Raw genomic sequence first — 144,179 nt, 5'->3', positions numbered from 1 at the left:
CCAATCAGCTGTGACTACCCAATGTGGTACAGATTGGAACCGAATGACTAGGCACCAATTGGTGATGGTCCGATATACATGCAAGACCGGAATAATTGTTGTATGTTTGACACAGCCAGGGGCAGAGACTAATAGAGTAATATCCTGATGGTCCTACATGAATGCAGATAGGAAATGAGAAACAATGATCTTAAGATCCATTGGGGGAGAAATTCCCCTAGAGGGCCATTTGGGTTGCTAAGTCAAAAATGTTTGAAAAGTTAGGGCCAGGCGCCAACCTTTTCAAACATTTGAGAAATTCCCATTTTTAGCTCCAAGAGGGAAGGGGAGCGCTAAATCAAGCGCTTCACTTGCCTCTTAGAGCGCAAGAGGCGGGGAATGTCCCGATCCGGGGCGATGTGCGTGGCACTGCTGCGTTGCAGGGGCTCTTCCCTCAATTAAAGGGAAGGGCTTCCTGCTGCGAGCTCCGCATTTTTTTTGGCATCTGCTGGATCACCGGGGTGCGGGAGTGCCGTGATCAAGCTGAGTGCCGGGCTGACCGATCGCGGCACTCAGCCCTCGTCCGGTGCTCAGAATTTTTAAAAAAATCAGCGGCCAGCCTCAGTGTTCGCGACCCGCGCAGCAGTCGGTAACATCAGACAGCGCTGCTGTGGGGCGCAAGGGGGAATTTTTCTCCTGAGGCGTTACCAGGGCGCTGCGCCCGGAGATGACATCATGATCTCTGGGCGCAGAAGATCGGGGCGATACCCAATAGCGCCACCAAGGGGAATTTCGCCCCACTGTCTCCTAGACAAGGAGGAGATATTCCAAACTTAACTTTTAAAATTTACTAACAAATGCAACATAACCACACAACAAATTCACTTTGATTCACTAAACCAAATGCTGTACCAAGTTCACTCAAACTTTCTCAAGGTGAGATTGGCATTAAATATTTAGGGTACTGATACATTCTTCATAATAAATGTAGTAAATAAGATCTCCTAAATTACTTCATTAAGTTTTTTTTTTGGATTTGTCCAATTACTACAACACCATGGACAAGGTTTTGCTTTCAACATAACACTGAGGCTAATGGCGCTCGCCGTTATTTATGCACAAATGGTACAGCAACTTCAGACGAGGAGCAGATGTGCGTTAAAATGCCATTATCCAAAGGTTGCTGTCCGAGTTGCACCACGCTGCCGTTAACTTCACGAAAACGGCATCTCGCTGTCTGCCTCACCATTGTAACGCATTGAATGTCATGAAGTTGCTGTATTTGCACGGTAGATACAAACTAAACTGGCCACAGAAAGTCAAGTCTGGTCATTTCAAGTCTAAGTATCCTTTCAATGATGTGATAAGTGTTAATTACCGCCAATCAACCACTCTGGCATTGAAAATTAACAGTTACAACTCTACAGTCTCATTCCTTTAGGTTTTAATTGTTGTTGGAAGATTTTAACATTTCATTTTTTTTTAACTTTTCCTTTGTCTCTTTTCTCTCTCTTAATCCAATCTTTCTTTTGCTCTCTTTCTGTTTCTTTCTGTACCTGATTTGACATTGAATTCACCCACTCTAATTCACCCTCCTTCTCAGTCCTTGCACTGCTTATTTCACAATCCTTCAGTCTGATTGGTTAAGGAGATACACAGTTGCTTGCCCTGTTCACTCAGGCCCTCGCTGTAACATTATCAGCTCGCACTTACAGCAACTTGTCACACAAAAAAATGTCAATACCTAAACGTACAAGTCTCACTAACGCCAGATGCTGCCAGATGCTCTGCCACAGCAAATTCTGGCCCAAATAGCCATTAAACAAAATGTTCCCTTTTATATAGGTTGCAAAGTTGTTTTTAAATATATAATAGCAATCAAACTATTAAATACTGTGCTGAGTGGCACCCGCAAGTGCAGGAGAAATGTAGCCATGTTCTATTGTTCTAGATGTGACCCTTAGTGTTAGGGGATTAAATACGTGGGGTTACGGGGATAGGGTGGGATATGTGTCGGTGCAGGCTCGATGGGCTGAAATGGCCTCTATCTGCACTGTGGGGATTCTGTGATTCTGTGATGACACTAACTGACATACCAAAATAATGCAATGACGTGTTTATTTTGCACTTAATAGTAATTTGATCAAAATGGCTGTTGGCAGTGAAATTTTAAATATTGGCTCATCTTTTGTTCAGAAAAGTATCTTCAATGGGAACGGGTGTAAATGCAGGAAACATGATTAAATCAATGCTCTCAAGCAAGCATTTACTGCATTTTTGTGCACAAAACATTTCCCTCTTCTTTTGTACTGTGAGTTACTATTTAAGACGACCAAAATCAATAAGTCAATAAAACCTTTCAGCTTTCAATCTGTTGCCCCCAAAAAGGTGATTTTTGGGTGTTTTGTCATTCATAAGCTTTGGTGACAAATCCTTGACATCATCCACGGATAAAATCGATCATCTCTTCTCTTTCATTAAAGGACAGATAGAAAGCATTTTGTCTATCTGGAGTCCAAAAACAGGGAAAGAGAAAAGGACCTGCCAGGCAGTTGTGGCATCAGCAGCTGAAGGTATTAGGAAGAAGGTCAAGTTCAAAGGTCACCGGTCAAGCAGGTTGCCATCAGTTTCTCACAGCTATCAGACTGTGAAAGCAGCTGCTTCTTATTAGCAAAATCCCTCATGCTGTAAAGGGAGACGGCCCAGATAGGATACGTTGTAGCCTAGAAAATGTCTCAGAAACTCATTCCTGGGTGTAGGTCAGTGTGTACAATAATCTTTGCAACTGATCTACCTTGTTAAGGTCTCCTTTAGTCACTTCAATACAATTCATTTTTCTTACTCTCTGCTAGTCTTATTATTTTAACCTTCCAAAGTATGGAACAGATGCAATCCCTGCGTTAGATCTACATTGACTATGTTTGAAGACTAGCACAATTATGCTTGTGGTTTTTTTTTAATTGAAAAGCCACGGTAAAACGCCCAGGTCCATAATGCAGGATAACGCCAAGGTCCATAATGCAGGATAACGCCAAGGTTGCAAAGAGCAAGAGAGAAGACAAAGTAAATCAAGAGCTAGTGGTGACACCAAGCTTGGTTTTTGATAAGCAAGAACACTGAATTCCTCTTTAGTCCACTTGAATTTCAGTAAAATGTGTAGCTTTCCCTATGTGTTATCACTCAGTGAGTTTTCCAGTTTTCTAATTTTACTGCACAGGCTAAATTCAAAAGCCCTAATCCTCAGGATTTGTAAAATCTTTTTGCCGTTCGGTTTTTAAATGTACAACTGTCTTTAAAATGTATAATACCATGTTACGCATCTGTTACCTTTACATCCCATTACAAGAGTAGTTTGATTTAACAATGAGGTATTATATATACATCTCACACATGCACTCTCTGCTCATGTCATGGCTACTAGTGCGTGGCTCTGATTCATTGACCTGTGCAGCAGGGGCCACCTTTATACCTCATATTACAGGAACTTGGTGACAATACTGCTGGAGTAAAGCCAGCACAATCCATCTAATGCACCATAATAGCCATGATTATAGCTTCAACCTTCCAGTGTCCCTCTGAGATGTCAACTTTTTCCAATTGCTTTCACTAACAACTGATATCCTAGGCACTTATTAGTGAGGGAACAGAATGCTATCGGTCACTACTGCATTGCACTGTAGTTCCAATAAAAATTAGAGAATCATAGTAGATCGCCACTGTGATAAAGCTCTCGCTTTCCAGCTCTGTGGCTACAAGTTGTGAACCAGGCATATGGCCAAATATTTCAGTCTCCCAGTCATATTTATGACGGGTCTCTTCAGCATAGTTGTTTTCCTTAATGTGTAACTTAACTTGCCATTTATCAACCTTGTATATTGTAGGTTTTCAGCAAATGTTCTTTTTTTTTAACTCCCATTTCTTGGCTGCTCTCCCAGATTTCTATACTCCAGCGTTGTATCCCGTGATTCATCTCTCAGTTAGAAGGTACACCACAGGACTGGTTGTGAATTTGGAGGCAACCAGCAGCTTGGCCTTCACAATCATCTGTTCTGAGACTTGGGGGGGGGGGGGGTAAAAATGCATCTTGGGCGGTAGGGCAAAATGGACGGAATCGCATTGGCCGCCTCTTGTATGTCCTGCTCGATATTCAGTTGCATTGAAGTCAAAGGGAACTGAATGTTGGACGGGGCGTACAAGTATCGCCCATCTTGCACTATTGCCCAAGATGAATTTCTACCCCTTATTTTCTGCAGCCTGGCGTTATTATTGTTTTGCCAGCCATAGCTCAGTGGGTAGCACTCTCGCCTCTGAGTCAGAAGGTTGTGGGTTCAAGTACCCACTCCAGAAGGTTGTGGGTAGCAGTCCCACTCCAGAGATTTGAGCACAAAAATCTAGACTGACACTGCAGTGCAATACTGAGGGAGTGCTGCACTGTCGGAGGTGCCGTGTTTCAGATGAGATGTTAAACCGAGTTTCCATCTGCCCTCTAGAATGGACTTGAAAGACCCAATGGCACTATCTTGAAGAAGAGCAGGGGAGTTCTCCCCGGTGTCCTGGCCAATACAGGAAACTTTTGATTTACCGGCACCTAAATAACCGGAAATCTCGGTTAACCGGCAAAATTCAGGAGTAGGTTCAGGTAAGTTTTATTACTTGCCTTCCTCCATCTGTTGCTGTGCAAGGGTGTGGCTTGCAGCTTGTGGCCATTGTTCTGAACCTGTTGCTAAGCAACAGGGTTTGTTGCTTTATATGGAGCTCTCAGCTCTGTATCTTTTACTATAGCGCTCGTTTATCTGGAATTGTTGATGAACTGGCACCACGTCGGTCCCGTCGGTGCCGGATAAAAAAAAGTTTCCTGTACTTATCAATCAATATCACTAAAACAGTTTACCTGATCATTATCTCATTGCTGTTTGTGGGTCCTTGCTGTGTGCAAATTGGTTGCTGCATTTCCTACATTACAACAGTGACTACATTACAAAAGGAATTTGTAGGATTGGCTGTGAAGCACCTTAAGACATCCTGAGGTTCTGAAAGCGTTATATAAATGCAAGTCTTCCTTTTCTTCTTTAAAATTGATGCTATGCTTTTCTCAAGTGATTTAACAGAGAGCCTAACCAAAAGTTAACAAAAATAACTCATTGAGGGGCAGCATTTAAATAGTAATCTAGGCTATTCCCCAAGTCAGGATGTCTCAGCAGAAGACTACCATTGATTTGTTAGAGCTATTGATTACCTAATTCTAGGCTATTGCTTTTATCTTGTTTCTACTGGCTGATTTGGGAGTATAATGCCAACCTGTAACTAGTCTTCAAGAAAACCTATTAGCCTTTAGAGAAACATAATTATTTTCAGAACTATAGAGTAGTTGCAAGTTCTGCTTGGCTGGCCTTCCTAATGTTTTATCATTGAAATTATATTGATATGCGTGTCAAACTGACTAAAATGGAGATATGAAGTACAAGGGGAACATAGGAACAGGAGGAGGCCATTCACCCCTCGAGCCTGTTCTGCCACTCAGTGAGATCATGGCTGACCTGTGACCTAACTCCATATACCCGCCTTTGCCCCATATCCCTTAATACCATTCATTGGTTAACAAAAATCTATCAATTTCAGATTTAAAATTAAAAATTGACCCAGCATCAACTGCTGTTTGCAGAAGACAGTTTCAAACATCTACCACCCTTTGCATGTTTTCTAACTTCACTCCTGAAAGATCTGGCTCTAATTTTTATGCTATGCCCCCTCGTCCTAGCCTGCCTAACCAGCTGAAGTAGTTTCTCTCTATCTACCCTATCAGTTCCCCTTAATATATTGAAAACTTCGATCAAATCAACCCTTAACCTTCTAAATTCCAGGGAATACAACCCTAGTTTGTGTAATCTCTCCTCGTAATTTAACCCTTAGAGTCCAGTTATCATTTTGGTAAACCTACGCTGCTCTCCCCCCAAGGCCAATATATCCTTCCTAAGAACTGCTCACAGTACTCCAGGTGTGGTCTAACCAGGGTTGTATAGCTGCAGCATAACTTCTCCCCCCCTTGTATTCTAGTCCTCTAGATATAAAGGCCAGCGTTCCATTAGCCTTTTTGATTATTTTCTGTACCTGTTCATGACATGTAATGATCTATGTACGTGGACCCCCAAGTCTCTTTGGACGTCCACTATTTCTAGCTTTTCACCATTTAGAAAGTACTCTGTTCTATCCTTTTTACATCCAAAGTGGATAACCTCACACTTGCCTACATTAAAATACATTTGCCACAGTTTTGTCCATTCACTTAATCTATTAATACATCTTTGTAATTTTATGCTTCCATCTACACTGCCTACAATACATTACCACATTACAACAGTGACTACACTTCAAAAAACATTTCATTGGCTGTAAAGCGCTTTGGGACATCCGGTGGTTTTGCAAGGCGCTATATAAATGCAAGTCTTTCTTTCTTTCAATGCTGCCTATCTTTGTGTCATTGGTAAACTTGGATATGTTGCTCTCTATCCCATCATCTAAGTCATTAATAAATACGGTGAATATTTGAGACCTCAACACAGATCCCTGTTGGGCACCACGAGTCACCTCCTGCCAATTAAAGTACCTGCCCATTAACCCCACTCTCTCTCTCCTGCCACTCAAATAATTTCCTAACCAGGTCAATAATCTGCCTTCAATTCCCTGAACTTTAACTTTAGCTAACAGTCTCTTATGAGAGACTTTATCGAATGCCTTCTGAAAGTCCGTATAAATAACATCCATAGACATTCTCCTGTCCACTACTTTAGTCACTTCTTCAAAAAATTCAATCAGGTTCATCAGGCACGACCTACCCTTTACAAATCCATGCTGGCTCTCTCTGATCAGCTGAAAATTTTCAAGGTGTTCAGTCACTCTATCCTTAATTATTGACTCTAGCAATTTCCCGACAACAGATGTTAGGCTAACTGGTCTATAATTCCCTGGTTTCCCTCTCTCACCTTTCTTAAATAGAGGAGTGACATGTGCAATTTTCACATCTAAAGGAACGGTTCCTGAATCGAGAGAACTTTGGAAGATTATAGTTCGGGCATCTGCAACGTTCTCACCTACTTCCTTTAAAACCCTGGGATGGAAACCATCTGGTCTTGGGGATTTGTCACTCTTTACTCCCATTATTTCCTTCATTATTGTTATTTTGCTTATGTTAATTTTGGTGAGTCCCTGATTCAATATTAAGTTTCTTTGGGACGTCCGGCATGCTATCCTCTTCCTTTACTGTAAATACTGATGCAAAGTAATGTTGAGTCTGTGTTTTCCAAATGTAGTTATGCTGAATAACTGGACACAGACAACAGAATACTTAAACAGGTCTTTAGTAATTGAGGGTCAGGGCTGAACTGAAATACAAACTGCTCCACAGGGTTTATATACCGGTGTGGTCACCACCGGTACTACAATATACAGGAGCCATCAGAAAGTAGTTCATCACCTTAAGGTAGTCTCTTAAGGTGGTACAGGTTACATACACTACAATTCCTCCCCTTTTAGCTTAACAGTGTACACCCCAATTTAAACATAACATGGATAACATATATACAACTTTCATACAAAACTGTTCAAAGATTCAGTCTCTGAGGAGGCCTCCTGATCCGGGCCGGATAACGCCTTTCAGGGGTCTCTGGTTCTCGTTGCTGGGGTGACTCATCCATTTGATCTCTTATGGATTGAACATCATCATGTACGTTCGAGTCTGAGGTAGATGCTACAGGCTCAATAACTTCTTCAACTGGTGTCTCTGCCGTAGACATGGGGTCGACCCTTGTTCTCGATTCCACAAGTTGGTCAGCATGACATCGTATTACGTTCTCACCAATGTCTACCGTGTACATCAAGGGTCCTTGTCGGGCACGAATTGTTCCGGATTGCCATTTATCATTCCTATAGTCCGTGGCCAACACTGGTTGTCCTATTTCGAAACTCCGAGTGCCCTTGTTATTTACGTGCTGGAATTGTTTGTTTTCGACTTCCCTACGCACATTGGGTTTTAACAAATCCAATCGGGACCGCAACCTCCTGTTATAGAACATTATGGCAGGGCTTTGATTTGTCACTGCATGCGTGGCGTTTCGATATGCCATCAGGAAATTGTCTACCTTGTGTTGTAGTGGAATATGGTCTTCGCTCATGGCCTTTATCGCCTTTTTGAACGTTTGTACAAATCTCTCGGCCAACCCATTTGTAGCCGGATGATATGGGGCAGATGTATAGTGTTTCACCCCATTCTTCTTCATGAATTTCTGGAATTCTTCTGACACGAACTGTGGTCCGTTGTCTGAACATATTTGTTCCGGCAGCCCATTCCTTGCAAATATGGTTCTTAGAACTGCGATCGTCTTTTCAGAGGTAGTGGTCGACATCTTAATCACTTCTGGCCATTTAAAATGTGCGTCTACCACTATCAAAAACATGGAATCCATGAATGGACCTGCAAAGTCGATATGCACACGTTGCCATGGGGTTGAAGGCCATTCCCACGGATGCAGCGGTGCAATTGGAGGTGCATTTTGAACTTTTTGGCACCCTGAGCAGCTTTTAGTCAGATCCTCTATTTGTTTGTCGATACCTGGCCACCACACATAAGCCCTAGCAAGGCCTTTCATCTTGACTCCCCCCAGATGACCTTCATGCAGTTCCTTCATAACTCTCTCCCTTAATTTAGGAGGAATAATCACCCTTGTTCCATAGATCAATGTTCCTTGACAGACGGACAGCTGCTCTCGTCTGGCTGAGAATGCCGGTAACAGTGGTTCGCCATGTGTTGGCCATCCCTTCACTGTCAAATCGTAGACCCGAGACAGTGTCGGGTCGTTTCTGGTCTCTCTCTCAATACTCGCATTGGTGACTGGTAAGCATTCAATGATGGTCGAGTGAAATATCTCGACAGGGCCAACTGCCGGTGCCTCTTCCGCTGTAGGTAGTGGCAGGCGCGACAGCCCATCAGCATTACCATGTTGCTTTGTACCTTTGAATTCGATATCATATTGATGTGCCCCTAGGAAAAGGGACCATCTCTGAAGCCTCTGCGCCGTCATAACCGGAACACCCTTCTTAGGGTTAAAGATGGAAACCAACGGCTGGTGATCTGTCAGCAGCGTAAACCTTTGGCCTTGCAGGTAATGGTTAAATTTCTTAACTCCCCACACGAGGCTGAGAGCCTCCCTATCTATCTGAGCATAGTTGCGCTCAGCGGAGGTCAATGATCTGGATGCGAACGCGACTGGCCTTTCCAAGCCATTTGGCAACTTATGTGAGAGCACTGCCCTGATACCATATGGAGAAGCATCACAAGCTAAACGAATAGGCAGCGTTGGGTTAAAGTGAGCCAACACTTCCTTAGAGGTGATCAGTGCCTTGCTTTTTTGAAAAGCCCGCTTACAGTCCTCGCTCCACTTCCATGGTACTCCCATTTGCAAAAGAGTGTTCAGCGGGTGTAACACCGTGGATAAATTTGGAAGAAACTTGTGGTAATAGTTAATCAACCCAAGGAACGACCTCAACTGGGATACATTTTCCGGAGCGGGAGCTTTCACAACAGCTTCGATCTTGTCAGGTGACTTATGAAGCCCCTCCCGGTCAATGACGTGACCGCAGTACGAGATTCACTTCTGAAAGAACTCACATTTCTGGCGATTAACTCTGAGTCCATATTCTTTCAATCTGGTGAGCACCTGCTCCAAATTCGCGAGGTGTTCCTTATCATCATCTCCTGTAATCAGAATGTCGTCCAGGTAGCATTATGTGCCTGGAATTCCCTGTAATACCTGCTCCATGGCCCTTTGCCAAATCGCTGGAGCCGATGCCACTCCAAAAACCAGTCTATTATACCGATATAAGCCCTTATGTGTGTTGATCGTGAGATACTGGCGTGACGCTTCATCAACTTCCATCTGTAAGTACGCCTGCACCAGGTCTATCTTGGTGAAGTGTTTCCCGCCCGACAGCGAAGCGAAGATATCCTCAATCCGCGGAAGCAGATATTGCACCGTGTGAAGAACCGGATTAACAGTGATCTTGAAATCGCCACAGATGCGAACTTTCCCAGGTTCCCCCGGCTTGTTGCTCAACGAACGCTTCATGACGGGAACAATGGGCATGGCCCATTCGCTCCAGTCCACCTTTGGCAGTACTCCTGAACGTTCTAGCCCTTCCAGCTCTGCTTCCACAGCAGGTCGTATCGCATAAGGTACCGGTCTGGCTTTGAAAAATTTTGGGTTTGCATGTTCTTCAACCTTGATGTTTGCCGTAATTCCTTTCAGTGTTCCCAGTCCCTGTTGGAACACTTCCTTAGCATCGTCCAATATTTTGGACAGTCGTTTAGGTTTGACGTCGTCCTCTTTACAGGAATCTACAGTTAGTGCTTGTAAGGAATGCCAGTCCATATTTATTCTCCGGATCCATTCCCGTCCCAGTAGTGGTGGACCTCCCTCAGGTAACACATACAAGTCCATTCCTTGACTTTCTTTACCATTGTAGACCACCTTTACAGTTATCTTTCCGATGGGGTATACTCTTTGCCCCGTGTATGTTTTCAATACAATCTCCGTATCCCTCAGGGGAATGTGTGAGAATAACCTTTTGTACTCTTGCTTATTCATGACCGTCAATGCCGATCCAGTGTCCAATTCCATCTTCACTTGGACTCCTGCTATCCGAAGCATGACCCAGATAGTTTGGTGGTCTGCTGTGTTACCCACATTGTGTATTTTTAGACAACCCAGTTCCTTACTGCTGGAGTCTGAATCCGTCTTTTGTTCATCCGAACTGTTCTCTGTCACCTTGTGTACTTTCTTGTACTTCTCCTGCGGCGACTTTTTGTTGCTGGTCTTCTTTCCTGACCGGCATACTTTCGCTATGTGACCAAGTCTGCCACATTTCCTGCATTCTTTATCTTTGAACCAGCACTGGTTCTGATCATGCATTGTCCTTCTGCAACGATAACACTTTACTGCACCCAATGCCATTTCATTGGTGCTGAATTCCGATGGCCTTTGCTGCATTTCCGCAGTGCCTCGTGCTGCTGCCTCGTGCGATGCTGCAATGCTGAAAGCTTTGTCCAGCGTAAGATCCTTTTCCTCTAGCAGTCGCTTCTGGGTTCCCTCCTTTAGTAGCCCACACACGAACTTATCTCTCAGAGCGTCTGCTAGTCCTGTACCGAACTGACAGTACTTTGATAACTTGCGCAGTTCGATTAAGAATTCAGCGTTGCTTTCCTCTTTAAGCTGAATTCTTTTGTAAAATTTAAATCGTTCCGCTATCAGCAGCGGCGTGGGGTTTAAATGCTCTTGCAGGATAGTAACAATCTCCGCGAAACTCTTTCCTACCGGTTTATCTGGTGTTACAAGGTGCCTTAATAACCCGTACGTCTTCGCACCCATCGAGTTTAATATGGTTAGTGCTTTCTTATCCGCCGGTGTCGTAGAAGGGATGATCACTGCCTGTTGCTGATGGTGGACTTCGTGGCCAGCAAATCCAAACCGGGTTCTCGATGCCTCCCGTGCGATGCGGTGCTCAGCAGGATGATGAGGGCAGATGCCCCTTTTCGACGCCCGTTCTGAGGACGAAGCTTCCTTGGATGCAAAACTGCCACTAGGTACGATCAGACTCGTCGCCACTGTTGAGTCTGTGTTTTCCAAATGTAGTTATGCTGAATAACTGGACACAGACAACAGAATACTTAAACAGGTCTTTAGTAATTGAGGGTCAGGGCTGAACTGAAATACAAACTGCTCCACAGGGTTTATATACCGGTGTGGTCACCACCGGTACTACAATATACAGGAGCCATCAGAAAGTAGTTCATCACCTTAAGGTAGTTTCTTAAGGTGGTACAGGTTACATACACTACAAGTAATTATTCAACATGTCCGCCATTTCCTTATTTTCATTTACAATATCACCGTTATCAGTTTTCAAGGGGCCCACATTGCTCCTGACCACCCTCTTTTTCCTAATATAACTGTAAAAAGATTTCTTGTTGAGGTTGATATCCCTTGCAAGTTTTTTTCATACTCCCTTTTTGTAGTTATTACTGTTTTGTTACCTTTTGTTGTTCTTTGTATCTCTCCCAGTCGCCAGGAACCATGCTATTTTTTGCACTTTTGTATGCTTTTTCTTTTAGTTTTATGTTGTCCCTTGCCTCTTTTGCCATCCATGGCTGGGTTATTTTTGGCAGGTAGTGCTCTTGCCCCTTAGGGGTATAACCTAGTTGTGTATCGTGTTAAATTCTAATTGCACACCTCCAAGTACAGTTTTTATAGTAGTTATAGCTGTAGAAGTTATCCTATGCACACTCTTACAGCACATCCAAAGGGATGTTCAAATTGTCTTGTAGTGCTCGGGTGTCTGAAATGTTACTGACCCACAGTTCCTTTCACTTATTATTTTTAGAGGTGGGAATTTTGTAATAGTGAGAAACATTATGAATGAAAATGTGAACATTTTTGTACCTTTGCACCCAGTGTCAGTGTTAAGCATTCCCATGCCAGACACTGCATGGGTTAAACATGGAGCAAATCTCCCTGAACTCTGCCCCAATAATGTGTCTTAACATAACTCAGACGAGCACCCACTATGATGGATTTGCATTTCCCATATTATCTTTTCTGATTGTCCTGTTAAGTACAACTGCCAGCTTAGTGTCGATTTGCATTAAATTATGGACAATTTTGTGGTGAGGATTTACAAACTAAGAGCAGGATCAAACTCCTACCCAAATTCCTTTCACGGCAGCATTGACTGAAGAGATTGTGCAGAACAAAAAGGAAGACAAGAATTGCAACCCTAACTCTACCTCTAATCCTAACTATTACAGTCATCACGGTGAAGAATTCATCCCATCAGTTATTCTCAATTTGAACACAGGTTCCAGAAGTGAGACAGCCCAGTGTTCCACCTAGTCCTCTATCACTGACCACAACATAATGAAAAGGGAAGAAAGAACAATATATAGAGGGGGCAAAAAACGTATAGCCTAGTTAGGGAACTACCTCAGCAACTATTTTGAGGCGTGCGCTTGGATTCAAGGCATACAGATGTAAGAACAAAATAATTGTTTTCTGATTTTATGCTGAGGATTAGAGTAAATTGGAAGAAACAGCTAGTTTGAAAGAGCTAAGTTTTTATTAATACTGTAAATAATTCTTCCTTGATGCTCTATAGCAATGATATCAATGGCTAAAATGTTTAAGAACTGAACGATCAAGGTTGCTTTTAATCTTTCGCTTTGTTCTGTACAAATCTCTTCCTTAGTTAGGATTTATTTCAGGTTTTGCATTTTTATTACAGAAGGTAGCCTTTCTTTTTAATCCTTTAACTTGCAGTTTTATTTTCCATGTATCCATCTTGCTACAGTTCCTCAGGCTACAAATATTTTTTTTGGTCAGTTTATGAAGTCCCCTTATTTTCTCCTCATCCCACATATCAGCTGCAATGCAGGGGCCAGGCAGGTTCTAAGCTTGCTGCAGTCAGCCTGTGGGGCGTGCGGGCTGACTGGCCGATCCCTCCGGCAGGAGGCCCAGTCCACATTGAGGGCCACGTCACGTTAATGTGCCATCGGCGAACTGCAGTCCCCGAACAGGCATCCTGCTGCAGCCCGCCAACTCTTTGCCGATCGCAAAGCGTGGGGGAGCTCGGAGCAGCAGCGACCTACATTATTGTTGTGGGCCCGGAGGAGTGCTCCTGCTCCCTCTGGCCCCACAAAAAATAATTTTAACACTTGCATTTTCGGGCCTCTTCTTTACTGCTAGATTTTACTGAGCGGGGCGTTCCAGGGCATATGTTCCACCCAGTAAGCCGTTAAAATTGCATTGGGTCTTATCTTCATCATAGGATCCCTATCTGCGTTGATTAATGAAGCTCCTCCCTGATTCAGGTGGGCACCTCGGCCACCCAATGGAAGTCCCCGGGGAAAATGGCAGCTTAGCGGGAATAGGGTGATAAGTCCACCACCGCCATTTTAACTCCGCTACCACCTCGTTTGCACTGAGCAGATAGAGTTGAAGTCTCTTCAAGGTCTGTGTGCAGAAACTGTTGTCAGGTTATTTAGCTGAAATCCAAACCCATAAGAAGGTCCATAACGTCATTGACTTTGCTTTAAAGCAGCACAAATGTTGGTCTGCAGAGCTAATATCAGACATTTAATGCAGTCAAAGTATACTAGACAATATTAACTCATGACTTTGAATTTTGCCACAACCCAGTTACCTCCTGAAAAAAATATAAACGCAAGGCGTGAATGATTCAGCCCGTGAAGTAATACTCAGAATTACTTTTATAACGTAACAGGGTGTGTTCGCTGTTTAACAGCTGTCTCTTTTCACCTACACACTGGACAAAATTGTGAACTGAAGAAATGTTTCCCTAGCAACTAGACTGCCACCAATGAACAGGGGGCTGAAATTATCCAATTAAAGTGGTCCCTGTCATCACACCCAGGACAACACCAACAGAACTGAGTTTTTTTTTAAACACGTCACATTGTCTATGATATCACTATATGCCATATCACTTAATCCATTGTTTTCTAGTTTTATGTATTTTGCTAATTGCTTTTTAATTTTTCACCGGTAATATATCTGGATTATAACATTTAAATCAAATCCGCTTTGTGCATTTTTGCTTGGTGTAAATGAGCAGAATATAACTACTCCATAAAAATGTTTAAATACTTTTTATGTTATTACAGAAATTGCCTGCAAAATTTATATTACAGTATCTGGGAGAAAGCATTTCAGTAACATTTAAACTGAATTTTAATGGATGCGTTAAATATATTTGAGAAGGGTGTGTCATTCAATGTAATATGAGCATATGATTAAAATATAAAATTAATTACAGTTTTGATTTATGAATTTCAAGGCTCTGTAGCGTGACATCACAGGGTATCATGCCTTTAAGTGGAATTCATTATATATTAAAATTTTATCCATTTAAAGTTCCAAATATAAACACTCAGTGAAAAAAAAGTCTTTTGAGAATTGCATCTGTATGTCATTCACTGCCATTATCTGTTATGCGTTACCTATGGTCATCTTTAGAATAGATTTTGACACAATAAATTAGTTTACACTTTAAAACATTTTCTGTTTAGCTCCCAAGGACAAAAGCAAGGTCATTTGGATCCTGCGTGTTCTGAGAGTGTATCAGGGATACAAAACCATTTCTTCACACCATTGTTGTTCATATCCTCCAGTGCATCAAACTTCATTTCCACTTCAATTTTATCAACCTTCTGCTGTAGTCTCAAGGAGATAGGAAACAAGCAATGACACGAATTAGCCCTGAGATTGACTGATATAGCTTAGCACACCAGCTCAGGGGATTGTGGGTAAAACTCTCGCCTCCTTTTTTCCCGAGCTTCATTCTGTCAGTCAGCTGTCAGAGGATGTCACCATCCCCTTCAAGATGACAGACAGTGAAGGAAAGCTTTTGATGGAGTAATTTACCAAATTCATGATACAGGGAGCATCAAAGATGGCAGCTGGGTCAAAGTTCAACTGACTGCTCTAAAGAGTGTGCTGAAAGGTTTTTCTCATAGATCACTATGACTGTCAGGTTTTAGTCATTCACGGGTTCGCCCTCTACTTCTACCAAAGTTGCTTCAAATATCATTTTAGGAGGAGGATGAAAATCAATACATCGTGGGAAATAAGGCGCTAGTTCCTTGTTACCTGCTGTCAACTAAAGCAGAAGTTTCGAAGGGTATTATATTTGGTGTTTTGGGCTTTTACTGATAAAGCACCATCTTTTTAAAAACCTCACAATACAAAATGTTTAGGTAGATACTAAAAATTACAGAAAAACTAACCAAATATTCTCACTTGGAGTTATCCATAATTCAACCTGGAGGATTACAGCAGGGAACCTGTGAACAACAGGTTCATACACATTCCTTTCCAGTGGAAAGTTTTTGATTTTGCACCGATTTTTGCCTTTCGAAAACACTGTTGAAAAATATTAAGGCACCAAAAAACCCCCCCACTGAATTTGGTGAAAAAAATTAATAAAAATAAACACCCAACCTGGAAAAAATGAATGTCCCAAACGGCAGTCTCAAAGAGAAAGAATTAAATGAAGGTGATCGTACAGAGATAGAACAGATGGAATCATGTGTAGGAAATTTGGGAACTAGAAAGATTTGAAACAATACAATGTTTAAAGTACAACTAATGGAACCTGGAATCACCCCAACGTTGAGATGTGTCTGTCTGCAATGCACCTATCGAATATAGCAGCATCTTAACTCACTTGGGACTCTTACTCTGCCAAAAATAAATTGAAGTCTAAGGATATAATAAAAGAAACCAAGCTAGAAGATAAATTATTCCACTTCTGCATGCATGCACAGAAACTATAATAATTGAAATGATTGTTTACAGTTACATTTAATCCCTCTGTGGCCCAACCCCTTCAAAACTGTTAAGTACCCAAAGGACTCAGACGAACTTCCTTATAAAGTGTTGCTTGTCCTGCATTGGCTGTATGTCAGATACAGAGTACAGAGTGGAGTGGGTTGCCATGTCAGACTATTGATCTGGATGGGTTCAGGAAGCATTTCAATGCGTCTTTGGGGAGAGAAGAGTTTGGAGGTGTGGGGGTCAGTTGGGCAGAATTGAAGCCTGCTGAGAAGGAGCAGGCTTGTTGGGCCTAGTCACCATTCCCTGTTCCTGAAAACTTTTATGTTCTTATATCCCGTTGTATGTAATAAATCAACAGATAAAAACTTGCTAAGAACATAGTCATGTCTAACTGACTCATTACTGACTTAATAAGATACAAAATTGGGACTTGGTAAAAATTTGCTTGTATCCGGACATTTTCAGGAAGTTGCTTATACTATGTTAAGGTTGTATATGTGTAGATTCAGCAACACATATGGGGGGAGAAATACGGTGGAGCCGCAAACAGGGCGCCAAGCTCGCCTGGGCGCCGGAATTAGTGCAGCGATCGGAGCAGTAGCGACCGCCGGAAATTCAGCTTGAACGCCCCAAGAGGGACACGGGGCGAGGCTCGAGGCGCTCCGCGTCCCTCTTAGGGCGCTGAAACTGAATATCGCAGCGCAACGTGCCGCAGTGCCACACGCTGCGGCACGGCGTGCTGCGGTACTGCAGGCCTTCCTCCCATTCTTAAGGGGGAGGGGCCTGCACCAGCACGATCAGAGATCGCGAGTGCCGGCAAAAGAGCCCGGCACTGAGGAGAAGTGCCGGGCTCTCGGAAAACAGCTGGCACTGCCGCGGGTGGAGATCAGGAGGCCGGGGACGGAGGTGCTGGCAGGCGGCCACCGAAAAAAATGGCCGCCCCGCACCTCCACCTTAATTTGCGCCACTGCCGCCACAGGTAGGCCCCGTGAACCGGGCGCGAGTTGCAAACGGCGCTACAGAGGCGGGCGCTACCGAATATCGAGATCGGGGCGGTAGCGGGGCGCTGCGCACACCGATGACGTCATCGGTGGCGGCGCAGCGCAACAGGCTAACGCCGCCATTAGTGCCCCAGCTAAACATCGCGGGAGGCGTGGCCAGTGGCGCTAAAGCCACTGAGTGCCCTCTTTAGGCGCTAACTGGTGGCGCAGCCCACCGAATTTCTAGGCCATGGACTTAAAACAGGGCTTCAAAGGGTTAGATGGGGGAAAAATGTGGTTGCTTTGTGCCTCCCATTAGCACCCTAAGAGGGCGCTAATGGGGTGCAAAGCAACTAGCGCCCGGGCGTGGCGATTTTTGCGCCGTTCACGAAATTGACCAGACATTTTGCGGCGGTGCTAAACACTACCACCATGATCTCCTGCGTCCACAGATCGTGATGTCAGTCAAGAGTGCAACGCCCCGGTAGCGCCCCAGACCAGATATTGAGTGGCGCCCCCTGTTTTTCCGCCTGCCGTTAGCAACAACAGGTTGAGGGGAACGTTTTGCAGTTGGGAAGGGACTGGGGGAGCGCTATTTAAAGGCGGCCGGTTCTTGCCTTTTTTTGTCTATGACATTTTTGCACCATGCATTCTGAGAAAGAGAAAGAGACTTCTGGAGATATTCAACGCTGTGTGAAGGAGTTTTGGGTACTGAGCAGCACTTTGCATGTTCATTTTGATTTGCCCTTCCTTGCATCGATTTAGAAGAGACTGTGGGGGCTGCACTCTGAGCTCTTTCCCTGGGCCTCTCCATTGTTCTTTCCAGCAGATTTGATGTACAGGTCTGTCCAGGCCGAGATTCAAGGCTGCAATGAGCAGGGTGTGGATGGAGAGCACGATCGACCCTCCCCTTTAAGAACTGGCCGGCGCCAGTGTGTCTGTGTTCCATCGCTGACTGACATCACATGAGCTTCGCCAGCGCTCTGAGGTAGCGCCTCGCTCCTCGGCGTTAGCGCCTTAAGAGAGGTGTGTAGCGCCTGATTTAGCGCTCCAATCACCTCCAGGGGCGATAGAAGCCAAGTTTGCAGTCGGAGGCGATAATTAGCGCCAGGCGCTAAACTTTGCGCCCAGTCGATAATCGCGCCCCAAATGGGCCGATACCGAATTTCTCCCCCATAGAATCATTGAATGATACAGCACAGAAGGAGGCCATTCAGCCCATCATGCCTGTGCTGGCTCTCTGAAAGAGCTCTCCAATTAGTCCCAATTCCTCTGCTATTTCCCCTTAGCCCTGCAAATTTTTCCTACTGGATCAGCTTCTACCACCCTTTCAGGCAGTGCATTCCAGAGCATAAGTCACTGAGTAAAAAAATGTCTCCTCATCTCCCCCTGGCTTTTTTGATAATTATCTTAAATCTGTGTCCTGTGGTTGACGACCCTCCTGCCAGTGGAAACAGTTTCTCCCTACATAGAATCATAGAAATTTACAGCACAGAGGGAGGCCATTCAGCCCATCGTGTCTGTGCCGGCCGACAATGATCTCTCCAGCCTAATCCCACTTTCCAGCTCTTGATCCGTAGCCCTGTAGGTTACGGCATTTCAGGTGCATATCCAAGTACTTTTTAAATGTGATGAGGGTCTCTGCCTCGACCACCCTTTCAGGCAGTGAGTTCCAGACCCCCACCACCCTCTGGGTGAAAAAATCTCTTCTCAACTCCCCTCATAAACCTCCAACCAATTACTTTAAAGCTATGCCCCCGGTTATTGACCCCTCTGCTAAGGGAAATAGGTCCTTCCTATCCACTCTATTGAGGTCCCTCATAATTTTATACACCTCAATTAGGTCTCCCCTCAGCCTCCTCTGTTCCAAAGAAAACAACCCCAGCCTATCCAACCTTTCCTCATAGCTAAAATTCCCCAGCCCAGGCAACATCCTCGTAAATCTCCTCTGTACCCTCTCCAGTGCAATCATACCCTTCCTGTAAAGTGGTGACCAGAACTGCACACAGTACTCTAGCTGTGGCCTAACTAGTGTTTTATATACTTCTAGCATAACCTCCCTGCTCTTCTATGCCTCGGCTAATAAAGAAAAGTATCCCGTATGCTTTCTTAACCACCTTATCTACCTTTCCTGCTACCTTCAGGGATCTGTGGACATGCACTCCAAGGTCCCTCTGTTCCTCTACACTTCTCAGTATCCTACCATTTATTATGTATTCCCTTGTCTTGTTAGCCCTCCCCAAATGCATTAGAGAAAATCTCTAGACTAGGACTGTGATCTCAAAGAAATGATTACTGGCTTGAGTAGGAAGGATTTTTTTAAATAATCTCTGTTTCAGTATTTTTATGGTGAAATTTCCATTACTTTATATTAACCTTGATTCTAGGCTGGTTCCCTGAGTGGGTGCTGTGCTCTCAGAGAACACTGGTCAGGAAATTATAATACTATAGCCCCTGATTTTCCATCCATTTAAATGAATGGGTAGAAAATCACATAGAATTGCATAGAATATACAGCAAAGAAACAGGCCATTCAGCCCAACCAGCCCATGCCAGCGTTTATGCTCCAATTGAGCTTTGAGTGACAGCCATGGCTCAGTGGGTAGCGCACTCGCCTCTGAGTCAGAAGGTTGTAGGTTCAAGTCCCACTCCAGGCACTTGAGCACATAAAGCTAGGCTGACACTCCAGTGCAGTGCTGAGGTAGTGCTGCATTGTCAGAGGTGCTGTTTTTTGGATGAGATGTTAAACCGAGGCCCCGTCTGCTCTCTCAGGTGGACGTAAAAGATCCCATGGCCACTATTTCAAAGAAGAGCAGGGGAGTTATCCCCGGTGTCCTGGTCAATATTTATCCCTCAATCAACATAACAAAAACAGATTATCTGGTCATTATCACATTGCTGTGTGTGGGAGCTTGCTGTGCGCAAATTGGCTGCTGCGTTTCCCACATTACAACAGTGACTACACTTCAAAAAGTACTTAATTGCCTGTAAAGCGCTTTGAGACGTCCGGTGGTCATGAAAGGCGCTATATAAATGCAAGTCTTTCTTCTTCTTCCTCCCATCCTTCCTCATCTAATTCTATCAGCAAGCCCTGCATTTCCCTTCTCCCTCATGTGCTTATCTAGCTTCCCCTTAAATGCATCTATACTATTTGCCTCAACTACTCCCGGGGTAGCGAGTTCCCATTCTTACCCTCTGGGTAAAGAAATTTCTTCTGAATTCCCTATTGGATTTCCTGGTGACTATCTTATATTGATAGCCTCTAGTTTTGTTTCTTCCCCACAAGTGGAAACACTCTCTGGGCTCGATTTTAATAGCCCTGAGGAGGTGGGTTTTGAGGCGGGTCTGTTGGGAACATTGGGAAAAAAGGCTTCAGACACCCAACCCACCTCCATCCCGCCACCACCCGATTTTCCTGAGTGTCTGTTTAGCCACTCCCAAACTGACCCGTCTCTAACTGGCGGGACAGGTAGTTAAGGCAGTTAACAGTCTGTTAACTGCCTTGCTAATCCTATTTTCATTGTGGTTTCCCATTTTAGAACATAAGACATAAGAAATAGGAGCAGGAGTAGGCCAATCGGCCCCTCAAGCCTGCTCCACCATTCAATAAGACCATGGCTGATCTGATCCTAACCTCAACTTCCTGCTTCTGGCTCCTGTTTCCTGACTTGTCAGAAACAGGCCAGGTTCAAGGAGACGAGTTGCTGAAGGACATGATTTGTATACATTGGTGGAGCGCTTTAAAAGCGCCCCTGACACATGGCTGCCATTCAAATGCAACAAATTTGCTGTTGTAGGTATGGGATAACATTTTGCATATCTACTGACCTTCTGACTGTTCAAGCTGACACCCATCCGCAGAGTGTCATGAATGGCCAGTTCGACTGTGCGCGTGCAAGATTGTTGCCTCAAATGAAATCTATAGCAAGGGGATGGGAAACATTTATGCCCCCTCGTCCTGGTCCTCATAATCGGGGGAATAGCAGCCGCGTGGCTCAGCCCAGATCTTCCTGGGAAGAGGAGTAGGAGGAGGACTTGAACGCCCTGTTGTGACCAATGCAGCATCCCTCCAGTTCACTGATGCCCATCAACCATGGTATGCACGCTGCCATGCCACACTAGCATAAGCTTATTCTTCAACCATTGGTGGATACCATATGGCTCTGTAATTGCAGGCAACACTTGTCCAACGTTATACTTCATCTCTGATATACCCGGTTATTTCCTATCACTTTTACCATCAGCATTACAAATGCAAGTCACCCTGAGCCCTCAATGTGCTTTTGCCATTTCCCAGAACACATAGGCCACACAATCAACTTTTTTACATAATTTTTCTTTTAAACATCACAAAATATATCAGCAAGAGTCAGAAAAAAAGAAACATCACCCAAGTGAGTCCCCTTGTGACTATAGGTGCTTAATCTTTCTCTTACGTGTGCTTCTACATGGTGCTTCCCCTGTGGCTTCAGCAGATGTAGAGGTGCCTTGTGGACCAGGGTGCTGCGCCTGCTTAGACGCCTTTAGCAGGCATCCTCTGGGTTTGGGAGCCTGGGAGGGCTCTTCAACAGTCTGCTCTTCCTGCGGTTGTGCAGGGGCTGAAATGGCCATCTCAGCTGTCTCTGCAAAGTGGGTCTCTGACCGAGGGCTCCGCAGTGGCACGGTCGTGTGAGCACTTCCATCTGTCCTGCCAACAACATCCCTCTCATGGGTCAGCCGCACCTCAGTGGCAGGCGAGCACCTTGCTGCACTTCAGGAAGGACATGAGGACCCGTATCTGCACTGGCAGTCCTCCTCAAAAGGATGCCCATGAAGCTCTGGTCTCTCTGCTCAATAGCTGCCCATCGCTCCTCCAGAGATGACATTCTATTTTGAACAGTCACCATGTTTTCCCAACTCTGGCGACTTATTTCCTCCATGGCTGTAGCCATCCTTTCCACGGAGGTTGCCATCCTATCTATAGTGGTGTGTTCATGTGCCATTGCCTTCACCACGGCAGTGCTGATGTTAGAGATGGACTCCTCCATTCTCTCCACACTCGCACTAACCCTGGAGGCAAACCCTTCCAGAGACACCTGCACTTGTTCCTGTATTTCACGAACCGCTCTTTTTCTGGATGGCCCCAGAGGCACAGCGTCTGCATGCAGCTCAGCAGAGCTAGGAGAGTCCCGCGACCTCCGCCGAGGACTCTCCACTGCTGTCGCTGTCTCCACCATCTGCTGATGCTCACTTGTGCGCTGTGATAGACCAGGTGGCAACACTACTCTAACTCACGATGGCCCCACCGAGTGTGCGCTGCTGCGCTGGTGCTAGGTGCGCTGAGTCCTGGTGACACTGGTCCCTCAGAGGCTTCAGGTTCCTCTGAGGAGATGTCCGGTCTTTGTCCTGGATCGTGGGGAGGGGGATCCTGTGGGAGAATAAAGGCTTGAATTAGACATCTGATATTGATGTAGCAGACACATCCTTTTGAGCAGATGATACAATGCGATTGTCTCTGAACATCATATTCCATTGCTTTCTGAGAGGGATGAAACTCTATTATGTCACCAGCTTCCTCTGGTGTGCCCGTCTCTCCATCGCCCACTTCCAGGTCCTCGCCACCTCCAACAATCTCGTTTGCTGCCTCCTCAGCACTGGTCAACGTTGCTAGGGTAGGTGTTCCTCCTCCAGTCATTGCTCTCTCCCTCTTATTGTGGGCTATCTTTTCCTGCAAGGAGGGACACAAGCGGTGTTTCAGCCACAGTGATGGAGTGAATGTGATTAATCCCTACCATAGAAGCTTTGAGTGAGATGAAGATGGAGTAAGGTGCCAAGAGGAAGGTAGCTCCCTGTGCGTTGTTAGTTGTTGTCACTGCATGACAGTGAGTCTAAGGGGTATATAGGCAGGATGCTGAAGTGATTCAGTGCAGAGACAGAGAGTAAGGTGGCATGTGAAGGAGAAGGCTTACAACGCAGAGTGCTGGTGAAGAGAAGAGAAGGGAAGCAGAGTGAAGGCAAGTGAGATGGGATACTCGCTTTTGATGTTCTCATAAGATCATTAAACCTTTTGCGGCACTGGATCCATGACCGTGCATAAATGGACCTTGCGCTGACCTCCTGAGCAATGCGCAGCTGCTGAGAAGGCGTCCTCCGGCCATCTGGAGGGAAGAGAATCTCCCTGCGCCCTCTGACAGCATCCACAAGAACGTGGAGGGACTCATCATTAAAACGAGGAGCTGCCTTGCCTCTGGAAGCAGTCATTGGCCTAGAAATTCAGTTGTTAGCGCCAGCCGCTAGCGCCTTAGGAGGAGGAGAAGTGGGGCGCTAAGCGGCTAGCGCCCGGGCGCGGCGCGATCTGCGCCTCTCGCGAAATTCAGTTAAGATTTCGCGGCGGCGCAAAACCTTTGCGTGCGCTCAGCTGCGTGCGCAGATCCTGACGTCATTTCATGGTGCAACGCCCTTTGTGCGCCCCGAACCGGAAATTCAGTGGCGCCGGCCTATTGTGCGCCTGGCGCCCCCAGCGACTGGTAGAGGGGAACGGTTCCCAGTCGCTGCAGGGCGCAGGGGGCGCTAATTAAAGGGGACTCCTCCTGCAGTATAAATGGCAGCCATTTTGCTCCACTCCTTCTTTGTGAGAGACAAAGGGAGAGAGCTTTCTGGTTTGGCTCAACACTCGCACAGGTACTTGTGGCTTCAGGCCACAGCTTTGCACTTGTCTTTAACTTCAGTGTCATAGCATTGATTGGAAATATATAATGGGGGCTGCAATGGGTAGAAACGTTGGGCTTCTCCATTGCATTCAAAGGGCTCAGAGACGCCGTGAGAGAGCGCCAGTCATGGCCAGACGGAGAAGGGCCAACAGGCATTGGCAAAGGAGGCCTTACCCACCCAGGGTATACCGCCAGCAGTTCTCATATCTGAACATGTCTGAGGAGCAGTGTGTTCGGAGGCTGCGATTCCGAAGGGCGGTGGTCACTGAGATCTGCCACCTGCTTCGCGGAGATCTGCAGCCACAGCTGAGGAGCAGGGCGACTCTGTCGGTGGCAGTGAAGGTGATGGTGGCTCTCAACTTCTATGCCACCGGCTCCTTCCAATCCGCTACTGGGGACATTTCCAACATCTCCCAGTTCGCGGTACATTGCTGCATCCGCCAGGTGACCAATGCCCTTTTCAGAAGGAGACGTCAGTTCATCTCCTTCCCCATGACCGTGGACAAGCAGCAAGAGCGTGCAATGGGCTTTGCAGTATTAGCGGGCTTCCCCATGGTGCAGGGCGCCATTGACTGCACGCATGTGACTTTGCAGGCACCTCTAGAGAATGCTGAGGATTATCGCAACCGGAAGGGCTACCATTCGCTCAACATGCAGTTGGTGTGTGACCACAGGCAGCTCATCCTAGCTGTCAATGCCCGCTTTCCAGGCAGCAGCCACAATGCCTTCATCCTGCGCCAGACTTCTGTGGCAGACATGTTCGAGGCCCAGCCTCACCCATGAGGATGGCTTCTCGGGGACAAAGGCTATCCTTTGTGCACCTGGCTGATGACCCCGCTCCGTGCGCCCAGCACCCCTGCTGAAGAGCGATACAATGACAGCCATCAAGCAACCAGGAACATCATTGAGCAAACAATCGGCGTGCTGAAGCAACGGTTCCGCTGTCTGGATCGTTCCGGGGGAGCCCTACAGTAATCGCCTGAGTGAGTCTCCCATTTCGTTGTTGTGTGCTGCATGCTGCACAACCTGGCTATCCGCAGGACTCAGCCACTGCCAGGAGACATTGGAGGACCACCAGAGGAGGAGGAGGAAGAGGACCAGCACAGGAGGGAGGCAGAAAGTGCAAGGGCCGTCCGTCGGCGGCTTATTGCAACTCGGTTCTAGGCCCCCTCTCAGGGAATGGCTTGTGCCAATGGCAGAAGATGAATGTAGCTGCTCCACAAGCCCTCAGCTGAGCAGGGCAACCAGGACTTCCAAAAGAAAACATGGACAGTGCGATTTAAGAAAATGTTTTACTGTGATACCTCTGTGCCCTTCCCACATGACAAACTAATGGAGAGAAACCCCCCCGCAAAAACACAAATACTCCAGTCTCGGCCTTTAAATATAAAAGAAATATACCAGTCTCGGCCTTTAAATATAAAAGAAATATAACAGTCTCGGCCTTTATATCTAAAACAAATACAGCAGTCTCGGCCTTTATAAATTAAACATTTGGCCACACCTTCTACTTTTTCCCCTGTGAGGGTGATCCGTCTCGCTTCCGTGACTGGCCCCTACCCGCCCTGCAGCTCCTCCTCAATGGGACCCCAGTGGCTGCAGCAAGGCTGGGGGAAGGCTGCTGAGGGTCAGATGGTGAGACGGCAGATGCCCTTGGGGGTCGGCCTGGACCAGCTCTGGGCCTGGAGGGGCCGGCTGCTGACTGCTCCAACTCTGCTTGGGCGGCATCAGTCTGTCCAATGGCTGGTGGCAGCTGCAATGGAGGAGTGACAGTGTTGGCTGCAGGAGTGCTGCCAACCTGACAGATCACAGGCACTCCCTGGTCGGCTGATACATTGGCACGCGCACGGGCCAGCACTGCAGCATGCGCAGCAATCTGCTGAAGCACAGACTGCTGGGCTGCTGCGGCGCGGCGAGTGCCCCAGCAATGCCTGGCCGATCCAGCGAGGGTGGCAGCAGTTAGTGCCCGTGTGGCCCTGGTCTGTGTCTGCATGACACCAGCCAGTGAATGCACGGCACGATTGAGCACTTGGCTAGAAGCCGCCTGTGATGCAGCAAAGTCCTGCTGACTCCTAGCCTGTGCTGCCGTGAAGTCCTGCAGACTCCTGGCCTGTGCTGCACTGAATTGTTGCAGACTCCTGGCCTGTGCTGCACTGAATTGTTGCAGACTCCTGGCCTGTGCTGCCCCGAATTCCTGCACACTCCTTGCCAGTGACTCTATGGAATCGGGCATCCTTGCCACTGCAGCCATGAGCTCAGTGTGCCTGCGCTCAGCCTGGGCGCCCATTTCCGCTAGGAGCCGCACCTCCTCTGCGCTCACCGTAGCAGGACTGGAGGCCGCACTCACCCTCCGGGGAGAAGGCCGCCGAGCTTCCCCACCCCTCCCGCATTGCTGCAGCCCGCTGGCCCCCGGAGCTTCACTCTCCTCCGACCCTTCCCCCCTGCTCCCCTCCAGGGAAGACGTGTCACCATCATGGCCATGGGCTGCCTCAGCTGAGGGTGTCCCTGATGGGCCGGCTTCCTCTTCCTCCTCCTCTATGTCTGACTCGGACACAGTGCCAGCTTGAGGGGCCGCCTCCTCACCTGGCGAGTCACCATCTGAAAGCAGGGAGGCACAAGAGTTGCTTTAGAGTGAGGACAGGGCGGCAGCGAGGGAGGCATGAGTGCTGCTGTGCACTGCATTGGTTCGATAGTGGCAAAGGATGCTGGTGTGAGGCGCAAGTGGAAAGAGAGAGGTCAAAAAGGTGATGACCTTACCATTGGTGCCCAGAACAGGGTCAGCATCTCCAGTGGCGACGGGGCCACTCAGCCGGCCTGCCATGATCCGCTCCACTCGCTGCTCGAGGTCGCTCAGCTATTTCAGGTCAGGACGGCCTCCCCCGGTCTATCGCTGCTGTCTTCTGTTATGCGCCAGCTTGCCCTGCAAGAGAAAGGATGGCCTCTAAGTACAGTGCCAAGCCCTGATCTTGCCCGCACTGCCTCCCATGGTTGAATAGCCCTGACAGTGTCAAGCCCTGATCTCGCCTGCACTGCCTCCCATGGTCGAATAGCCCTGACATTGCCAAGCCCTGATCTTGCCCACACTACCTCCCATGGTCGAATAGCCCTGACAGTGTCAAGCCCTGATCTCACCTGCACTGCCTCCCATGGTCAAATAGCCTTGACATTGCCAAGCCCTGATCTTGCCCGCACTGCCTCCCATGGTTGAATAGCCCTGACAGTGTCAAGCCCTGATCTCGCCTGCACTGCCTCCCATGGTCGAATAGCCCTGACAGTGTCAAGCCCTGATCTCGCCTGCACTGCCTCCCATGGTCGAATAGCCCTGACAGTGTCTAAAGTCCTGAATGTGCAAGTGCTTTTCATGACAGTCCCATAGCTGCTGGATGGGGGCTGGCCATTAGGGCTTTCAGGCCCCTTTGGCCATAAAGTGAGGTGCACATGCAGGGATGAGGAGGATACTGGAAAGGGTACTCACCCTGACAACCCGAGTGAGGCCGTTGAATTTTTTCCGGCATTGGGTTGGTGTCCTGCCAACCACGCTGTTGGACGTGACCCTGTTTGCCACCTCCCTCCATGCTTTCCGATATTCGGTGGGCAGCGGCCTCCTGCCACCCTCAGGGAAGAGGATATGGCGCCTGCGGTCCACTGCGCCAACCAGCAGCCTCAGGTCACCCTCGCCGAAGCGCTGCGTTCTCTCCCTGGCCTTCTCCATTCTCCTGGGTGTGGAGCAGTTCCAGAAGCAGTGTTCAGGCCTTGCCTTAGGGCTGCAGTGTGCAGGGCGTGGCAGCCAAACAATTCCACCCTCCCCCTTTAAGTGCTGACCGGCGCCTGACTGTCTGCCCTCAATGAGCAACTCGCCGCACCTGCGCTGCGCCCGCCTTCGGTGTTTGCGCCCCAGATCGCCGGCTTAGCGCTTAATGATAGTCGTGCATCGCCTGCTTTAGCACAGCAGCAACCTCTTGGGGCGATGCAACTGAATATCGGCGAAGGTGGCGCTAAGTTGCGCCGGGCGCAAAAGTTAGCGAACGCCATGCTGTAGCGCCCCAAACGTGGCTGTACTGAATTTCTAGGCCATTGTGTTTAAATCAAGTGCAGGAAACCACAATAGAAAGGCTCAGGCTGAATGGCAGCTTTAAAAGCAGCTGCCATTATGACGTCATCAGAGGCGGCCAGCCGACCCGATCGCACTCATTAGACCGGCCAGCGCGCCTCATTGAAATTAACAAGCTACTTTAATAAAAATCGCAACTCTGCAGCTGCTCCCGAACTCGCTCACCACACAACCCGACTCCAACCCGCCTCGGGAATTAAAATCGAGCCCTCTGTGCCTACTCTATCAAAACCTTTCATAATTTTAAAGACCTCTATTAGGTCACCCCTCAGCCTTCGCTTTTCAAAAGAGACCCAGCCTGTTCATCTTTTCCTGATAGGTATAACCTCGCAGTTCTGGTAGCACCTTTGTAAATCTTTTTTGCACCCTCTCTGTTGTGTATGTACCTTTAAGAGAATAACTGGTCTCAGACTGCAGTACCGACAGTGACCACCCCTGTATAAAAGGCGCTAGTGAGCCTCTATCTTTTTTAGTTTCACTATTGACTTCCACCAGTAAAGACTTATTTTGTTCACTCCTGCTGTCCGTGTCTCAATTATTCACGGACGTAACACTCTCCAGTGCCTCTATATCTTTTTTATCATATGGCGACCAGAACTGTGCACAGTACTCCAAATGTGGTCTAACCAAGGTTCGATACAGGTTTAGCATAACTTCTCTAACTGAATGGGTGGAAAATCAGGGACGATGGGCCTGTGATTTCCTGATCAGTGCTCCCTGTTCTTCACTGAGAGTGGCCAATCAGGGAATCAGCCAATCCACTGCAGCAGGTGGTAAGTGATCTCCTTCTCCTCTGTTTTTAAAGGTTCCTCATTCCCATGAGAACACTGGATGTAGAAAGATGATTTGAAATGGTCAAGGACTGCTTTGTGAAACAGAGGAAGTCATACAGCTCTTCCTGACTAATGCCTGTTTGGTTATCATTTGCAGAGCAAGTGAAGGCTGGGCCCTCACCCGGTGTCTGCTGGGAGACAAATGGGTAGTTATATCAGAAGCAAGGAGTGAAGAGCCAGTCTGATCCTCAGTAAAGAGACACCACAAGGCAGATGGCCAGAATGAAGAATCACATTTTGGGCTGTCTGCCTGCACAGCAACAACCATCAGGTAAGTCCCGGGGAGAAGGGGGAGGGAACAGGGAAAGGACAGTCGGACGGGAGGTGGGGTGGTGGATATCATGCCAGCAGTGACTGGCAAGAGTGCTGTCGATCCTGGAGTCTCGTGGATCCACATCAATTAAAAAAAATAATGATTAAATGTGCCTTTTTGGTAGCAGCCACTGGCTAGGCCACATCGATGTCCAGAAAACCTGAGCGGAGCAGGCCTGATGCTTGCTCCACTCAGAACAGGCTAATTTCACAGAGCGGTCCTAAAATAGGTGCTAGGCCCCTCATTAGCATACCCTGGATGCCTGAAAAATGGCCTGATCCAATTTCGGGTCAGACCTTTTTCAGCCATCCTTGGGGCTCAGGACGATGGTCCACAAATTTGGGCCTCATTGCGGCCATTTTACACCCATAAAAAGAGGTCCAATTTCTACCTCCACTCAGATGTTATGTGTAGAGCACAGGACAATAATATACCAGTGCTGGCACAGACAGACATCGCAGGGACCTCAAGCCTCTGCCACTTTCAAACTTTGAACCAAAACTTTTGAAGTGTAGCATTTACAGTATACGTATAATGGTACCACATAAATGGATGGCACAATGGGGAATTTATAGGCCCAAAAACTAAAAGACAGCCTAACTCACTCAGTTCACTATTCATTGCCAAGTTATTTTGTATAGTTATCTTCTTTTGGTACTTTTAGCTTTACTTGCACATCAGTGTCTGTAAAACAGTGTTCAAAAAAATCTCTGAAAAACATTCGACAAAAATAAAGTTGCCTCACATGTTCAGAACCAACCCAAATGTAGGAAATACATGGGTTGATATTTTAAATGGTGAGCTTCAAGGAGAATAAAAAGCGGATTTATTCTCTTGAATGCAAACTAATCAAACAATTCCGATTTCTTTTATCTACCATTGTCTGCTGCACCAAATGTGGTTAGTTAATGACATTGAATACAGTGTGAAACATTGAACTTTTATTTTCATAACTTCAAGAGGAGAGAGACAGAGCACTCTTCCTGTTTTAAATGAAAATTACTTTTTCACACAGATGAAAACAATTTGTTACATTTTTTTCTCTTCAAGAAATGAAGCCAAAATGGAAAGCGAGTTAATTCTAATGAAACAATGTAAAATGACATCATTTATTCAGAAATCATTAATATGTCAGCATTAATATTTCAGCTGAAACATTGCCTGTCATTTCTTTGCCTGCAATGACTGATAAATCTATAACAGTATGCTGCTAATTTATTGAATATTTATGTGTTATGCCATTTACAAAGCAGAGTCTGAAGTGATACTAACTAATGTTCTCGTGGAGAGCATCTCCACAGAAACAGCACTCCGATGAACTGCAGTTTTAAAAAATAATGTTCTCATAAGACTAACAAGAAAAACAGAATCAATTGTACGTGTTACCTTTCTTGATGCAGATAACCCCTCAAGGACCGCAAAGCCATTTCTTTGAATTCAAATGATAGCCAATGGACATTTTATTTTATTTGAAGCATAGCTGAGATGTTTAACATCTGTAGAAAAGCAAGATACTGCGGATGCTGGAAATCTGAAATAAAAGCAGAAAATACTGGAAATACTCAGCAGGTCAGGCAGCATCTGTAGAGAGAGAAACAGAGTCAACGGGCTGAACTTTGCCACCGCTCAGAGTGCGGGTTTGGAGGCGGGTCTGCTGTCAAAATCAAGATGATTGACAGCGGGTTGGGAACCCACTGCGAACCCGCCTCCATGTAAGTTTCCAAAGTGTCGGGTCTGCGATTTCAGAACAGACCCGACACCAAGCAGCGGGGGAGGCATTTAAGATACTTAAGTGCTTGTTTACTGCTATTTTGCCAGCTTTTTTCTATTTTACCACATTTTCACACCGTTCGGAGATCACGTCAGGTAAGTAGGTCGGGCTCTCTATGTCTCCCCATTGCTGTGAATAAGTGACAGCTGCAAAAGTGGTATGAAAGCTACCATTTCACAGCTGGTCAATTTCCAATGCCAGAAGCTTGAGCCTTCAGGATTTGGAAGACACGTTTGAGCTGTATGCAGTTTGGAAGTCTTTGCAGTAAACTCTCTATCCACTGTCACCTCCTTGGAGCAAGCTCTCTCACCATTGACATAGAAACATAGAAACATAAAAGATAGGAGCAGGAGTAGGCCATTCGGCCCCTCGAGCCTGTTCCGCCATTTAATGAGATCCTGGTTGACCATCCAAACTCAGCACCCTGTCCCTGCTTTCTCCCCATATCTCTTGATCCCTTTAGCCTTAAGAAATATATCTAACTCCTTCTTGAATATATTTAATGAATTGGCTTCAACTGCCTTGTGTGATAGAGAATTCCACAGGTTCACCACTCTCTGGGTGAAGAAATTCCTCCTCATTTCTGTCCTAAATGGCTTACCCCTTATCTTTAGACTGTGACCCCTGGTTCTGGACTCCCCCGCCATTGGGAACATCCTTCCTGCATCTAGTCTGTCTAGTCCTGTTAGAATTTTATAAGTTTCAATGAGATCCCCTCTCATTCTTCTAAACTCCCGCGAATATAAGCCCAATTGACCCAATCTCTCCTCATATGTCATTCCTGTCATCCCAGGTATCAGTCTGGTGAATCTTCGCTGCACTCCCTCCATGGCAAGAACATCCTTCCTCAGATAGGGTGACCAAAATTGCACACAATACTCAAGGTGTGGTCTCACCAAGGCCCTGTACAACTTCTGTCATCTCAACTTCAGCTGCCATCTATTCCAGCAACATCGCTGCCCTTGAAAATATCTCACCTCGGTCCTCTGAATCCCTCCACGATCAGCCCCAACACCAACATCACCAAGCACACCAACATCACCAACAACAATACCAACCTTCTCCGCAATCACCTGATGCTGCACAGGACACAGGACATCAGCACCCGACAACATTATTGCCCGGTAGGCCAGCGATGGCCTCACCATGGCCAGATTTACTTCACTTGATGCTGTACACCCTGGCTGCCACAAGATGCGCCAGGTTAACACCACCCCACACCAACACCATAAAGCATTCCTACAATGACCAAGCCATTCCTTTCACACTCATCACCATTACGGGGGGTACCGTTATGTCTCACCATTCACTGCAACTCACTAAGACACTTCCAAAGGTGAGCACAGATCTGTACAATAAGGCAAAGTGTTGAAAATAAAGATTTCAATGTTTGACAACACATTAACAGAAAATTTACATGAACATTGCATAAAACACCCAAGTGCCTACCCTTGTGTGTTGTTAGTTGGTATGCTTGCAGTAGGATGAGGGTGAGTGTGAGGGGTGGCTAGTGAGATGGGGAAGTGACAATGTAGATAGGGATGGGTGGAGGTGCAAGGTAAGTTGGTGTGAGTAAGGATGTGCAGGAGTAGGGTAGGGAAGGCAGAGTGATGGGGATGTGATGAGTGGCACAGCAGGATGAAGCTTTGAGAGTGTGGCTTTGCAGTAACGTTTCGTGATCTACTGAGATCATTGAAAGGTTTGTACCATTGCAGCCTGGTCCTCCTGACCACATCCCTGCTTGTGCCCTCCTGTGCAATGTGCAACCAGGCTGCGTTAATGTCCTGGGGAGGTCTCTTCCGCCCATGGAAGCGAAGAGAACCGCCCTGTGTGCTGTGACTCCCTCCATAAGCATAATAATAATAATAATAATCAACTTTATTGTCATTGTTAGTGCACAAGTGCAGTACAACGAAATGTAGGCTTGCGGCTCCCGAGAGTGTACATTTAGATTAAGACATTTAAACATTCAACATACATTTCAAATGACGTCATCAGACCCGCTTCCTGTTAATTGGCCGGGAACCTCACAGGGCAGGCTTAACAAGCTCTATTAATGGAAAATCCTTTTTCAGACCTGCTGCAGCCGGGAGTGGGACCGGAACCCACCAACCACCTCTCCCGCCGCGATCCCGCCTCCACTGGCGGAATCACGGCCAACGTTTCAGGTCGATGACCTAACGTCAGAACTGGAAAAGGTTAGAGATGTGACAGGGTTTAAACCAGTACAGATGCAGCGAAAGGGGGGAAGGGAAGAAAGATCAAAAGGGAAGGTCTGTGATAGGGTGGAAGGCAGAAGAGATTAAATTGAAATTGTTGATATCAATGTACAGTCTGGAAGGCTGTAAAGTGCCTAATAGAAAGATGAGTGTAGTGATCAATAGCATGTCGTTCTATAGTGGACACTAGGTGGAGCCGTAGAGCTGTATATAGCTGTATGTATAAGACTACACTACCCAGCTATATATTATATTAAGACTACATTACCCATGAGGCTAGGCTACCCACAAGGCAGCAGTCAAGATGGAAGCCTCTACAAGATGCTGTACAAGTCCACATGTGCTCAATAAAAGTAGCTAGCAAAAGCTAGCTGTGTTCATAATAAGAATGTCTATTTATTAATGAACATAACATGGTACCAGGGTGGTGAAGATCTGCTGAAAATTGTGAAAAGCGACATGGAGAATTTGAAGCCACCAGAGCGTTTGAAACTCACAGAAAAAATCGACTACAATTGGCAGACTTTTAAACAGCAATTCGAACTCTACATTGCAGCCATCGGATTCGGTACGAAGCCAGACGCAAGGAAGATAGCGTTGTTGCTTACGGTTGCAGGCCCACAGGCGATAGAGGTATTTAATACATTTGTATTTAATCCAGCGGAGAACAGAGACAAATTAGACGATGTGCTACAGAAATTTGATGCACATTATTCTCCCAAAAAGAATGAGACGTATGAAAGATACATCTTCCATTCTCGGACACAGCAACAAAATGAGACTTTTGATAGCTTTATAACTGATCTGAAACTGAAAGCACAGACATGTAATTTCTCTGAGCTCAAAGCATCCATGATTCGTGACCAGATTGTGTTTGGTATTCATGATAAAAAAGTCAGGGAACGTCTGTTGAGAGAAACCAAACTAAATTTGGAAAATGCGGTGAAAATATGCCAAGCCAGCGAGCTAGCTCAAAATCACGCGAAGACTTTCAGTGAAGTCAATAATGATGCGAATGTAATGAGTGATAATGCTGCTGTCGGTGCTGTGTCCTATAAGGGGAAGAAACATGGGCAGAACAGAAATGAAAAGCAATCGGAGGATGACATTTTTAATTGTAAACGCTGTGGTTACAAACACCAGTTAAGACAATGCCCAGCGTTTGGAAAAATGTGCACAAAGTGTAATGGAAAGAATCACTTTGCCAAACAATGCTTTTCAAAAGTAAAAACAACGAAAGGGCAACAAGTTAATGTGATTGAGGACACTGATTTAAGTGAGACATTTTTTGTAAGAATGGTGTCATGTGACGATATCAAAAAAGATACAGGCCTAGAAATTCAGTTGCGTTTGCGCTCAATTAGGGGCGAAAGAGTGGGTTGTGCCGGAAGTTGCGTCGCGCCCGAAATTAGGTGGGCCCTAACATCGGCGTTAGCCGGTAGCGCTGCGCCGGCACCGATGACGTCATCAGTGTGCGCAGTGCCCCGGTACCACCCGAAACCACGCCGATCCCCATCTTCAATAGCGGCCGCCTCTTCCGTGGCGGGCGCTAACAACATCGGGAGACCGGGTCCTTACTGCAGCCTTAGCGGTGCAAGTTAAGGTGGAGGTGCGGGGCGGCCGCTTTTTCGGCGGCCGCCTGCCCGCACCTCCTTCCCCGGCCTCCTCCACCTCACCCACGCGGCATTGCTGGCTGGTTTCCGTGAAGCCCGGCACTTCTCTGTTGTGCCGGGCTCTTTTGCCGGCACTTGCAATCGGGGCTCCGGCCGTTGCAGGCACCTCCTCCTTAAGAGAAGGGGGAGGCCTGCAGTACAGCAGCCTGCCGCACCACATCGGGTGGCGTAGCGGGACCGGGAGCGCTGAAATTCACTTTCAGCGCCCCAAGCGGGGTGGACACACCCTGTACCAGTGCCCGGTTCCGCTTTGGGGCGCTGAAAGTGAATATGGGGCGGGCACAACTGGCTCTGCGGCGGGCGCAAAATTTTCGGCGCAAACGTGCTAGCGGTGCTATACCCAATTTCTAGGCCACAGAAAATGTGCAGCCCTCAGAAATGGACAATGCTGAACATAAAGTTAATGCAGTAAAAGAGGACAAATGGATGATCCCACTGCAGATAAATGGAGCATTAGTTACATTGAAACTGGACACTGGGGCAAAAGCAAACTTAATCAGTATGAGTGACATAAAAAATATGAAAGAAAAGCCCAAAATACAGAAAAAGTCAGTACTACTGAAGAGCTATAATGGACAGAAAATAGATAGCTTACGTGTATGCAGACTTAAAGTGACAGTCAAAGACAAAGTGCATCATCTCATGTTTTCTGTTGTGGCTGAAAGACTTGATTCACTATTAGGTGACAAAGCTTGTGAAGACTTAGAACTGGTCAAGAGAGTCTACCGTATAAACTGTGCCATAAGCAGACCAGATGACTCAGGTGATGAAGCAGAGAGCCCATCAAGGATGAAAAGGCCAAAGGGTATCCATGTCTTCAAAAAGCCTAGTTTCTCCAAGAAGAAAGAAAAAGACTTTAAGGTCAAAGAGAAGCCAAAGGAAGAAAAGCACAAAGAGGAAAAACACAAGGAGAAAAAGTCCAAAGATATAACCGCAGCAGATGTTGTTAAGCAGTGGAAAGAGGAAAAAGAAAAAGAAGAAGCCTGCACCAGAGCAGGAAGCAGTTCCGGTGGATGCTCCTTCTTCCCTCAGGCCAATCTTTGGTGTTCCATTAGCCGAGGCTGCTGAGAGGACTATGCTGTATGATGGGATCCAGCTGCCAGCAGTTTTTCGAGAGTGCATTGACTACATTGAGAGTTGTGGCATGAAGAGTGAAGGAAACACTGAAACCCTCTCCAAGCAAAGATCGCAAGGAGACCTCGATCTATACAAGAGCAGATTGATGACAATGCCGCAACTGCATCTTGTCATTCACCGCCAGAACAATCTCATGAAGACACATCAGACTTACCTGTGTTGAGAAGATCCACACGTGAAGTAAAAGAGCCTGATAGACTTAATCTTTGAGTACAATGTAAAGCTTTGAAAATGTGTTGACTGTTTTGAAAATGTTTATGTTTATAGAGCACTAACAAAAGTGTTACTGATATTATCTTTATTGTTTTCTTGAAAGTTGATTGATATTGATTTTGTTAAACCTCAAAGAAAGGGGGATGTAGTGATCAATAGCATGTCATTCTATAGTGGACACTAGGTGGAGCCGTAGAGCTGTATATAGCTGTATGTATAAGACTACACTACCCAGCTATATATTATATTAAGACTACATTACCCATGAGGCTAGGCTATCCACAAGGCAGCAGTCAAGATGGAAGCCTCTACAAGATGCTGTACAAGTCCACATGTGCTCAATAAAAGTAGCTAGCAAAAGCTAGCTGTGTTCATAATAAGAATGTCTATTTATTAATGAACATAACAATGAGGTACTGTTCCTCGAGCTTACGTTGAGCTTCATTGGAACAGTGTAGGAGGTTGAGGTCAAAGTGGGAGTGGTCTGAAGAATTAAAATGACAGGCGACCGGAAGCTTGGGGTCACACTTGCGGACTAAATGGAGGTGTTCCGCAAAGCAGTCACCCAATCTGCGTTTGGTCTCCCCAGAATAGAGGAGACCGCATCGTGAGCAGCGAATACAGTATACTAAAGTGATAGAAGTACAAGTAAATCGCTGTTTCACCTGGAAGGAGTATTTGGGGCCCTGGACGGTGGGAAGGGAGGAGGTAAAAGGGCGGGAGTTGCATCTCCTGCAGTTGCATGGGAAGGTGCTGTGGGTAGGGGAGGGGGTGTTGGGGGTGATAGAGGAGTGGACCATGGAGTCACAGAGGGAACGGTCCCTTCAGAATGCTGAAAAGAGAGGGGAGGGGAAGATGTGTTTGGTGGTGGGATCACACTGGAGGTGGCGGAAATGGCGGAGGATGATCTGTTGAATGTGGAGGCTAGTGGGGTGAAAGGTGAGGACAAGGGAAACCCTATTGTGGTTCTGGGAGGGAGGGGAAGGGGTGAGAACAGAAGTGCGGGAAATGGAATGGACACGGTCAAGGGCCGTGTCAACTACGGTGGAGGGGAATCCTCGGATGAGGAAAAGGGAAGACATATTGGAAGCACTGGTACGGAAGGTGGCATCGTCAGAACAGATGCGACGGAGATGGAGAAACTGGGAGAATGGAATAGAGTCCTTATAGGAAGCGGGGTGAGAGGAAGTGTAGTCCAGGTAACTGTGGGAGTCAATGGGCTTATAGCAGATATTTGTCGATAGCCTATCCCCAGAGAAGTCGAGGAAGGGAATGGAAGAGTCGGAGATGGACCACGTGAGGGCGTGGGAAGGGTGGAAATTGGAAGCAAAGCTGATGAAATATTCCAGTTCAGGGCGAGAGCAGGAAACAGCACCAATACAGTCATCAATGTACCGGAAAAAGAGGTGAGGGAGGGGACCCGAGTAGGACTGGAACAAAGAACATTCCACATATCCCATGAAAAGGCAGGTATAGCTAGGACCCATACGGGTTCCCATAGCAACACCTTTAATTTGGAGGAAGTGAGTGGAGTCAGAGGAGAAGTTGTTCAATGTGAGAACAAGTTCAGCCAGGCGGAGGAGGGTGGTGGTGGATGGGGACTGGTTGGGCCTCCGTTCAAGGAAGAAGCGGAGCGCCCTCAGGCCATCCTGGTGGGGGAGGGAGGTGTAGAGGGATTGTATGTGCATGGTGAAAAGGAGACGATTAGGGCCAGGAAACTGGAAACTGTTAAAGTGGCGGAGGGCATCGGAAGAGTCACGGATGTAGGTAGGAAGAGAGTGGACAAGGGGAGAAAAAATAGGATCGAGATAGGAAGAAATCAGTTCCATGGGGCAAGAACAGGCTGAAACGGTGGGTCTACCAGGGCAGTCCTGTTTGTGGATCTTGGGAAGGAGGTAGAAGCGGGGTTGGGGGACTATGAGGTTGGCAGCTGTGGAGGGAAGATCTCCAGAGGAGATGAGGTCAGTGACCATCTTGGAAACGATGGCTTGATGTTCGGTAGTGGGGTCATGGTCCAGGGGGAGGTAGGAGGAGGTGTCGGAGAGCTGGCGTTCAGCCAACCAACAACAGCGCCACCCTTGTTAGCAGGTTTAACATCTGTGTTCATTGGGTAAGTGATGGTTCAGGCATCCAGTGTCAGTGCTAAACACCACCACATTAGATTATACGCAGTTTAATGCTCCCTTAGTCTGCTCAAATAATTAACCTCGACCTCAGATGACCATGCCCTAACTGCACCCATGTGCTATTTTTCCATCTCCCACATTAGCTGTGCAGCCTGTTAGAGTGAAATGCCAGGTTAGTGCTGAACTAGGACGCCAATGGGATTCTCTCCAAGAGTAGACCCTGAGCCCTTATTCATTACCAAAATGGATAAAACCAAAGCTGCTTAACTTCACTCAGTACAAACTGACCAAGATATATAATTAGGCTCATTTCAGCACATTTCACTCAATTATCAAAGGAAACTTGATTAAAATAACTATTTATATTTGATTTATATTATAGCTTAAGTGACTGGTTGGTGCATACTGTTTATAGAAACTATTGAATCTGGTCTCTCTACACAGTTTCCAAGCTCAAACCACATCAAATTCTTTTAAGCTAAAAGGCCAGTGAGAGAAAAAGGACAGCCCATCCCATGCCCTTTTTCTAAACTGTGGAACCGAGGAGATGGGCAGCTTCAGGAGTAAAGCAATCCTTAGCTCTCAGACCTCTTGGTGCTGAGAACAAGACTTCTTGGCTGCTTCTTTGCCTTTAAATTGTCTATAATTCAGCCAAAAGGTAAGGGAGGCAGTTTTAGTAATATAAATGCAAGCACCCACTACTGCCACTCTCCCACAGTCTGAACTAAACAAGTACCAATGTAAAAGTGCCTGAAGGGCATTGTTGCGCTGCTGGTTCGAGATCAGTACCTGCTGAGAGCAACAGGCCTGAGTAACGCCAAGTCACTTTACCCGGAGATAAAACCTGTGCACATGCACAGAACTGCACTCACCCATGCGCGCACTTAAACTTTAATATTTAGCTTTAAACAGGTTTAAAAGTAACGTTTTCCATTTCATTCCCAGGTGCACCAGCCGCAGTTATACTGCAGGGAAGCACAGAGCCAAAGTGCAGACTACCCCTTGGTGATGGTTTCAAACCACTTGGCGAAATGTGACCCTGGTGACTTCACCCTGGAATTACACAACACAGTTTGGGTCAAAGTAAAGCCAAAAGTGCTGAAGATTTTGTCGAATAACTGGCCTGTAAATGACCCATCAGCCCCACCGCCCCCCCCACTAGTGAGGTGTCTATTCTATAGCGTGTTTAACTCTTTACTCTCCGGTATTAACCCTGAGCGCAAGTTATGAATATTCAAGTTTTAAGTTTTGCACCTTTTAAAAGATTAACCTCAGAACTCTATTTTTAGACACACTACAATAATCTGCAGGCAATTGAAAATAATGCAGTGAGTAAAAAATGTTTCCTATCTTTATCCATTTTCTTATCCTTCATTTATTCCTCATTCCCTTTTCTAGTAAGAAATCTCAGGTTGTCTGTATTTGTGGGGAGTTCTCATCCTTCAATAATAGACTTGTACTCGGTGTTCAAGGCTCATATTATGATCAGTTAAGATACTTTTTACAATAATTTCCAGTTTCCGACATTGCTTTAATTAAACCTCAGTATAATCTTTCTTACAACCACTATGTGATCATTTTAAAATAACAGAGCCCATTCAGTACTTTGTAATCTGGGAAAGCTACCGTTTAGTCTCGAGACAAGTGACCACCTTTACCTCTAGACGGATAAAAATATGCAACATTCAAACTTAATTCTTGGCATTTTAAGGATACAGTGAATATAAAGCCGGGATAGGATTCTAAAGAGTTGTAAATGATTCTGCATCCAATAAATTAAATAAATTAAACCAACATCGAAAAAAAGGGGAGCTAACACATTTTTTTTGCACATTATCCAAAATTTTCCATTGTATCGCCATGGAGAGCCAAAGGTCATTTATTTTCTCATTAAAGTCCATGAGAGCTTTAACCTACCTTTACTTTTGTTTATTGACTCCATGTTTTCTTTGTATAAATACACTAAGGACGTTCTAATGAAGTTGCCCTGATCATTAGTTTCTTCTTTCGATGTGTGACATTAAGAACACTCTCCTCCCCTTCACCCACCCCCCACCGCCCCCCCCCCCCCCAACAAAATGAACATAATCAAAAGCATGCACCCTTTGGCTATTTTGCTAGCATTTCCACGGCCGCACCTCTGGGCATCTACCCCTGTTAGCATTTCCACTGCGGTAGCTGCAAACACCTAAGGGTTGATTCTAATTACTGCCCAGCTGTGTTGAGTCGCTGTGGCCCATCAGAACTGAATGGAATAACCAACCTCAGACATAAAGGTATTGATTATAATCAAACCTCCAATTGGTTTCTTATAGAAAATCTGGGGGTAGAGTTTCTGCTTTGAGCGCAATCGATGATCCGGGCCCAAGTTGCAACCCAAAGTTACGCCCGTTTTGAGAAGTGGTCTTTCTTGCGTTTCCACTCAAACTCGTTTGTATATCGCCGAATGCAAAATCTACCATGAACTAACGCAGTCAGATGTATACTGTAGGTGTGTACAGGCCCAAAAAGGTTGGGACAGTGTGAGGATTGCATGTTTCAGATACACTGGGCAAGAATTCAGCTTTTGGCTTAAGATTCGAGGACCGTGAATAATGTTGGCATTATAAATGAGCTGAGTGAGTGTGATTTTGCTGAACACGGTTCTACCGTCTTCCTGTTTCTCTTTTAATGTCTGATTGCCCCATATTCCCTTTGCGTCAAAAATTCTAATGCCGTTTTGTCGTTACCCTGATGCTTTCTTACACTATTGCTCCAGAATGAAGCTCAAGATGGCCTTGCATTTTGCCCCAAGCCTTGAACCCATAGAATAAACAAAATATCTCACCAGTGAGGTTAAACTCCAGGTATTTTCTTCTCACTGTTACAAAGGACTGTCATAACTCACTCACGCCAGTAGTGCTCATGAATGATGGATCTTTCACACTCATGAAAGAGCTACCATAACTCAGTGTCCCAAGTGGGACATCCTCTATGGAATAAAGGGCTGATTTATGATCATTTAAGTACTGTAGCCCAGGTGAACCAACAAATGGGATCCTGCTTGTTTAAATCCAATACGAAAGCTTTAATTATCCATCAAAATTCTAACATGTTTATGTTATTTGTAATCTAATTATTCTACATTCTTGTTAACCTATCAAAATTTACCTTCAGTAAATGTGGCCTGATTAGCAGGTCATCAGCGCACTGTAATACTGTTACAGCAGGGATTGTGTTAGATCAACTCTTAACAGCATCAAATAGCCCTTAAAGGCCATGGGTCATACCTGGGTGAGATGGATGAGACATTTGTGTCACCATTGGAATAGCCCAAGTTCTATCCATTACAGCCACATATTTTAAGAATATTTCGACTGACGCACACTGAGTTGAGGAGCAAAGATGGATTTTTAGCCCTGAGAAGATGTACCTATCAGTGAAAAGCTTGAAACCAGAGTTCAGCTGTGATACAGAATTAAATGCATCATTAACTTTCTAATAGTACTGGGTTGGGCTTTGTTTTTTGTCTTTATTATGTTGAGCAAAGAGCACTCTATTACATAGAGCACTCCTCAATGCTGAAATTAATTTCAATTCTAGTTTGGGCCAGGACTACCATGAAAATGTTATTCTTGATCTCCGTTGAGGAGATCTTCAAGATGGCAACCGAAGAGGTGCTAGGGAAGAGGAGATGCCACGGCCAATATGCAAATAAGGGAATATGATTTTTTTTTTAACGTGTTAGATAATAAAGATTTCTACTGCTGTGCTTATATTTATACTTGTGGTATAAAATAGCTTTTTAAATCATTATTTAATTTCAGGGTCATTTTAGGTCAAATTCCCTACATCCATTATAGTACTGTATACTGAGAAATGAAGGTGTAAGTTGATACAGCGCCTGAGAACATCGCTCAGTAACATTTCAAGTGCTTGACATCCAATAAATTACTTTGAAATGCATTGACTATTGTTATGTAGACAAACATAAGCACCCATTTTGGGTTTAGCATGATCCCACAGCGATGAGATGACCTGTTCTTTGTGTTGTTGGTTGAGGGACGAGTGTCTGCCAGCACACCATAAGAACATAAGAACATAAGAAATAGGAGCAGGAATAGGCCACTTGGCCCCTCGAGCCTGCTCTGGCATTCAATAAGATCATGGCTGATCTTGGGCTCAAAGCCACTTCGCAGCCCGCTCCCCATAACCCTTCACTCCCTTATCTTGCAAAAATTTGTCTATCTCCACTATAAATGTATTTAATGACCCAGCCTCCACGGCTCTCTGGGGCAGAGAATTCCACAGATTTACGACCCTCTGAGAGAAGAAGTTCCTCCTCATCTCAGTTCTAAAAGGGCGACCCTTTATTCTGAGACTGTGCCCCCGAGTTCTAGATTTCCCCATGAGGGGAAACATCCTCTCTGCATCTACCCTGTCGAGCCCACTCAGTATCTTATATGTTTCGATAAGATCACCTCTCATTCTTCTAAATTCCAATGAGTTAAGGCCCAGCCTGCTCAACCTTTCTTCATAAGTCAAACCCCTCATCTCTGGAATTAACCTAGTGAATCGTCTCTGAACTGCCTCCAATGCAAGTATATCCCTCCTTAAATAAGGAGACCGAAACTGTATGCAGTACTCAAGGTGCGGTCTCACCAATACCCTGTACAGTTGTAGCAGGACTTCCCTGGTTTTATACTCCAAACCCCTTGAAATAAAGGCCAACATTCCATTTGCCTTTTTGATTACTTGCTGTACCTGCCTGCTAACTTTTTGTGTTTCATGCACAAGGATCCCCCCGGTCCCTCTGAACTGTAGCATTTTGTAATCTCTCTCCATTTAAATAATAGTTTGCTTTTTTATTTTTCCTGCCAAAGTGGATAACCTCACACTTTCCCACATTATATTCCATCTGCCAAATGTTTGCCCACTCACTTAGCCTGTCTATATCCCTTTGCAGATTTTTTGAGTCCTCTGCACAACTTGCTTTCCCACCCATCTTTGTATCATCTGCAAACTTGGCTACATTACACTCCGTCCCTTCATCCAAGTCATTAATATTTGGGGGGCCCCAGCACCAATCCTTGCGGCACCCCACTAGTTACCGTTTGCCACCCAGCTCCTGCTATTTCAAGAGAGTCATGGGAACATCAATGTCCACATTACCAGGCAGATTGGGCCTCACATTTAACGTCTCATCTGAAGGACGGGTTAATGGTTTCACAAGGTGTTTATAAAATTGTACGTTAGTTAAAAAATAACTAAAAGTAAAGCATATTTTTGTAAAGTCTGTGGGTTGTATAGCGAAGTAATACACAGACTACAAGAGTAACTTAAACAGGACTTTACTATTCGAAGGTCAGGGCGAATCTGCCCAATAAATTCTGCCACAGCACTTATATACCGGTGTGGTCACCGTCGGTATTACAGTATACAGCAGCCAGGATAAAGTAATGCCACACCTAAAATAGTTCTCTTAAAGGTGGACGGTTACATACAATAGTTCTCTTAAAGGTAGAACAGTTACATACACTACAATCCTCCCTTTTTAGCTTACAACATACTTATTCCCCATTAACATAACATCATAACATATCCAACTTCATGTTACAACAGTTCACAGAGGTAGTCTCTGCGGAAACAGTTCACGGATTCAGTCTCTGCGGGAAACAGTTCACAGATTCAGTCTCTGATCTTCTTGACTCGGTCCGGACCACGCCTCCGTGGTGTAGTCGGGTCACCTTGCTAGAGGGACTCATCCCATAGTCCTTCCCTAGACTTAACAACTTTACTTCCATCACTTCTGAACCAGCATTGCTGACTTTTTAAAACAAACAAAAAACAGTTGGATTGCCTTGGGAAATTTTCCTACCTTCCAACTGATTTGGCTCCGTTCGGGGGACCACGTGTGCGATCGGGTAGAGGTAATAATGGTTCAGATGGTTATCATCTTCTGCTTCGTCTTTTCCTTTTTTGCTTCTTGGAGACTCTCGGAGCTCCATTGTCAGCTGCCAGCTGTAACGCCACCATCTCCCTATGTTCCTTAGACTTTAAGTGATTCATCCTGATTTCGGCACTTTGGGAGTTCTCGGCACAAGCTGGGCAGACCAGGTCCTCGTAATATTCAGTGTCACTCAACAGATCATGGTAATATTCGGTGTCGTCCTGAGCTAGGCCAGCGAGAGGGTCTTCTATTTCCTCCTTACCCCGCTGGACGTTAGCCGACTTTTGTTCCAAATCCCGACATCTGTCCTGAAGAGACTTCATCATGCGTTCAGATTCATCCCACTTTTTCTGGGCTTCCTGCAAGTCTTTTACTAATGACCTCATTTGTGATTTCAATACTTCAACTTCATTCGGAGATTGATTGATCGGACTATTCAATCCCTCTACTGAAGTAGCTGTTTCAGTATTCTGTTGTTCTACATTGCCGTGCGTCAGCGTACTTTTGGCATCCAAGGGCTGTTCTGCTGCAGACTTCTCAGTCTGGGTTGCCACCTCAGCTCTTCCAATGACTTTTGAGAGCTCCCTTCCCTTTGAAGATTGAGGCTCGTATTTAAGTTTTTCCCATTTTAGAGTTTTATCCCTCAGCATATGAATGAGTTGGCTGACTGTTAACTCTTCTGCCATCATCCCTTTTCCATTAACTACAGGGCTGTTTATAACCTTGCCCTGGAGGAGTTGGCTGACTGTTAACTCTTCTGCCATCATCCATTTCCCATTAGCTGCAGGGCTGTTTAGAACCTTGCACTGGGGTCCCTTTGCTGCTTCTACTTCGCCATCATCCGCAGCCTCCACCATTCAAATTTCCACAAATGAATCGTCCGGTGATGCTGCACCCGACTTCAGTAGGAGCTCGGAATTCATGGCGACCAAATCAGCTTTTTCTGCCTGCAACCTGCTAACAAGCGCCTTCAGTTGCTGAACATCTTGCTCCACCAGATTAGAGCACGCACCTTCAGAGACCGAATCAGCTTTGATTCGTTTGGCCTCCTCGCGCAGACGGTTTGTGTGCTCCTGCTCCATTTTCACCCCCAGCTGCTTCTGTTGTCTTTCCAGATTCTCCCACTCTGTGTCCAAGAACTTTTTCATTGCTGTTGTCTCTTGCTCAAGACGGCAACTCAATTGTTCTAATTGCTGTTGTAATTTGAAATAAAGTTGAGTTTGAGCTCGGTGTTCCTCAGTAATGTATATGTCTGTAAACTGGACAGACTCAGAATTCTCTGTCAAACTATGTTGTTGTTGTTCAGTGGAATTCTGTTCTGAAACTTTGTTCTCCTCTGGAGCATAAGCCTTTATGCACGCCTTCGTTTTTCCAACCTCAGTCAGCAAGTTCATTTTAGACTTGTCTTTCATACTTGGGCTGGTCTCATCGTCATCCGTTTCAGAGTCTGAGCTGATTGTCTGCACCGAGTCCTCACTCGTTATTGCTTTTAGGTAGTGCCATTCCATGTCTATTTTCTTGATCCACTCCCGTCCTAGAAGTGGTGGTCCTCCCTCAGGTAGTACATATAAGTCCATTCCTGGGTGTTCTTTGCCCCTGTCTCTCACCTTGACTCTTATCTTCCCCATGGGGTATACTTTATGCCCCATGTATGTCTGCAATACGAACTTGGTATCTCTCAAGGGTATATGTGAGAATAGCTGGTTGTAATCCCTTCGATTTATGACTGATAGGGCTGATCCAGTGTCCAACTCCATTTTCACTTGGACTCCGGCTATTTTTAGCATGACCCAGATAGTTTGTAGGTCAGCTTTCTTACTCACATTGTGAATTCTCAGACTACCCAGTTCCTGGCCGTTTGGGTCTGAATCCGAATTCTGTTCGTCTGAACTCTTCTCAGCCACCTTGTGTACTTTGTTGTACTTTCCCTGTGATGGATTTTTTTGGTTGTTGGTCTTCTTTCCTGACCGGCATACTTTAGCTATGTGACCCAGTTTGCCACATTTTCTACATTCCTGGTTTTTAAACCAGCATTGGTTCTGGTCGTGTGTTGTCTTCCCACAACGATAACATTTCGTTGTACCCGAAGTAATTTGATCCACACTGAGTACCGCTGCCTTTAGCTGCATTTCCGCAGTTCCTTTCGCTGCGGCTTCGTGCGATGCTGCAATAAGGAGAGCCCTCTCAAGTGTAAGGTCGTTCTCTTCGAGTAGTCGCTTTTGCGTTCCTTCCTTCGACAGCCCGCACACGAACTTGTCTCGCAATGCCTCTGTCAGATTTCCTCCAAACTGGCAGTATTTCGCTAGTCTACGCAGTTCGACCAAGTATTCCGCGTTGCTTTCCTCTTTCCGTTGCGTTCTCGCATAAAATTTGAATCGTTCCGCCAACATCAGCGGTGTGGGGTTCAAGTGATCCTTCAGAACAGCAACAATATTATCGAAAGTCTGATCCGCCGGTTTAGCTGGTGATAGAAGATGCTTCAATAACCCATATGTCTTCGCGCCCATCGAGTTTAGCAAGGTTATAGCTTTATCATCATCTTCTATTTTATTGGCCTCACAATATATCTCGATACGTTCTACGTACGTGGCCCAATCTTCCACCTCGGCATCGAAGTTGTTGATGTTACCATGCTTAGGCATCTTCACTATCTCTCACTATCTTTCTGCGAAACCACAGGATTTCTCTTTAACTTTTTAACTTTTTCTTTTTTTTTCCAAAAATGGCGGTTTCCCGCGCTTGTCTTCTTCCCCGCCTACTGGCAAAATGGCGGTTTCCCACGCTTGTCTTCTTCCCCCCTACTGGCAAAATGGCGGTTTCCCGCTCCTGACTTCTTCCTCCGGTGGGAGGAGTAAGCTTTGCCCTCGGGCGACGACCGCTGGTTTACGGGGTTTGTAGCCTGTGCGCCGGCTTCAGTTTATTCTGAAGCGCGCGCTAGAAAAGCCGATCGCGTTCCTTGTTCCCCCCCCCTTCTTCTTTTCGGCAGGGGCAACCGGCGCTGGGGACAACCAGTTGGCGTCGGACAGATCCAGCTCCTGGTCCTTCACGGCAGCTGCTGCAAGCCGCTGGCCGGAACCTCGCTCGGTCTCTCTCTCGGGCTCTGTCTCTCCCGCTCGCGCGGCTCTAGCTCGCTCTCTCTCGGGCTCTGTCTCTCCCGCTCGCTCGGCTCTCGCTCGCTCTCTCTCGGGCTCTGTCTCTCCCGCTCGCGCGGCTCTCCCTCAGCAGCTTTAAACGCCTCTCCCAGACCTCCCGCAGTCCGGTCCTTTCCTCCCCGGCTGTGGCTGATTCTTCGCGGGTTATTTGGTTATTTATTTATTTATTGCCTCCGCGCCTTATGATCCCAGTCGCAGCGCCTCGCGGCCTCGGTAGGTGCCCGGCCTTTTTCGCTCCAATCGCGCCTCCCAGCCCTCTCGCAGTCCGGTGCTTTCCTCCCCGGCTGCGGCTGAGTTCTCCGTGGCTTATTTATTTTTATATCTTCCCGCGCCTTACGATCCCGGTCGCAGCGCCTCGTGGTCGCGGTAGTTGTCCGGCCTTTTTCGCCGTCGCGGTCTAGCCGTCTCACAACGCTCCCCAGCCCGCTTGTACCGCGGCTTCCGTGCTCCACGCTGCCCCGTCTCAGCGCCTCTGGGCCCGACTTCTGTCCGGCTCCTTTCCCCCTCGACCGTGGTCGAGTTCACTGCCCTTATCCTCCGTTTATTTTTTTTTTATTTTCCCTTTACTCACAGTCACCGTGGCCGACTTGCTTCTCGTGTTGATCGGCTCACTCACCACCGTGGCAGAAGGGACAATCCGTGCCTGTTGCTGATGGAAGACTTCGTGTTTGAAATCTTCCTCCTTTCTTGGTCTGCAGACTCGAGTTTTCTCTCAGCAAAACGACGAGGGCGGGTGCCTCTTTTCGACGCTCGTTTACTTCTTCAGAAGTATTGTTGCCGCAGGGTAAGATCGAACTCGTCGCCACTGTAAAGTCTGTGGGTTGTATAGCGAAGTAATACACAGACTACAAGAGTAACTTAAACAGGACTTTACTATTCGAAGGTCAGGGCGAATCTGCCCAATAAATTCTGCCACAGCACTTATATACCGGTGTGGTCACCGTCGGTATTACAGTATACAGCAGCCAGGATAAAGTAGTGCCACACCTAAAATAGTTCTCTTAAAGGTGGACGGTTACATACAATAGTTCTCTTAAAGGTAGAACAGTTACATACACTACAATTTTCATTAGCTCATATGTTGAAAATCTACTCTTCACAAATTTAACTGGTCATTTATCGTTCATTTCTCTCTTTGACGCCTCTCTCTTTCTCAGTGCCTACTCTCTTTTAGTTGTTTTATGCAGCCAATGGAAAAATTGCCTCTCACAACCTCCTCAGTGGCTTTGAAAACCAATGGATTAATATGTTTGTTTTTGGAGTGTGTGTCAGGTCCTTCCCTGAAGTGAGCTCACTGGCCCAGCTACATACCTGGGGATTGGCTTAGCCCATCATGTGTGTGCTCAGTTTTACTGGTACCTATCTCATAGTCAGAGTTGGGGCATTTATGTGCTATACTGAAGAACCCCAGTTTCAGAACAGTGGCTTTCTCAGGGAGTCTATCTCAAAAATCTCAATCAGACACATTGGGGATCATTTTAACCCCAAAAAATGGGTGGGCTTGGGTCGGGTGGGAAGTTAAAATGTAAAAAATCTGAAACCGGAACCCAACCCGCCTCGAGCCCACCCATTCCCTTTTCTAATGGAGGAGGGAAGAGGGGCAGGTGACCAACCTGCTCCCAGGAGGCGGGCCGGTTGTTGAAACCATTTAAGGAGGCTACATGCCTTCATTCTAACAGGATTTTTATTATTAACCCATGTTGGCCGGGTTTCCCGGGCCTCAAGAAACCCGGCAGGTACAAGGAGGTGAGAAGGGCCGGATCCATCAGGTAAGTGCCTTTACAGCACTGCTTGTGGGCCAGGAGGAGCAGGATTGTTTCCTCCAGGCCCAACAAGCAAACCTGTAAGCACCTCCCCCCGCCCCCACCTCCACGATCTCCCCCGACAACCCCCATCACCGACACCCCCATGATCACCGGCCCCCAACCCCGTGATCATTGATCCCCCCCCAATCTGCGACCCACACCAACCACTCCCGACCCCCCCGATCTCTTCCCAACACCCCCCCGATCTCCGACTCTCCTCCCGAATCCCCCATCTCTGCCCCGATCTCAGTTGACCCCCCCAATCTCTTCCCAAAACCCCCACGATCTTCCACCCTCCCACAATCAGCCCTGATCCTCCCAACCATGCAATTGTTGCGTTTGCAAAGATAATCCAGAGACCGTAAGCAGAGTTCAGTTCATGTTGCTTTTTTAATGGCTGCTCCACACACACACTCCTGGGCAAAAGCAATCGAATACCTATACACAATACAATGATAACAGCACTATCAAACTCCATGTGCTCAGGCCAAGGCAATCGAGTACCTATCACCAATGTCAGACATAACAGCAATACCCAACCCCCACTCCGCGATCTCTACCCCCAGCAACCACTAAACCTACCTGCTCTTGGGCTGCGGCCTTTTCTGCAGCACTCCCCGCCCAACAGGTAGCCAAACCTGTCAATCAGGCTGGCTTCCGGGCGGGTAATCTGGTAAAAAAAAACACGCACACTGTGGAGTTAAAATGTCATAGTGTTCCCGGCCATAACTCCTTCTCTCTGCTCCGAAACACAGTCCCAGTAACTAGCGGGGCCATTGCCTTAGAATTCAATCACGCTGCACTGGTTTTATAGGTGTTAGACGGGCGCCTATGGGTCCAATATGGCGGGCAGCGTGCAGATGCACGTTCATTCCATAAGCGTCGAGGACCAGGATCTCCAATGCTGCATCAAAGAACCTGGGTGCTCTCTCTGTACCTCTTCCAGCCAATTTAGACCTTTCACGGCATTTCCGTGCTGCCTGCAGCCAGAGAGCGTCTCCCCTTTAAAAGTTGCTGTCTGCCCTTAAATGGCCTGTGTGAAGCTCGATTTCCCAACACCCAAATAGGCGCGCAGGCAATAAGCAGCACTGGTAATGCTGGCTGCACACTTGGCTCCTGATAAGGATGAATTTTTCGTGGTTCCCCGTCCCCATGTGAACTGTGTGTGCAATGGGCGCCCCGCCCCACGCACGCCCATCTTCAGCACGTCATTAAGTTTCTAGGTCATTAACTATAAAACGTCTAGTTAGATACTTTGGTGAAGGAACATAGGAACAGGAGTAGGACATTCAGCCCATCTAGCCTGCTCCGCCATTCAATTAGATCATTGCTGATCTGTAACTCAACTCCAGTTACTTGCCTTAGCTCCATATCCCTTGATACTCTTACCTAACACCCAACGTAAATACATTACTGCATACATTACTGCATACATAGTAAATTCTGCTTTGATCTCTACCTAGTTAAAAATATACCCATTACATGACCTCTACTTGCCAAGTGGAAATCATTCTGGACTTTAACTAACAGTGTTATTAAGCTTAACTATTGATGTGGTTATAAAGTGCTGAAATTGTAGTGTTTTATTCTGGACAAAGTGTTACTGCCTTTAGAAATACAGGGTGGAAACAACACTATATGACATTAGTCACTAACTCATTCCGTCGTCTTGTAACAAAGGTGTTAATACATTCATTACTAATATTGCACAGTGGGGTTTGAGCCCCACAGTGTAATGCCAGGGAGAATATGACGATACCTGAATGGAAAACAAAACGAGGTTTATTGGAAAGACATTTTTGAGCAAGACCTAATGAGAACTGTTAGCTTGCTTGGTTCAGTTGGTAGTGCTCTACGCCTGAGTCAGAAGGTTGTAGGCACAGGATTTTAACACGTTATAAAAGAAAGAAAAGGAAGACTTGCATTTATATAGCACCCTTCACAACCTCAGGATGTCCCAAGCGCTTTACAGCTAACGTAGTCACTGTTGTAATGTAGGAAACGTGGCAGCCAATTTGCGCACAACAAGCTCCCACAAACAGCGATGTGGTAATGACCGGATAATCTGTTTTGTTTTAGTGATATTGATTGACAGATAAATATTGACCAGGATGCTGCTCTTTTTCGAAATAATGCCATGGGATCTTTTACGTCCACCTGAGAGAGCAGACGGGGCCTCGGTTTAATGTTTCATCTGAAAGATGACATCTCTGACAGTGCAGCACTCCCTCAGCACTGCACTGGGAGTGTCAGCCTAGATTTTTGTGCTCAAGTCTCTGGAGTGGGACTTGAACCCACAACCTTCTGACTCAGAGGCGAGGGTGCTGCCAACTGACACCGTGGCTGACATTCCACTGCAGTGCTGAGGGATTGCTGCATTGTCTGAGGTGCCATTTTTCCCAAAAAGATATTGGCCCAGAAACTCGGGTCTCCACGGGTGAGTACGCACGGGGTACTCACCCCTAGGCCCAATGGAAGTGCCGGAGAAGTCTCCTGCATGCACTGCGCATGGGCGGGAAACCGGCACTTCCATTCCTCTGAAAGCAGGGGTTCAGAGGTCGAACGTGTGTGCGGGAGAAGCTGCGCGTGCGCATCGAACTTTCTTTTTTTTTGCAGGTTTTCCCGGGAGGGTAAGTCTCCAGAAGTTACACATATAAAAAGCAGGTGTAAGGCCTGCTTTTTACAAAGTAAGTGGTGAATTCATTAAAATTAAAACATTTTTTCCACAGGTTTATTATTTTTAAATACTTTAAAGAAAGGTAAGTTTATTTTTAGCCCCGTTAGAAAATAAAATTATTTTTTTCAAAAATTTAAATTATTGTTTAAAATAGTTATTCCATGTAATTTATAGTTTATTTAAAAAATGTGATTTAAAAAAAATTTATTTGAAGATTTAGTGATGTTTTGGGGCCCATAGTATTTCTAAGTTTTGACAGCACTTCCTGTCAGACTTATGAATGGAGCATTCCCTGCTCCGATTGGCTCCCCATGGCCCACGTGATCCCAGGGGACGCATCGAACTAACTGCGCCCCTGGGATACACAAGCACTGCGCGCCGACAGCTGGAGCAGGCCCCGGATCGGAATTCCACGGGGGCCCACAGCTCAACGGCCGGCGCGCAAGGTAAGTGCAGGTCGGGGGCTTACACCCGCGGGAAGCCCCTGACCCAAATTTCTGGGCCATTAAGCTGAGGCTCTATCTGCCTGCTCTGCTGGTTCAGGTGGGCATAGTATTCAAAGAAGAGCAGGAAGTTCTCTCAGTGACCTGCCCAATGTTTCTCCCTCCACCAATGCAATCAAAAACAGATTAGCTGATAATTCATCTCATTGCTATTTGTGGGATCTTGCTAAATAGCTGCCCTGTTTGCCTACACAACAACAGTTGCTGCATTTCAATGTATTTTAAGCCGTAACACATCACTACATTTCTACATTCCATAAAGGGCTTCATTGGGTGTAAAGCTCTTTGGGACGTCCTGAGGTTGTGAAAGGCACTAAGAGTGGCGTAACATCATTTTTTTTGTCAGGAAATTTGTGCATAACTGGTTTACACCAGTTTTACGCTGAAACATTGGTATGGCCAAATTTCCTCAATCATTTGCGCCGCTTACGAGATCCGTCTGCCCAAACCCTCTGCCGCTCATTTACATAGCTCCGCCCCCACACAAAAGAGCAGCTCACATAAGTTTCCTTTTTTTATGCCAGTAATATGCTGGCGTAGATTTACTCCCAAAATATTTCGGCACAGCGAGGCCCGAAGTCACCTGATATCGGCATAACTGCGATTTCTAGAGTTTGATAGAGATTTTATTTGGGATTTTTAAAGTTTTCTTACTGAGACCTGCACCATACTTAACCAAAGTGCAGTCAGTCTCAGTGCACTGGAAATTTTTCAACCCCGCCCCCCCAGCTACCCACGTGTTAAGAAGGAGTAAGCAGCTGGAATGGCCTTCCCAATGGACATACCCCTGTTCTGCATAATAATGGAAGCGGAATAAGAGTCGCAGAGGCAAGAGGCTCGCAGAGTGAGGTGCCAGGGCAGAAGACAGTAGTCCACCCGCTATTACCCCTATTGGTGGTGCTGCATTGGTACTTGTCCTTTTACATTCCAGCATAGGCATATGAGCGCCACAGGGAATTTGGGCATAAGTTCCGATTGGCATAGACACTAGAGTAAATTTCGGCATAAATGGGATCAAGGAAATTCTGGGCCAAAGCACGTGAAGTGCTTTCACATGCAATACGGCACTTCAGCAATACAACTCATTGGGTGAAAAATTCGGGGGCTTTACACCACACGTTACCCACATAAAATGGTGAAAGAGCAGCTGTCAGCATCTCTTAAAGGGGCACAAACATCTTTCAGGTAAGTTTGCATTTAAGCTTTTGGACTGTTTTTTAAAATTTTTTATTGAAGTAGTGGAAGGATGCATCCCAGACAGCCCCTTTGTGACTGGGATATCTGGGATGGAATCATCTGCCTGTGGTCCCAGTGACCACAACCCCAATTCTCCTTTCAACATTAGTCCCACACCTTACCTTCCCTCTGTTACTGACCATCACAGCGTCCTCTTGGCCATGAGATTGAAATAAAAACCACCACAAAGCAAACTTTCCAATCCAACTTTATACATCTAACCGTCCAATATGACATCAATAAATCAATTCATCACCCTTATGTATTCTCTTAGTGACTGTCTTGTGTGTGCCTTTGCCTATCCTACTGATGTCATGCAGTGCTACCCCAGTGGCTGGTGGAAGGCTGTTGACTTTCAGTGGGGGACACTGCAAATGTCCTTGTTGGTTGATCTTGTGAAGCTGGCGGCTGGGAGTGTCTTCTTCACTCTCCTCTCTCTTTTTGGTCACCCACTGGCTGGGCAGGCCACATTTCTTGGATGTGTGAAATGAGGAAGGCACAAGGGTGGAGTTGTGGTGAGGGGAGGGCGGGAAAGCAAGAGGTGCATGCCAGAAGCAGGATATTAGCATCTTGTATCCTTTCAGCCCCGCCACTGGCCAAGGGCTCAGCCATGCCCCTGCCAAGAATGACCTGCACCGTCTCCTCCAAGTGGGTGAGGTGAGGCTAGGAATGGGAGATGTGCCTTGTGATTGGTACAGATTGCTGGTAGTTGAGTGATGGCGGGGGGAGTCGTGCATTGAGAAGTGTGTGAGGCTAGTGATGCAGTTGGTAGGAGATGACCTTGACCAGTGGTCTGAGGTCATGAAGCTCCTTTGGGCACTGGAGCCAGGTGGTGGGGGCGACACTGCTGGCAGTGACGACCTCAGTGATATACTCCCGCATCGTTCTTTCTGGAGAGGCTCCTGACCCCTGTGGGTAGAGGACCTCTCTTGCAGTGTTAACCCACTGCACAAAGCTGGAGTGCTGCTTACGAGTCCCTGGATGCCCCTTCCCTGGCTTGCTGAGCCATTTGTGTTAGTGCTGAAGTACTTCTCCCTTTTTTTGAGGCTAGGATGGGGATTGTGCTTTAAGTGCTGAAGAATCCCAATTAGGACTTCTTTTTAATGGTAAATTTTTTATTTAAAGACAGTAGGGGCTGAAAGCTGCATTTTTTCACTACATTGTAATATTTATTAGTTCTGAATTCATTGCCCCTTTAATTCATAGCTCCTTTAATTGCCCACAATGCCTTGCCAGCTCCACAGCCTCACTCCCACAGGCTGTAAGAAGCTGCAACACCGACTGTGGACGGGAACGTCAGGTCGGAGACCTCCATTAATGCCACCAAGAGGGCGTTGCACGGTAAGTTAGCGCTGCGCTCCACATCGCCAACCCCCCAGCACAAATCTTTCAACAGTAGCGCTGTGACCATTTTCAGCAGCCATTAACTAAAGTTGCCAGTGACACCGACAATTCCCTTGGTGCACACAAATTTATCTCCCTCTCTCTTTAATAATTTGGGTGATTGCAGACAAACCTCACACTGACACCATAAACCTCGCTCAGTCTGGAAACTGTGTTGTTATGATCAATAATGTGTTATAATGGGCTGGTAAGGATGACAAACTGTTGGCCTGAACTGGCTACCAATCAAAACTCGAACAGGCTACCTTTAGCCCCGTCTCTCTGTGCCATTTTATAATCGACACCAATAATGGTCATCAAGCGTTAGTTCTACCATTATTAAAATCAGCTGCAAAGAACTATCATTAATGCTAATATCCTTTTATTAATTCCTGTTCTTTTAATATGTTTGTTTGTCATCAACACTCACTGTTTAATCAATTAATGTACACCCTGTTGGAGCTAAAGCACCCAAGTTAATAACTGCTGTTAATTCAACCGCCTCGCACTATTAGGCTCACTAACCCCTCCAAGCCAGTTCCACTGATGGTGTCATCAGCGCTCACTAGATGTTTTATATTGCTCCAATGCCATGTTAGTGTCATCGACTCCATGCACCATTCTCAGCTGGCAAGTCTTCGTGACCTTTGCGAATCCAGCAGTTTTGTAAGTGTTGCCGGCAGTATCCGATGGGAACTGGCGTGACTCGTGACCAATATGCAAAGCAGCGTTAGTTGAAATAAAACATATTTTCAAAATCAGCAAAGACAGAATCAAAGAGAAGGATTTTAAAGAATGATTCTTGGCAAATGTTTTGAGTTTTGAAAAGGTCCTGATGGTGACTTACTCAATTCTTGGCTTCCACGCTGACATTCGATGAGGCGTTTGAGCAATACAGAAGAACAGAAATTTGAATTGTGGGGGAACAATCAAAATAACACTTTACAATCTTTTGTAAATTTATGCTGCTATCTGGGTTGTGGTCACCTCACCATCATAGCAAATCTGAATGGGAAAAATTTGCATAATCAACTTAGCAACTTAAGATGGACAACATTGTCTTGGCCATTCAAACTTCCTTTTATATTAATATTACTGGGTATGTTTTCCTCTATTCAATAAAATTGGCCAAAACATTGGTGTGAATATAAAATAGGTTCTCCATAAACCAACGTGTCTTCTTTGAGTAAACTCTGCGATTTCCCTTCATTGCAACACTGACTACGGTTCAAAAACTACTTAATTGGCTATAAAGCATTTTAGGATGTCCAGGGGTCGTGAAAGGCGCTATATAAATACAAGTTCATTCTTCTTCTATTCCTTACTCACAAATCCCGTCTAAACTGGGTTTAAGTGGACACCGCCTTCACAAAAAGAATGTTTGGCAATTTATTTTTCAAGATGTAAATGGTGTTGGAATACATCATTATGTCAGTTGTATGAATCTGGAAAAAAAAATGCACAGCTCTTCTGGCTCATCTCCCTTCCCAAACAAGAAAAGCTTTGTCACTTTACAGGAAGAGAATGCTCCTTTAAAGCACATACATGCAACTCAGTACAGTATTTGCTTTTTGACAGTACTCTCCCCTTTGTTTCTGTCTGTCTCTGTTTTCCTATCTCTTTATGTCTCTGCCTGTCTCCCTTGCCAGTCAGGAATGTTTTTATTTGTATTGTGCTCTGTATTGCCTACAATTAAACGGCGTGTCTTACCTTTTTAAAGCTGATGGATGTGCCATCTCATGCTAATGTGCCTTCTCCAATGTCCTTCATTTGTCAGAGATCATGGCCATTTACTGCAGGTCATTATTTCATTAAGATTTCAACAGAATACTTCCAATGTACAGTGAGTGATCCATTTCTCATACACACCCACCGCATTAGCCTCTGAATACTCTCATTATACCATTACTAATTAGAAATTCTCAAATCAACGGTTGCATTAAAAGACAGTGTGTGGAGCATATGGCATAATATCCTATTAATGAACACTCTAAATTCAAACTCAGGTCAGATGCTCATTTCATGTTCGTGTCACAGAGCAAAAGAGCGACCTTCTTTTAAAATGCATAATGGAGCCTGACTCTGAGAGATGACGCCTTGGGCAAACGCTTAATTCTTTTTTAAGCTTTTCTCGCCCTACAATTACAAATAAAACATTTTTTTTTTGTTTTGGCAAAATAATAGTTTGCAAACTGTTATTGTACTGTTAATTTAAATGTGCTGTAAATATGACTTCACATGGTGCGTTGTTTTATGTTATTAGCATTAGTCGTTCTGTTGGTTGCCCGGGGAAACTTTAATGTTTCAGTGGTTTATTATATTTATATTAACGCTTCTCTTGCTGCCATAAGTTCTAGTTCATGCTAGAATTTCTTTCTTGTCATTCGTGTATACTTCAAAAAAAATTAATTTTGGCGGTGTTTTCATTGAATTGCATCCATTTTATATTTGCTTCGTCTGCGCCGCCGCACAATTCCAACGATCTTACCGAAGTCAACGTACAAAGCCAATGTAAAGGACGGTAGTTTGAGATACCCTAATATAACAAAACCAGTCATATACCGATCAGTGGAAAGCCCCTCCTCATTAAAGGGACCTGCGACAAATATGGAAGAGGGGCCCACACGGTAACAACTCGGTGGGGGTCCACCAGGTTAATAGACTACAGAGGCCATCAGAGTCTGACTGGGGTCTACAACCACTTGCATTGCAACAGTGTAAATTAAACATTTATGAATGAGTACCTTCAGTACAATGCAATGCTCAATCCAGTGATTGGCACACGTTTTCAGGCTCAGTTCAGAACGGTGTTCAGTTTCTATAACTGGGTGAAGTAAACACATTTCCATGCATCAAATAATTCATCTCTTTGGAGTTCTAGAAAGAGAGGGCAGAAGGGCCAGATTTGATCAATTTTGTTGGCTCCATGCTAGTATTTGATGATACAAAGACAAAAAAATCAAATAGAAGTTTGATTTTGTCATGAATATTAATTCAGGGAGTATGTAGCTTTATTTGCCCTCTCTTTGTAAACCTCTTTCGCTTATGTGATGAAACATGTTGCTATAAAATTGTTAAAAGTTAAAGAATATAAATTTGAAAGAAAAGAAATGGCATTAAATTGTGCTTTTCACCATCTCAGAACATCCCAAGGCATTTCACAGCCAATGAAAGACTCTTGAAGCACGGCCACTGTTGTAAATTAGGAAAATGTGGCAGTAAAATTTGCACAAGGCAAGATCCCACAAACAGCAATGAAATAAATGACCCGATAATCTGTTTTTGGTGATGTTGATTGAGGAATAAATGTTGACCAAAACTCCAAAAACATTCCCTGCTCTTCAAATCGCATGGGAGCTTTCACATCCACCAGTCAGGGCAGGCAAGACCTCAGTTTAACGTCACATCTGAAAGGCGACACCTCCGACAGTGCAGCACTCCCTCAGTACTGCACCGAATTGTCAGCCTAGATATTGTGTTCTACATCTGATTTTCTAATAAAGATGTTGCATGAACTCCTGCACTTCAATTTGAATAATATGGAGTCTTTTGTTTAACTTTATTCCTTTGAAATCTATTATGGAAAAGCTGACCTCCCTAAACCTCTCTGCCTCTCTTCCTCACTTTCTTCCTTTAAGATGCTCCTTGAAACCTGCCTCTTTGACCAAGCTTTTGGTCATTTGCCTTAATGGCCCAGAAATTCAGGTCTCCGCGGGTGAGTACGCACGGGGTACTCACCCGTAAACCCAATGGAAGTGCCGGTTTCGTGCATGCACTGCACATGGGTGGGAAACGGGCACTTCCGTTCCTCTGAAAGAAGGGGTTCAGAGGTGGAGAGGCAGCGCGTGCGCATCGAACTTACGCTTTTTTTGCAGGTTTTCCCAGGAGGGTAAGTCTCCAGGAGTTACACTTTTAAAAAGCAGTCGCAAGGCCTGCTTTTTACAAGGTAAGTGGTGAATTAATTAAAATTAAAACATTTTTTCCACAGGTTTATTATTTTTAAATACTTTAAAGAAAGGTAAGTTTATTTTTAGCCCCATTAGAAAATGTAATTAATTTTTTCAAAAATTTAAATTATTGTTTAAAATAGTTACTTCATGTAATTTATAGTTTATTTTTAAAATGTGATTTAAAAAAAAAATTTATTTGAAGATTTAGTCATGTTTTGGGGCTTATAGTATTTATAGGTTTGACAGGTCCAAACTTATGAATGAAGCATTCCCTGCTACCATTGGCTCTCCATGGCACACGTGATCCCAGGGGATGCATCGAACTAACTGCGCCCCTGGGATACGCAAGCGCTGTGTGCCGGCAGTTGGAGCAGGCCCAGGATCGGAATCCCACGCGGGCCCACAGCTCAACGGCCGGCGCAGTAGATAAGTGCAGGTCGGGGGCTTGCACCTGCAGGAAGCCCCGGACCCAAATTTCTGGGCCAATATCTCCTTATGTAGCTCGGTGTCAAATTTGGTTTTGTAACGCTCCTGTGAAATGCCTTGGGACGTTTTACTACGTTAAAGGCGCTATATAAATACAGGTTGTTGTTGTTGGCGGTGAACAAAACGCCAACTGTTTATCTACCAAATGTATGCAATGTTTGAGCTACAAAGATCATGGCCCAGTGACTACAGATGTGTCTGTCATGTTTCCACAGGCTGCTTTAAAAGTTCACACTTTGTTTTGTAACAGTTTGTGGTTCGGAACAGCTGAACACTCTCACGAATACTGACCTGTATGTACTGTTAAAAAGCCAAACACATGGCCAACAAAATAAAATATTTTCAGAATTTTTTTAATAAGCACATTCTCATTATTTCCATAAAAGATTTTCGAATGAATCTTTCCCTTGGGAGTATACCGTTTTTCGGTAGTTTAAAACCCCCTACAGGAAGGTGCTAAGTAGCATGTTTTTTTTAATTCATTCATGGGATGTGGGCATCGCTGGCAAGGCCAGCATTTATTGCCCATCCCTAATTGTCCTCGAGAAGGTGGTGATGAGCCGCCTTCTTGAACCGCTGCAGTCCATGTGGTGAAGGTGCTCCCACAGTACTATTAGGGAGGGAGTTCCAGGATTTTGACCCAGCGACGATGAAGGAACGGCGATATACTTACAAGTCAGGATGGTGTGTGACTTGGAACTTGCAGGTGATGATGTTCCCATGCACCTGCTGCCCTTGTCCTTCTAGGTGGTAGAGGTCGCGGGTTTGGGAGGTGCTGCCGAAGAAACCTTGGCAAGTTGCTGCAGTGCATCTTGTAGATGGTACACACTGCAGCCACGGTACGCCGGTGGTGGAAGGAGTGAATGTTTAAAGTGGTGGATGGGGTGCCAATCAAGCGGGCTGCTTTGTCCTAGATGGTGTCGAGCTTCTTGAGTGTTGTTGGAGCTGCACTCATCCAGGCAAGTGGAGAGTATTCCATCACACTCCTGACTTGTGCCTTGTAGATGGTGGAAAGGCTTTGGGGAGTCAGAAGGTGAGACACTCACTGCAGAATACCCAGCCTCTGACCTGCTCTTGTTGCCACAGTATTTATGTGGCTGGTCCAGTTAAGTTTCTGGTCAATGGTGATCCTCAGGATATTGATGGTGGGAGATTGGCGATGGTAATGCCGTTGAATGTCAAGGGGCGGTGGTTAGATGCTCATTTGGTTGTAAAACCTGGCTCTGAGCAGTCTTAATTTCTACAGTTAACAATAGTTTTTGGAGAATTAAAGTGAAAGCTGCCACTAGAAGCATAAGTCTGCCATGTTTACTCTGTGACAACAAATGTTTCTAGCGTGAACGTCAAAAAAAAATCCCACATTCGAACCCATAAGAACATAAGAAGTAGGAGCAGGAGTAGGCCACACGGCCCCTCGGGCCTGCTCCGCCATTCAACAGGATCATAGCTGATCCGAACCTAGACTCACGTCCACTTCCCTGCCCGCACCCCATAACCCCTAATTCCCTTATCTGCTAGGAAACTGTCTATCTCCATTTTAAATTTATTTAATGTCGCAGCTTCCACAGCTCTCTGAGGTAGCAAATTCCATAGATTTACTACCCTCTGAGTGAAAAAGTTTCTCCTCATCTCAGTTCTGAAAGGGCAGCCCCTTATTCTAAGATTATGCCCCCTAGTTCTAGTCTCACCCATCAGTGGAAACATCCTCACCGCATCCACCCGATCAAGCCCCCTTACAATATTATATGTTTCGATAAGATCGCCTCTCATTCTTCTGAACTCCAATGAGTAGAGGCCCAACCTACTCAACCTTTCCTCATAAGTCAACCCCCTCATCTCCGGAATCAACCGAGTGAACCTTCTCTGAACCCCTGCAAGAACGCTACCGTGATAAGGAACGTGTAGATTGTGCATTTTCCTGATGCTATATTATTGGTCTGTTCATTCTATAAACACAATTTCTTGTTTGCAATCAAGAGATTCCAGATTTCATATGTTTCTTGTACCATAATGCAGCCTCCAACAGAGGGACATTTAGGGTACATTCACATTACGGGGTGGAATTTTAACCTTACCTCCCAGCAGGAAGCAGGTGAGGGGCAGTTAAAATGGAGCAACGGATTTACCCAATGGCTTCCCATCCCGATCTGGCCGACTGTAATTTTGAATTGCAGGTGGCAGGGACACTCACCTGAAGCCGACGGGGGTCCTTCTTTAAATATGTAGATCGGGCTGCGATGATGTCATCAGGGCCCGACTGCAATATTAACCTGAGGCCTGAGCAGAGGAGGCTTCCCCGCAAGGCCAAAGCTGTCAGAAAGTGAATTCAGAACCAGAAGAGGTCCAGACAGGCACGTTTTGTTTAAAATATCTTTAAAGGACGAAGAGTCATCGACCTGAAACGTTAACTCTGTTTCTCTCTCCACAGATGCTGCCTGACCTGCTGAGTATTTCCAGCATTTTCTGTTTTTATTTTAAAGGACAGTGTTTCTTTTGGTCTTTAAAGGTAAAGGTGTACAAATTTGCATCATGTGTGTCAACTGATATTATACACATTTATTTATGTCGTGCAATGGTTTTATGTGGCGTTATCTTGAAAAAAAATGCGGTGTATATAATCCCTCATTCTCTCTAAATTCAGTAAAGTACAGCTTGATACCAGCCCTGAGATGCGAGACTTGTTGATGCCATTGCTTTAGATTTTCTGTTCCTTCAGCTGTAAATTTGTAAAAAGTTTGGTGTTTCTTTGAAATGCTGTTTTCCCCAACCAGCCCGTGCGAAATGGAATAAAAACAGAAAACGCTGGAAATACTCAGCAGGTCAGGCAGCATCTGTGGAGAGAGAAACAGAGTTAACTTTTCGGGTTGATGAACGTTTGTCAGAACTGGAAAAAGTTGGAGATGGAACAGTTTTTTAAGCAAGTGTAGGGGCAGGGAGAGGGGGGAGGAGAGGAAAGAACAAAAGGGAAGGTCTGTGATAGGGTGGAAGGCAGGAGAGATTCAGAGACAAAAGGGATGATGGTGTGAGGCAAAAGGAGATGGTAATAGGACAAGTAAAGAAACAAAAGATGGCTCTAGATGAAGTGTAAATGGCACTGGCAGAATGATCGACAGCTCCCATGTGAGAGAGCAAAAAAAAAAATTGGGAAAGAAAGATAGGGGCCGAGGTTATGGTCTGAAATTGTTGAACTTGATGTTGAGTCCAGAAGACTGTAAAGTGCCTAATCGAAAGATGAGGTGCTGTTCCTCGAGCTTACGTTGAGCTTCATTGGAACAGTGTAAGAGGCCGAGGACAGTGAGGTCTGAGTGGGAGTGGAGCGGAGAATTAAAGTGACAGGCCACCGGAAGCTCGGGGTCACCCTTGCGGACTGAACGGAGGTGTTCCACAAAGCGGTCACCCAATCTGCGTTTGGTCTCCCCAATGTAGAGGAGACCGCATCATGAGCAGCGAATACAGTATACTGGATTGCAAGAAGTACAAGTAAATCACTGTTTCACCTGGAAGGAGTGTTTGGGGCCCTGGACAGTGGGAAGGGTGGAGGTAAAAGGGCAGGTGTTGCATCTCCTGCGCTTGTACCGGAAGGTGTCGGGCGAAGGGGAAGGGATGTTGGGGCTGATAAAGGAGTGGACCAGGGTGTCGCAGAGGGAGCGGTCCCTTCGGAATGCTGAAAGGGGAGGGGAGGGGAAGATGTGTTTGGTGGTGGGATCAGGCTGGAGGTTGCAGGAGTGGCGGAGGATGATCCGTTGAATGTGGAGGCTGGTGGGGTGAAAGGTGAGGACAAGAGGAACCCTATCGTGATTCTGGGAGTGTGGGGAAGGGGTGAGAGCAGAAGTGCAGGAAATAGAACGGACACGGTCAAGGGCCGTGTCAACCACATAGAGGGGAATCCTCGGTTGAGGAAAAAGGAAGACATGTTGGAAGCACTGGTGTGGAAGGTGGCATCGTCAGAGCAGATGCGGTGGAGACAGAGAAACTGGGAGAATGGAATAGAGTCCTTACAGGAAGCGGGGTGGGAGGAAGTGTAGTCCAGGTAGCTGTGGGAGTCAGTGGTGAATGTTTTGTCAATAGCCTATCCCCAGAGATGGAGACAGAGAAGTCGAGGAAGGGAAGTGAAGAGTCAGAGATGGACCATGTGAAGGTGCGGGAAGGGTGGAAATTAGAAGCAAAGTGAATGAAATTATCTAGTTCAGGGCGAGAGCAGGAAACAGCACCGATACAGTCATCATGCAAACTGGAAATTGTCCTGTGTGCAGGGACTATAGGATAAGCAGAGACAAAGGACATAAACTAGTGCTGCAATCATTTACCCAAGGACAAAACCACTCTGCTTTATCCCTCTTGTAGCTTTGAAAGGCGTACGCTAGCTGTACTGTGTCTGAATCTGTAGTGCTCCAAACATTGTCAATTCAGATTCGCCCTTCAAGTTCAGCAGTCCTCCCAAAGCAGACCTCCTTCCACAACAATGTAGCCAAGGCCACCCCAGTGTTCCTACTTAAAGAAAAACACTTGCATTTATAAAGCACGTGATCACATGCTCAGGATGTCTCAAAGTTCTTTACATCCAATGTATTTCTATTTTTGAAGGGTCGTGTAGGGAATTTGTGAATTTGAATTCAGTTAATTAAATAAATCTGGAATAAAAAGCTAGTATCAGTAATGGTCACCATGAAGCTATCAGGTTGTCATAAAAACCCAGCTGGTTCGCTAATGTCCTTTATGGAATGAAACCTGCCGCCCTTACCCGGTCTGGCCTATATGTGACTCCAGACCCACAGCAATGTGGTTGACTCTTAACTGCCCTCTGAAATGGCCTAGCAAGCCACTCAGATTTGGATCAAACCACTACCCAAAAAATTACGACCGGATAGTCCACCCAGTATCGACCTAGGCATGGTATTCGGACACGATAAAGGCACACCCAGTCCAGGGTGAGAAATCAGGTGATGAAAGCAGGATGTAAAGGTCTGCAGCAACTTAGCAGTCAGATTTAGAATGTAGCAAGCAAGCTCTTTCAAAAAACAAATGCTTTTTAAAAGGAGACCACAGAATGGCATGTTTCATGGATGGGGCCAATGAATATCTCCTCAAGGAAGTTAGGCAGCAGAGGTATCCTTCTCTGCAATAAGCACCACAAGGCTCCTGACAATATAATTGGCAACAAACCTGCAGAAGAAGCCTCCAAATGCTCTTACCAATCTTCCTACAGGGCTCCTTAGAGCTACTTCAGTGAATAGCAATCCTAACAACTCTAGATGCCAATTTCATGTAGGAAGATACATGAAACCATGCTATGTTAGTATGAATGCCTGGAATTTAGAGTCTGGAGCACATAATTTAGGCTGGCACTTCAATGCAGTGCTAAGGAAGTGGTGTACTGTCGGAGATGCTGTCTTTTGGCTGAGACATTAAATCGAGGATCCTTGTGCCCTCTCGGGTAAATGTAAAAGATCTCATAGCACTATTTGAAGCAGAGCTTGGGAGTTCTCCCCGGTGTCAATATTTATCCCTCAACCAATATCACTAAAAACAAATTATCTGGTCATTATCTCATTGCTGTTTGTGGAAGCTTTCTGTGTGCAAATTGGCTGCTGTGTTTCCTACACTGCAACTGTGGCTACGGGGGCGATCTAGCCAGCCCTGAGGAGGCGGGTTTGGAGGCGGGACTGCCAGGAAAATGGCAGAATTTAGGGGCGGGAGCCCAACCCGCCTCCATGCCATCTTGCCAGGAGGCAGGTAGCCATCCCGCGCCGGGTCCCGTCTCCTTGGAGGCGGGAAGGGATTAAAGCCACTTAAAGTGCGGGCTTCCCGAAGGCTCCGAAACCCGCCAAGGTCATCGAGGCGAGTAGAGGGTCTGCGGGGATCAGAGAGGTCCAAAAGTGTGCGGTGGAGGTAAGTGATGGGTGCAAGTGTGGAGAGGTGAGTATCTGAGGTAAGTGCAAAGTGTTAGAAAAAGTGTACTTACCTTTGTTTCTTCCTGCGGGCTTCAATCAGTGGGTATGCAGAGAGTCTCACACCTCCGCGGTAGAGATGACAGATGGCCGTTACATTCTCCAATGCAACAACCACCTCATTTCTGCAAAAGAAAGAGGTTTGATGAGGTCTTGAATTCATCAAACTACAGAGAATGTCAGTGTTTGACAGCTTCACAGAGCTGTCAAACGATGACAATTCATCTGTCAAAAATTTTTGACAGATGAAACGTCATACATTGACATTCTCTGCAACCAGCTTCCCCTTAATTGGCCTGCTATGCCCGCTGGGCGGGCTTAACAAGGTCAATCAAGGGAAAATAGCGTGGGTTGGCTAGAAGTTGATGGAGGCGGGACTGAAACCCGACAAGTGGGAGTCCCGCCTCCAAAAGCTCCCCATTGGCAAAATCACCCCCTACACTTCAAAAGTACTTCATTGGCTGTAAAGCGCTTTGGGACGTCCTGAGGTTGTGAAAGACGTTGTATAAATGCAAGTCTTAAATTTTTTTTGTGTGCACAATGCTATGATCTCATTTGCATGGATAGCTGGTGGGCACTTTCAGTGCCCTGCATTTTAATATCACAAAATTGGATGCAGCACTAACTGAGTAGAGATCTGGTGTCATGAGCCTGCTCCCAATTTATGCCCAAGTTTTGGAGCAAAACTGATCGGAAAATCTTGGGTCTTGTATTCTGACAAAAGATTCCCAGGTGAAACATACCTCAATCACTGGATTGTCAGGTATGAAAACCAAATACGCCACCACCAGTTCCTTTGCTGCTATGGTTGAATCAGGCATGATGGAACAAATCTTTTGACAAAGCTTACAAGTACCAGAGGGCTTTTTGAGTATCTGGACAGCTATAACAATGTCTCTCCATGGATTTTGCCTGGCCTGCTGAGTTTTTCCAGCGTCTTCTGTAGCTATAACAATGTGTTTGTTTATAAATAGAAAAAAAAATACATTGAAACCCAAGTCACTCACATTAGACTAAATTTCAATATTCGCCCATCAACTCACAATGGCCTATTTGTGTTTTTCAAATCAGTTCTCTATCTCACTTATATCATATATGTTAAGCAAAACAGCCCACAAAATGATCTGCTATTTGGAAAATACCCCCTATAGTAAAACACCACAATTTAAAAGAATCATTTTATCTGACAAAGGGACGTTCCATTTGTTCTCAATACCAAAGTTTGTTAGATTGAAATAATGAACATTACAGCAGGAAGAGGCCACTGGGCTCATCAAATTTATGCCTGTAGTACTCGCCGCATGAATCACGTAGTCTAATCCCATTCTCCCCCTTTCTTCCCATATTCTTTTAATATTCCTTCTTTTTCAAGCAGCTGTATAATTCTCTTCTAAAAATAATTTGTGGGGCTGTACTTCAACCTGGCTTATGGCCGTGAACTTCAGCTGATTGAAGGCGCTCAATGCAAATTTTTGAAAAGATTGTGCAGCGTGAGTGGCATCAGCAGGAAGTCTTCAGATAATCAAACTGTTATAAAATGCTGCTAACTGGAACATCCTGTGGTAGCATCGTGTATCAATGCTCCAACGGGCTGTGCCATGGAGCTGCAGGACATAACTTTGTGTACATGGTGTCCCAATGGTTAGTTCCAGATCTCAGCTGTAATGTCGTGGGAGGTGATGAATGGTTTTCCCACAGGGACAATGGGTAATTCAGTGGGGGAGCCATCTGGGGCTGTTCTTGCATGTCTGATTTAGAGGATGACCTCTAGGGTATTGTCCTGGAGGAGTTATTAAACCCAAGAGTGTGAGGGAGCTGAATGAACACACAAACACTGAAGCGGCAGCACCTTGGCTTGTATGGAGGACAGCAGGCCAGGTTTGAAGAGTGAAGATGTGAGGATGGATGTACCGGAGTTTTGCTTGATTGCCTTTGAGGGTCAGGGAGTATTTATGCAGACTGCAGCGGCTCAAGAAGGCGGCTCACCGCCATCTTATAAAAGGGAAATTAAGGATGGGCAATAAATGCTGGCCAGGCCAGCGACGCCCACATCCCATGAACAAATAAAAAAGAACTTCCTTTCAGGAAATTAAATGGGTGAGGTAGTATCCATGATGAGGTAGATTTGCATGGTCTATGGAAAGACTTGGTTTAATAAGGCAAATGAGCTTTTATCATTGCATGCTATTTAAAAAATCTTCTGTCTATATTCAGCTCCCTCATACTGTTGAACTCGGTGGAGGTGAAATCCGTCTTGGGCGGCGTCGCAGAATGTGCGATAACCTATCATCAGCTTGTTTTAGACTCTGTCCGATTCGCTCTCCCATTGGGAAAAGTCAATCATTAACGAGCAAGTTTTTAAAAAAAATTAAATTGGGAGAAGGACAGAAAATAAAGAGTTCTTGTTTTTAGTTCAAATTCTTTGTAATTGATTTTTATTTTTCCCAAGGATCCTGATCGTGATATTTGCTCTTTAGGGTAAAACAATAAAGTCAGCAATGGGTTATTCCGTGCAGAATATAGGTTACATGGGCTATGATATTCAGAGCCTGTCTGTGTAGGCTCTCGCAGTGTTATTGATTTTTCTGAAGGAGGATGTTTTTTGTGACTTGCTGATTTGGTCCTGCAAAATTTTGCATTGATTTTCCCCTTAGGGTTCGACAAACTTTACTGCAGCGTCGGAGCCAAATATCTGATTTATATAGAACTCATGAATTCTTATTGCAATAAAGGTGAGCAATCTCGGGGAGAAATCAAGCCAAGCTCAAGCCATTGTTCTGGTTGTAACTCGGTCTGGGTTTAATGGGAAAAAAAGAGAAGGCAGAGGCCAGTAAACCTATGGATGCGAAGAGTTATAAAGCCAATTTGGCTGTCGATAGGTGCTTTTTTTTAGAACATAGTATTACATAGCAAAGTATTTCTGGAGGGTGATGGCAAATTCTAGCAGGAGCAAGCAATGCGGTATGAACTCGCAAAAGTCAATCTGATGTTGCACTAAAGATTTTGATGGCTATGCGTTAAGAGGCAGATTTTCCCGTCACTGCACCTGGGGATATTAGATCACCTGGACATGTCAAATCAAGGAAAATCAGGTGCAGAGGTGCGCAAGTCTATAAAGGAGCCTGTCCGATTTCCCTGTAGTCACTGTGCTCAGGCAATCCAATAGCCCCAGGTGCATGAAGAGGAAAATCTGACCCTAAATCTCTCTCATTCTTACATACATAAGAAAATAAGAAATAGGAGCAGGAGTAGGCCATTCGGCCCTTCGAGCCTGCTCCTCCATTCAATAAGATCATGGCTGATCTTCTACCTCAACTCCACCTTCTCGCGCTAACCCCATATCCCTTGATTCCCTTAATATCCAAAAATCTATCGATCTCTTTGTCTTGAAAATACTCAACGACTGAGTCTCCACAGCCCTCTGAGGGTAGTGAAAACCAAAGATTCACAACCCTTTGAGTAAACATTAGCTATATTTAATGTGTTGTTATTTTGCTAATGTTTGGGTAGGAGGGAGTGTTGAACCTAATGGGCAGCCATTAGTAATTTGCCACAAAAGTTTGCATCTTATTAGAAAGTAAAAGATGGTAACAACTCCCAACCTGTCATTGCTGTAGCTTAAGTTTCCTCACTGGCCCATCATTGGCTCAGTTTGACCTTGAAGTTATTTGATCTGTATTGGAAAAGTTTTCATACAAATTACTAAAAAGGCACCCATTATTTCTTCAGGCTTTTTTGTACTCAGTTCACAAAACCTGCCTGCTCCCTCGAGCTGATTTATGGCTGTGTATCCGTGCCCACATTCTACATCTGACACCAAAAAAACTGGAGATTTTACTGTCAAACTTTTACAAGCTCGTGGGGACTAGCAAAACAATTCTGATTTGAGGATTTATATGTCTTTTTAGATGTGAGCTCATCTAACTATAATAATGAGGGTTGAGGCAGGGCCAGAGAAACTGTTTGGTTATATCAAACTCCAATATTACAAACATCATGTCATACCAGAGGTCCTATCAGATCTGTTCATCACCCCTGTCCGTCCATCCCCAACCATCCCGCATCAAAAAAAACCTGACTTTTTGCCATTTTGATGCTGTTCATTTACCAGTACAATCTGTGACAATAAATTTGGTTAAACTTAATATTGGAAAATCTCTCAACTAGTTAGATATCAACCAATTTTGACTATATATGCATCTTCTTTTTTTATTCATTTATGGGATGTGGGTGTTGCTGGCAAGGCCAGCATTTATTGCCCATCCCTAATTGCCTTTGAGAAGGTGGTGGTGAGCCACCTTCTTGAACCACTGCAGTCCGTGTGGTGAAGATGCTCCCACTGTGCTGTTAAGGAGGGAGTTCCAGGATTTTGACCTATCGACGATAAAGGATCGGCGATATATTTCCAAGTCAGGATGGTGTGTGACTTAGAGGGGAACTTGGAGGTGGTGGTGTTCCCATGCGCCTGCTGCCCTTGTCCTTCTAGGTGGAAGAGGTCGCGGATTTGGGAGGTGCTGCCGAAGAAGCCTTGGCGAGTTGCTGCAGTGCATCTTGTAGATGGTACACACTGCAGCCACGGTACGCTGGTGGTGGTGGGAGTGAATGTTTAAGGTGGTGGATGGGGTGCCAATCAAACGGGCTGCTTTGTCCTGGATGGCGTCGAGCTTCTTGAGTGTTGTTGGAGCTGCACTCATCCAGGCAAGTGGAAAGTATTCCATCACACTCCTTACTAAAATGCTTTCGTATACTCTGAGGGGATTATCTCAGTGCTGGACTGAGGGAGTGGTCCATTGTCAGAAGTGCTACCTTTTGAACGAGACATTGAACCAAGGACTTGTCTGCCTCCTCAGAGGGACATGAAGGCCTGGAATTTCCTGTGGGGGTGTAATCGGCAAGTTACGCAGAAATTTATGCCTGTTGTTATTCCCATTTTACCATATGCCGGAATGTAAAAATCGGCTTAAACAATTGGGGCTCGAGGAAAGCATCACACTCACACAATGTATCCCTTCATTAAGTATGAAAATTAAAGTTTGAAGCCATCTAACCATCATTCATGCACAGTAGGCACATCATGTTTAAGAACACGCAATCATGGAAGCTTTCCAATTTTAAATGTAACTCATACTGATGCCATAAAGATGCATACAAAGAAACAGAAAAGACAGAGCAGGTCTCAGTGAGGAGCAATCTTAAAAAATGCTGAAAAAATTCACCATAAAGCACCAGAAATATAACTTTGTTTCCTGCTGCGTCTAAAATTCTGGGCGTAATTTTACCCACATTTTGAACCAGGAAATTTGCATGTACTATGTTGGGGGTGGATGGTTGGCGGTGGAATGATAATGAGCAGGATACATCCGGGTTTAGGACTCAATCAACAGGCGTAAAAGATCGAGGAGATTCGGGCTTACAGCTTGTGCCCGAATTTCCTCGATCTTTTTACCCCGGAAATTGGCTTTACTCCATTGATCCCACGCGTCTTTGGGTGCAAATCTCAGGAAATTCCGGCCCAAACATATCCCAGAGCATTACTGGAAGAAGAGCAGGGAAGTTCTCCCGGTATCCGGACCAACATTTACCCCTTAATCAAATCAAATCAAATCAAATCAACTTTTATTGTCATTGTTAGTGCACAAGTGCAGTACAACGAAATGTAGGCTTGTGGCTCCCGAGAGTGTACATTTAGATTAAGACATTTAAACATTCCACATACATTAACATAAACATAACCATAATAAAGTGCATTGGCAGATGTGCAGGCTTTAGAGTTTATTTGTGGAGTTCAGTAGGATGACAGCCCTGGGAAAGAAGCTGTTCCTAAATCTGGTCGTACGGGTGCGAATGCATCTGTAGCGTCTCCCAGATGGCAGAAGGGCGAACAGACTGTGGCTGGGGTGGGTAGGGTCTTTGATGATGGACCGTGACCTCCGTAGACAGCGTTTCTGGTATATGTGCTCTATGGTCGGTAGCCGGGTGCCGGTAATGCGTTGGGCAGTTTTGACTACCCGCTGCAGGGCTTTCCGGTCATAGTAGCTACAGCTGCCATACCATACTGTGATACGACCAGAATTAGATTAACTAGTCACTCATCTCCTTGCTGTTTGTGGGACCTTGCTGTGCACAAGTTGCCTGCCGCATTTCCCTGCAAAACTATAGTGACTACACTTCTTCAAAAAAAACTCATTGGCTGTAAAGTATTTTGGGATGTCCTGAGGACTTGAAAGCTCTATAGAAATGCAAGTTCTGCCTTTCTTTAATTGGCGTTACCTTCTAATCAACTAGTTTAGATGGTACAAGTTTTGTCTTTTGCAGCCTGAAGGTTTACAGCACAAAGCAACTCATGATTGTTCACTCGCATCTACTTTAGTCGGAATAGGAACCTCCTCGCCTTAAATTGATCAGTCATATGGAATTAGTTGCTCTATATACGGAACAGTTTATCATTAGTCTGCGACTGAACGTAGTCCTAATACCCATCACCAGTTGCCATTTACCCACCAGTCCCATTTCACTATTGACTTTTTTTTACCTTTTCCCCTAAATCATATCTTGTCGACTATGAAACTGTGCTCAGTATGCCCACTGCATAATTGTTAAAGTAGGAAGAAAAATCAACAACTCATTTTATATGATATAGCAAATCGCTAGCAACAAATCTTTCTCATGGCTTCTGACATCAGTACAGTTGTTTGATAGAACTGCAGCCTTGAAATCTATCCTATCTTATTTTCTGTATTGATGATCCAGAACTTATGGAGCCAAACCAGGTATCACGGGCAGGCACAGATGCACTTTTTAAAAGGAACTTCTCTACCCAGACAAATATCGCTGAGATTTTATTAGTTTCAGTGTGCTGGTAGCGTGACACTATCACAATGCAGACAGTCAGTTTAGCTCCATTGTTACCCATGGCAATGACTTGACGATTTATATAAGTATATATGGAACACAGCTCCACCAGTGATGGATGCTGTATCAGTTGTTGGCAAAACTGTTTAGTGGGATGCCTCATGCTAGAGGACTAGCTGAGTTTTTTGAGGGGATGGGGAAGAAGAGAATAAAGCATCTCGCCCCACTGCAACGGCATCTCTAGTCAGATATTGCAGAGATGCTTGTGACTCCTGACTGAACGAGGTATACTGGGTCATAAACCCATGAAAAGTGAAGAAATGAAAACATTTTTTTAAAGTAAAATATGTGCTGACGTGCGGTTAGGACAATCTAAATCAAAACAAACAGCATTTGGTTTTAGGGAAAAAGATTATTAATTTAAAAACCACACTTTGTCAAACATAACACATTTTAAATCATAGTGCTTCTTTTCTTGTTCATTAATTTTTTGATACTTTCCCAACACTTTTAGAAAAACACAAAAAATAAATATTTCAAAAATGAAGAGTAAGAAAACAAATCCAAATAGTATTTGATTACAAATAAACGGGAGCGAATTGCTAGAACTATGTGAATTGAACACGCACACAGTCCGACCAATGAAGATAAGATGGTGGCAGCAACCTTGCTATGAGTAATAGGGACAAAAAATGACCGTAAGCTTTTCTCTAAGGTTGAAATACTGAGCTCCACTGTCCTGCATATGCTAATTATATTTTTTCTATGATGAACTGAAGATATTCGTTTTGGTAGTTTGAATCGCTGGGGCAGTAGGCCTCTTCAGTCTTATTGCCATATAAGTTCACAACATTACCTAACAAGCAAGTGTCAGCCACTTCTGATGAGCACATTTGCATCAGACCACGGCAAAAGAAAACCCGAACCTTACTCAAGATTGGCCCTTCTCATGGTGAAAGTAGGTACACTAAAGAGACAGTATAAGTTACTCTGGAGTAAGCAAAAATACTTCTTTGAACATACAGGCTAATTATCATTATACAAGCTAAATAACAGATTGTTTTGTTTTCAGCTCTTTTTGTAGATTTAAATGAATAGACTGTTAATACAACCCAAAGATAAATTTGGAGAATCTTTGTTGCTCTCTTTAGTCTTTGCTTTGCTAAAGTATTTCCTTCCATTAAAGGGAGTTTCAAAACAAGATATAAACTTCCTTAATACTATTTCTTTTGATTATTAATCATATAGTACATGGGAAATTAATATTTGCAGTGGGACATCTTTTCAATTCCCATTGCTTTAGATCTGTTGGATGCTATGCGTAGGTGGGCACCATTAATGGTATTGTAGCCGAGAACTTTCAGTTACATCTTTTACCTGATATTTTTCTCACTATTTTTCCATTCAATGCACCTAAAAGAACACCAGCAGGGGGCTTGCTTTGGCTGTGTGAATGTGAGTGAGTGACGAGCCAGCTTTCTGAAGAGAGTTTAAAGATGAAGTTAGCTGTTACTGGAGCCCCCTTCATACCTAATTTCCAGTCTGACATTGTTCAGCTCACTTTACTTTCCTGACTCATTTATACAGCTGACACGAGAGAAGGGCCTTATCCATTCAGTGTCCTTTAGCATGACAATGTGTGTGTACAGTCGCTAGCCCTCTGACCCCTGCAGGTACACATGGGTTACCTGCGTGCTGCATGGTAGCTTCTGCCGCATTGAACTAGTTGCTTCAACAGACTTTATCCGCATGTAACTCTTGTCAGTTAAGGCCAACTGAGGAGAGCTTGCTGCTTTCATTTCAGAAAACTCATTCTATTTACACAGTGCGATAGTTCAGATTAGCCTTGAAGCTGAAATGAATTTGGATTAAAGAGCTCTATATAAATGGGTCTTGACCACAAGCATTTCAGAAGACTGAGGAATGCATTGAGGCATCAATGGTTTTTGAAACTGTCTTCAAAAAGCAGGAGATTTAGTCCTTGATTTGAGACTTTCCACCTAGAGATTCAATAGCAAGAATCCAAGAATTCAATAGCAAGGTTCAATTAATTGTTTGATAATAGTTAAGATGGTACTGTGATAAGGGAGTTATGTAATATTTTGTTAAACTGTTGTGCCAATTCACATAAAAGCTGTTACCAATTCTTAGTCAGGATTGATAACTCTGGGGGTAATACTCCAGCAAACCAGTGATGGTTTCTCTGCAGAAGAGTATTTAATTACAGTTAGGAATGTGTCACACTAATCAAACAGCTGAGACCCTCACTGCCCTTTTCCAGCATACTCTAACCAATCTACAGCACTATAGTGGAACCTCCCATATTGTGCACAGTCCCATGATAATCAAAAAGTGCCCTGGCCAACATTTATTCCCTCAACCAACATCACTAAAACAGATTATGAAGTCATTTATCTCATTGTTATTTGTAGGACCTCACTGTGAGCAAAATTGACTGCCACGTTTCCTTACATTCCAACAGTGACCACGCTTCAAAAGTTCGTCATTGGCTGCAAAGCGCTCTGGGACATCCTGAAGTCATGAACGATGCTATATCAATACAAGTTTCTCTATCCATTAAGAAACACCACTGAAAATTCTTCTGGCTCTAGCCTCTTGGGCTGGCCCTAATTGATAGTAACGTCCTCGGCGGTGACCAAAAATTACATTTATAAATCTGTTGATGATGCTAAGTTTACACTGCATGAGAAGAAGGTATAAATTTTTCCCATCACTATAGCAAGAAAGTAGGCAAAAACTGTTCAGACATCCCTTAAGCTTATCAAAAATGTAATCCTCTTCACAAATTGTAACTATTTAATAACAAGATGCATATAAAAATCTGGCTATTTGAGGTCTTTACATCTAATAATTCAACAATGAATCAATGACTGCACTAAGAATTGTGCCATCAAAGCAACTATCCTTGACCTAATGTTCCTGTTTTAGTATCTGGTTACCAGTGAATTGGCATGAGAAAGAGAGCAAGAAGGAAAGAAAATAATATTCCCCTGCTCTTCTTCACCTAGTGGCATCTCTTACATCCACCTCAGTAGACTGACAGGGACTCGGTGAAACATCTCATCCAAAAGACGGTGGCCTACAAATTGGATCATATAACATGCCGCTTCTGCCCAATGAGGTCAGCGACAGGACAACAGCAAATTGGTCCAGCGGCCTCCTTAGGATAGTACCTGTGAGCTGCAGGTGCCAGTCACTGCCCCAGAGGTAGCTGAGGTACCAGCCAAGAGCCTCCGATGAGTCTGGGAGAGGGGGGGGGGGAAAGGGGGTGGGGGCAATCAGGAAGGGGGATGAGCAGTGGCCGGCAGCGGTCCAGAGTTTTAATATGAAGGCGCGAGGCCTGCTCCTCCCGGTACACATTCAAGTAAGTATTTTTTTAATAAACTTGCCTTTTATTGGCGGCCTCCACTGGTCCCTTTAAGGACCGCTATTAGGCCACATGTAGACCAGGTCATCCTGAACACGACAGGCACGAAATGTGCTGCTTTCAGGGTAAACCAATTTTTGATTCAGATCCTAAAACAGGCGTTGGGCCCCTTGTTAGCATGTTCAAGGGGCCTAATGGCTGTTTTAGGCAGCTCCCAGGGATGCCTCTGAAGCGCCCGAACCGATATGGTGTCGGACGTCTTTCGGGCGCAGGAGTTTGGCCCCCTAAATTGGACCGAGGATTCAATTTCAGCCCAGGGGTATTCAATAATGCAGCGCTCTCGGTGCTGCACTGATGCACCAGTCTAGATGATGTACTTGAGTCCTGGAATAGCACTTCGAACCCACAACCTTCTGACTCAGAGATGAGAGTGCTCCCACAGAGCTAAGCTGACAGTTAAATAATATGTAGAGGACGAACAGAGTGTGGCAGTGGGTTACCCTCTTTATCCTGTGAGTAGGGAAGATTGACCAGCAGTAATGATGTCTGAATTTATGAGCAAGATAAACTATCCAGCAGTACTGCTGCCTGAGCTAGTGTATGGTTCATTGGGCCAAGGAACACTGCTTCTCAATGTTTATTTGTATAATACCTTACTTTCTTCTAAAAGTTTTTTGCTGATTTTTGAGTGGGATTTGCTGTAGTGAATTTAGTGACAGGCTGTTGAGTGAGGAACCTGTAAGCTGAACTCTTCAGAAAAGAACTATATCCTAAGTGTACTAAAAGGAAAATGGCACACATCAAGATCGCGATGGTTTTATGAAACGTTGGCCTTGATATTAACGCCCCCCCCCCCCCCAACGACGGGCACAATGCACAATGCCTGATCACCCTGACTGATGTCCTTTCTTTCCACTGCTGTAATTGTAGGGGGAGAATTTTAACCTAAAAAACCGAGTGGGTTTGGAGCGTGGGGGCAGTTAAATTGTTAAAATTCCCACCCTGAACCCGCCTCCAAACCGCCCCCTTCCGGTTTTAACAGAGGCGGGACGGGAAGCAGGACGGGGCGGGCAGCCAACCCCCTCCCAGGAGGCGGAATGTCAATTTAAATATTATAATGAGGCTGGAAGCCTCTTTTTTTTAACCTCTATTTTGTTTTTAACTGCATGTGGACGGGTTTAACACAATCCATAAAACCCGGCAGTTACAGCAAGGCAGGGACTGCTGGATCCAGGAGGTAAGTGCCTTTATACCTACCTCCCGGATCTAGGGTCCCTACCTAACCCACCCCGCCCCCCCACGCGGCCCCTGGTCCCCCTCATACCTCACCCCCCTCCCTCCTTCCCACCCCCCAACCGACGGTGCTGAGGCCAGCCACAATCTTCCCTTCACCGCTGACTACCCCATCCCCCAACCCCCCAAGATCATCCGCCCCCAGTCCTCTCTTCCCTCCCCCCACCCCCACCCCAATCCTCTGTCCAAACGCACCCCCCCCCCACCCCCACCTGATCCTTTTAACGGCCTGGCCCGCATGTGAGCCCTCACTCCCTCCTCTGTGTGGCCTAGTGCCGCAGGCCTAATCTTCCACAGCCAGCCAGCCTCTCAATCTGGCAGGCTGCGGGCGGGAAACTGAGGCTTCGCATGCAAATCAGGCCCCGCCGTTAAAGTCGGCAGGGCCTATGGGAAACCAGCCTCAGAGCCCCCTGCCCCAACCCGTCTTCCTCCTTAAAATCCAGCCCCGTGTCTTTGATCAATATTGCTACTCCTCCTTTTCCAATTTTTGTATCCTTCCTCCCACATAGTGCACACATGAACTTGACATGGATGTGTTAATTATTGCACTAAAGGGTGGTGGAGTGAGCCTTGCCTCAGTACAGAGTGGCCAGTGGAGCCGTGCTGGTATTTTTTGTTTTCCCTATTACTTTGAACTTGCTGCTTTGACTAATGCAACCAATTGCCGCGGTCCCTTTACGAGAGGTTAAGAATGGTATTGATCTCAGCAATGAAGCCCTTCACACCTTGCATGAATTTCCCCAGTACTATCCAGAGAGTGTTACGTCAGCAGTTGATTTCCTCATATTACACTCATCACCGTGTGCAGAATCACATGGTGCAAACCTTTAAGATTTATCCACACCCCCACCAGCAGCAACTCTCAACCAGAGTGCCTTTGCGCCCAGCTTTGCTAAAGCAGAAATGGTGAGCATATGATGTATGACGTCATCCCATCACTCGCGCCTTATTATAACATACACGCCTATGTTTAGGCAGGTGTATTGTATGCCTGACACCCCATTTCCAACTGAAAAACCCAGACATGGCGGGCAAAGCAGTCTGCTTGATTAACACTGGCTTAAACATCCACTCCCTCCACCATGGATGCAGTGTGTACCATCTACAAGATGCACTGCAGCAACTCACCAAGGCGTCTTCGGCAGCACCTCCCAAACCTGCGACCTCCACCACCTAGAAGGACAAGGGCAGCAGGCGCATGGGAACACCACCGCCTCCAAGTTCCCCTCCAAGTCACACACCAATCCTGACTTTGATATATATCCCTGTTCCTTCATCGTCGCTGGGTCAAAATCCTGGAGCTCCCTCCCTAACAGCACTGTGAGAGCACCTTCACCACACGGACTGCAGCGGTTCAAGAAGGTGGCTCACCACCACCTTCTCAAGGGCAATTAGGGATGGGCAATAAATGCTGGCCTTGCCAGTGACGCCCACATCCTGTGAACAAGTTTTAAAAAATGAATTTAATGAAAAAGTGTGGCTCAGCTGAAGAGGACTATCTGCTCACCTTCGTCTATGAACTTTGGTTGAGGATCACATCAGGTTTCCCCCACAGTTGAATGATCACTTGGGTGAGGGAATAGAGGTCTGTCAGCCACCGTAGGACATTGCCCCAGAATGGGGTCAGCGTCTTCAGGAGCGGAGGTAGAAAAAAGCTTTCTGCTCATGCCTTCATCAACTCTCTGTCCATAGTGTGCCCAGCAGGTTATACATTGTAACTATTGGTAAAAGGATATGCATACACTTGTTCTTAGTCTGAAGTAGTGAGCGGTGCCTTTAAGAGCCCATGCCGCACTGCTTTTGAAATTCAAATGACATTCTTAGAATTCAGGACAAGGATTAATGCCTGCTCAACAGCCAATCAAATCGCATAATTCATCACCTCAATAATCTATCTTCATAATTAAGTCTAGTCAATTTCTTTGAGTTGAATAACATAATCATCACTTAGGCATAATCCTCTCCTCCGCTACAGGAATAGATCTGTATTTTCAGCAGCAATTGTTAGGTGGATTTTATGGAGTAATACCATCAGTCCATGTTGAGCTTTGCCCGGAAACTTCAGCAGGCATTGCCCACAATTTTGCGGCTCTGTGTTTGAAAACCGTGAGCAGTGTGCGCCCAGATTTCCCTGGGGGAAGGGCGTGACTGCCCAAAGGCAGCGCCGAGTGGTAAATTATCCCTCCCCCAACTTTCAAAATGAAAGGTGCATAAATTAAAAGTTGGTTGTGTTGTCTCCATTTTAAAGAAGCAGAACGTCATGAAAAAGAGTCTGACCAGCTTTTTCTGCTGGGGAGGGAGGAGAGCCAATCAAGCTGTTGTCATCACAACGTCTCGCACCAATTACAAAATGTTACGTTTTGACACAACCTAGATTATTGCATCCTGCACTTGTAAACAGGAAAAACGGTTTACTAAATGCATTCTCATGATGACCGTGCTCTTTAATTTGGTTTATTTTCTCAATTGCCGTTCTATTTATGATCGTGTAACTGTGCAATTATATGAATATAAAGGCATCTTCGGCATAAAAGTTTAAGCAATGTCTGTTTTGAAAATATTTGCACAATGTTTAACATTTTTGTGCTCTGCGAGAAAAATTGTAATCACATTATATGATGTGAAACTTTTTAGTTAATAAAACTACTTTCAATAAAACATTTAAAATATTTTAAAGAAATCTGCAGGTGGTGTGCATTTTCAGGTGTGTGTATATGCGTGTGTATACATATGTAACCTAAGTACGTATCTACATGCATGTGGTGTGTGTGTATATATGTGGTGTATGGGCATTTGTGTGTTTACGTATGTGGTGAAGGCATGTATGTGTATTTGGTTAATAGGAGTCTGTGTATGTACGTAGTATATGGATGTGTGCATGTAAGTTATGTATGTTTTCATCCTTGTTTTCAGATCCCTCCATGGCCTCGCCCCTCCCTATCTCTGTAACCTCCTTCAGCCCCACAAACCCCCGAGATATCTGCGCTCCTCTAATTCTGCCCTCTTGAGCATCCCCGATTATAATTGCTCAACCATTGGTGGCCGTGCCTTCTGTTGCCTGGGCCCTAAGCTCTGGAATTCCCTGCCTAAACCTCTCCGCCTCGCTACCTCTCTTTCCTCCTTTAAGACGCTCCTTAAAACCTACCTCTTTGACCAAGCTTTTGGTCACCTGCCCTAATTTATCCTTATGTGGCTCGGTGTCGAATTTTTTGTCTTAACCTACTCGTGGGCAGCGCCTTGGGACGTTTTATTACGTTAAAGGCGCTATGTAAATACAAGTTGTTGTTGTTATTTGTGATGTATGGGCATGTGTATGCATGTTAGTGGTGTATAATGAGTCTGTGTTTCTGGTTCATTTGGGTTACCTGCGTGTAGTGTTTCCATTCAGACCTGGCCCCAGCAATGTCAATTAAGTTTGGACCAGCTCTATTCTTCAGCCTCCCCAATGATTTGTCCTACCTGGTCTCAAAATATTGTCTGACACAAATATTCACACAAGTTGATAATGTTATGCTTTGACCAATAAAGCGAAAGCATGATTCAGTTTGATCCTATGAAATGAATGGAATTTTTTTTTTTGCACCGGTATAACAGTAAAACCTGTGAATATTTTGCTTCAAAGTCAAACACAGTTTGCTCCATTTAATGTCGACTCTAACAAGAGGAAACTAGCTCCACGGCCAACTTTACCCCCACCCATTTCTACTGTACTTGACTCCTGATACAAGCAAGCTGTTTCTCTTATGCACAGGTTGATTTTCAGCTGCAGTGATTTAGAGAGGCCCTGCGAACTTCTGTCCTGTACTCTGTTCCATTAATCACCCATTAACGATCTATAGTCACATAACAAAAACCACAGAATGTGTTAATAGCCTATTCATAAAAGATGAGAATAAGCTGATGTGCTATTTTAATTCACTCGCCCATGTGGTCCTAAAATGTAGTGTCTGTCAGCTATCTAATAAAGTTTGCTTTATTTTTATTTCGAAACAATGACTGTACTTTGACACGTGACTCAACATAAAAGACTGTGGCTGAAGACCAAGTACTCCATGTGTGGTCTGAGATGCACTGAGTTGTTGGCAATTGGTCATTTTAACTGGTAACGTCACATGACCTCGGGGTCACGTGGGGTTATACATTTCGCCAGCCTTTCGGTAAATTGAATGCTTTTATTTTATTAATGTATCGCACAGTTTCCAACTTGGGAGGTAATCTGGTACAGGAAAATAATTCTTGAAATAAAAGCTTCGTGAATAATAAACACTTGCATTTATATAACACCTTTATCAGGATATAAAATACCTCAAGGTACTTCCTGTTAGAGAGCGCAGATACCGGGCAGTAGGAGTTAAGAAAGATGGCCAAAGGCAAGGTGGAAAAGATAGGTTTGGGAAGACATTTAAAGGCCGGGGAGAATTAACAAGGAAAAGAGGTTTAGGGAGGAAGTTGCAGAGAGTGTGGCTAGGATGGCTGCAGGCTCTGGGGAGGGGGGAATGCACTAGAGGCCAGTGTCAGAGAACCAACGTTGCATGGACTTGCAGAGGTAGGATGGGGCACGGTCCTGAAGAAGGACACGGATTTTGAATTCAGCGCGTTGGAGAACAGGAAGTCAGTAAGAACCACTGAGGACTGGGGGGGGGTGATGGATGAGCAGGATTTTGGTGCAAGACAGGATGCAGACTGCAGTGATTTTAACAAGTGGGATTTTATGTAGATTGGAGTTTGGGAGACTGGTGAGGAGGGCATTGGAGAAATCAAACCTTCAGGTAACAAAGACGTTGATGAGAGTTTCCGCAGTAGTGGGGGTTGAGGTGGAGGTGGAGGCCAGCAATGTTGGGGAAATGGTCTAGAGGATTGATAGGGAAAGGATTTCACCAGCCAGGCAGACTTTATAAAAACACCATTACTAACACACTGCATATGAGATTCGGGTAGGGACAAATAGGATGTACTGATTACCTGATATTGTATCACATGTGTGTGCTCTATACTGGTGACTTATTTCATAAATCGCAACTTCTACAAGGAAGTACTACTGAATGGCCAGCTGAGGGCGCCGCCCGAGGAGTATAAATACTCAGGCGTGGGCCCACCTTGGCCAGAGACAGTCTGGAAACAGGAAGCTAGTGACTACTAACTAGACCTCCATGTTTTGTTACAAGTCGATTAAAGCCTTGCTTTACGTACAACCAAGTGCGCAGTGAGTCTTTATTACGTCAACTTACTTTTTGAGTTATAGTAATTTTCAACTGACGAAATCCCACAAAACATCAGCAGAGTCACACATTTGCTAACACATTAATGCAGATGATAATAGCATCCTTCAACTCTCTCCAACCAGGGCGCAGTCTGAATAACTACCACAGCCACACGAATACCCTGCCCTCAACAGCATAACAGCAATTGGTTGCAGCCAGTCACATGGCTGTTCTAATATGCTACTTCTCTAAACCATATGGTCCAGTCAATACTTGGCAGTTTACCAACAATAAATGATAATCCCCGCATGCTCTGGCGGGGCAGTGTGGTAGGGTTCATGAGTTATATTCCAATGTGGCTCAGTGGTTTCGTTTTCAGTCCTGTAATACATCCAATTTGCAGTCTAGAATCCTGGAAATATCAGCACAGAGTTTTGATGAAAGGTCATCGACCTGAAACGTTAACACCTGACCTGCTGAGGATTTCCAGCATTTTCTGCTTTAATGAACATAGTTTCAGGGCTAGAAATTGGGTACCTTAGCACCTGCCGTTAGCGCTAACGGGGCGCAAACGACTTTCCTCCTCGGCGCAGCGCCGCTAACGACTCCCACTAAATTCTGCAGGAGTTTAGCGGCGGCGGTAACTAGTAGCGCCCCACTCCGCTGCGTAGGCGATGACGACATCATCGCCATATGCAGTGCCCCGTTTTTGTCCTGCCTGCAAAGTTGGCCCGTGCCCCCTGAATCTGCGCCGGGCGATGACAGCGGCTGATTCAGGGGGCGGAACTGAGCGGCAGGAGGCTCGCTGGGTGATGAGTAAAGGGGAGGTAGCGGACGGGGACAAAAAAAATCAGCCGACCTACTTGTCCGTTGCGTCTTTGAACGCGGGGTCCATGCCGCGATCTGGCAGCCCAGCACTCCTTTTGTGTGCCAGGCAGCTGGCACAGCACCCCGCTTCCCGGTGGTCCAGGTAGGGCCCCGCAGAGTTGTGGGCTTGGGCCCTCCCCTTTAATGAGGGGAAGAGCCCTCCCATGTGGCAGCACTACGTGGCCCAGTGCGTAGCGCTGCAGAACGCACTGCCCCGATATTCGGGGTCAGCGCTCTAAGAAGGTAGTGGAATGCTTTAATTAGGGAAGTTAGCACCCAGGCGATGTTAGCACCCCAAAATGGTCGATACCGAATTTTTCCCCCCTAGTATTTTAAGTCACCGATCATAATGATATCTTCCTACTCGTGGTACCGTCCTACTAAATCTGTGTTGTGTATTTTTCATGGCCATAACATCCTTTCTCTAACTGGGTGCCCAAAACTACACAGTACTCCAAAACTGCATGAAGGATTCCCACTGTGGGGTAACTAATGTCTTACACAGATTAATTATCACCTGCTTATTTTTGTGTTCATTGTCCCTGTTTATAAAACCTAGAATCCTATTTGTCCTTTTGTTGACTTATTCCGCCAGCAATCCTGCTTTCAAAGATCTGTACATTTACCACTTAGACCTTTCTTTCTGCCATTCTATTGAGAACATAACTATTTAAGTTATAGTTCCATTCTCTTTTCTTTTTCCCAAAATGTGCGACTCCACATTTATTGTTGTTGAACTGCATTTACCACATATCTGCCCATCATTAGCAACTTTTGATATTCGTGCCTTTATGTCCATGTCCAAATCATTTATGTATGTGGAGAACAAAATAGGTCAACACAGATCCTGGAGGAATACCACGAGCTACACTTTGCTGTTCCAAGAAACATCCATTTGCTCCTACTCTGTATTCAATCTTTCAGACACCCCTCTACCAATGCCACCATTTCATCTTTAATACCAGGGACATTACATTTTGCAGCAATACTTTTATGTGCCACTTTGGGACCCGGGTTCGAATCCGGCCTCGGGCGACTGTCTGTGTGGAGTTTGCACATTCTCCCCGTGTTTGCGTGGGTTTCCTCCGGGTGCTCCGGTTTCCTCCCACAGTCCAAAGATGTGCAGGTTAGGTTGATTGGCTATGATAAATTGACCCTTAGTGTTCGGGGGATTAAATACGTGGGGTTACGGGGATAGGGTGGGATATGTGTTGGTGTAGGGGTTACGGGGATCGGGTGGGATATGCGTCGGTGCAGGCTCGATGGGCCAAAATGGCCTCTATCTGCACTGTGGGGTTTCTGTGATTTCTGTGATTTATCAAATACTATTTGAAAGTGTAGTAATACCACATTTACTGCACTCCCTTTCTCTACATGCTCAGTAATTTCCCTTTGTCCACCATTGGTGGCAGAGCCATCAGTGGCCTCCGCCCTCTCTGGCGCTCCCTTGTTAAACCCCATCTGCCTCCTTCTTTCTGTTTAACTTTAACAACCGTCTCAAAACCCATGTTTCCAAGCAAACTTTCAATCACCTCTCCTAATCTCTCCCGCCATGGATCAGCGTCTGTTCCCTTTATTTGTTTCTATTTGTGAAGCACTTGTGCACATTTTTACATTAAAAACACTATTTAAATGCAAATTGCTATTATTGTTGATGTTGAAGAATTCAATTAAATTAGTCGATTTACAAATCCATGTTGACTGCCCCATACGTTCTAAGTATTCACTAATGATATCCCTTATTATGGTCTCCAATAAGTTTCCTACTACAACAACAACTTGCATTTATATAGCGCCTTTAACGTAGAATAACGTCCCAGGCACTGAGGCTAGCTAATCTTATCGCTTTTCCTTTTATGAACATTAACCATCCTCCAGTCCTTTGCACAACTTGAGTTTTCAAAGGACTTTGGAAAATTCTCACTTGGTGCCACTGCAATTTCCTCACTTGCCTCCTTCAATGTAGACCATCAAGGACAGATTACTTATTAACTTTAAGTCTCATTCACCCTTTTTGGTACAGTTTCCATTTCAATATTTAAATCCTTTAGGCCTGCGTAAGTCCTTCCTGCGCCTCCCTCCTTTAAATACAGAATTCTACAAATTTGTTTCTAAAAACCGACAATGTTCCTATAAGATGAGATGCCAGGGATAATATTGTGATCCGTGCTCGCAACATGGAGCCTCGCCTGTCTGAAGTGCCTGGCAGACATTTGGGGGCCTAGAGCCCACCATAGGCTGAAAATCATGTCCAGCGCACGCCTGAGTTTTTGAGGAGCGTTGCCAGCGGAAAATGCTTGACACAGTGGAGGGAGGGTAATTCTGACTTTGTGCGATAGTGCAGAATGGCTGACAGAATCAGCAGTCCATTTTACATTGTAAGAATCGGGAGAGGTGTAAAACAGGCTGCCAATTCGCTATCGCCCATTCTACAATATCGCAGGTCAGAGGCTGGGTATCCTGCGACGAGTGTCTCACCTCCTGACTCCCCAAAGCCTTTCCACCATCTACAAGGCACAAGTAAGGAGTGTGATGGAATACTCTCCACTTGCCTGGATGAGTGCAGCTCCAACAACACTTAAGAAGCTTGACAGCATCCAGGACAAAGCAGCCCGCTTGATTGGCACCCCATCCACCACCTTAAACATTCACTCCTTCCACCACCGGCGTACCGTGGCTGCAGTGTGTACCATCTACAAGATGCACTGCAGCAACTCGCCAAGGCTTCTCCGGCAGCACCTCCCAAACTCACGACCTCTTCTGCCTAGAAGGACAAGGGCAGCAGGCCCATGGGAACACCACCACCTCCAAGTTCCCCTCCAAGTTACACACCATCCTGACTTGGAAATATATCATCGATCCTTCATCGTCGCTGTATCAAAATCCTGGAACTCCCTCCCTATCAGCACTGTGGGAGTACCCTCACCACACGGACTGCAGCGGTTCAAGAAGGCGGCTCACCACCACCTTCTCCAGGGCAATTAGGGATGGGCAATAAATGCTGGCCTTGCCAGCGACGCCCACATCCCATAAACGAATATTTTTAAAAATCGCACAAAGTCAAAATTGACCCCGGGATTCCGGACTCATAAAACGGCCCATAGATATTTTCATTATGAGAAGCATAAGGTGAAGGCCTATGCTTCATAATCCAAGATGCTACCATGGTTGAAAAGTGTAGAAGAGAAGAGAAGGTAGGTCAAGAAGTAACGGTTAGGGGACAAGTGCTTGAGTTGGAGCTGCCAATAGATTGCAGGTGGAAAGGAAATCTGAGGGGGGGAAATTAGAATTTGAATTAGAATCAAGGGATATTGCAGTTTAAAATAAAAACTTATCATTACACAGGAACATAGATTGTTTTAAGTGTCTTAGAAAATTCTCCCCAAAACCACATGTCATCAAATATGTGTAAAAAGTGATTTTAGAGCCAAACAAGGTGCGCACGACACATCCGAAACACTTAGACTTTGGGCCCTATTTAAACTGCAAAAGCACTTGCAGGTAATTCAGCATCAATTCCTTACACAACAGCAGCATACATTTATTAGGTCAGGCGTTTCCAGAGGTGAACCGAACTTAACTGTTCCTGGTAACAGAGACGTGTATCTTAATGTCTCTCGTGCTCCTTTCCTCAGGGCTCTCTTCATTGGAATTCAGCTCATTTCAGCCCTAATTACATGTTCGCTAACTATAAACCATCTGATTTATATTCATTAACCAATACCAGACAGCAGTGGAGGCATAACTTTTTTTTGCCAGACATGCCCCCATCGACAGGTGGACTAAATTTCAAGTAATTACCGTGCTGTAATAGTTGTCCAGTACAAGTGCCCTGAGGGTATTTGCCCAGTAAGTAATTCTGTTTCTGATGTCCTAACTGGTATTTTAGGGCCATGTCCAGCTTACAAATAGCCAAAACTACTTCAGTGAACCTCCTGTGTTATAAGTATCCCATAATATTTGTAACTGTGAAGACATTGAAAAGAAGACCTATTAACCATATTACGGGCATGTAGAGTCCATTTATTTTAGGATAATATAGTGTTTCTCTGTCAGGCATTTTAATGAGATCCTTATTTAAGTGAAGCTGCTTCGTTTACCAACCATATCTGTTACAGGATTATTAATTAATTGCCCCTTTATCCTTTCACTGGTGCAGCCAAAGAAACTTATTAAGATTAGGAAAGTGCAGAACAGGGACAGTTTGCTGAACAGAGATACATGCATTTCACTCATTCACACATATCAAGGATCATGCATGCATTCTTTCTGGTAAGGTAGAGTACAGACAGAATTGTCAGCATCTAATGTACTTCTGTATTTTTAGACTATGCACCCAATAATGTTGAAGCCTATAAAAGATAAGAAAGACTCACATTTATTCTCCTTAGGCAGTCTCGCAGAACCGAGGATGATTTGCTTCCACATTAAAAATGAGTTCTCAGGTGACTGATGAGTCCAATGCAGGACCTACAGTCTCTGTCACAGGTGGGGCAGACGGTGGTTGAAGGGGCGGGTGGGTGGGGTGCTTGGGTTGATGTGCGCTCCGTGCGCTGCTTGCGCTTGGCTTCCGCTTGCTCCCAGCGAAGAGACTCGAGGTGTTCGGCGCCTTCCCGGATGCTTCTCCTCCACTTTGTACGGTCTTGGGCCAGGGATTCCCAGGTGTCGGTGGGGATGTTGCACTTTTTCAAGGAGGCTTTGAGGGTGTCCTTGAAGCGTTTCCTCTGCCCACCTGGGGCTCTTTTGCCGTGTCGAAGCTCCAAATAGAGCACTTGTTTTGGGAGTCTCGTATCGAGCATGCGGATGATATGACCCGTCCATTGGAGCTGATTGAGCATAGTCGAAGCATCAATGCTGGGGATGTTGGCCTGAGCGAGAACACTGATGTTGGTGCGCCTATCCTGCCAATGGATTTGCAGGATCTTGCAGAGGCTGGTACCTCTCCAGTGCTTTGAGGTGCCTGCTGTGCATGGTCCATGTCTCTGAGGCATACAGGAGGGCGGGTATCACTACTGTTCTGTAGACCATGAGCTTGGTGCCAGGTTTGAGGTCCTGGTCTTCAAACATTCTCTTCCTCAGGCGACCGAAGGCTGCACTGGCACAGTGAAGGCGGTGTTGGACTTCATCATCGACGTCTGCTCTTGTTGTCAAAATCACGGCTTGCATGTCATCGTGAAACAGGCGGAGGATGGTGACAAACTTTTGAGGGCAGCCGAATTTGAGGAGGACACTCCATAATCCCTCATGGTTGACAGTGTCAAAGGCCTTTGTGAGGTCAAAGAAGGCCATGTACAGCGGTTGGTGCTGTTCCCTGCATTTCTCTTGTAATTGGTGCACAGTGAAGATCATGTCCATTGTGCCCCTTAGTGGGCGGAATCTGCATTGTGACTCTGGGAGCCGAGGCAATTGACGAGGATTCTTGCAATGACTTTCCCTGTGACAGACAGCAGGGAAACTCCTCTGTAATTACCGCAATCAGACTTGCCACCTTTCTTGAAGATGGTCACAGTTACATCGTCTCTGAGATCCCCTGGCATGCTCTCCTCCTTCCAGATAAGAGAAACGAGTTAATGAATTCACACCAGTAGTGCTTCTCTGCCATGCTTTAGTGCCTCGGCAGGGATTCCATCTGCTCCTGAGGCCTTGTTGTTCTTCAGTTGTCGCATTTATATAGCAGATTTCACAACCTCAGGACATCCCAAAGCGCTTTACAGCCAATTAAGTACTTTTGAAGCATAGTCACTGTTGTAATGTGGGAAACACGGCAGCCAATTTGCGCACAGCAAGGTCCCACAAACAGCAATGTGATAAATGACCAGAAAATCTGTTTTAGTGATGTTGATTGAGGGATAAATATTGGCCAGGACATCGGGGATAACTCCCCTGCTCTTCTTCAAAATAGTGCCATGGGATCTTTTATGTCTGTAGGCCCCAAAACAACATTTTATAATTTTTCATTTTAATTTTTTATCCTCTCCATTTTTACCCCCCCCCCCTCGTCTCCTGAATTTGCTGACTGATGTTGGAGTACGGTTCCATGCGAGCCCTCCGTTAACCTGTCCAACTGGCCATTCTTTGTGTATCAGCCTAGACACTGAGGCCTAGAAATTGGATGGCGCCCGAATCGGGGCACATGCATTTAATGAGGCTGGCGGTAGGACCACGGCAAGTCGGTCTGCTGACCTCATTAGCATATAGTGCCGGTGAGCAGCGTGCACCAGAGGCAGCTCGGCAGTTGCTGGGGGTGGGGTAGCTCGTGCTGCCACTGTGACGACAGCTGAGGGCCAAAGATGAATCTGGGGGGGGGGGGGTGCAATCGGATGGTGGGGGGAGCGAGCCGTGGCCAGTAGTGGCCCACAGTTTTATCGTGGAGCACGCCTGCTCCTCCTGGCTCGGCATTAAGCTAAATATTTTTTTTAACAAACTTACCCTTTTTGGTGGTGGAATTCAGCGGTCCCTGCAAGGACACCTGTAGACCAGATAATCCTGAATGCAGCAGGCCCAATGCTTACTGCATTCAGGGCAAACCAATATCCGGTTTGGGGCATTAATCAGGCAATCGGGCCCTTTTTAACATATTAAAAGGATCTAACACCTGTTTTAGACAGTTGCCTGGTACACCCCTACAGTGTCCAAATCAATATGTCATCGGATGTGTTTCTGATGCTGTACAGGCACAGGAGGTAACCCCCTAAATTGGACCTCTTGTGCCCATTTTCCAGGCAGAAAATGGAACAAACGAGGTCAAATTTCACCCCCTGAGTGTCTAGAGAAGGAGGCATCACAGCTGAGTCCAAACATACCCTCTTCCAACATTCACACGTGTACTTTCCATAATGGGTCACAGGAGTGGGAACCTTCGCTGACCTTTCCCCTCCTTTGCACTAAGGTCGATGGTCAGGCCTGTAATGCTGACCTGGCAGAGATCAGCTAACTCTGGGCAAACTAACCTACAACTTTCCTGGGCAGTGTGCTTCCGTTATATATCAAGGGAGCTGTTTTGACTTTTAGTGGATTTACACATTCAATCAACCGCCCCCAACCGTGGCCACTGCGACTGGTCCTCATCACTGAAGATAATGCCACATGCGGGTGGTACAATTACATTATTACAGCGCAATGGCAGTTGATTCATGTTCACACCTGTTTTACGACCCAAACTGGACATCGGTTTGCCCTGAATGCAGCCGGCGTCGGGCCTACTGCGTGCAGGATTACCCGGCCTAACCAGCGGTCCTTAAAGGGAACTCTGGAGGCCACCACCAATAAAGGAAGGTTTTTGTGCTGCGTAAAGAAAGAAAGATTACCCAAATGTTTTGAAATTAATGTGGTGCTCTTTTTTATTTAAAAAAGAACTAAAATAAATACAGTGCAAGTCAGAACACAGAAAGAGGAAAGAACCAGAGCTGGGTTGTTGGTTTGATTTTGTATTTCTAGCTTTTCATGGCCATTTATGCAAAGCATTCCTGTACTTTTGTTTGGACTGGAGTATGTTACAACATGAGTGATTTACAGTGCCACAGTCATGATCAGGGCAGGATTACATTGTAATAGTACACAAGAGTGCTTCCCATTAGAAAGAGTCATTTACGTTATAAATTTACATTGAAACAATCATATTCAGTTCATTCAGAATTATATTACATGGTATGCACTATTATTCCCTGGACACTACAGTTCAACAGGTTGTTAGTTTCTCTATCCTGACTGGAGGTATTTCCTCCTGTGTGGCCGTGGTTATGCCTTGCAATCCTGCCTCATGCCTAATGGAGCTGGCCTGTCCTTTCATTGACACTTTTCTGTTGTACATTCAGCCTTTACTTTCTATTCTGTTTAATCACCTTTGCTCTTATTTTCTTGCGGCTACGATTATGGAAGTGGTAGTGACTTCTGTCTTGTTTTGCACACTTTGTACAAAAATAATAAATTGCAGCACAACAGAGTATTACAGTTTAACTCTTTATTTAAGCAATAGGTCTGTGAACTGACTCATACAGCACAGTGGGGACAAGATGGAGTTAGGACCCCTAACCTGGGTCTTCCAAAACAATAGCAGTCCTTACAGATGCCTGCAGGCCAATGACAACTCAGCATGTGATCACATGTGAATATAATAGGTATTCCTTACAGATGCCTGCGGGCCAATGATAATTCAATATGCAAATGTTACAACTTTTTTTTTTACCCTTATTTCCTGTACCTGGGATGAGCCCAGGAAGGGGGAATCATGTTAACATCGTGGCCACGGTGAAGGCAGTGCATGACTTACATGCTGGCAGAGCCAGTTTAAGAATTCTTGGAGCCCTGGGCACCACAAACATTCGGGGACCCTCCTCCCACCCCCAACCCCACACACAGTTCTCCCCCACCCCACCCCGATCTAACAAAACACAAACATGTAGTCAAAGACATGAAGAAATAGGCCCATAGAATGTTTACACGCTGCATTAATGATAAAGCAAATCATATCACAATATACAACACTTAAAATAAAACTGCGTCATTTTGTCACAAGACACAAATTTTTTTTTTAAATAACTATACTTGCACGGGTCCCCTGGCGGTGGCCACATTTTTGGCTGGGTCTCCTGGGCATGGGCCACATAGGCCTGAATGTTAATCCACCCCTGCTTGCTAGATTGTTGTCCAAAGTGGCTGTGTCTCCTTTTCTAGGTGGGTGCTTCTAAGAGGCACCATTTTAATTTTCCTTTAAAGGGCTTCTCTAGTTTGACATTATAGTTATAGACAAGTTCATTATATGTCGAATATCTTGCCTTTCTCCTCGCACTTTGTTTTTACCATTTCTCTGGGCTCCATCTGTGAGGCAGATGAAAGTGCAGTGTGCGCAGTGAAGTGGTTCGGTCTGCCTTTTCCTCAGCCTCAGTGGAAATACTGGATACAGTCTCTCGTATCACTCTCCAATGTTCCTTTAATAATTGCTCTCCAGTTCTTTCTCGAAGCTCTTCCATTTGCGGATAGCCAGAGACTGTGTGGGTACTGCAGCATCTGGAAATGTATTTGCCTGCTTGCCATTGCTTCATAGTAAAACAAAGAAGTCAACTTGATTTGTCTTTCTCTTCATGTTCATAATATTTGGTATTTATGTATCTCGTCAGTATTAGTCACTATAGCAGCATCCAGCCTCCTTCCAAATATTCTGTGAGAGACCTATTTTGTATTGCCGCCTCGGCAGCAACTCTAATTCTTCCCATTAAGCTTTTGCTTCCTTCTGCATACTCTGATATTGCAATATCGGACTGCTTTGGTAGTTTTCCACAGCATCGCACGAGACGTGGCTACATTTCTATTGCTCTTCAGGGAGTTACTTCGCTGGGAATGCGTATGTGGCAGGTACCCCAGGTAGGAGGTACGGAGCCACAGGATCTCCCTTCTCGCTAGAACTTGGTCAATCTCCGTGTAAAGGCTCGTTGGGAGTAAAAAAATAAAAGCAGTTAATGAAGGAACAACGCCCGTATTTACATGAGTTTGAGTCTGGAGGTCCAAAGTTACCGGCCTAGAAATTGAGTTTGCGCTGCGCCAGGGCTTTAGCGCCGGAGGTTAGCGCCGGCGCTAAAGCCCTTTGCGCGCGCCAAAAATTCAGTAGCGCCACGCCCAAACGGCTGCCGGCGCTACTGAAGGGTTTTAGCGCCTGAAAACTGGCGCAACGCGCCGCATTGCGGCGCTATTCCGGCGCTGCGGCGCCCGCTGCGGTGCGGCAGGCTCGGGAAGTGCAGGCCTCCTCCTTCCGTTAAGGAGGAGCTGCCTGCACCCGGCCGCGGCCCGCGCAAATCTCATCAAAAATGAGCCCGGCACCTCGGACAAGTGCCGGGCTTGCATCTGTCCTGGGGGGGGGGAGAAGTCCGGGGAGGGAGCTGCGGGCAGGCGGCCGGCGGGAAAGCGGCCGGCCACCGCGCCTCCTTAAAGCGCCGGCGCAGACTCCGGCAACACTCGTTTGCCGGAGTCTTAGTTGCGGCTGCCACTGGCGAGGCGGCCGCAACTGAATTTCGGCTTGGGGCCGGGTTACCACGGCAACCGGGACGCTGCGCACACCGATGACGTCATCGGTGCCGGCGCAGCGCTACCGGTCTACCGCCGCGGAAGGGCGCCAGGCAATTTAGGAACCGGCGCCAATTGCAGCGCTAGGCCCTCTAGCGCCGCAAAATCGGTGCTAAGGGCACTGAATTTCTAGGCCACCCAGTCTATAGGCCATTTCCCACTCAGACTTCCACAGTGCTCACACAAGGCTTCTGCCGTGTATGTGGGTGGTCTGAAAATAATCTGTCTGTATCAGGTTGAGGGTGCAGTTCACTTTCTCCCCTCCCTCCTTTTACTGTGCTAGGACTAAAGTGGCAGCCCAACATTAGGATCATTTCTATCATGGACTTGGCATTGTCCCCATTTGACTTGTATACATTTACTTGGGTTACCTTATCCCTGCCAGTTTCCCTTCCAATGATACAAATTAACCTGCTCACCAAACTAAATGGTGGATTTATGTTTGACTTAAGATGTCCATGCCAGTCTGCTTTGTGGAGGATAGCCAGGTGGAGTTACTTTGCTAAATTATTAACTCCAGTATAGATATCTAGAATAACTCTTGTGTTACAGAGGAAAATAATAAAAGCTCAGTCGTTGAGTTTAATCGCTGGTATTACTGCTGTGAAAAACATCACATCAGTTGGAGGTGGCTGTACTTTTAACTTGCAATGGAAGTTTAGAACACTGGGAAAGGAAACGGTTTCCACGGCATCAGAGTATAATTTGGAAGAATTAAACCAAAGTTGATTTTAATCTTCTTCAGATTAATGCTTTGTTTGTCAAAAGCAGGTCATGAGCAGAAATGATGGCTCATTCAGTAGAAAGTTCTGCTGAAGTGCATTATTTTCTCATATCAGCTTCTGTAAACTTGGGTCATTTTGAAAGTATCATGTTAACCTATGCCTCTATACTTCATCTTAATGTGAAATTATCGGCCAGAATCTGCTGTAGCATTGTCTTGAATTAGTGGAAGTACGTTTCAGGCAATGTAGCTCTCAGTTCATCAAATCAGTGTGTTTTCTGAAGAATTGGCCCCAAATATCCATGCGACTGCCGCTCCGGCATAAGTCCGTCAGTGACCTCCGCTTCTGACCCCACCAGTATCCAAGGTCAGAAGGTGGCCGCTTTATTTAAATAACGCTGGTGGGCACCTATGCCACTATGGACACATCTTGAGAACCTGCTGGTGGGCACCGGAAATTGGCATTGGCAGCCATTCATGGACAAGCCAGCACCAAAGGGGAGAGAATGTTTTTTTTTTTGGCAGCCTCATATAAGAGGGCCAGTATTTATGATACAGCAGGCACTGTTAGGCGTCAAGGTAAGGACACAGGCCTCACATTCACCAGTCAAGTGTCGGTACTCCTGGTTCACCCCGGCATACCGGGCACTCCGCAGAAAGGAGGCTGAGATAAGGAAATTCCTGGTATGGGGATTCCCTCTTCTGACCCTGACCCCGACCCCCCTGATGTGTTATGCTATATTTGGAGTGGATGGAGGTTCTGTCCCACATAGGCCTTGCCAGAAACTCACAGCAGAGGTCGGGATCTGGCATATATTGTCCCATCTGATTTTCTACCCCCCATGGTGCACTCCCAATAGACTTGCACCTGGATTATGCCCCTATGTTCTGCAGATTATCAGGGACTCTCAGTTTATTGATCAAATTCTGTTGGATGAAAAGTTATTATAACTCTCACAATTCTTACTAAGAAACAGAATTAGAAGTTGATAATTAGAAAAGAAAAAGAAAGTCTTAAATTTATAAAACACATCTCTGGGAAATATCCCAAAGTGTTTCACAAACAATTAATTACTTTGAAGTGCAGTGGTACTGTTATGTAGGTAATCACAGCAGCTATTTTGCACACAACAAGATCCCATAAACAGTGATGTGATGAATGACCAGTTAATTTGTTCTTGACCGCGTTGGTTGAGGGAGCGATGTTAGGAGACCAGAAGATTTACCCACTCTTCAAATAAGACAATGGGATCTTTAGTTAAAGGGGCATTTAAAAAATGTTTGGCAAACCATTTTTTTGGAGGGGAGAGGAAGAAGAATCACAGACCTTTTTCATCATGATGACATCATGAGAAAGTGATGCGACGACACAATTTATGTCTCTGGGGTTTTTATTTCTGTAAACAACTCACATTTCTATCATTCTCATCCTGCCTGAAGAACTTGTCAGAGGACAACAAACAAAACCAGATCTGTCAAACATATTTTCATGGAGATAGTTACCTTTTAAGCAATTTTGGTTTACTCATTCCAGTCTCTCAAACATTTTTGGGGGGAATAAAGTAGAGGGAGGTTAATGTGAAGCATTTTGTGTCTAAGGTGTAGCTTTTAAAAGCGCTTTAGAATAGTTTGTCCGTGACTACACAAACCACTCTGGGTCCAGGTATATTGTGCATCAGTAAAACAGTCCGTGACTACACAAACCACTCTGGGTCCAGGTATATTGTGTATCAGTAAAACAGTCCGTGACTACACAAACCACTCTGGGTCCAGGTATATTGTGTATCAGTAAAACAGTCCGTGACTACACAAACCACTCTGGGTCCAGGTATATTGTGTGTCAGTAAAACAGGTTTATTAAACATTAAACATCTAGTACAGAGAGGTAATACTGAACAAGAAGATAGCCATAGTCTGTTCATCAAACCCCGGCATTCCTTCCGAGTGACTGGGGCACGGTCTCTTTATTCTCTTGCTGTGTTCTGTTGACTGAAGCTTCTGATCCTCTGGTTTCACGCTGCTTTCGGTGTTCAATAGCTGTTCAGTTATACCTTTTTCCCCCTCCGTTTTGCCTATGTGGCAGTTAGTAAGCAAGCTATCCTTATCTGAAAACAACCTTCACACTAAATTCTCACAGATGTCTTTTTGCTTTTTAATCAGCTCATTCTTTAGCCGGTTCTGCATTTTTGAGAAGACAGGGATTGGTGACTGTCTCATAAGAACATAAGAAAGAAATAGGAGCAGGAGTCGGCCATTCGGCCCTTCGAGCCTGCTCCTCCATTCAATGAGATCATGGCTGATCTTCTGCCTCAACTCCATTCACCGGCCCTATCGCCATGTCTCTTGATGCCCTTACTAGTCAGAAATCTATCGACTTCAGTTTTGAATATACCCAACGACTGAGCCTCCACAGCCCTCTGGGGTAGAGAATTCCAAAGATTCACCACCCTCTATGTGAAGAAATGTCTTCTCATCTCAGTCCTGAATGGCCTACCCTTTATCCTGAGGCTGTGGCCTCTGGTTCTAGACTCCCCAGCCAAGGGAAACATTCTGCCAGCATCCACCCTATCAAGCCCTGTAATAATTTTGTATGCTTCAATGAGATCCCCTCTCATTCTTCTGAATTCAAGAGAATATAGGCCTAGTTTACTCAATCTCTTCTCATACGACAGTCCCCCCATCCCAGGAATCAATCTTGCGAACCTTCGTTGCACTCCTTCTACGGCAAGTATATCCTTCCTTAGGTAAGGAGACCAAAATTGTACACAGTACTCCAGGTGTGGTCTCACCAAGGCTCTATATAATTGGAGTAAGACTTCTTTACTCCTGTGCTCTTGTAATGAAGGCCAGCATACCATTTGCCTTCCTAATGGTTTGCTGCACCTGCACATTCACTTTCAGTGACTCATGTACAAAGACACCCAGGTCCCTTTGAGCATCTGCATTCACCAATCTATCACCATTTAGAAAATACTCTGCCTTTCTGTTTTTTCTACCAAAGTGGATAACTTCACATTTATCCACATTATATTCCATTTGCCATGTTCTCGCCCACTCACTGAGCCTGTCGTGATTCCCTTGAAGCCTCTTCACATCCTCTTCGCAACTGACACTGCCACCTAGCTTTGTATCATCAGCAAATTTGGAAACGTTACATTTAGTCCCCTCATCCAAATCATTGATATAGATTGTGAATAGCTGGGGCCCAAGCACCGATCCTTGCGGTGCCCCACTAGTCACAGCCTGCCATCCTGAAAAAGACCCGATTATCCCTACTCTTTGTTTTCTGTCTGTTAACCAATTCTCAATCCAATCCAATCTCCAGCCCCCTACCTTCTTTTTGCAATGTTGCTGAATTTCTTGTTCCCTACTATCTCCTTGTTTACTTAACAGACCATTTTACAGAATTACATCCATTTCTAACAGAGTTTAGTCAGGTTGGCATAATTCCCATTCTGCTTTGGTCTCAGCCATTCACCATTTTATACAGGTTTTTAGGTTTTTAACATACAATTTCACATATTATAATTGTATAATAATGGTTATAGAATCTTAATAAATGTTTACTAAATCCTACAGATACACTCGATCCTACAATGGTGTGGCCCAACAAATGTAATTTGCTAATGGGCCATTGCTTCCTATAATGCCTTGAGGTATTGGTTGCTATAGACGCAGCACTATGCTGATTCACAAGAGACCAAGAGAACTTATTCAAATTAACTGTTACAGCTCAAAGTACGTGGGAGTTGTTCAATAACAGCAGCTGCATAGAGACTGCTTTTATTGATTAAAGAGTTAAACACTTTGGAAGCAATCTATTTCTTATTATCCAATCACAAGCTTTGATTAAACCACTGTGCCATTAATCCCCCTCCCACCGCCAGCACCCTGAAACTATAAATATTTTATTGTTAAAAATATATTCAAACACAGATTAGTGCCATGTGGAAAAAGATGGCTGGCCATCAGAGAGACCAATTCAAGTGGCCTTTCATCGACAGGCCATGTACTGTATATAGGGCACTGGTGTCACATACCAGACTCCAAGTATTGTATTCCTCATACTAATCTGAGCTATACCAGTAAATAAATAATATGAATACATTAGTTGAAGACATTAAAATTAGATTATTTATTTGACTCTAACTCACTAGCCTCATGTAGTGGTTAAAATCATGACTTGCTTCAGATCTGCGAGTCACTCAAATCCACCTGCCACTTTTAGGAAGATTTGTGACAGAATACACACTTGTGGTTTTCTCCTTTTTTTCCCCTTCTTTCATCCTCCTTTGCTTTTGTTCTCCTCTCAAGGCAACCTTTCCTCCTTCTCTTTGTGCTCGGAGATGCAAAGTCTTACAAGACTCGGGTCAAGGGTGGCCTGTCACTGTGCCAGAGGAAAGCCTTAATCCATCCCTTTCGGTAGAACAAACAGCCAAGCAGGGTTTTGCTTTTCACTTGGATTAGACAGCACAGCCTGTGCAAACTTCTCCTGCAGAGCTGATGGCAGCTGTTTGTACATGTATGTTACCAAGCTCTCTCTCCCTCTCTGCCACATGCATTTTCTTGTATTAACTGCTTGAAAGCTGCAGTAGAATTTTTGGACAATTCGGCGATCACTTATTTTGACCGTGCTTTTAGTGCAGTTCCCTATTTTTATCTAATTTGCCATCATCAACCACAAAATTTGCAATCTGTTTCTGTGCCTATTATGGTATGTATAATTGCATTTTAAATGTAGTAAAGGATTTCAAGTACTCAAATTGTCAATGCTGTTGGACCCTTTTTGTAAAGCTCTTCCGATTTTGTAATCTGGAGGATGTAACATTGTACGGTCCTCTATTCAGATTGCTGCAAATGTTTTCGTGTTAATTTGCTTTTGAAGATAGAGGTGTTTTATTGCACCATTACATCTCCTGACACGGCAGCCTCAAAATCAACTACAGTGCACACAAACCATCAGGCCTTGTACACTTTGCGTTGTCAGTGGAGAGTGGATGTCACACTTGCTAAAGGGTGCATCGTGTTTCTTCCAATGCCTGCCTTCCCTTCCTGTCATTTTAAAACCCTGATATTGGAGGGCAATTCTGTACCCAGTAGGCTTCCCACAGAGGAGCCAACAGTTCAAGTACCAGCTCTGACTGACATTCAGACTTCCCCGTCCTTATTGCATGAGTTTCACCGGTTCTCAACCAGGCTGCCAGGTGGTGCAGTGCGCAGCAGTGAAAGGGTCTGTCACGAGGGGGGGGGCAACAAAATTGGCAGGCCCGTTCCTAGTTTTCAGCCGTGCATGACCTTGGAGATGTCCACAGTCCGTGCAATCCTACCACCTCAGTTTGAGGAAGAAACATGATGATGTTAGGAGAATATTAACTTTTTAACTACCCTTGCTCAATAAATGATATGGAATGCACTCTCTCTCCAATAGTGGATTGTGCTATAATACAGAATTAACTCATCTCTTAAGGGAATTCTCTAAAATTAAGATAAGAAAGTATGGAATTGAAAAAGACAATTGCCTCGCTGAGTCCACTTTTTCCAGTGTACAACTTCAGCTTTGTGAACTCTCTGACATGAATCTTGTCATTCATGTGGAAATGACTTATGAAATGATACTGGGCGGCCTGCTGGTGGCGCTGTCCCAGGAGAGTATAAATACTCGGGCATGGGCCCAGCTTGCTCAGGGCATTCTTTAACAGGAACTAGTGAAGGACACAACTAGATCTCCATGTTGAAAAACAGTTGATTAAAGCCTTGTTTAATACGCAGACCAAGTGCCTAGTAGTTTTCTTACGTCACCTCTCCATAATTTATTTCATATCCTGAGGGAAGGAAACCTCAATTGCAAATGGGCAAAATTATCTCCCCAACCCTCAGAAGCAAAACAAGTTGTCCACCACCAACCCTCAATCAAATGCCAGCTATAGGGGGAGTGTCTAACCCTATCATTGCCCCAGGAGCAGGAAAATGCCACTCCTGAAGGCAACAGTCCTTCTGTTCAGCTCCTAGCAATGATGGTATTAATACAGCAGCCAGGTATACTGGGCCCACCTAAGGTGAGAGAGTGAACCTGACATTTCTGGTTGAACACCTACCACTGGACCACACAAGCCCAAAGGTAATTGAGTGAAAATTCCAGGATTACCAATGTAATATAGTAATACTTATTTTTCTGGATTCTAAATACGATGGGCTGGATTTTACCAACCTGGGCGGGTCCGTCGGTGGTGTGTCCCGACCTTACTGTTGGCTCCAGCCTGCTGTGTAGAATGATTTTCCCCTGATTGGGCTTGTTAAGCCCGTCCAGCATATTTCCCGGCCAATTGAAGAGAATGGGTCTGATGACATCATTTGATGACGCATCATCAGCTGGTTTCCTTAAAGGGACCATGCGCAAATTGATTTTGACAGTTGTGCTGTCTGTGTTCTCATTGAGGTGCTGCAAATACTGACAAGCACTACACAAAGGTGCACGGCTGCACCCAGGCTCTCCCATGACTCCCTCCATATGCTTATGGAGGGAGTCACAGCACACAGGGAGGTTTTCTTCCCTTCCAATGGGCGGAAGAGACCTCCCCAGGAGATCAATGCAGCCTGGTTGCACATTGCACAGGAGGGCACAAGCAGGGATGTCGTCAGGAGGACCAGGCTGCAGTGGCGCAAACATTTCAATGATCTCAGTAGATCACGAATTGTTACTGCAAAGCCACACTCAACCTTATCCTGCTGTGCCTCTCATCACATCCCCATCACTCTGTCTTCCCTACCCTACTCCTGCACATCCTTACTCACATCAACTTACCTTGCACCTCCACCCATCCCTCTCTATCTACATTATCACATCCCCATCTCACTAGCCACCCCTCACACGCACCCTCATCCTCGTCCAATCATACTAAGTAAGAACACACTTGTGTGATTTAGCCAATGTTCATGTGAAGTTTCTGTTAATGTGCTGTCAAACATTGAAACCTTTATTTTCAACACTTTCTGTTCTTGGACAGATCTGTGTGCATCTTTGGAAGTGGCTAAGTAAGTTGCAGTGAATGGTGAGACATAACAGTACCCCCGCAATGCTGATGAGTGTGAAAGGAATGGCTTGGGCATTGTAGGGATGCTTTATGGTGTTGTTATGGGGTGGTGCCAACCTGGCACATCATGTGACAGCCAGGGTGTGCAGCGTCAAGTGAAGTAAATGTGGCCATGGCGAGGCCATCCCTGACATCCCGGGCAGCAATGTGGTTGGGTGCTGATGCCCTCTGTCCTGTGCAGTGATTACAGAGAAGGATGGTGTTGCTGTTGGTGCTGCTGGTCTGCCTGGTGATGCTGGTGTTGGGGCTGATCGTGGTGGGATTCTGAGGACCAAGGTGAGATTTCTTTCAAGGGCACTGATGCTGATGGAATAGATGGCAGGTGAAGTAGGGATGACAGAAGCGATCTGTCAATGGTGGGAGAGGTAATGAGGTCAGAATGGATGGAGACTTGTGTAAAGACTTGCAGCATTCTGAATCTGTTGTGGAAATGCAGTTTAGAGAAGTTAGTGCCAGAGGGAACATTTCTCAATCAGCTGGGAGCTTTGACTTGACAATTGAAGCTGTCAACTCATCAGCTGAAACAACGGCGAGTGACCTCCCGCCTCAGCTTCACTAACGATGTCTAGGCACAGCGGGAAACCAATGGGCAACCTGTCAAAATCAGAAAGCTGGAAAAAAATAATTGTTAAGCGGCTGTAAACAAGCCACTAATGATTTCAATTGCCTCCCCCACCACTGCGTGTCGGGTCTGCTCAGCGCTGGCGGACCCGACATTTGGGTTCCCAACCCGCTGTCAAGAAAAAGGACACTTTCCCACCCAACCCGCCACTGATCACACCCGCTGACCCCCCTGGAAAATTCTGCCCAATATTTCTAAAATCCCTAGAAGACTGCAGCCCTAATGTTCAATTTGACCATCTGTGCTTAAACCCCTCAAGTGATATAGGAGAATATAAAACTCAATTTCAATGATTCGCTACTATAGGAAGCATTGATCCTTTTCATAACCAAGTTGTCCTTTGCTAACCTGGTGATCCTGATTTTCTTCAGAAAATCCTCAGAAATTCAAGTTACACCCTCAGCAGCATTCAGCATCCTTGGTAGCCCTGCCTTGAAATACATCTGCTCCTGCTTCTACTTCATTGCAAGCCAGTGCAGTACAATAACGATTTAAGGCCTGTGTATGAGACATTGCCCATTACATCATTCATCCTCTACTTCAGTCATGAGTGGATTATATTTTATGTTAAAATGCTGCTAAAAGTAAGTCCATGAAATTTCGGAAATGGTCTTCCTTTCCTTATCAACCTATTGATTTGCATCATTGGGAAGATTGGCAGCATGTTCCAAATCATATGTGGCGACAGTGGCAGCGCTGAAGAGAATCTCTTTCAGGCTCAAAGACAAGAGTAGGAAGTACAGTGAGACAGGCCTGCTCTGCTGCAGAACACTGGGAGAGGTTAACTCTGATCATTGTGCAGTCAATTTAGCCATTGCCAGTTCCAATTTCAGATTCCCTTCCAGGTTGTAAAGCACAGCGTCCCTCTCATAGCCCTCATGGCCTGTGTGCTGTGGAGCAGGGGCGTTCTCCCCGGTGTCCTGGCCAATATTTATCCCTCAGCCATCATCGCTGAAATGCATTATCTGGCCATTAACACATTGCTGTTTGTGGGAGCTTGCTGTGCACAAATTGGCTGCTGCGTTTCCTACATTACAACAGTGACTACACTTCAAAAGTACTTCATTGGCTGTAAAGCACTTTGGGATGTCCAGTGGTCGTGAAAGGCGCTATATAAATGGAAGTCTTTCTTTCCTTTCCTGTTTACTAAAACTGTCATTTTAATGAGTCATTTATGTCTGATCCCATGGTTTCTGTAGGCTTTTATTTTTACATTAACTGTATTGTTATTCCCTTAAGCAGGTTCTATTATTATATCAGTGCACAGGAAAAATTCTTAAAACATTTGTGATCGTTCTTGTTGTGTTGTATTTTTGTCTGTTATTCCCCATTTGGGGCATTCACTATGTTAATTTGGGACGCTCACTCTGCTGAAACTTCGACACAAATGCAAGTTGTTACTGATGTTGCATCAGGTTCTGCTTTTGAGGTCCCAGACCTGAAACGTTAACTCTGTTTCTCTCTCCACGGATGCTGCCTGGCCTGCTGAGTATTTCCAGCATTTTCTGTTGTTATTTTTATAAATGTGGCTTGCTGTGTGGCTCACACTGGCACTCTGTGCCACACAGTGGTAGGGTGTGAGTTCCCCAAACACACCAAGTATCTGATCTCAACTATGCTGTTCGATGGAGTCAGCAAGCGGAAAGTGGACACTTAACCTGCAGGGAGTAAAGAAAAATCAGAGGGAGCATTAACCCAGACCGATCTAATACGCCTCTTAACAATCAACTCAAGAGCATTGCTGGCAGAGCTGTGTTACATTAAGTGTCTTGTCTTTTTCTTTCTTTGGGCAGGATTTTCATTGGGCCGTGGAGGCGGGATTGGAGGCGTGTGGGGGGTTAAAATCCCGAAATCAGAGGGCACGAACCCATCCCGCCCCCAACCCACCTGCATGCCAGTTTCAAAGGAGGCGGGTACCCGACCCACACTGGGACCCGCCTCCCCGAGGCAGGAAGGGGATTAGTGCCAATTACCTGCCTGTGGGATTCCCGACAGCTCCAAACCACGCCAAGTTAGCGAGGCGGACCGTCGGGCTGAAGGGCTTGGAGGGGTTGAGATGTCCGGTGTTCAGGTGAGTGATGGGTGCATGCGTGAAGAGGTAAGTGTGTTTGATGTGTGTAAAGTGTTTAAAGAAGTTTTACTTACCTTTACAGCCTTCCTTCCTTCAGGTCTCAGGAGTCCCTCATCTCACCGGCACAGAAAGCAGAATGGTCACGAGCTGTCAAAAATTGCAGCATTCAGCTTTCTGTTCCGGAGAGATCTCTAAATCATCCTGAGAGGAAGGAATTAACTTGGAGTACAGATTGTCAGTGTTTGACAGCTTCAAACAGCTGTGAAACGCTGATATTTCATCTGTCAAAAGGTCTTGACAGATGAAATATCAATCTGTGACGTCACCTGTTGCCGGGTGGCCCTTAATTGGCCTGCTGGGCGGGCTCAACAAGGTCAATCAAGTGAAAATTGCGTGGGTTGGCCACAACTCGATGGAGGCGGGACTACAACCCCGAAAGTTGTAGTCCCGCCTCCTACCCGCCTCCTCAATGAAAATCCAGCCCGTTGTGATTGCTCTTTCTTTCTCTCTTTGTTTTATCCATCCGTTTCTTATTTTTGGGCACACTGAAATTTGTAAGCATACTCCCCCAGGATTTCGGCACAGGGCACTGACTTAGGTTCAGTATTGCGTTGACCTGAACAATAATCAGAACCAGCAAAGCTCAGGGAATCACAATGACCATTTTGAAAATACTCGGGACGTTGGCAGTGCGAATCCCTGTCGAATATACTGTTTGTGTTTCTATATCTAGGATCCTCTTGGGGTTCCTTGTTGATCTTCAAATGCTGTAAATTGGTGATAGATGATTATATTGAACTGAAAGATTGGAGTGAACAGACGCAGAGGTTACACCGCTCCTGCAATTTAGTTGAAACTGGGGTCAGTAGCCGATCTTTCTGGTGTGCTTACTGACAGTGCTGTGGATTGATAAGGTGCAGGTTGAGATCAATGCAAAACGTTCCCAATCTGAGCTGGGCAATCAGGAAGAAGTGCTGAGCAGAGGCAAATAGAAATTTGTAATGTAGGTAAAATTGAGGGGTGGGGCTGGGGGCGGGCGGTGTGGGGTTTAAAACTGACAGGTTTGGACTGGCCACCCATTTTAAGCCCATTAGTGGAAAGTAAAATCAGGTGGGGTGCAGAACGGGCGGCCGATTTAAACCCGTCAGTTTTCCACTGGATGGGTTAGGTGGAAAATGGCCCCGATTTTAACTCCAGGTGGATTCCCCGCTCAGGCCCGAGTTAAAATTACAGTCGGGTCTAAGGATAAGGGGTAAGCCATTTAGGACTGAAATGAGGAGGAATTTCTTCACCCAGAGAGTGGTGAACCTGTGGAATTCTCTGCCACACAGGGCGGTGGAGGCCAATTCATTAAATATATTCAAGAAGGAGTTGGATATATTTCTTGAGGCTAAAGGGATCAAGGGATATGGGGAAAAGGCAGGGACAGGGTACTGAATTTGGATGATCAGCCATGATCACATTGAATGGCGGAGCAGGCTCGAAGGGCCGAATGGCCTACTCCTGCTCCTATCTTCTATGTTTCTATGTTTCTATGTCATCAGGTGGCAGCATGCACATGTAAAGAAGGACCCTGCTGGCTCCGGGCGCGTGTCCCTGCTGCCTGCTCAGGAGAAGCAGGTTAAAATTGCAGATGTTGCGACCATGGCGGCTTTCGGACAGGCTAAGAGCCAGGGCGATTTTAACTGCCCACCCGCCAGGTTTCTGCTGAGCGAGTCGGGTTAAAATCGCCCCTTCAAATCAATGCACTACCCCGTCACTTTCAAAACAACACACTTTTTTTTTTAAATCATCGTTATTTCAACATGAGTTTAGAAAAGATGGAGAATTGTTTTTCTGCTCTGTGGGAAATTAACAACTTATTTTTAGTCCGACACTGCTATTGATTTGTTTTTTGGGTCTCATCAATTAGTGCTGGGATCAAATATCACACATTAAATCAAGGTCAGGCAATGAGGTGAGGTTAACACTCATTTTCAGTCTCATTTCTCAACAAGTTCATTTGGCCTCTACTACAGTAACCAGTGTGGGCTGTACTCGTTATAGTGAGATATTTTGCAATGTTCTAATTGCATTTTGTGTCTCCACGTCTCAAGACTTATTGAATGAGCCAGTCAATGCTCTTTCCTGTAATTAATTGTCAAGAAAGCTGATCACAGAAAGTGGACATTAATTTGTGTCTTTACACCTCGACATTGCTTTTTATTGACAAAAAGATTAATTTCTGTCTTTGTTTTTAGAGTAATTTATTAGTTCTGAGCGCCTTTAACCCGTTGCCCATTCCTTCCTGAACTTCCTATATATCTCTATGTTATTAAAAGTCTTGTATGTGGCCACACTTCCAGCCTACAAACCTTACTTCATGTTGTCAAGTAAGTAATCCTTTCATTGTCAACATTTATAACTGAAACTGCCTGTGTAAACATTTACAATAGGAATCCGTTATGTACACATTGGGCCCTAGGTATTGTTGCAGATATATTTGTTAAAGAAGGTAAGATGCAAATTAGTCTAATCATTTTTGTTAACTTTTTATTTATTTATTGGCTTTTGATTTTAAAAACCTACACCACAAACGAATGGGTAATAAAAGTAGAGCTAGCCCCCCACTTTACATGCAGTGATTTATTTAGTTTCCTAACGGAAGGGGGTAAGAAAAAGCCTTGCAGCATATTCCTGCCATGGGAGTGAGCAGAAGAACCAGATAATAGGTTGGGACTCTGATATGCCATGTCCTGGCCTACACTTAGAAGGTCATTTTGACTTTGTGCGATAGTGTAAAACGAGTGATAATGAATCGACAGCCTGTTTTACATCTCTCCTGATTTTTATTTCCATAGTTTCTGGGGGCGGGGAGGGGGGGTGGGGGTGGTGCCTTGCCTTGTGTGGAACCTATGTTGTTGCTAACATGATCCCTGGATCAGAGGCAGGTGCTCTCTACGCCCAGAATTTCTACTTCCTCAACCTCAGTGGGACCCGGCATAAGACTGGACGCCCATTGAGATGAAGCATATTAGTGCACTGGTCTGATAGGTACAAGTGGGCCCCACCAGGTGGGGGCAGGTCAGGCCGGGTTTGGGGCCTGGACCCCAGTGCTTGGGCAGAAAGCAGCTAAGGCTGTGATCCTCCACTTTCCAGAGTAGCCTCTTTACGTATTAAAACCAGTACATTAGTGAGGGAATACTTTAAGATTATCACGTGAATACATCTTAAATGTAAATAATTCTTATTTTGCACATTGTTGTAGTAGACTCTCATGCTTATTCTAACAAGCACCTTTCAGGGAATAGAAGTTTGGGATAAATAACAGGACACACCAAAAAGATGGAGTGTAAATCTTGTCTGATTTTCTTTCCCCCATAGGATCTATCGGGTTTGCACAGCAGTAATTGTAAATCATGTGTGCCTTTTGTGTCTTGCAAGATTGGACAGTCAGTGACAGGTTCTATTTGAATGTTTCCTTCAGATGGAAATTGGACACAGAGTAATGTCCATGTTAATGCCCAGATGTTTTGCTTGCCGTGGCATGAAAATCTTCTGATAAGGCCATGCCTTAGGCACAGGAATATTCCAGCTGTCAGCAAAATCAAAAGGAAATAGAAAGGTGCCTCCCCACAGGGTCCACCCATCAGAAGTCCGTACATTCTATCTGTCAGCACATTCGATGGAAAATGGAAGGTGTCTCACTGTAGGGTTTTTTTGAAATCTACATTCTACCTGTCAGCACATTTGATCAGGGTAGCCAATGTCACAAGGTAATGCCATTCAAATGCGCTACAAAATGCAGAGAGATATAATGCTTCTGGGGATTTTATTTAACCCAACTGCATACTCTCCCGAATTAAGATCGCCCCTCCACTGTACCCTTTCTGTTTATTGAAACAGCTTTTTAATTATAGGGGCAGTCATGAAATGAACTTAGTGCTTTTACAGACCATCACTAAGGTCAGAGGTAACCAGAGCATTTGAAACGCACTCGTTATCAACAAAGGCACAGAGCTGGGAGACGCAGGGAGGCTTCTGTAACTTTCGGGAACAGTTCGGCACAAGCCTCTCAACTCTTCCATTTTAATTCGGGTGTCCCCGCATTAAACAGAGCTGCCGAGGAAAGTAAGAAAGAACTTGCATTTATATAGCGCCTTTCACGACCTCAGGATGCTCCAAAGCGCTTCACAGCCAATGAAGTCATTTGACGTGTAGTCACTGTTGTATTGAAGGCAAACGTGGCAGCCAATTTGCGCACAGCAAGCTCCCACAAACAGCAATGGTGCTCAAGCTTCCCCGGTTAGAAAAATGAGCTGATTTGCTGGCTCCACAGAAAACTACATTCCAACCACAATCGGCAAACCAAAATTCAACTCCTTCAGCACATTGCAGATTGAGCGAGATGGATCTATAACACCACTGCAGGCTGGTCCTTAATTGCAGTCCAATATTGAATTAAGGTTATGAAGTCCAGTTTTGTCGATTAGATAAATTATTAATTTAAGGATCTTTGTTTTGATTGAATCAGATATGTTCAACATGCATCCAAAAAGGAGCCTCATTATTAGACCTTCTGTTGAACACACTGACTGCAATGACACTGGGAGATAAATAAAACTAATTATGCATTTACCCTGTCCAAGAGGCATTTTACTTAGGTTTTATTTAAACCTGCAATGACCCACAATTTCTTTGCTGAGAAATGCTTATTTTACTTAAAGTATTTTCAGCATAAGCTTGTTTAACAAATTGAATGGTCCCTTTCCATTTTAAGGTAATGATGGGAATAAATTTCAGTGCTATTTTTGGCAAAATTGCAGTTTTCAAATTCATTTTTCATCAAATGTCCCTTTGACTGATAGATTAGAACATTTATGACTTGGGTCGGAAACGGTAGAAGACTCAAGATTAAGGAGGCGGAAATTCCAACAGCAACAAATGATTAAGTATGTTTTCTCCTCCAATGTTCTCCCCTTCTTGCCTGAAAGTGCTGACTTGTGCTGGCGTATGATTCAATGGGGGGAATTTTGACTTTGAGCCATAGTGTAAAAAAGAAAGACTTGCATTTATATAGCGCCTTTCACGACCACCGGACATCTCAAAGTGCTTTACAGCCAATGAAGTACTATTTTGAAATGGAGTCACTGTTGTAATGTGGGAAACACAGCAGCCAATTTGTGCACAGAAAGCTCCCACAAACAGCAATGTGATAATGACCAGATAATCTCTTTTTTGTTATGTTGATTGAGGGATAAATATTGGCCAGGGCATAACTCCGCTGCTCTTCTTCGAAATAGTGCTAAGGGATCTTTTACGTCCACCTGAGAGAGCAGACGGAGCCTCAGTTTAACATCTCATCCGAAAGATGGCACCTCCGACAGTGCAGCACTCCCTCAGCACTGCACTGGAGTGTCAGCCTAGATTAATGTGCTACAAGTCTCTGGAGTGGGACTCGAACCCACAACCTTCAGACTCAAAGGGGAGTGTGCTAATCACTGAGCCACAGCTGACTCTTGTAAAATGGGTGATAGCGAATCGGCAGTGCCTTTTACATCATTCCCGATTTTTATTTCCGTTGAAATCAATCGGGAGAGGTGTAAAGCGGGCTGCTGATTCGCCATCACCCAAAGTCAACATTACCCCCGCAATTGCCAGACACTGCCTTGTACCTCTACATGAGGCCATTCTTTGCCTATGAGCACGTACAGAGAGTGCTGGCCGGCTACTTCAGTGTGGTAAGCATCGCAGCCAAGGTTGATTCTGTCCTCTGGTGATGTCCACACACACACACACACACACACACACGCCTTCCATCTGGACTCACTTAGTGATCAGTCTTAGGATCCCTGGCTGCTTCATCCCCTCCCGGCCACAGAGCGCTGAGGCCAATCAACTCAGCACCGAGAGCGGCTGAACCTGGGATAGTCCTGATATGTGTGGCTCAGCTCTACGTAGGACTGGGAGGTTTTCCAACTGAGACAGCGGGGGAGCTCTAATTATTAAAAAATATAACCTACAACGAGGGAACAGTACACCTTCCTAACCTTTAGCTTAGGCTTTAATCCTAAATCGCATATATGACAACAACAACAACTTGTATTTATATAGCGTCTTTAACATAGTAAAATGTCCCAAGGCGCTTCACAGGAACGTTATAAGACAAAAAAATTGACACCGAGCTACATAAGGAGAGATTAGGGCAGGTGACCAAAAGCTTGGTCAAAGAGGTAGGTTTTAAGGAGCGTCTTAAAGGAGGAAAAAGAGGTAGCGAGGCGGAGAGGTTTAGGCAGGGAATTCCAGAGCTTAGGGCCCAGGCAACAGAAGGCACGGCCGCCAATGTTTGAGCGATTATAATCAGGGATGCTCAAGAGGGCAGAATTAGAGGAGTGCAGATATCTCGGGGGGTTGTGGGGCTGAAGCAGATTACAGAGATAGGGAGGGGCGAGGCCACGGAGGGATTTGAAAACAAGGATGATATACCAATGGAAGAGCTGTCTGCGGAACAAAAACTAAGAGAATTAGATCGAGAGGGTCGTTATTAATTTATCAATGTCTTGCTTAAAAGAAAAGCATTTAACTAGGTATTGCCAAGAAGTGAGTTTATCAAAGGGTTTCGTAGCTAATTTCACTATTTTTTTCCATAGTAAGCTTGTTTAATATTAATTAATTAAATATTTTAACAAGAAGCGTTCATGCACCAGCACAGATCATGTGTCATATAGTGTCAGCTGTGGCTCAGTTGGTAACATTCTTGCCTCTGAGTCAGAAGGTTGTGGGCACAAACCTAGGCTGACACTCCAGTGCAGTGCTGAGGGAGCGCCGCACTGCCGGAGGTGCCGTCTTTCGGATGAGACGTTAAACTGAGGCCCCGTCTGCTCTCTCAGGTGGACGTAAAAGATCCCACGGCACTATTTCGAAGAAGAGCAGTGGAGTTCTCCCCTAGTGTCCTGGCCAATATTTATCCCTCAATCAACATTACTAAAAAAAAAGGCCAGATTATCTGGTCATTATCTCATTGCTGTTTGTGGCAGCTTGCTGTGCGCAAATTGGCTGCCACGTTTCCTACATTACAACAGTGACTCCACTTCAAAAAGTACTTCATTGGCTGTAAAGCGCTTTGGGACATCTTGAGGTTGTGAAAGGCGCTGTATAAATGCAAGTTTTATTTTATTCCCATGATGATCAGCTTCTGCGTTGCACCAGACCACCTCTCCATCTACTAGCACACTGTGCAAGGCATTGAGTGCCGTACATCACACACAGCTGAGAACTGGCAAAACGTCTGTACAAAATCCAAGGTTTTAAATTTGTCTCAAAATACCTTTTAACATCTGAGACACTTAAATTCAGAGATAATTTATTATTAATGATAATATGCGGGGAAGAATTCATTGTACATAACAAAATCATAAAAGCTGTTGTTTATACGTGCTTTTCTTTCAAAGAAAAATCCAATTTTCTCCCCTCCTTTCCTGGTGCTGCAGCAGTTTCAAGGGCGCTGGCTGCCCTCTTGTACCACATCCACGTGCCCATTCTTCATTTGTGAACCTTGACTGTGAGTAGCAGCAATCCATTTGATGCTATTTCAGGTAGGGCAGTACTGCCAGGGTTGGTATTTTGAATGTGACCGGGCTGAGTAGACTGGAGCTGCAGGATCCTGTGTTCCTGCAGCCTTGCCCTATTCCCCGTACAGCAGGTGGGACCGTGACGGAAGCAACGTGGAGGGGCCAGGGAGATTTCCTCTGGTTGCTATGTGTTAACCACGTCATAAACATAGCAGGAAGATTACCTCTGATCGCTGTTTCTAGAAAAAATCTTAACTCGTTCTTTTTAAAGCGATTTAATGTTTCTAATGGAGCTAACACATAGCAACCAGAGCAATTCTTCCCAAAGGGGGAACCATATTGTTAAAGGTGTGCAATGAAACTATTGCAAATGTTTATTTTAAAAATTGTTCATAATCATTCTTAAAAAGAATGACGATACAATAGCATGAAAAGTAATACCAATCCTTCAGATGATCAGGTTCCAATATTCTCTCCGCAATGAACAGTTTCGATCTCGCAACAGTATTTTTTGTTACTAATTCAGTAGCGGGAACACTGAAGGGGAATTTCAAACACCATCTTCCCCGAGCATTACAAAGGCTGCAGTAATACTGAGGCTGCAGTCTATCAGCTGCAATGCACAGGGCCCTTGTTATACTACAGACTGATCTCGGTTTGACTGGGACTGAGATCCAGTAACGATGGAGCCCTGCACCTCTGTGCTTCAATGAATCTGCAAAGTTCTGCTGCCTGGCAGCTAATGTTTAAATTTCGGAGATCATGGGTGGTGAGGTGGCCATTTCATTCAACATTTTTGCAAAATTCCCAGACAAGTCCAGTGGACCACCTAGGTACTTTAAAAAAAATGCAGCTTTACAGCAGGTTGGAGTTATACTGCAGCCAGTGTGAACTCAAACCAGGGTGAAATAACAACAGAAAATGCTGGAAAAACTCAGCAGGTCAGGCAACATCCGTGGAGAGAAATTTGAGTTGACGTTTCGGGTCGAACCCTTCTTCAAAACTGGAAAGAAAAGAAAATAGATCGAAGGCAGGGCTGCGATCGGACAAAAGAAGTGAAAGAGACAAAAGATGTAGAAGAGACAATAAAAGGTATTCGAAGCCAGACAAGATGGTAATAGGCTGAGAGTAGGTGTGAAGTGTACTGGCAGGGCAAGAGATAGCTGCCAGGTGGGAGAGAGAAACAAAAGGAAAGGGGGGGGGGAAGGAGTGGAAAAATTACAGGTAAAAAATTAATGGGGGCCGAGGTTATGATCTGAAATTGTTGAACTCGATATTGAGTCCGGAAGGCTGCAAAGTGCCTAATCGGAAGATGAGGTGCTGTTCCTCGAGTTTACGTTGAGCTTCCGTGGAACAATACAAGAGGCCGAGGACGGTGAGGTCCGAGAGGTAATGGAGCGGTGAATTAAAGTGACAGGCGACCGGAAGCTTGGGGTCACCCTTACGGACTGAACGGAGGTGTTCCGCAAAGCGGTCACCCAATCTGCGTTTGGTCTCCCCAATGTAGAGGAGACCGCATCGTGAGCAGCGAATACAGTATACTAGATTGTTCCTCGAGTTTGCGTTGAACAGCACCTCATCTTCCGATTAGGCACTTTGCAGCCTTCCGGACTCAATATCGAGTTCAACAATTTCAGATCATAACCTCGGCCCCCATTAATTTTTTACCTGTAATTTTTCCACTCCTTCCCCCCCCCCTTTCCTTTTGTTTCTCTCTCCCACCTGGCAGCTATCTCTTGCCCTGCCAGTACACTTCACACCTAATCTCAGCCTATTACATCTCGTCTGGCTTCGAACACCTTTTATTGTCTCTTCTACTTCTTTTGTCTCTTTCACTTCTTTTGTCCGATCGCAGCCCTGCCTTCGATCTATTTTCTTTTCTTTCCAGTTTTGAAGAAGGGTTCGACCCGAAACGTCAACTCAAATTTCTCTCCACGGATGTTGCCTGACCTGCTGAGTTTTTCCAGCATTTTCTGTTGTTATTTCGGATTTCCAACATCTGCAGTATTTTGCTATCAAACCAGGGTGAGATGGCTTCTTGGACCTCTTGAGCGTAGTGCTCCCGAGTGTCAGATTAGACACAACCCATGACTTTTATTGCTTGTTTTCCTGTCATAGAATCATAGCACAGAAATAGGCCATTTGGCCCATCAGGCCTGTGCTGGTGTCGGTTTTTCCCCCCATGGACCGTCTTGCCTAATCCTTCTGCTCTTCCCCCATGCCCTTCAATATTCCTCTTTTTCAAGCAACTATCTAATTCCCTTTGAAAATAATGAACTCTGCTGCAGTAAGTGTTTGCGGCAGAACATTCCCCACTCTAACCACCCTCTGGGTAAAGGCACTTTTGCTGACATCCCCTTTTAATTATTTTTGTAATTATCTGAAATGGGTGCCCTCTCGCTGCAAATACGCATCCGAAACCATTTCACATCGACATAAATGTGCAATATAGCTGCAACCTAAAGGGCAAAAGGTTTGCAACATCTTAATTTATTCTGTATTACCTGTGAATTAAAAAACGGTTCCAACTATGTTTCTACTTCTATTTTCCAACATTCACTATTGCAAGTGTACAGGAGATCGTTTTTAAGCATATTGCATATTAACAAGCAAGTCACTTGAAAGATCAGAAGTTTCTGTATTCAGGGGCTAATCAATGGCCAGCACCATTTTAGAAACAAATCGAACAAATTTATTTTGAGTGCTTTTATAGCAACTGCAATACTTCAAGAACTGCAGAATTTACTTTTAGGAATGCTTCTCTCAAGACCCCAGTCGACGTTGAATTTTGCAGGTGATTTGACAGTAATATGAGTAGCTTATGTTTTTTTTTTAACTTTCGGTTGGAATCTGTTAAATTACCAGGCCAAGACGATGCTATTGTTTCATATTGGAGGCCGAGAGCAGGGTCACAGATGTGGAAAGATCAATTTGCTGATTAGCATCAATGATATTTGATGGACTGTTTAAATGCGCACATAAAACACAGATTAGTAACATTTTGCTCATCTTTGAAGCCTTTCTTTGAAATTTATGAAGACATGTCAGCTTCTCCTGTGGGGCACGGACTGTGCAAAGCTGACCCTCTGATACTTGTCAGAAGTTGAAGTGTTCTGGTTTTTGTCACTAATTACTACATTACCACCCCTGGGGCTTTTCTTGGCTTCAGATGCCCTCGTTCTCTCAGTCTGAGTCTCGATTGCTCCACACATCTGAGAATAGAGAGATTAAGGCCTCATTACTGTGGTTCATGTTCAAGTTCTTCTGTATGTACAGTGTATCATTTGACTTCTTAACACCGTGATAATGGTGTATTTACTGCATAATTTTAGCCTGAGGAATCTTAAACCAGGATCTGCTAAGGATGCTTAAAAGGAAGAATTTATCTCTGAATCGGTTTGCAGAGGTGTCATTTATCTGAGTCTGACTTGGTTCCATTGCTGCTGGTTCTACAGTTTAAACACAATTGTTTTCCGCAGACAAATACCATCATATTTTCTAATGGTGTTCAGTTAAATAGTCCTTAAATTGACGAATCAACATTTTATTTAATTACATTAGCAAGTTGCCAGGATATACTGCCATCTCTGAATCGGAAATGCCCCGTTAAACAATGCTCTTGTTACACAAGATTAGGGCTCATGGGGTTGGTGATAATACAGTCGCATGGATAGAGGATTGGTTAATGGACAAAAAACAAGAGAGTAGGGATAAACGGATCTTTTTCAGGTTGGCAGGCTGTAACTAGTCGGGTGCCGCAAGGAGGATGCCGCAAGGAGGATGCCGAGAAACTCCAGTATGATTTGGACAGGTTCGGTGATTGGGCAGATGCATGGCAGATGCAGTATAATGTGGATAAATGCAAGGTTATCCACTTTGGTGGCAAAAACAGGAAGGCAGATTATTATCTGAATGGCAATAGATTGGGAGAAGGGGAAGTGCAACGAGACCTGGGCGTCCTTGTGCACCAGTCGCTGAAGGTAAGCATGCAGGTGCAGCAGACGGTTAAGAAGGCAAATGGTATGTTGACCTTCGTAGCGAGAGGGTTTGAGTACAGGAACAAGGATGTCTTGCTGCAGTTGTACAGGGCCTTGGTGAGACCACATCTTGAGTATTGTGTGCAGTTTTGGTCGCCTTATCTGAGGAAGGATGTTCTTGCCATGGAAGGAGTTCAGCGAAGATTCACCAGGCTGATACCTGGGATGGCAGGAATGACGTATGAGGAGAGATTGGGCCGATTGGGCTTGTACTCGCTGGAGTTTAGAAGAATGAGAGGGGATCTCATCGAAACTTATAAAATTCTAACAGGACTAGACAGACTAGATGCAGGAAGGATGTTCCCGATGGTCGGGGAGTCCAGAACCAGGGGTCACAGTCTAAGGATAAGGGGTAAGCCATTTAGGACAGAGATGAGGAGGAATTTCTTCACCCAGAGAGTGGTGAACCTGTGGAATTCTCAACCAAAGAAGGCAGTAGAGGCCAATTCATTAAATATATTCAAGAAGGAGTTAGATATATTTCTTAAGGCTAAAGGGATCAAGAGATACGGAGAGAAGGCAGGGACAGGGTACTGAATTTGGATGATCAGCCATGATCTCATTGAATGGCGGAGTAGGCTCGAGGGTCCGAATGGCCTACTCCTGCTCCTACCTTCTATGTTTCTATGATCAGTGTTGGGGCCTCAGCCATTTACAAACTATATTAATGACCTAGATGAAGGGACTGAGTGTAACGTATCCAAGTTTGCTGATGATACAAAGCTAGGCGGGACAGTAAACTGTGAGGAGAACACAAAGGCCTCGATTTTACTAATGGAGACGGGTTGAGGACGGGCCCGCTGTTCGGCGGCTTTCTGACCCGCTCCTGGCTGCCGCCTCCCAGCAGTTACTATTTTGGCTTGATTGGCCTCGTTATGGCTAACGTGAAAGGTCCCTGCAGGCAATGCTTGGAGGCTGTCAGTTTCTCGTGTCTGATGACGCATTGTTTGAATGAAAATTTAAAGGGGCCATGTCCCCTTTGGGAAAAATGTCAATGGAATGGATTGGTTCTGTATTATATAGAAAGGGGAGTTGACAGCGTCTGTTCTGTACAAAATTTAATGAATAAATTTGCTGGTCATATTATTCCAGAAAGATAATTATGATTTTTTTATATATCAATTTATTATCTGACTATGACTATGAAATGAAAAAGATTCCTGATTTGTTCCAATCATTGACTTACTAATATTAATGCTTTTTTCTCTTAAAGGTGCTGGGAGCTGCAGGAACGGCAGCCCCAATAACTAAGGCTGCCCTCAGGTTCAATGAGGGCTCTCTCCATGCTCTTGTTGAGGGAGTTAGAGGACGTCAGGAGGTCCTCTTCCCTGGAAACGGAAGGAGGCGGCCTCCTCAGCAAACCAAGGCAGCTTGGCTGCAAATTGCTGAGGAGGTGAGCTCGAGGTCTGTGTGCAGACACACATGGGTTCAGTGTGGGAAAAGGTTTAATGATCTGCTGAGATCACCTGAAGTGCGGCCTCTGTGTTCTGGGAAATGGAAGTTCAAGGGTGAGGGCTCAGGGCGATTTCCATGTAGAATGATGGCGGTGACACTGAGTGCAAACCACTGTTTATTGGACAGATGATGCCTGGGGTTTTGAGAATGTCGGACTTATATTCATCTCCATGTGCCAGCCACCTGTGGTTGAAGCGTAAGCTTATGCGAATCTGGCATGGATGAGAGCATCCCTTGCCTGACGACCATCAATGTGGTCGCCTGCTGCTGGATTGGCCACATCCGGCCCCGCAAGGCATCACTTCCCGTCCTCCTCCTCATCCTCTTCCTCATCCTCTTCCTCGTCCTCTCCCTCGTCCTCCAAGGAGACTGTGTGCCGAGCCACTTGTTCATCCGGCAGCACTAAGCCGCGCTGCTCTTCCTCCGAATCTGGTGACCAGGATGAGAGGATGTAAATGGTTCCCATCTCATTGTTATAGATTGCAGTTGAGGCAAGAAGCTTGCAAGCGCACACTCAAAGTGGCCTGAAATTATTCCAATCAGTTCACACAGCAGACGTGTGTCAACTTGACCAGTCACAAGGTCAGTAGATTTGCAAAATCTTATCCCAAACTTCCAACAACAAAGTTGTTGCATTTGAATGCCAGCCACGTTACAGGAGTGCTTTTAAAGTTCTTCACCAATAATGACGACAGATCATGTCCTCCACCAACTCGTCTCCTTGCAGCAGGACTGTTTCTGACAAGACGGGAAACAGGAGCCAGAGGCACGAAAATGGGACACCTCTATCAAAATAGGATTATCAAGGCAGTTAACAGGCTCTTAACTGCCTTAACTACCTATAATAATAATAATAATAATAATCAACTTTATTGTCATTGTTAGTGCACAAGTGCAGTACAACGAAATGTAGGCTTGCGGCTCCCGAGAGTGTACATTTTGATTAAGACATTTAACATTCAACATTCATTTGGCTTGTAATACATAAACATAAACATAATAAAGTGCATTGGCAGATGTGCAGGCTTTAGAGTTTATTTGTAGAGTTCAGTAGGATGACAGCCCTGGGAAAGAAGCTGTTCCTAAATCTGGTCGTACGGGTGCGAATGCATCTGTAGCGTCTCCCAGATGGCAGGGGGGTGAACAAACTGTGGCTGGGGTGGGTAGGGTCTTTGATGATGGTCAGTGACCTCTGTAAACAGCGTTTCTGGTATTTGTTCTCTATGGTCGGTAGCCGGGTGCCAGTAATGCGTTGGGCAGTTTTGACTACCCGCTGCAGGGCTTTCCGGTCATAGGAGCTACAGCTGCCATACCACACTGTGATACAGTTCATCAGGATGCTCTCTATTGTGCAGCGGTAAAAGTTAGAGAGGATCAGGGGTGACAGGTTACATCCCTTCAGCCTCCTTAGGAAATATAGGCGCTGCTGGGCCTTCTTCACCAAAGAGGAGGTATTGAGGGACCAGGAGAGGTCTTCCGTGATGTGGGCTCCGAGGAACTTAAAGCTGTCCACCCTTTCCACCACAGCCCCATGGATGTGGATGGGGGTGTGACTTCCGCCTTTAGACTTCCTGAAGTCCACAATGATTTCCTTGGTTTTCTTGATGTTAAGGGCCAGGTTGTTATCGGCGCACCACTTCATGAGATGCTGGACCTCCTCCCTGTAGGCTGACTCATCGTTGTTGGTGATCTGGCCTACCACCGTGGAATCATCTGCAAACTTGATGATGGCGTTGGAACCATGAACAGCCACACAGTCGTGGGTGAAGAGAGAGTAGAGGAGGGGGCTCAGCACACAACCTTGTGGGGCCCCCATGTTCAGGGTCGGGGGGGGAGGTGTGGTTACCTAATTTGGCAGACTGGGGTCTGTTAGTTAGGAAGTCCAGGGTCCAGTTGCAAAGGGAAGTGTTCAGGCTAAGAGTGTGGAGTTTGGTGGCCAGCTTGTTAGGGACGATAGTGTTGAATGCTGAGCTGTAGTCGATGAACAGCATTCTGATGTAGGTCTCTTTACCGTCTAAGTGATTCAATGCAGAATGTAGAGCAGTTGTGATTACATCCTCCGTTGATCTGTTTGCACGATAGGCAAGCTGGTGTTGGTCAAGAGAGGCGGGAACACTGGCTTTGATGTGAGCCAGGACCAGTCTCTCGAAACATTTCATTATGATGGGTGTGAGTGCGACAGGTCGATAGTCATTCAGACACGTCACAGCCGTTTGCTTTGGCACAGGAATAATGGTAGCGGTCTTGAAGCATGTAGGGAGTTTGGGAGCAGCTGAACAGACACTCACGAAAATTGGGTGGAGGCGGGATGGAGGCAGGTTGGGTGTCTGAAGCCATTTTCTCCAATTTTAATAGCTGACATGCCTCCAAACCCACCTCCTCAGGGCTGTTAAAATCCAGCCCAAAGAGTCAGCAAAGGGATATAGATAGACTGAGTGAGTGGGCAGTAAGGTGGCAGGTGGAGTATAATGTAGGGAAATGTGAGGTTATTCACTTTGGTAGGAAGGATAGAAAAACAGAATATTTTTTAAATGGTGGGAAACTTTCAAATGTTGGTGTTCAGAGAGATTTGGGTGTCCTCGTGCAAGAAACACAGAAAGCTAGCATGCAGGTACAGCAAGCAATAAGGAAGGCAAATGGCATGTTGGCCTTTATTGCAAGGGGGTTGCAGTATAAGAGTAAGGAAGTCTTGCTACAATTGTACCGGGCCTTGGTGAGACCACACCTGGAGTACTGTGCACAGTTTTGGTCTCCTTATCTAAGGAAGGATATACTTGCCTTGGAGGCGGTGCAGCGAAGGTTCACTAGATTGATTCCTGGGATGAGAGGGCTGTCCTATGAGGAGAGATTGTGTAGAATGGGCCGATACTCTCTGGAGTTTAGAAGAATGAGAGGTGATCTCATTGAAACATACAAGATTCTGAAGGGGATTGACAGGGTAGATGCTGAGAGGTTGTTTCCCCTGGCTGGACTGTCTAGAACGAGGGGTCACAGTCTCAGGATAAGGGGTCGGCCATTTAAGACTGAGCTGAGGAGGGTTGTGAATCTTTGGAATTCTCTGCCCCAGAGGGCTGTGAATGCTGAGTCTTTGAGTATATTCAAGGCTGAGATCGATAGATTTTTGGACTCTAGGGGAATCAAGGGATATGGAAATAGGGCGGGAAAGTGGAGTTGAGGTCGATGATCAGCCATGATCTTATTGAATGGCCTACTCCTGCTCTTACTTCTTATGTTCTTATGTTCTTAAAGACCCTAACCATTGTACTGAAGGGTCAGTTTTAACCCATTTTTATAGTTATACAATATGTTGACTTTGAAGTACAAGATAGTTCCTTGGCTCAAATGTAGTCACATTATCAGATAATGTCACACATTTCATAAGTTCCAAATATCCTAGGAATCAATCACATGCAGTTTGTGAACTCAACAAGTATGAAGAGCGAGGTTCAGATTTTAATAAGGGGACATGAGTTACGAATTCTCCCATTTAAGTTCCTCTGTGAATAGCAGGTGCCAGCTGTGGCTCAGTTGGGCAGCACTCTCGCCTCTGAGGCAGAATGTTGTGGGTTCAAGTCCCACTCCAGAGACTTGGGCACAACATCTAGGCTGCATTGAGGGACTACTGCCCTGTTAAAGGTGCCATCTTACGGATGAGATGTTAAACCAAGACCCTGTCTGCCCTCTCAGGTGAATGCAAAAGATCCCATGGCGCTATTTCAAAGAAGAGCTATGAAGTTCTTTCTGGTGTCCTGACCAACATTTATCTCTCAACCAACCCCACTAAAAAAACAGAATACCTGTTTGTGGGGATCTTGCTGTGCGCAAATTGGCTGCTGCATTTCCTACATTACAACAGTGACTACACTTCAAAAAAGTACTTCATTGGCTGTAAAGCACTTTGGGACATCCTGAGGTCATGAAAGGCGCTATAGAAATGTGCATCTTTCTTTTCTTTTTAACCCCCTTTCCTAATGATTGCCCAAGCTCTTTCAACACTTGTGCACAGGGGAAATGGAAAGCTGTTGACCAATTTGCATAATTTCCCACCACCTAAAAGTAATTTTACACTTTAATTCCCAAAACATGTAAAGAATGGTTCCTGATGTAGATAGAACCTTGTCCCACCAAGAGTTTTCACCCTCAGGATAGCAAGGGGTGAGAGAAGAAAAAAATCAGCGAGGGGAAAACAGGTCAAACGAACACAACAGATTGCATGTTGAATATGAGTGTGACTCCCTGAGGCAGGACAGAGAGACCCGTCCCACGGGCCGTATGCTCAGGCCCGACTGCATTCTGTAAAATTGATCAGTTTGTTTTGGCAGGATTTCATATGAGAAGAAAAGGTTGTTTTCCTGCAAAGTAAATAAATCCCTCGGTGCACGAAGAGTTAAATGTGATTTGGTAAAAACCCACTTGAAGCAGTTATATTAATAATTTACTAAAACAATCTCAAATCATCAAATACTCCTGTTCTTATTCAGCCTCTCATTAATCAACCTAGGGACTACTGCATGGCAGCAATTTTACACCCAAAGAAAAAAAAACACACTGGATTGCAGCTTTATATATTTTAGTAAAAGAATGTCATCAATAAGGAAATGTTCACACATTCCATGTATTTTTCTGATTTTAATTTGGAAGGTGAAGCATTCGAACCTCGCTGAAAGTGACTTTCCTGGTGTGATATGATAGCTAACATGGCAAAAAAAAAATCCAGTTCCTGCAGTGGCAATCTAAAAGTCAGATCTAGACAACTCGTAACCTAGCTCCTGAAAAGCCAACATATATTATAAAACCAGACTTTAAAAGGCCAAGTACATGTAAATCACTTCTCTGAACTGATTCCAAGTGAACAGGCATTTGAATAATGTCAGTGTTGAATTGTAACAATGAAGGTTTTTTAAATTAATTTAAATGTACATTTTCCTGTAGAAATGTGACCAGTGCATTCTGAATACCAACCAGCCGTGGAACTATACTGCTCGGCATGCAACTCTTTTGACGTTTTGACTTTAAGCTCAGAACCCTTAAAGGGCCATTTATATTATGGACTGGGTCATGGCAAAGTAGCCTAAGAACACCGCTCTCCTAAATTTGCCTTTAAGTCACATGCCTGGTCCTGTTCCGAGGGGAATTGCATGCGGAGAGTGTCGGTGACAAATGGCCACCATGCATGAACAATGCACTTGTGTTGTTACATCATTGACCAGTGACGTCAAGATGGCCAAAATATATACGGGATGGGGATGCATTTGTGACAATGTCATGGTGTAATGTTATCATGGGGACGTGCCAATACACAGCAAACATGGTGCTGCCACTGGTGCAGCAATGTTACTGGACACAGTTAAACGTGCAACAGGCACGAAGGCCCAGGAGATGAGTGGGCCTTCTTGGTTAACGCTCTGAAAAGCTCCAGTAGTTTTACCTTCATCTGGCTGCTGGTTACAGGAGACCAGGGCTGCAGTAGCCAGCAGCTGAAGACCTTACTAAAGCAGCTTAAAGTTAGATTAGTTGCACTGAGACTGCTAGAGCAAAAATATGTATACCAACCTCCAGACTGAGAGGCACCATGACATCAGCATACCCATCACGGCACTGGCAAGGATTCACTATATATACCTAAAATAAAAACAGAAAATGCTGGAAATGCTCAGCAGGTCAGGCAGCATCTGTGGAGAGAGAAACAGAGTTAACGTTTCAGGTCGATAACGTTTCAGGTCGATGACCTTTCGTCAGAACCTTTCATATACCTTTCGATATATACCTGCTGCATCTACCACCTAAACTGCAAGAATAACAGAAAGTACAAACAAAGATCCCCCCTCCCCTCCCGCTCTCCTCCCCTACCCCTTCCCCATCTGATTGCTGCAGATTACATACTTACTATCACACCCATTGCTCCAGACCTCCTGGATTGCAAGATGTCACTGATTATAGTGCATGTTCACCACTAAACCACAAGGAGGTACATATATAATGCCCCAGTTTAACTCGATCAGACTTGGGCTTTCTAATACACAGAATTTAGGGGCTTTGATCTATGCATCAAACTAAATAAAACACCAACTGCATTTGTTGTTGAGGCTGTAACCTAAGACAGGAGCTGGCTACATGCCCATTTCATGAGCATTAAAACACACAAAGGGACATTTTATCGGTCTGAATATGTATCTCAATTGTAGGACATAACAAAATAGTGTCGTTGATGCCATCTTTTTTTTAACTTGAATGATCTGATTTAGGCCAAATTCAGGTATTCACGAAAAAAAACTCCAAGTTCGAAGGGCATTGCTGCATTTTCAGTTACTTTCAGCAAATTGCTCCTTCTCCCAATCCCAGGCTTGAACCGCCCCACTGATGCGCTGCTCCGTGGGTTTTTGTCTTTCACCGCCAACAGATGCGACGCTGCAACATTCAATAGGACAGCAACGTAAACGAGGAGACATCCGTGCCACTGGAGGCGATGCACCGCGCCATAGCCCGTGGAGCTCACCTCTATGTCTTTGACGCCACTGTCTCCTCCAGCAGCACTTGCACAAGTTGGAGACAGCCATGCTTTTTGGGTGCTGGCTGAGCACTGAAGCACTCGCACCAATCCCGCACGGGCCAAACAGAAAGTTTCATTTCTGCTGGCCTGTGCGCCACCTTTCCCAGCTGCTGTCTCCGCAAAATGACTTTGTTTGTATGTCGATCCAGTCTGATACAGATCAAATTCCACCGCGGCAGCTGGCGCCGCTGAAATCTATATTTTATTTCAGAGTTGTTCTTGGGATTCTTATTGCTCACCCCTTTTTGCCCAGTGGGCATTAAATGCACTGTTGGAGAAGCTTGCGACTGTCCCAAGATAACTTGATCTCCGTTTTTCCTACCATGAAGCCGCGCTGATCCTCTGCAGAAGACCTGCCCCTGGCTGTGCAGTGGGAATTTCATATATAGGAAATAGTAAATACAAACCTACAGCCTGCTGTTTCATGGACAGCATGCTTCCACAATGCGTGGAGAGCACAAACATGCCCCTTGTCAATCGTCAATGATGGCAATCATTTTGGAACCACATCGGTGCTGTGAGTTAAGAACATAAGAAATAGGAGCAGGAGTAGGCCATTCGGCCCCTCAAGCCTGCTCCGCCATTCAATAAGATCATGCTTGATCTTCTACCTCAACTCCACGTTCCCGCCCGATCCCCATATCCCTTGATTCCCTTAGTGTTCAAAAATCTATCGATCTCAGTCTTGAATATACTCAACGACTGAGCCTCCACAGCCCTCTGGGGTAGAGAATTCTAAAGATTCACCTCCCTCTGAGTGAACAAATTGCTCCTCACCTCAGTCCTAAATGGCCGACTCCTTATCCTGAGACTATGACCCCTGGTTCTAGTCTCTCCAATCTAGGTTGTCTGGTACATTACCTGAAAGATTCAAAGTCATCCTCATCAGTTCCTTACTGTATGTTTGCAACAAGCGCCAGTGACAGGCCTACTTAGACTGTCTGTCTTCATAGGTCATGGGACTTGCGGATTTTTGCAAATGCTAAGCCACAACATTATAAGACTTTTATTCCATTCCATTACACTTTTGCATAAAGTGTTTTTAAAATACACCACTTCAGATTCAACTGAAAATATTGTCTCGGAATTTCCTGAGATGGCAAGTTAGCGGTTTTGAAATTTCCTGAGAATATCATTAGTCGGAATGTAAAATCCAGCGTAAAACAAGTGGAAATCGGCGTAAACAATTGGGGCCCGAGGAAAATGCCAAATTTATACCACATTCCTTCTTGAAGCCCCTCTTAATGCATGAAAATTAAAGTTTGAAGCCATTAAATCATTTATGCACATTAGTCACAGAGGCCAAGGCCGCGATTTTATTAATTGAGGCGGCTTGAGTGTGGGACAGCTGGTTTCCGGCTTCCAGTCCCGCCCCCAGCTTCCTCTGCTTCACAGACGTGATTTTGCCTTGATTGACCTTGTTAAGCCCGCCCTACGGACTTGCCGGCCATTTAACTGGAAGCGAGTATGATGACGTCATTTGATGACGCATCATCTGCCGGTTTCCTTAAAGAGGCCACGCACAATTTTATTTTGACAGTTGATTTCTCAGTGTTTGACAGCATTGAGGTGCTGCAAACACTGACAATCACTTCACAAAGGTGAACTCTTGCACCCAGGCTGACCAATGACTCCCTCCATAGGCTGGAATAAATGGCAGCTGCAGATGAGGTGACAGAAGCGATCTGTCACTTGTGAGAGAGGTTCTCCCAATGAGGTGGCACTGGACATGAATTTAAAAACTTGTAAGCTAAAGAAATCTGTAAATGTATTAAAAATGCAGCACCCAACATTTTCGTTCCTCTGAGGCTCACCATGTGCAACATTGGCTCCTTCACACCACTTCTGCAGCTGTCATCAATCCAGAAACATTACAGCAGACTCACAACACGCCACACTTACCTGATGTGGTGTCCAGACGTCGGGAAACCCGAGCCAGAAGTGGCAAAATCCAAAAATAGGCTGACAACTTCTGTTAATAGGCAGGTAATTGCCTTTAATCCGCTTCCTGCTGCTAGTTGTCGAGTCCATCGCAAATCGGGGACCCGACACTTGGGAAAGCTGTTTGGAGGCGGGTTGACGGTGGGTTCAGGACCCGTCGTCAACCAATTGCACTTTAACCTCTGACCTGCCTCTCTGAGAGCCGACAAAATCGTGGACCAAGTGTTTCCACTTTGGGTGCAATCGGGGGTCCGGCCACAAATTGCGCTGGTTTTCAGAAGTTTTGTTTGCTCAAGTTTCTGCTCAAACTCATTTGCATATCGTCGAACGTAAAATATTCCATGAACCAGCGCAATCGCGTGGCGTTTTAGAACGTAATTTTTTTTTCAATTTTGCATTAAACAAATATTCCTTGATATATTTGTGTTGATCTAGTGCAGTTTTATTAATGTATTTTTAATCAATGTCTAGTCCACCACCTGTGAATAACCTGATTTTAAATAGCTGAAAATTTTTTTTTTTTAAATTGTACAGAACCACTTACTAGTAGTCAGTTTCTTAGTAAATTAGAAAAAGATTTAAAATCTTTTAAAACCTGTTTTAGTGTCCTTGCGCCTAAAAGAGTGAAAAAACAGCTTAAGATTAAGAGCCTCCTCGAAGGCCTGCAAACAGGCGCAATTCGCAGAAACTTGCAATGGTGATTAATTCGATCTCGGGACGTGGCCAGGTTCGTGGGTGAGGCCGGCTTCTAGTGCGATGTTTTTCTTAAACTAGTGCAAAAGATCGCAGAAACTCGATTTGCGCCGGACGTAACTTGCGCTTGAAATTCCTCGTTCTTTTGCGCTGGTTTGGCCAATTTCGGGCAAACTGCGCTGGAAAAAAAACAGTGCAACCCAGGCCAGAATATTTAAGAAAATGCAGTTGTGGAAGTTTTTCCATTTTTAACATAACTCATTCTGAAGCCATAAAGATGTATTTGAAGATACAAAAATGCATTTTAGGTTTCAGTAAAACAAAAATAGCTGATAAAAATTGCAATAAAACACCAGAAATATAACATTGGGTCCTGTTGCGCCTATAATTTTAAGCGTACATTTACTGCTGGTTGAGAACTAACGTAAATTCAGGAAATTTGCATGAACGGCCCTTTTGCATGGGGGCAGGTAAATGAGAGGCAGAAGGCTTCGGTGGAGATTTTGCAGAAATGACACAAAAGATTGAGAAAATTCAGGTGTAGTGTAAAACGGGCGTCAGTCACTTGCACTCAAATTTCCTCGATTTTTTTTCTGCGCCGAAATTTGGCATTACGCCGTACTTACGCCGTTGTTTCGGCATAGATTTTCAGGAAATTCCAGGCCATTATGAATTTGTAATGTAATATATTGCAGTTTAAATAGCAACGTTCTACCTCCTACATTATCCAATAAAACAGATAACACACTGTTCATTTTTCATTTCATCTTTTCCTAACAACATAACACTTTCTACATCAATCATTTCTAAAATAAAGATAGCAGTACAATTGGCTTGGGATAATTAATGAAATTAGCTGATTTTCACTGAAGTAGTTGCCTTCGAATGAGAGGAGATCGCCATGTACGTGTCTTCACACATAAGATGGATGAGAGTGGGACACAGGTTCAAACATGTTCCCCTTACTTCCATACAGATTCCTATATAAACTGCTTGTTACTGAGTGTTATCAAAAAATCCCTGCTGGTTTGCACAAGGTTATGTATTGCATGCTGAAACAAATGCCTTTGAACCTTTACCCTTGGGCAATGTCCACCAGGTAGACTCATTGAACGGCCACACAATGTTTTCTGAAGGAGATACTTGGTACATCAGGGTTTTCAATTTTTAATAGGAATAAAGTTTCACAACTTGTTCCTCTTGTAAAATATTTCATAAGCTTTTACACATGGTTCCTTATGCCATATGTCAGTGGAACCAACCACATAAGATATGTCCAATAAACCCATGTATTTATTCATTTAGGGCTGTCAGTGATGTTTGTTTTGTTCTTTTTTTTGTCAAGTCATTTTTTTAAATGCCTATTGCATTATTTCAGGGGAGTACCTACTTGTTCTTTCGTGACAGAAAAAGAGGTCACCGAGGTCATGCAACAGCGGTCAATGTACAGGTCAAATGTACATGGACGTTGGTGGTTGAACAAAGTAAAGGAAGAATGAAGTAAGGTAGTAATGAAGTCTAAAAATACAGAATAACAACAGAAAATGCTGGAAAAACTCAGCAAGTCAGGCAACATCCGTGGAGAGAAATTTGAGTTGACGTTTCGGGTTTGACCCTTCTTCAAAACTGGAGAGAAAAGGAACTAGATCGAAGGCAGGGCTGCGATCGGACAAAAGAATAAAAGAACCAAAAGAAGTAAAAGAATGGTCAAGGTAGTGAGGGAGATTGATTAAATGTGTGCAAAGAGGGGGTGACTGACTGATGCAGTGGTTTAGAAAACTGTTCTTTCGCCTCTGGCAGTCTGGTTTGAATTCAATGCATAATGATAGAATGGAGACTTTCACTCTGTCAGCTCTTAAGAGTCTCATGTGCAATGAGTTTGAGGAAGTTTCAACCCAGTTCCCATTGGGCATGAATCCACAGCACAAAACTGCTGAGAATTTGACAACATTAAATCGGTAATCTCAGTCACAGAAGTCGTAAGGATGGCTGGTGGGGGAGTGGGAAATAGAAATCTTGCATTGGTGTATTAGGGGCAGTCAGCCAAGGTTGGCAATGAGGCACGTTGTTGATTCATATTTAAAGAGAAGTTTGTTTTAGCTGAAGATATTGGCACTGTTACCCACATTTAGTGGAATATGTAGAATGCTTACTCACCTCCCTCTGCCCCCAATGATAATCATGTAAAAAGTCCAGATTGCCACAGCTAGTGTCAGCCGTGGCTCAGTGGGCAGCACTCTCACCTCTGAGTCAGAAGGTTGTGGGTTCAAGTTCCACTCCAGAGACATAAGCACAAAAATCTAGGCTGACACTCCAGTGCAGTGCTGAGGGAGTGCTGCACTGTCGGAGGCGCCGTCTTTCGGATGAGACGTTAAACCGAGGCCGTGTCTGCTCTTACAAGTGGGCATAAAAGACCCCATGGCACTATTACGAAGAAGAACAGAAGAGTTTTTCCCCAGTGTTCTGGCCAATATTTATCCGTCAATCAACATCACTAAAACACTGGTCATTATCACGTTTCTGTTTGTGGGAGCTTGCTGTGTGCGAATTGGCTGCTGTTTTTCCTATATTACAACACTTCAAAAATTACTTCATTGGCTGTAAAGCGCTTTGGGTCATCCGGTGGTCGTGAAGGGCGCTATATAAATGCAAGTTCGTTCTTTCTTTCTTGTCTATATTATTCAGCCAGTTATAATCTGTAGATGGCATTTCATGTTCACAACTCAAACAGAACCATAATGTTCTGCCGAGTATTTGATCATCTATGACTATATCTACACTTTTAATCTTCAATCCCCTTTTACAACCAGATAGTCATCCAGCTCTTTTGCAACATCGCACTGATGGGAGCCCATTTCTATCACCTCCTACTCTGCATGTGGAGGTGGAGGGAATTCTTCTCATTTCTGGTTTTAAGTTTGCCAATTCTGGAATCACATCTTGTGATCACAATTTAAGCAACATGGCTTAGTGCGACCATAGTATCCAAGCCTGTCAGCACGTTGAAGTCCTGGATTATGTCCTAGCTTGATGATCTTCACTAAAAGCAAGTCGAATGTTTGCATCCTATTCTCATACTTTAACATTTTGAAACCCAGAATCATCCCTGTTCCTCTTCTTTCAACTTTGCATATTGTGCCAATCATTGCACACAATCATCCAAAGGTGAGCTTACTAAATGTTAGTAATGATTGCCAGTCACACTCAAACCTCTACTTCTGCAAATGGACATCGATCCACTGCAAGCTGTATTACATCACAATTACCACTGCAAACTTCATTTATACTTGTTTACGAGAGCTAACTACAGTGTTGTCCAGACTGGATGCCAGTCTATGTTGCTGGGATTGTATTACTAGAAGAACGGGCCCCAGTGGAGATCCACTGCTCACCAGGAAAAGACAGAACCACGTCCATTTATTACCATTTCTATTGCTAAATCATTTCTAATTTGCCTAACTACTTGGGCATTAATGCCTTGTGTCTTTTTTATTTACTATCAAAAACGCAAATGTGGATGTGAAACCTTATCAAATGCTCTCTGAATATCCAAGTATATTAAATCCAATGTATATTCCTTGCCATTTAATTAGGGGGGGGGAGATTTTCTCAGCTCACTAGTTGCAGCCAAATCGTAAGCAGGAGTACAAAGAATGCATTTCCAATCTTGCTGCAAATATTGAGAAGAAGAAATCTTCCTGCTTAGTTACCTCCTCAAAGAATTCCAGCAGATTTGTGAGGCATAGCTTATTGCTTTTAAAAATTGCTGACTTCCCCTTCAGGCTTCTACACTGTTTAGATGAACACTGATAAACTATTCTTGAGCATTTTCCCCACTACCAGTGTTAGAATAACTAGTCTATAATTTCCTGATTAATGTCATATTTTTTTTGAATATCAAGCTTGCATGAGTCACATGCTAGTCTTCAGCTTCAATCCTATATAAATGGAGTTCTCAAATATGTTTACCCAGAATCTTGCCTAGTGGAATAAATTCCTTTACATCCCTTATGGCAGTGTTGAAAAAGATAATTTTTCCTTATGATATTTCCTGGTGACAACTTAATTTAATTTTCCCTTGTGTTTTCCACGGAACCTCAGAGCATGCTCCTCCAAGATCATGAACACCTATATTGTTACTTGAGGTTTAGTCTCCTTTACAATCTCAAAGCTAACTTTCATAAATCTTTGAGTAAAATACACCCCTTGGAAAATATGCACCACCCATGTTAGGTTATGAATTTTCGGAAAAAGTTCATACCATGTATAACGTGTTTTACACACACAGACACACATCATACACATACACATTTTTGTCTGTTAAAAATTATTTGGCCATCTGTCTTTGAAAGAGCTACATTGCAACCGAGAAGCTTTAATGTTATTCAGTGCAGTCTGGCGCAATAGTCGATAGAGGCCAGTTACTGGTAAATAAAGCTAATGTGCTACTGTGGCAAGGCTGAAAGAGCAAATTGGAGAACATCACTTAAAAAATATGCCTTTTGTCAAATAAGAGCTACAAAAAACCCCAGAAATAACCTAATGATGATTTGTAAAATCCACAGATTATTGTGAATGGGTTTCAAAAATTACTGAATATCCAACAGCATGAATGGCACTGAAGGTGCTAGTCTGTGGGAGGGAGACAATCCTTGTTCTGACCCATTACATGATGAAGGCAACAGTGATGGGAATTGTTATGTATACACTGAGCATGACTTCGATGACATTGATTTGCGTGCTCTGTTTAATGAGTCCGATGATTATGACCTTGAGGGTTTCTAAAAGTTTTCTTCATCGGTGCTGTTATTGTTTTTGTCTTGCAGTTTTACTGCTTTACTTCATATGTTGCACTTTAAGCCCTTCAACAGAGGCTTGCTCCACTGTTTGAGTCTCGTGCAAATGATTTTCAGCTTAATACTTGTGTATAAAACCACCCCCCAGCCCAATTCTGGCATTTTTGGAAGGGAAGGGTGTGGGAAGATTTACAGTATTTTCTTCTCTTCTTAGGCAGTCCCTCGGAACCGAGGATGACTTGCTTCCATATTAAAAATGAGTTCTCAGGTGGCTGATGAGTCCAATGCGGGACCTACAGTCTCTGTCACAGGTGGGGCAGACGGTGGTTGAAGGGGCGGGTGGGTGGGGTGCTTGGGTTGACGTGCGCTCCTTGCGCTGCTTGTGCTTGGTTTCCACTTGCTCCCGGCGAAGAGACTTGAGGTGATCGGCGCCTTCCCGGATGCTTCTCCTCCACTTTGTGCGGTCTTGGGCCAGGGATTCCCAGGTGTCAGTGGGGATGTTGCACTTTTTCAAGGAGGCTTTGAGGGTGTCCTTGAAGCGTTTCCTCTGCCCACCTGGGGCTCTCTTGCCGTGTCGGGGCTCCGAGTAGAGCGATGTGACCCGCCCATCGGAGATGATTGAGCGTGGTCAAAGCTTCGATGCTGGGGATGTTGGCCTGAGCGAGAACACTGACGTTGGTGCACCTATCCTGCCAATGGATTTGCAGGATCTTGCGGAGGCAGCATTGGTGGTACCTCTCCAGTGCTTCGAGGTGCCTGCTGTACATGGTCCACGTCTCTGAGCATACAGCAGGGCGGGTATCACTGCTGCCCTGTAGACCATGAGCTTAGTGCCGGGTTCAACACTGCCTTCAACACCACAGTATACAGTGATCAAAAGAACCCAAGTGTTCATTCATTTTTTGGTTATTAATCATTTCCGGTGGAATCTTAAATATTTATCCAATGTAACTTGTAATATAGCTCTCCTGGCATCCTAGGCAACTATCACCAACAAAAATAACTTAACTGGTCACTCCGCTTATTGGTGTTTGTGGAATCTAGCTGTATGCCAAATGACTGCACTGCAAATTAATTTGTTGTACGTGAAACAGTTTGAGATTTTTCTGAGCGATGTCATAAGGTGCTATATAAATGTAACTCCTTCTTTCCACTCCTTGACAGGTTATTCTACAAAGCTTTCTTTCCTTCTTTCCTTCTTCCCTTTCCCCCTTCCTCCCTTTCTCCCTTCCTCTTTTTTCTCTCTCTCTGTCTTTCTCTCTTTTTCTCGTTCTTTCTCTTTCTTTTTCTCGTTCTCTCTCTTTCTCTTTCTTTCTCTCTTTCTCTCTTTTTCTCGTTCTTTTTCTTTCTCTTTCTTTTCTCATTCTTTCTCTTTTTCTTTTTCTCATTTTCTCTCTTTCTCTTTCTTTTTCTCGCTCTCTCTCTCTCTCTTTCTTTTTCGCGTTCTCTCTTTTTCTTTTTTTTTCTACCGCTATGAATTTGTTTGTGCTTTCTTCTGCCCTTTGCGGATGTTTTATTTTACCCCAGGATACCATGATTGTCATGTTATGAGTCCCTATAGCCATTCTTACTTGCCTAAGGTGCCCACTATTTGCCTGTTCACCTTGACATACTCCTTGTCGAGATGATAATGTGATTACGAGATCAGCTACATTTGCACACAGAAGTGTCCAATAATATTTACTCCTGCAGTGTCTCCCTTTATTACCAGAATTAATCCAAAGTTTAATTTGAATCAAGCATATCTTGATAATTAGTAAAGGAAGATGGGTGAGATTTTGTGTAAAACCTATTGGGCTAGATTTTCAGTTGGTTGCGCCAGCAGTTAGCGCCTTAAGAGAAGTGATTTTCGGGCGCTATGCGTGTAGCGCCTGGGCGCAGCGCAGTTTGCGCCCCGCCCCAAATTAAGTTGCCCGTTAGCGCCGGCGCAAAGTTTAGCGGCCGCCCGGGTGCGCGCGCAGAAAATGACGTCACATCCTCGTGCAACGCCCTTTGGCCGCCCCGAATCCAAACTTCAGTCGGACCGCCCCATTGTGCGCCTGGCGTCCAGAGCGTTTGTAAAATGGAACGCAACACACCCTGGGGAGCGCAAATTAAAGGGCACTCTGCATGTGTTGTGTGGAAGTAAGCTGTGTGTTGTTGTGAACGGAGTATTTATGTTTCCGGGCACCAATAATAATAATAATAATAATTCCTCCTCCTCCTCCTCCTCCTCCTCCTCCTCCTCCTCCTCCTCCTCCTCCTCCTCCTCCTCCTCCTCCGAAAAAAAATACATGCACCCTTCCCCTTTAAGAGCTCACTGGCACCAGAGTGTCTGCCGTGCGCTGCGCCCGAGCTCGGGTGTTGCGCTCTCCACCGCCAGCTTAGCGCCTAAAGATACTAGTGGAACGCCTCTTTTAGCGCTCCACCAACCTCTTAGGGCGAAGCCACTGAATTTCCGGCAACGGGGCGCTACTTTGGGGCGGGCGATAACTTCGGGCGGGCGCTAAGCTTAGCGCCCCAAAACTGTCTATACTGAAAATCTAGCCCATTGTATTTTAATGACCAAATCAGCAGTAGGTATAGTCCACTAAATAAAGCAAGTGTCTTCTGGAACAATTATAAGGAACATTAATTTGATTTATACACACAAAGTATTTTGCGTTGCTATTGCATTTGTCTCTTAAAGTATTTTATCTTCTTATCTCATCTACAATATACTAACCATATGCCATCATAAAGCTGTATTCAAAAGTGCTTTGTCCCATAATTCAACATTAAAAAAAAAGCTAATTCTTTAAAACAAGTACAGGTTTTTTTTAATTCATTCACAGGATGTGGGCATCGCTGGCAAGGCCAGCATTTATTGCCCATCCCTAGTTGCCCTTGAGAAGGTGGGGGTGTTAACAAGTTATTCTGGCTTCAAATTCCCATTTAAAAAAAAACATTTTTTATGAAAATAATCTTTGGTGTTCATATTGACTGCAGCTATGGCACGTGTTGGAAGCTGTCTGGAGGATACAACGTCAGTGAGGTTGGCGATCATAGAACCTACAGCACAGAAACAGGCCATTCGGACCAACATATATATATATATATATATTCCAAACGAGCCGTCTCCCGCCCCTCTTCATCTAACCCTATCAGCATATCCTTCTAATCAGCCCAAACGGAGCATGTCACATTCATTAGGAGAACATTTTTAGTTTTAATTCTTAAACCATTACAGGAAGTGGATTATGTCTGGCTCACTTATGCTCCATGATGATGTGCCCTGTTACCATCCGATTGTACACATTATGGAGCATAACTGAGCCGGAAATCAGAGATCATTTAGACCAGCTCTCGATCCATAATCTGCACGATGCATATTTCTGGTGGGCATTTTTAGTGGCATGGGAAGTTTCCAACAGAATGAAATGGAAGTTTATTTTCAACATTATAAGGGCACAAAGATGACGCCATTCTACACTATTTCTCATCCTTTAGACTCTTTCATAACATTTCGTATATAAATCTGGTGTCGAGGATTACTTGGCTGTGTCTTTCAAAGTAACATTTTTTGAAGGGATTGACCTCAAGTTAAAATGTACAGTTTGGCATTTTATTAGGTTTTTCTTATTGCTTTGTTTTGGGTCAACTTAGCACCTTAAAATGGTTTGTCCTATGGGTTTTGGCGCAGCCATTTTTGCTTGCTAGTTGCAAATTGGAACATTGGGACCCTGGATGTCATGGGTCTTCCAACGAACGTCCACCTGAAGTCAGGCAGGCATGTGGCAAAAGGCCCATCCATGCACATTCTACCCACATCCCCGCTACTGGGCACGATTTTACCATACCCATCTGTGTGACAGCAGACCTGATGGCAGCAATGAGACTGGCGAAGCCTCCATCAATGCTTAGCGCCATGCCTGTCAAAACCAGAGCAGAGAACACATCGTACATTGGAGCCCAAGGTCAGTGGGGCAGTAGCCTGAGCATTCACAAGAATGTTACGACTGGCCTTGGAGTCTCAGCCGTGGGAGCTCTGCTGCAGATATCTCTGGCCTTGTTATGTGCCCCACGATGGACTGCAGGGTTTCAATTCGTCCGTCAACCCAGCGCAGATGCCTGGTGGTGGATTTCTCCACACTAGCTCTCATCTGATGAAGGTTGCTCAGCACAGTCTCTGATGACTGCAACAATCTTTGACGCTCATAAAGCATCCGCTCTTAAAATCAACTTCCCTGAGATCTCTATCCGTGGCCTCACCAGGTGGCCATTTGAACAACAACAACTTGTATTTATATAGCGCCTTTAACGTAGTAAACGTCCCAAGGTGCTTCACAGGAATATCATAAGACAAAAAAACTTAACACCGAGCCACATAAGGAGAAATTAGGGCAGGAAGAGGTTGTTTTTAAGGAGCGTCTTAAAGGAGGAAAGAGAGGTAGAGAGGCGGAGAGGTTTAGGCAGGGAATTCCAGAGCTTAGGGCCTAGGCAACAGAAGGCACAGCCACCAATGGTGCATATTCCTGCTCTTCTTACACCATCACCTGCTCCTGCTCACTCGTTCTTACGGTAATGCCCAGTGTCCCTATTCTCTTCATCTCGAGCCATCTTTTGTTTCTTAACCTGTCCCATTACCATCTCCTCTTGCCTTGAATATCTCTTAATGCCTCTTTACTTCTCCTGCCTTCCATCCTATCACAGACCTCCCCTTTTGTTCTTTCATCCCCTCCCCCATTTCCCAGCCCCTAAACTTGCTTTAAAATCCGTTCCATTTCCTGCTTTTTTCCAGTTCTGACGAAAGGTCTTCGACCTGAAACGTTGACTCTGGTTCTCTCTCCACGGATGCTGCCTGGCCTGCTGAGCTTTTCCAGCATTTTCTGTTGTTATTTCAGATTTCCAGCATCCGCAGTATTTTGCTATTGTGTTCCCTATTCTCTATCTCTGTATAAAATTCCCCGTGGGTATGTGTACCTGAACTGGTGCTTCAGAGGGTTAGAGTGAATGATGCTGCATACTGTGAGGTCCTGGCTTGCCCTCTGTCACTGGGCCTTGACTCAGCTTCCTCCAGCCCAACGAGAGAAAGAAAAGAGGAACATATATGACAGTGTTGTCTTTATTAGAGCCCTTCAGGATAAGGTATGCTTTCGAGAGAGGAGGGAGAGAACTGAAGAGAAAATGTGGAAAAAATAAGTTATATTTTAGCAGGAAGAGCATAACTAGAGGCCATCAGTATAAGATAGTCACCAAGAAATCAAACAGGGAATTCAGAAGAAACTTCTTTACCCAGAGAGTGGTGAGAATGTGGAACTCGCTACCACAGGGAGTGGTTGAAGCGAATAGTATCGATGCATTTAAGGGATGGTTAGATAAGCAAATGAGGGAGAAGGGAATAGAGGGTTACGCTGATAGAGTTAGATGAGGAAAGACAGGAGGAGGCTCGAGTGGAGCATAAACGCCGGCATGGACTGGTTGGGCCGAATGGCCTGTTTCTGTGCCGTATATCCTATGTCCTTCTGCAGGTAGTGCAATCAGGTGATAGTGATGAAGAAGAAGGAGATACAACATGGAGCAGTGGTGCAGTGTGTTACAGCACTTCACCATGTATTGCTACAATCCTCCACAAAGTCATGCATTACAGCATTGACGGCCGTGCCTTTACCTGCCCAGGTCCTAAGCTCTGGAATTCCCTCCCTAAACCGCTCCGCCTTTCTACCTCTCTCTCCTCCTTTAAGATGCTCCTTAAAACCTACCTCTTTGATCAAGCTTTTGGTCAACTGAATCCAACAATTAAGTGGAAAGGCACTTACCTCCTGGAGCCGGCGGTCCTCGCCTCCCTTTAGCCGCCGGGTTTCCCAAAGCCCGGGAAACGCAGCCGACCAGGGGTAAATTTAAAATGGTGGTTAATTCTGAGGCACGCAGCCCCACTATAATATTTAAATGACCAACCTGCCTCCTGCGAGCGGGTCTCCTTATGTGGCTCGGTGTCAAATTTTGTTTGATAATCGCTCCTGTGAAGCACCTTGTGGCGTTTCACCATGTTAAAGGTGCTATATAAATGCAAGTTGTTGTCGTCGGGCAGAAGCCAGGCACTTCCAACACTGGAAGTGAGCATAGGAGAATCTCCCAATCATAGTGACAGACTACTAATAAGACTGACAGGCCTTGTGCCACCCTTTCAACTGGGGCATGGTGTAAGATTGGGAGAAAAGCACTTTATTTCAAAAAAAGTTATGACAGAGAATCATCACAGATACCACTCAGGAGATAATAAAGAAAGTGATAGCAAAAACTAAACATTTAGAACATAGGCTTTAAAGTCAAATTGTAAAATCCTGCCAAAGTTAATTAATTTTAAAATTATACTCTTAAAAACCTGCAGCACTTAATTCAATTTTACTGTACAAACCCAGAGCAGTTCATTCAAATTTAAATTTGACTCTTAAAAAGCTGAGCTAGTTAATTCATTTTAAAGTTACATTCCAAAAGAACATGTTGAAGCTGCTGCTGAAACCCTCATCCATGCCTTTGTTACCTCTAGACTTGACTATTCCAACGCACTCCTGGCTGGCCTCCCACATTCCACCCGATGTAAACTTGAGGTCATCCAAAACTCGTCTGCCTGTGTCCTAACTCGCACCATGTCCCGCTCGCCCATCACCCCTGTGCTCGCTGGCCTACATTGGCTCCCAGTTAAGCAGCGCCTCGATTTCAAAATTCTCATCCTTGTTTTTAAATCCCTCCATGGCCTCGCCCCTTCCTGTCTTTGCAATCTCCTTCAGCCCCACAACCCCCCGAGATATCTGCGCTCCTCTAATTCTGCCCTCTTGAGCATCCCTGATTATAATCGCTCAACCATTGGTGGCCGTGCCTTCTGTTGCCTAGGCCCTAAGCTCTGAATTCCCTGCCTGAACCTCTCCGCCTCGCTACCTCTCTTTTCTCCTTTAAGACGCTCCTTAAAACCTACCTCTTTGACCAAGCTTTAGGTCACCTGCCCTAATTTATCCTTATATGGATCAGTGTCAAATTTTTTGTCTTAAAATACTCCTGTGCAGCGCCTTGGGACCTTTTACTATGTTAAAGATGCTATATAAATACAAGTTGTTGTTGTTGTTGTTGTTGTTGTTGAGGGAAATTTTAACCCCCAAATACAGATGGGTTTGGGTTGGGTGGAATGTAAAAATGTTAAAAAATCTGGAAATCCGACTCCAACCCATCCACTTGTGGTTTTAACGGAGGCGGGACAGGGGAGCAGGCAACCAACCCATTCGCAGGAGGCAGGTTGGTCATATTAATATTATAATGATGCTGTGTGCCTCAGAATGAACCACCATTTTAAATTTACCCCTGGTAGGCGGTGTTTCCTAGGCTTTGGGAAACCCGGCAGCTAAAGGGAGGCGAAGACTGTTGGCTGCAGGAGGTAAGTGCCTTTCCATTTACTTGCTCGATCCAGTTTACCTGTTTCACCCACCCCACGCGGTCGGACCTACCACCCCACCTCAGCCCCCTCCCACCCCCACCCCGACACTTCCAATATTCTCCCCGACTCTTCCAGTGCCCCATGTGGCCTCCGATCTTCCCCTGACCCCGGCCTCCAATCTCTTCTCTGGCCTCCAATCTCCGCCCCCCCCTGCACCTCTCTAGCCTTTCCAATCCCTCCCTCCCTCCTCTCCGGCTGTGGCCTGGTGCCAAAGGCTTATTTGCTCGACAGCCAGAAGCCTCTCAATCTGGTTGGCTGCAGCCAGGAAACGGAGACAAAAACTGGTAATCAGGTCCTGCCATTAAATTTGGCAGGACCTGATGGAAACCCGTTCTTCCAGGTTTCCCAAACACAAAACTGCACGCACCACACCGCGCCACCCCCCCCCCGCCCCCCCCAAAACCCCCCCCCACCCACCCCACCACACCACAGAGATAAGATTGGGGAGATTACTTCTTGTCAGGAAGAAGGTCGGCAGGAAGATAAATTCTCGGATCTGATTCTGCTAACAATAATGTTGAATTCAGATCATGGTGATAATGAATATTAATAAATGTAATAATAATTTCAAATCTCACAACAAAAGGGATAGGTTATTTTGATCCTAGGAACTGTAGAACATGGAACTTCTCAACTTGTGTGACTGCGGTGGCGTACATTTGTTCTACTCCAGCAGCCTCTTATGACATGGAAGCTCTAGGTCAGCAAGGTCCTGTGTTGGGCTTCAGTGCTCTGCACCCCAAAGAGTGGTTAGAATGTGAAACTTGCTACCACATGGAGTAGTTGAGGCAAGTAGCATAAATGTCTCTTAAGGGGCAGCGGGATAAGTACATGAGGGAGAAAGCAATAGAAGGACATGCTGATAGGGTTAGATGAAGTGGGGTGGGAGGAGGCTTTTGTGGCGCATAGACCAGTTGGGCCGAATGGCCTGTTTCTGTGCTGTAAATTCTATGTAATCCCATGTAATGCACTGCACTTTAGGTGCTTTTACCTTTCCTCAGTGCCTTCAGCTTCTGATACCCTGAACTCCTGGGGGATTAAATTCGGTTGATTTGCGCCTCCCGTTAATGCCCTAAGAGGGTCAATTATGTCATCGCTGTGCGCAGTGCCCCGCTCACGCCCTGGCTGTAATATTTGGTGGCGCCCCCCGACTTACCGCCGGACGCTATGTCGGCCGGGATCAGGGGGGTCTACCTGCGGCCGGGGCAGCGCTAGTTAGAGGGGAGGTGGCGGGCGGCCATTTTTGTTCCTGGCCGCCTACCAGCACCGGCCCCCGTTACATAGAAACATAGAAGATAGGAGCAGGAGTAGGCCATTCGGCCCTTCGAGCCTGCTCCGCCATTCAATGAGATCATGGCTGATCATCCAAATTCAGTACCCTGTCCCTGCCTTCTCCCCATATCCCATGATCCCTTTAGCCTTAAGAAATATATCCCACTCCTTCTTGAATATATTTAATGAACTGGCCTCCACCGCCCTCGGTGGCAGAGAATTCCACAGGTTCACCACTCTCTGGGTGAAGAAATTCCTCCTCATCTCAGTCCAAAATGGCTTACCCCTTATCCTTAGACTATGACCCCTGGTTCTGGACTCCCCGGCCAACGGGAACATCCTTCCTGCATCTAGTCTGTCTAGTCCTGTTAGAATTTTATAAGTTTTGATGAGATCCCCTCTCAATCTTCTAAACTCCAATGAGTATAAGCCCAATCGACCCAATCTCTCCTCATACGTCATTCCTGCCATCCCAGGTATCAGCCTGGTGAATCTTCGCTGCACTCCTTCTATTATGTCCGTGAATGATTGAGACACGGACAGCAGGAGTTGAACAAAACAAGTCTTTACTGAATGAAGTCAATTGGGCACTGAAACTACAGAGGCTCACTAGCGCCTTTTATACAGGGGCGGTCACTGCCGGTACTGCAGTCTGAGACCAGTTATTCTCTTAAAGGTACATACACAACAATTCCTCCCCTTTTAGATAAACAGTACATAACATTCATTTAACAACTAAATGATAACTAATTACAATCACAATTACGGTTGCTAGATACATTGGTTAAGTTTAAGCAATTATAAGTTCAGTCTTTGAGGAGGCTTCCTGATTCTGTCTGGATAACGCCTCTTTGGGGTATCAGGTTCTTCTGGCAAGGTTGAGTCGGGATCAATGTCGTTGTTTGGTTCATCTGCTTCTAATATCACTGATTCTGCGGTAGCTGCAATTGGTACGTCGATTTCATTGCCAGGTGTATCAGATCATAGTGTGGAGTTGACGTTTTCCAGTGACTCTAGAATCTGGTCAGCATGGCGTCTTACAATGCTCTCTCCAACGTCCACGGTATACATTAGAGGTCCTTGCCGTGTACAAATCGTTCCTGGCTGCCATTTCTCTGTGCGGTAGTCCCGGGCCAAAACTGGTTGACCTATCTTAAAACTCCTGGTCGGCCTTTCATTCATATTCTGAAACTGCCTGTTCCCCACATCTCTTCGGACGTTTGGCTTAACCAAATCCAAGCGGCATCGTAGTCTTCGATTGAAGAACATCATGGCTGGAGTTTGGTTGGTAACCGCATGTGTCGCATTCCGGTAGGCAAACAAGAAGTTGTCCACCTTGTGTTGTAGGGGTATATCTTCATTACACATTGCCTTGATAGCCTTCTTGAATGTTTGAACAAACCTCTCGGCCAATCCATTAGTGGCTGGATGATATGGGGCAGATGTGTAATGCTTAACACCATTGTTCTTTAAGAACCTCCGGAACTCTTCAGACACAAACTGTGGTCCATTGTCAGAGCAAATCTGTTCAGGCAGCCCATTCCTGGCGAATATGCTTCGTAAAACTGTGATAGTTTTTTCCGTGGTGGTTGAGGACATTTTTATTACCTCTGGCCACTTTGAATGTGCATCCACTGCAATTAAAAACATCGAGTCCATGAAGGGACCAGCAAAATCAATGTGCACCCTTTGCCATGGAGATGAAGGCCAGTCCCATGGATGTAGAGGAGCTTGTGGTGGGGCGTTTTGGACCTTCTGGCATCCTGCACAGCACTTGGTCATCTCTTCGATTTCTCTATCGATTCCCGGCCACCACACAAACGCTCTGGCTAAGTTCTTCATTTTTACCCCACCCAGATGACCCTCATGAAGCTCATTGAGCACTCTATCCGTCAATTTAGGTGGAATTACTACTCTGGATCCACACATCAAGGTTCCTCTGCACACTGACAGCTGTTCTCTTCTCGGCGAGAATGCTGGCAGCAGTGGTTCGCCATGTGCTGCCCATCCCTTCACCGTTAAATCATAGACCCGTGATAGTGTCGGGTCATTCCGTGTTTCCTTTTCTATGTTTGCATTCGTCACAGGGAGACATTCGACTATGGTCGAGTGGAATAACTCCATTGGATCCACTGCAAGGTCTTCTTCTTCCACCGTCGGCAACGGTAGGTGTGACAATCCATCAGCATTTCCATGCTGTTTAGTTCCTTTGTACTCGATGTCATATTGGTGTGCCCCTAGGAAAAGGGACCACCTCTGCAGCCGTTGCGCTGTCATTATCGGTACGCCCTTCTGAGGGTTGAAAATGGAGACAAGAGGTTGATGATCGGTTAGTAGAGTAAATTTTTGACCGTGCAGGTAGTGATTGAACTTCTTCACCCCCCACACTAGGCTGAGGGCCTCTCTGTCAATCTGGGCGTAGTTACGCTCGGCAGAAGTTAACGAGCGTGACGCAAAAGCAATCGGCCTCTCCAAACCATCAAGGAATTTATGTGACAGTACCGCCCCAATGCCGTAGGGAGACGCATCACACGCCAGTCTGATCAGCAGTGCTGGGTTGTAGTGAGCCAATACTTCTCTTGAAGTGATTAAGTCCTTACTCTTCTGAAAGGCCCACTTACAGTCATTGCTCTATTTCCATGCTACTCCCGTTCGTAGCAGGGCGTTCAGTGGGTGCAGAATTGTCGACAAATTCGGCAAAAACATATGGTAGTAATTCACCAATCCGAGGAATGACCTCAGTTGCGACACATTTTCAGGCGCTGGGGCCTTAACAACCACTTCAATTTTGTCAGGGGACTTATGTAACCCCTCTTCATCAATCACGTGGCCACAATACGATATCTGTTTCTTAAAAAACTCACACTTGGGGCGGTTGGCTCGTAGCCCATGTTCCCGTAGTCTAGTGAGCACCTGTTCTAGGTTGTTAAGGTGTTCACTGTCATCTTCACCTGTCACTAGGATGTCGTCCAAGTAACACTGAGTCCCCGGAATCCCTTGCAGGACTTGTTCCATCGCTCTTTGCCATATCGCCGGAGCTGATGCTACTCCGAATACCAGTCGATTATACTGTTAAAGACCTTTGCGAGTGTTTATCGTGAGATACTTCCTAGAGGATTCTTCAACCTCCAGCTGCAAATATGCTTGTGCTAGGTCAATTTTTGTAAAACGCTTCCCTCCAGACAGTGAGGCGAAGATGTCTTCTATCCTTGGAAGAGGATATTGTACTGTGTGAAGGACCGGGTTCACCGTCACCTTGAAATCCCCACAGATGCGAACCTTCCTTGGCTCCTCAGACTTATTGCTTAACGTTTTCTTCATGACAGGAATGATGGGTGTCGCCCACTCGCTCCAGTCGACCTTAGACAACACGCCTGGATTCTCCAGCTCTGCCTCGACGGCTGGGCGAATTGCATATGGTACCGGTCTTGCTTTGAAAAACTTGGGAATTGCATTCTCTTCTATTTTTATCGAGGCGGTTACGCCTTTAAGAGTGCCCAGTTCTTGTTGAAATACCTCTTTGGCGTTAGCTAAGATTGTTGACAATCGTCCAGGAGTGACATCTTCATCTTTTTTACCGTCCACCGTCATTGCATGAATGGAGTGCCAATCTAAGCTTATCTTCCTGATCCATTCACATCCCAATAACGGTGGTCCACCATTTTGCAGTATGTAGAGATACAATTTCCGTATTTTCTTGCCGTTGTATTCGACAGGCACCCTTATTTTTCCTCTGGGGTATACTTTTTGCCCCGTATACGTTGTCAAGACGATGGATGTCTCTCTCAAGGGTATGTGTGAGAATAGCCGCTCGTAGTCTCGTCGATTCATGACAGTTAGCGCTGATCCTGTATCCAATTCCATTTTAACTTGAGACCCTGCTATCGTGAGGGTGATCCAAATGGTTCGGTGATCCTCTTTTGCGATTACATTGTGAAGTTTGAGACAGCTTAGTCTCCTGTTCCCGGATTCACTATCGCTCATCTGGTCTTCGGAACTACTGTCCGTCATCTTTTGTACTTTCTTGTACGGTTCCTTAGTAGCCTTTTTGTTGTCGCTGGACTTCTTCCCAGACCTGCAAACTCGTGCAATGTGTCCCATCTTTCCACATTGCCTGCATATTTTGTCCTTGGACCAGCAGTCCTTCTGGTCATGGTTAGTTCTGCCGCAGCGATAACATTTTGCAAATCCCCGTGTCATTTCGTGGGTGCCGTATTCCTCTGGCTTTTGTTGAATTTCCGCAGCTCCCCTGGCTGCTGCTTCGTACGATACTGCCACGCTGAAAGCCTTATCTAGCGTCAGCTCTTTCTCTGAGAGTAACTTCTTCTGTGTTCCTTCACTCAGGAGTCCACAGACAAATTTGTCCCGTAGGGTATCTGCCAGTCCTGCTCCGAACTGGCAGTGCTTTGATAGCTTGCGTAGTTCCGTAAGGTACTCAGCATTGCTCTCATCTTTAAGCTGAGTTCTCCTGTGGAATTTAAATCTTTCTGCTATCAACAGCGGTGCAGGGTTTAGGTGTTCCTGTAGGACAGCAACAATTTCGTTAAAACTCTTCGCCTTCGGTTTGGCTGGAGTAATCAGGTCCCGCAATAGGCCGTACGTTCTAGCGCCCATTAAGTTTAGCAATACCGATGCCTTTTTCTCATCGGCTATTTCGTTTGCCTCCCAATATACCTCGACTCTTTCCACATACGTGGTCCAGTCCTCTATTGTATTATCAAAGGCAGTGATACAGCCAGTCTTCGGCATCTTGAAAATCTAAA

This window comes from Somniosus microcephalus, chromosome 22, assembly GCF_052327205.1.
Source record: "Somniosus microcephalus isolate GS21.2 chromosome 22, FLI_Smic_1.0, whole genome shotgun sequence".
Classification (NCBI taxonomy): Eukaryota; Metazoa; Chordata; class Chondrichthyes; order Squaliformes; family Somniosidae; genus Somniosus; species Somniosus microcephalus.
This window is presented reverse-complemented; position numbering follows the sequence as displayed.